Source organism: Agelaius tricolor, unplaced genomic scaffold, assembly GCF_023055355.1.
Source record: "Agelaius tricolor isolate 1412-34295 unplaced genomic scaffold, bAgeTri1.0.p SCAF_23, whole genome shotgun sequence".
Taxonomy (NCBI): domain Eukaryota; kingdom Metazoa; phylum Chordata; class Aves; order Passeriformes; family Icteridae; genus Agelaius; species Agelaius tricolor.
In genome coordinates, this window is record NW_027269283.1 from 4,831,979 (window position 1) to 4,969,185 (window position 137,207).

Here is a 137,207-nt window from a genome sequence, read left to right on the forward strand (position 1 = left end):
TCTGGCTTGATGCAGGCAGTGCTGGCCTGGAGGTCCCTGTGCAGCAGCTCCCTGCGCTCATCCTTGGTGCCATCACCCAGCAGCAAGTGATCTTCTTTCCAGGTGGTACTGAACAAACCCACTCCTGTCTCTGCATCTCTGCAAGTGGGGTGACAAATGCAAAGTGCTTTAAGGCCCTCTGTGGGAAATAACTCACTCCTGTTGCCAGACCTGAGCGTGTGAACATCATTTTATCTACAGGGAATGCAGGTCCATGCCAGGTGAACATGGGTATAGATCACATATCACTAAATGAACCACAGAGGCCAGGAGAGAAGGAAGGAGCAGTCTGAGACAGGGAGCAAAATACTAAACACACACTGAGGTGTTTGCAGGTCAGATCCACAGCACAGAAACCCTTCTCTGTGTCTCTGCAGTGGATCTGTGCCACCTCCCCACAGGCAGGGCCCCTGTGCAGGCTGTGAGACCCCACGGGGCCAGGCGCTGTCACAGCTGACACGGCAGGAGGAGGAATGGTCTGCTCCTTGTCCCTCCTGCTCTGCTCCCTGTCCCTGCTGCTGCTCTGCTCCTTGTCCCTCCTGCTCTGCCCCCTGTCCCTGCTGCTGCTCTGCTCCCTGTCCCTGCTGCTGCTCTGTTCCCTGTCCCTGCTGCTGCTCTGCTCCCTGTCCCTCCTGCTCTGCCCCCTGTCCCTCCTGCTCTGCTCCCTGTCCCTCCTGATGCTCTGCCCCCTGTCCCTGATGCTCTGCCCCCTGTCCCTCCTGCTCTGCTCCCTGTCCCTCCTGATGCTCTGCCCCCTGTCCCTGATGCTCTGCCCCCTGTCCCTCCTGCTCTGCTCCCTGTCCCTCCTGCTCTGCTCCCTGTCCCTCCTGATGCTCTGCTCCCTGTCCCTCCTGCTCTGCCCCCTGTCCCTGCTGCTCTGCTCCCTGTCCCCTCCTGCTGCTGGCTCACCCACTGCTCCATAATGGCACCCTCTTCCCAGCTCTGTTTGCTGCTTCTGCTTTGCTCTTTCCAGCCCAGCTCAGCTGCTTTATTCCTGTGGGGATTCACACGGTGTCCTAAATTGTCTGAGTCTGGGCAATTCCAGCTTGTGCCAGGTCCCAAGGACCTTTTCACCTTTGCACTTTTCATTTGGAGAGGATGAGGCAAAGTGGGGCAGCATTGTGCACCAGGGTACCTGAGGTGGGTACCAGGGAGCTGCACCTCTGAAAGCATCCTGGGTACATGGATTATTATTATTATTAAATGTTATTTGAGGAGTAGTGTGGTAACACACTGCCATGAAATTGTCCTTGTCACCATGGCTGTGTCACCTGCCATCACAGACTGATCCAGGCAAAGGCCCCTTTCTGTCCTACAGCTGTGCAAATGCTGTTTGCAATCCCTGGCCTGGAGCATCCTCCCAGGGCAGCACCATCCTCCCTGCCCATCCCTGCTTTTCTGCTGGGCAGCAGAGAGGCAAAAGGCAGGGAAATATTCACCAGGTTCAGGGCTGGCTTCATACCTGGTTCTCTCAGCAGGATGAGCATTTCTAATTTATGGTGCCAGGGGGAAGTAATTTGATGTTTTCTGCTGGCTGCACTCTTCCATCAGCCTGACCCTAACCCTGGTGGTGTGAAGCACTGGCTCTGTGGAGGCAAGTGGCAGGAAAGGAAGACAAGGGCCCTTCCTTGCAGCACCTTTGCCCAAGCAGCACCATCCCTGGTGCAGGGCTGCTGCCTCCTCCCCAAGCCACCAGCTCCTTGCCAGTGACCCTGGCTCACTCCCACTGCGGTGCTGCCGCTCTGGGTGATTAATTCACTGTGAGTAATTTTGGAGCAGATGATCTCATTCACGTGGTTCCTGCTATTTCCCTGGCAGAGTGGAGAGAAGGGGGAGAGGAGAGGAGAGGAGAGGAGAGGAGAGGAGAGGAGAGGAGAGGAGAGGAGAGGAGAGGAGAGGAGAGGAGAGGAGAGGAGAGGAGAGGAGAGAGGAGAGGAACATGATGTCCATGGGAGTTGGCCCTCTGTACATGCTCAGGAAGCTCAGCACCAGTTTGATGACCACTTAGTGGTACAGTGCTACAGGCAGAGCGGAAGAAAATTTGCTGGCAAATTGGTTTCTCTCAATAGAGAGAAATGTGATCATTTAGCATGATAGGAGCTCAGTTATGGCTTTGTAACAAGGCCAGCATTTGGGGCAGCAAGTGGCTCCTGTGGCTGAGGAGCAGCCTGGCTTGCTGGGCTCCTGGGGGGCTGGGGAGTGCCCCCAGTGTGGGATGTGGCACTGGAACTCTGGGCCCTTGGGGAGTGCCAAGTTCTGCCCCTCCAGGGGCTGGGGAAGCTTTGTGAGGAGCGGCAGGGACTCACTGCAGTCCCCAGTTACCAGTGGGAAAGCCCAGTGGATTTAGAAGCCTCCAACTGCCTGCTGAGAGAGTCAGAGATGTTAAAGAAGCCTGTGAGGCCGTGTTTGGAGAGACAGGACCTGCACTGAGGTGGCTGCTCCACACTGGCAGCATGATGGGTGAAGGGAGAGCGAGGGCAGCAGCACTGCCCTGTCCCAGGGTGCACCACGAGCAAACTGGAATGAACCCTATGAAATGGGATGAGATTAACAAAGCAGCTGAATTATTCTAAGCTAATAAAGTACCAAGTCCAGATGGCTCCCACTATGAATACTATTAAACAGAAAAACTCAGGGTAAATTAGGAGATTTGAAGCTAAGGCTTTTCTTGTACAGAAGATGCTCTGTGGGCTGGGCAGCAGTCTCCTCTCCCTGGCTACCTCCAGGGACAGAGATTTGGTGCTGTTTTTCAGCCCTGGTAAAAAAGAGCATGTGCTCCTTTTCACTCAATTTCTGCTGTCTTTCCCTTGGAAACCATGCTCATTGCCTCCTGGCAGTGCCAGGCTCGGAGCCATGGGGGCATCTTCCTGCCACAAACATGCCCCAGCTGCCTGAGATCCATGTGCAGAATTACCTCCCATCCCCAGGAGTGGTGTGAGCCCCCAGCCATTTCTGTGTTGGCCCCTCTTACTGTCTGATGGGATCCCACTCAAAGACTTTCAGCTAAGGGAGTAGAAAACGTGAATTTGGTGCCTGAAATCAGGCAACAGCAGCCCTGTGCTGTGTTTGCCATGGGAAGGGCTGGGCTGTATCCCTGCGTGGAGGGGCTCAGCAGGGGGCTGCATTTAAGGGCCAGATCCAAACCACAGCATGCCAAGGGCTGTTTGTCCATCCCTCAGCCTGGGAAGTGGGTCCAGAGGCAATGAGTGGCTGCAGGGAGTGAGGCACTGCTTACCAGGGGTCAGAGCACCTGGGACATCTGTGCCATGCAGAAGGGAGTGACAGCTTGTGACATGGGGCTGGCACCAGCCAGAGCAGCTCAGGGCAGGGCAGCAGAGCAGGCAGGACCCAGTGGGTGCTTAGAGGCACAATATTTCCTGCTCACTGTGGTGTCTGGCTGAGGATGGACATTTAAAGCACATCCTTGTTCCAAGAGGGAGAAGAAACCACGTCAGGGAGAGAAAGAGCTGGTTTTGCTCCATCCACAGTGCCTGGGGCAAGAGATGGCTGATATGTTTAGAGTCTGAATTACCCTGATGAGATGTATAAGCTTGTTATTTGTTTTAATTAATGAGAAGGAAACTGTTAGAGTGCCAGAAAGTGTGAAGAGAGGGGGAGCAGAGAGGGGAGATGGGGACATTTGGAATGGAAGGATCCTATTAATATCTCTGCTGTTGAATGAAAGGTCATTAATGATCCAAAGAAAAATGAGCGTGGAGAGAAACAAGAGAACCAAATCCCTCCCTGCCTCCCATCACCCACGTTGTTAACAGAACATCTTCCAAGCCCTGCTGCAGTCCTGCTGCCCCTTGTTCTCTGCTTTTTTTCTGCTCTCTTTAATCTGCCACCCTCCCCTTGGTGCTGGATGGGGTGGGAGGGTTTCAGGCATGATGAGAGTTGGTGCCTCACAACACTGACACAAAGCTCCTCAAAACTGCATCCTCCTGCTGAGATCCACAGCAATGTCTCCTGCTTTTGTCCCAGGACCTCACCTGGACACAGCAAGTCTTGATCTCTTCTGAAGGCATGGAAATACCAGCCTTGGAGTGATGTTTGTCAGGCAGAGGTGCTGCAGCAGGCAGAAAAAACCTTTCTTGGTTTATCTCCCTAATTTTTTCTGCTCTTTTCGAGGTTTCCATGACCAGTGTGTGTTCCCAGCCCTGTGCTGAAACTGTGCTTGCCCAGGAATTGGTTTGTCACGCCTGAGGTGGAAGCAAACACAGATTAAATTTAAGCTATTTGTTCAGTACCTCAGTTACGCAATTGGACATCACAGATTAGGGAAGGTGACCTCCTGTAGCACAGGGGGGATTTACTGAGATGTATGAGCAAATATTACACTTCCTGGGATCCAGCACAGCTCAGGATAAAGGGAAAAAAGGCACTGGCTGGCTGCCTCCCTGCACAAGCACCTGAACCCCAGTGATCTCTGTCTTCCCTCAGAGCCTCAGGCTGGAGAACCCAGGATCTCCAAAGCAGGGCCAGCCCTGGTTCCTCCTGCAAGAAAGAAAAGGAGAAAAGGAAAGAAAGATAAATGGAAAGAGAAGGGAGAAAATGAGCCTTTGTAGGGTCTCAACTACCTGCTAAACATGACCAGCCCCAGGAGATGCAGGACTTTGTTCCAGTCACCATCACCCTGAGACCTTCATGGTGTTGGTAAATCCAAGGCTGGAGGCTCTTGCTTGCTGCAGGGAGGCTCCCAGGGTCAGGGCTGGTCTGAGGGCTGTGGCAGTGGGTGGGGAGCTGGCAGAGGAGAGGACACAGCTCTAAGGACCACAGGAAAATTCATTTGCTCAAGAGGCCAGCGATGGACCAGCAATTTAAAATTTCAATCTGTGAGCTTAAAAAAAGGACAGAAAGGAAAGGAGCCAGCCAGGCTTGGTGGTTGCACTGCAAACTGTCAGTGTCTGTTTGTGAAAAGGGTTTTGACTGACAGCAAAGTTGTCAGAGGCCCCTGACGTCAGAGCTGCACAGCGAGGTGCCGAGGGAGCCGAGGGCACCATTGCCAACAGCAACAGCAGCATCAGCTGCCTCTGGGTAGCTCTGAGCCCTCCTCCTCCTCCTCCTCCTCCTCCTGGGCTGATTTTGGAGCAGACAAGCAGGCTGCCCCAGCACTGATATGTACCTGCTGCCTGAGGAGCTCCCAGGTGGAGGAGGGAAGGGGAGATGCTCCCTGGGTGCTGCACGGCCCCAGAGCCATGGATGTTTGAGAGGATGGCATCCTGGCACAGGCAGGGCAGTGCCCAGTGCCACCTCCTTGTGCCTGAGCCCTGACCTGCACGGGCTGGGACAGGCTGGGCCCAGCCTGCACCTGGGAAGGGAGAGGGAAGGGGAGCTGGGATCTCCCACAGCCCCGTGCCAGAACAGGGTCTGCCTTGCACTTCCCACAGCCCTCCCACTCTTCCAAACCTCACCCAGGCTTTTACCCAACCAAGTGCTCCACAGCCCCTTGTCTGGCTTCAGAAAATTCCTGAATATGCCAAGTGCCAGAGTGTAACACTAACCCTGGGCCTTCCCACTCTCCCCGCCTGGTTCTGTACCACCTCCCACACGACCTGGATGAAACCAGGGCTCTACCTGAACAAACCAGGCAAACCAGATGGAGACCAAGCCTGTTTCTGCATGCTTTGGCACTGAAAAAAATACAGAAGCTGTGGCCATGGCAAGAGCAGGGCAGAGCTGGGACAGAGGGGGAGGCTGGGGCGAAGGCAGCACGGATGGCTCATGTTTGCTCTCTTGATGTGAGGTCTTGCAAATGGAAATGATTCTCCAGGAGCATCTGTTCCTCAGGCAGGGGCTGTACCATTGCAGGCATCCTCCAGAGACACCCCTGGCACATTGTGCAGATAAATAAATCAATAAAAGCAGTGGCTGCAGGAAGGGATTTGGCCTTCTTGTCTTGGAAACACCTGGGTCACCCGGGATAATCACCCTGTGGCTGTGGCTGGGTGGGTTTTCAGAGCCCTGAGACACCTGCTTGCTGCTGAAGTGGTTTAGCCCATCTGTTTAATGCTGTGCTAGCTGCAAAAATGTTTCTCTGCTTCAGCTTTAAATGATGAATTGTTGCCTGAAAGATTATCCTTTGTTTATCTCTGTTCCAGTGACCCCCTTTGCTGCCTCTCCTCTCCCTCGGCCTGGGCGTTGCAGCAGCCAGGCCAGAAGGAGCAGGAGATGTGATCATTCCCAGCCCTGAGCACCAGGCTGCTGATCTTTCCTCTAAGCCATCTCCATTTCCAGACACAATTCTGCCTCTGGTCCAGTTCATGGTTTCTCCAGAACACACAGAGACTGGAAAGGAGCTCCTGAAATATGGAATAGCTGGGAGGAGAAAGGTGGGGAGGAGAAGGACCCTGTGTGGGCCCTGCCTGTGTCACTCCAGCCCCCCAAGTGCCAGCACTAAGGGCACCTCTGTGGCCCAGCTCAGAGGATTTCCTGTTTTCCCTGTGCCACAGAATGGTCTCTAGAACATGAATTTGGTTTGCATTTCAGATTAATTCCCTTAGAAAAATCCTTGGGCCATGACTGTCTCAGAAGGGCCAAATGTTTTCTCACTGGACTCTGGCACAGCCTGCTGCTCTGTCAGTGCAGGTGTGAAACTGTGGAACATCCAAAGCCAGCTGGGTCCCTGACCCTAAATTGAAGGCAGCAGCAACCCCAAGTCCCAAAACCACCTGTGAGAGCCCCCACTTCATTTGTGTGCTCCTGAGAGCTGCAGCCTGAATCCCTCCCTATTTCCTGACCAACTACTCAGGAACCAGGTTTTCATGCAAATAAATTCAGAGAGGAAACAGAGCCATTACAAGAAGGATTGAATCTCACTGAGGAAGCTTTGTGCAAGAATAAAGTGATGAAGTGACAGGATGGATTAGTCTTTAATTTGGTTAAAGCTGGGGTGGCAAATCTGCAGAAGGTCACAGTGACACTAAACAAGTGTCTTGTATTAAACCCAGCTCAAGTTTTCATGTCTTGGTAAAAGAGCTGGAGCATCTATAACTAGTAACAGGTTATTTTTGGCATCCCAACCTATTTTGTAGCTCCCAGGAGGACAAAACTGCTTCTCTTTGACTTTGCAAAGCCTGGATTTCTTTTTGTGTCGGCAGGATGCTGGGATCTGCATTTAAATTCTTCTGACACTGCCTGTCTTAACAAAAACTCACAGGTCCAGGTAATTACTGCTCTTGCTTGCTTTGCTAGTCCAGTCTAGATGAAGTCTGTGTTCAAAATAACAACACAAAAGCCACGTTGAGTGACCAGCTCTGAGGGGATTTGAAAGACATGTAGATATGATGTTGTCACAGATATATTTTATGAAAAATCCTTTTGTTAGGATCTTTTCTCCTAAGAAGCTGGGAAGCTTCAGCTTCTCCATGTTTTGCTGCTTTGGAATGTGATTTAGAGAATTGTTTACCCAGCATGTAAAATTGTTTTTATTGATGACCAATGACAGCCACCTGTGTTGAGGCTGTGAGCAGTCACAAGATTTTATTACCATTCCTTGCCTTTCCTTTGCCAGCCTTCTGATGAAATCCTTTCTTCTATTCTTTTAGTATAGTTTTAATATATCATTTTCTTTTAATATAATATATATCATAAAATAATAAATCAACCTTCTGAAACATGGAGTCAAGATTCTCATCTCTTCCCTTGTCCTGGGACCCCTGTGAACACCACCACATGTTGTGTCTTGGGACATGGATTAGTGATGGTGTGGCCAGTGCTGGGTTAAACTGGGCTCAGTGATTTTATGGGTTTCTTGCCACCTGAGTGATTCTGTGATTCAATTAAAAGATGCCCCAGCTCTAAAAAGCCTCAATCTTTAGTAGACACAGTGCTACAAGAGGTTGTTGCCTCCTCACAGGTCACAGGGCCTCAGACATTTGTTCAAGGTCCCTTGGGAATCAGCTCTGCTGCCAGAGCTGGCCCATCAGTGCTTACTGGCCCTGTAATCAGACAGTTTTCCATGGCTCTCCCTCTTCCTGTGCTGTCCCTTCCTGTGGCCCAGCTGCACCCACACCATGTTCCCACTCTTCCTGAGGCTGTTTGCCAGATGGGTGCCAGATCTCCAGCTCTGCAATGCACAGTGTGACATCTGCTCTGCCTTCCCTCCTGCTTCTCCCAAGTGGGGATAGCCAGAAAAATATCGAAGCCAGCATACACAGAGCCATCAAAATCAAAGTACTTCACAAAATTTACTGCTTTTCACTGGAATTTTGTTTTGAAACAAAACAAACAAACAAAAAATCTGGCAGAATCAAAACATCTTGTTTCAGTGTTTTCAGAAGAAAGAAAACCTTCCTGTTCTATTCTGAAAAGGCTTTTCACTGCTGAGATTGTTTCAGAAAAGAGCTAAATCAAGCAGAAAGCAAATTAAGAAATCAAAGTCTCTTGGAGATGGATCCAATTTCCAGATTTTTCCCTAACTTGCAGCCAAGAGGAGCAGTGGCCCTTGGGCATCCCAAGGTGCTGGTACAGCACTGCTCTCCTCTGCCTCCCTGGGTGTTCATGGAGGGGACAGGGAAGAGCAGGGATGTGACCTAGGGCTAAAACCTGGGAAAAACAGGCAAAATCAGGGAAACCCTACTATTGGTGAGGAGCTTCTCCTCCTCTCATCAAGGACAAACCTCCAGAATAAAGTTGTGCACTGATGAGAGACAAAGAGGACTGAAGATGTGACAAGAGCAGATGTCCTAGAGGTGTTCAGACAGCTCCTGCCTCTGCTTGAGGAGGAACTGAGTGGATTTTCCATTGCATCAATGCACAAAACACCCACAGAATACAGGTGGGGACAGGAGTGTTCCCACACTGTCTGAGTCCTGTGCCAGCAAGGTGGGGACAGCAGAGGTGGTGCTGCAGCCCCCTGCAGCCCCCCAGCAGCCAGGTGATGGGAGCAGACCCTTCAGAGCTGGGGTACAGCTCAGGGCTGCTGCTGCAAAATCCATTGTGGGGGAATTTGCATGGAATTCAGAGCTCTGGCTTAACCCTTGTTTTCAATTACCCATCTCTTCCTATGTCAGTATTTCACATTTCCTTCAAATGTTTGGATGGGTAGGCCCCTCTAACACTCACTGGCACTATGGAAAGCAGCTTTGTTAGGAAGCAGAGCCCCTGGCACAGGGAAGCTGGGCAGATGCCTGCAGAGCCATCAGCTGGAGATGGGGAAGGTGTGTCTGGGGGGAGCAGTTCCTGCTGGCTGTCCAGGGCTCCACATTGTGTGCATTTTGCCTTGAAAAACAAAAATCAGCATCTGCTCCAATAAGTGATTTGCCCAGGGCAGCAATGCATCTGCTGGAGCAGGAGCACATCTGTGCCCAAGGTGAAAGTGGAGCAGTCAGTGGAGCTGGGATGCTGCACAGGAGCAGAGCCCAGTCCCAAAGGCCCTGGGAGTCAGGACCCCATCTCCTGGGGTTACACACCCAAGCACAGCTCTGCAAGAGCTCACACATACAGGTTGAATTTGGTCCTTTGCTCAAGGAAAACAAAAGTGGATTCCAGACCCTGAACCCCACAGTGAGCTGCTACAGATGCTGAGGAGTGTGTCATCAGCCCATTAAGACCTTGGGCAGGTGCTGCTGGATAAACAAAATCCTCATCTCCTTTGGTGATGTGAATTTTAGAGAGAGAGGAGAGAAAGAAACTAGCAAGGTGTTTACAAAATTTAAAAAAAACCCAAAACAAACCAAAACTAAACCTGGACCTCCAGGGAAGGGATTGTGCTGTCCCCCCAGTCCATCAGGGATCCAGCCAGGAGCTGGAACAATCTGTGCTGATGCATTAGGAGCAGTGAATCCCCCCTGCCCATATTTCTACAACCCCCACAGTTTTACTGATATAAACCAAAAGCAATCTCAGACCTTGTAAGACAAGGTAGTTATCTCTACAGCCAGCCAGCAGCAGATTTATTGACCTCTAGGATGCATTCAAACCATATTTGCTTTCATATGACAAGTGTCCTGTTTTATTGAAGCAGCTTTTCAGCAGTCCTGAATCACTGCTGCAACTCCATTTTGTCAGAGGCAAACTGAAGATGTTTTCCACTAGATTCAAGGCAACTCAGCACAATATCTTTGTGAAATGGGGGACATCAAACCATTAATGATAAGAATTGAAGTAAAAAAAGGACAGATTTTCAGGCAATGATGATAAACACTTCAATAGCTGAATTCTAAAGTGAGGGAGTATTTTTGGCAGCAAAAGCAAAATATGGTAAACTGTTTTACAGTACTTTTACTAAGTATTTGAATGAGTAGGACTAATATTTTGAAGATTGGAAGCAATCTGAATGAACTTGAAAATTTTTCCTTGTGAAAAGTGTGAAACGCAGCCTGAATTGCATTAGGAATGCTGGCAACCATGCCCTGAAACAGACTGAAAAAAAGGGTGAATGATTTGATGAGACTGCAAATGTAAAAAAGAGTTGAAATTAAATGTGAAGAGGGGAATAAAAACAAGACGGGTGAGATAAGAAATGGAGTGATATATTCCAGTACTTGGGGTGAAATATAGTGTCTGTAAAAACATGAAAACATTATCTGGATTTTCACTGGTGCTACCAGTGTATCTTTATAGGCAGATGATAAGAAATATAATAACTCTGAGAGTACTAAAACAATCATTGTAAAAATATATTTCCAAGACATGCTTTGTAGTGAATTTCATAGTGTGCTGCTTTAATTTTAAACTTTCAGAAGATACACATTCTGCCCAGTACAGAATCCCCTACATTTCCTTCTATATTTCCTTCTATAGTTTTCTATACTTAGAGATTTAAGAGAGGAGTTACAACACTTGAAGGAGCAGTCTGTTGATGGCATATATAGATAAGGCATTTTGAAAGGTAGAGCACTTTTTTCACTTTTTTTTTTTTTTTGGGACTGTCAGAAGACAGAATGGAGTTGTGAAGCTAAATGTGAGCTTGCTGGTGATAACTACAACAGGTCATTAAGATCTCTGTTTATTTTCAAGCAGATGCAATGTTTTAGGGTATTATGATCAAACATGTGTTGTCACTTGGTTGATCAGCACTGGCCTTGCTTTCAGTTTGTAGTTCCACAGTTTGAGTCACAGCTTTGAACTATTTGTCTTGTGTAGTGTTCTATAGACAATCTGTTAGGGGCTTCTTATGTAACATTATTCCTCTCAAGTTCAAGCAAGAAATGCTGCATCGTGAAGAATGTGCATAATGTATAACAAATTTAGCCCCTCTGCTAACTGCAGACAAGTGAATCTTCCTTTCCTTTGGGGACACAGCTATCACAGCCTGGAGGAAGGAGGAGGGAAAAGGCAAGGCAAAACAAGGGAAAGGGTTAAAGCAGCTTCTGTGGTAGAGCCATAAACATGGAAACACATTTCACCAAACTGTTGTTAGCACCTGAGGTGAAGAAAAGGCATTTTGTCCCTTCTCCATTGGCTCCTAGTGCCTTGCCCAGCACTGTGGGGCACAAAAACCCTTTAGGCTGAGACCACCCCCAGCCCAGGTGCAGGCACAAGATAGAAACACATCTAAAATACCCTCAAGTGCTTGCAGGGATTTGTCCCACAAGTTCCAGTTGTGCTGCACCTGCATCACCTCATTCCATAAATCTGCCAATGTCCATCCAATCCCAGAGCAAATCCGTTTGTTGCAACATTTACAGGTACTAAAACCCATCTGTAGGAAGCCTCACAGAGGATTATTTCTGTCCTCTTCTTATTGGAGACTCAGCAGACTCGTTTAAAAGAGATATTTCACAAACTGGTTACCTCCCAGGCTGGGAGCTGTGTGCAAAGGGGCTGTAGCCCAAAAGCCACTGATTTCAGCAGCATCCATGGCCCTGGAGGGCCCCTCCTGCAGGGAAGCAGAAATGCTGGGATGAGGCAGGTGGCAGTAAGGAACATTTTGTCCACATGGTTGTATGTTCTGGCAACTGAAGGACCCAAATCCTCACATTAAAACTAAATTAAATTATCATTGGGCTGCTGAGAGGTCTCTGCTCTAAGGGACGTTTATAGCAGGGATTGCAGCAAAATCAGCACATTGGGGGCTGTTCTCTCCCTCGTCTCTGGTGACACCACTCCTGCAGGGCTGCATCCTGTAGTGTCAAGGCATCCCCAAATGGGTGATAATTAGCAGAGAGTCCATGATTCACAGAAGGCTGATCAATAATACTCTTTATTAAGAAACCCATTGTTCTTTTAAGACAGTTACCATACAGGCTGACCTAAGTGGTCCTCAAATCCAAACACCATCACCAGTGGCTAATTAAGAAACCACCCTTTGGTAAACGAATCTCAGTAACACATTCCCCATGTTCACAATACCAGGTGCAGCAAGTGAAGATAAGAATTGTTTCTCATTCTTTTCTCTGATCTTCTCCCAGCCTTCCCCAGGATGATGCCTGGGACAGTTGTGTTTCTCTCTGTGGCCAGAGAGCTGCTGCCACAGCATCCAGCTCTGGAGACCACAACATAAGGACATGGAGCTGCTGGAGTGACACCAGAGGAGGTCACAAAGATGCTCAAAGGGAGAGTTGGAGCTATTCAGCCTGGAGGAGAGAAGGCTCTGGGGAGCCCTTAAGCCCCTTCCAGTGTGTAAAGGGGATACAGAGAGCTGGAGAGGGGCTTTGGACAAGGATTTGCATGGATTGACAGGACAAGGAGAGATGGCTTCAAACAGCCAGAGGGCAGGATTAGAGTAGATATTAGGAAGAAAGTCTTACCTATGAGAGGGGTGAGGCTCTGGGACAGGTTCCCCATAGAAGCTGTGGCTGTCTCACCCCTGGAAATGTCCAAGGCCAGGTTGGATGGGGCCCTGAGCAACCTGGTCAAGTGGAAGGTGACCCTGCCCACAGCAGGGGGGATGGAACGAGGCTGCCTCCCAACTCAAAATATTCTGTAATTTCATAAAACCCAAACAAAACCAGCTCCCAGGTAGCCTGAGCCTCAGCAGCACAGAGCTCATGTGCCCTCATTTGCTGGGTTTCTCCCAAGGAGGGTCTGAGCTGGTTTAGTGCTGTCCAGGGCATGGGCAGGTCCCTGCTATGGAACCCTTCCCAGAGTGGCTGGGAGATGTTCAGCTCTGAGAGCTTCTGAATGCCAGGTGTGGTGGTAGCTCACAAATGCACTCTTAGCTAAAAAGCCAAATTCACAAACTCAGAACACCAGAAAGATGAAATGTCTGTGATGTTATGATTCTGTTTTCTGTATTCCTGCCAAGAAATGCTGTAGCTGCACAGGTAGCAGAACTTCCCAGTCTTGGCACTGAATATTGTTGCTACAACAGTATTTAAATATTTCCTCTCCTTTCCTCTGTGCCTGTGTGAGTGCACAGAGGAATCAGATAGAGACACAGCCCTTGGAGTGTCAGTGAGAGAAGCCAGCCTGAGTCTCTCTAAGCCTGGCCTGGGATGGCTGCCATTCTATTACTATGTAATTTGGCTGGGTAGTTCTGAGCCATCTTAATTCTCCAGCCATCATTACTTTGCTTGGTTATCATTCATACATTTCTATGTGCTAGTTTGCTTGGAAGGAAGAGATTGGACATTTAGAATGGATGAGTCTATATTTTTGGAATTGGAGCTAAATTACCCACCAGTTGAAGCATCATTGTGTTTTACAATAATTGCTGATTAAAATCCAAATGCACTAAATTCCACCTGTCATTCCCAGCATTGCCTCTGTTGTGACAATGCCAACACCACGAGCTGATATGAATGAAAGGACTGAAGGAAATGGTTTGTCTGCAGATTTCCATCCTTTCATTCTGCCACAATCTGCCAAACTCCTCTCCCAAACTCTTGGGAAATTTGCCACAAAATGTCTGCTCTGTCAGATGCTTCATAGAATGAAACCCCCGTGGTTCAGGTTTCCAGCAGCCTCTGTGTTTTTACAGCCACACAGGACAGGCACCCACCTTGCCTGAGCTGCACCCCTCTCTCTTGTGTGGCCAGTCAGCCAGGTGCTCTAAAACACTGATGCTCATGACTATTGATGGGGTTTCCAGATGGGCTTCTCTCTTTTTGGAGGAGCTAGATGGGCTGCTGGTGTACATGAGCTCCTGCTTAGTGTCTCTTTTTCTCTCAGCCACAGGATGTGCCCAAGTCTATTTCCTCAGATCTTTTGAACTTGCCTCTGGCTGCAAAACTTTTCTGGACTGGCTAAACTCCCCAGTCCTTTCCTTCTCCTCTTGTGCCTCCCACACTTCTGCATTTTTTGCCTCCTTCTTGCTTTTGATCTTCCATTCTCTTTTTCCAAGATCTCAAGCTTTTCCTCACTGTGCCTAGCCATTTCCCAGCCTGGAGAGCTGGGGAATAGCACAGCCCCTGGGGAGATAGTTTGTTTATTATAAATCAGGGAAGTGGATAAGCAAGTATTTGCTCTTAACACCACTTTCTACACGCAGGTGCTTCCTCTTCCCTTCCACACGTGAGTGAATATTGCAACAGACAATGTGCCTGCACATCACCACTACCCTGCACTTCATCAGTCTGGATGTGCATTTTAGTCATCAGAAGAGAATCAGCCTGATTTAACAGCCTTTTACTCATCCTGGCTGGCTGAACCAAAAAAAGCCTGACCCAAACCCCAGCACTGAGAAGGACACAGCGAAGCAGAAGATGGTCTGCTGAGTTATTATACCCCATGGGAGTGTCCAGCCCATCCAAACTCCTGCTGTCAGGGCTTGGAAGTCACTGAATGGGCTGAACCCATGCAGTTTTAGTAGATACCAACAGTAAAAACAGAGCCCAGCACGTGCTGTGCAGCCTTGAGCTCTCTTGCCTCAGGAGAACCCTGGCTAGACAAATGTGAGAAGCAGCAGGGCTAGCAAGGGACCCGAGGCTGACGGCTCAGCCTCTCATTACTCATCCTCTGGGCTCCGTCTCACCAGTCATTTAGCACCTTTGTGGGCTTGTTTTTGATAGCTAGAGAGGGCGTGAGAGAGATGTGACTAAAACAACAGGATCTGTGCTTTTAGATGGGCTGTCAGGTTGAAGTAAGTGCAGAGCATTGTGAAAGGCCCCACACAGGTAGCAGCCTGGCTGCTCTTTAGGGCATTATGTGGTTCAGCTGTGACAAACCAGAGCACTCCTGGCTTGCCTGGATCCCAGCCAACAAAGGATGTTGTAAAAACCTGTCTGGCTTATAATTTAATTTTGCTAAGGTTAGAACATTTCTTCTATTAGTGAAAAGCAGAAGGTAGTTTTGAGATTATGGCAGGAAATCTACAGTCAGTTCCTAGCTCCAACAGAGACTTTCCTTATACAGTGTTGGGCAAGCCAACCAAAACTCATATGCTTTGTACCCTGAACTTGAATTAAAAAAAATTATACTTCCTTCTGTTCTTTGTCTTGGCTTATTGGACAGTGAGCACTTGGGGAAGAGAAAGGCTTTCACTCTGTATTTATAAAGGCTTTCACTCTGTATTTATACTGTGCCTGGTTCTTTGAGCCATCAGCCTGCAGTATTCCCTCTACACACATAGCAAGAAAGAATAAATAAGTTAAAATATATATTGTTATGTAAGTGTACAACAACCAAACCCAGTGAAGCTGTGGTACTTTGGTGTGTTGGGCACCTGAGCCAGTGCCTCTGGGCATCACCCTGCACTGATGCCATGCCATGGCACCACAGATCCTTCTCTGCTGTTTAGTCCCTGGTTCTGGCTATCCATGCTCAGCACATTTCACCTCCTGCCCCCCAGCCTGCCCAGAAGAGCCAAGAGGAACTTCTAAGTGGAATCAATTACAGCCCTGAAGAGCAGGGATGGTCAAGTCTGTGTTTGTTTATGGGTGCTGGAGGACACTGTGTGCTGCCAACCATGAGCTGCCTGGCTCCAGCATCAGCTTTGCTCAGGGCAGGGAAGGGGTAGCATGAGACAGGGAGGAGCCCAACCCTCCTCACCCTTAGGAATGCTGTATTTACTCTGAGCAGATTTATGCATGTGTTTTCACTAGCAGGGCTTGTTTCTGTGCTGCATTTCAGCTCCCAGCATGTGGACTATTTTTTGAGCAAGCAGTGGGCAGAGAGAGCAGAAAGAGCAAACATACACAAAACAGAGAGTTTGGTTTTATTTCCAAACAAGCATATACAAAACCACAGGGAGTACAAGAGAGAGAGGGCAGCATATCCTCTTGCTCCAGTATAAAAATGAACTTCCTAGGCTGACCTAGACACCTAAGAATAAAGGCAAAAATATAAGCTACGTGACTAGTGGGAAGAGAAAGAGCCAGCAGGAAAAATCTATCAGAGCTTTCCATGGTTCAATCAGTCAGAGCCTGCTTCACTGGGGAAACAATCAATTAACCACTTCCACTGGGGCAGCCACAGACATGCTGCTCTGGAGGCAGTAAATCTTGGAGTTTATTTGTTCTCGCCTGCACTCTCAGCTTATTTACAACATCACGGGAATCTTCCTCCCTGTTTATCCTCACTTCTGCAAGTCCCTCCCAAGGATCTTGCTGTCCATGTCAATCAATGAAGAAGAACTCTTAGAGATTAACAATTTCCAGCTTCATTGCAAATCCCTGTTTCCCTTAAACAGGCAGCCAAAACAAACAGTTTCCTCCAGGCATCCAGAGGGCATTAGTCCTTTAACTGTCCATCCCATTTCCAGCTGTCAGTGCATTTTGGCTCACTTTAAGGCAGATGGTTTTGGTTTAGGAAGTTTTGGCCCAGCCAATAATCAAAGAGCCCTGCAGGACACATATTTGCCCTGGCCCTGAGGAGCAAAATGTAGCAGTCAAATGAGAAGCAGATGACACCAAAGCTAAGGAATGATGTTTAGAGCACTCAGCCCAAGCCACTCTGTGGCAGACAGGAGCAGGGAAGGACTCAAGCATGGCTGGTCCCACAGCTTCCAAGATGTAGTGAAACAAGCAATTTAGATGGACACAGCATAAAGCTGAGATTAAACTTCTATTCCCCATTTAAATTTTTTATTGCAGTCTTTAAATGAAAAAAAAAAAAGCCAGTTGTCAGCACTTCTAGGTAACTTCTGCGCCTGGCAACCTGCAAGCAAATTTTGATTCACAGATGCCTCTTGCTCCTCTGATCAAATGTGCTGGCAGGACCAGTAGACAGGAGCTGTCTTAACAGTTTTAATGCACCTAAATTTGTGCCTGTAGCTGCTGTTAATGCCTTGATTGGTGCTATTGAAATCTCTTCTTAAACATATGGTAATACATTCCTCACTGATTCCTTTGCCTTTCAAAACTCAGACCTGGAGATATCATTGTCTGTAATAAGTTCATTCTGTTCCTTCTGCTTTACTGCCTGCCTAGCCTAGCTTTGATGAAGTAATTCATATAACTCACCAACTCCAGAGCAAGTTTTGATTAGTTTTTGAATTAAATAACATATTTTCTTTCAGGAAGTCCTGGAAACTCATCTTGGTATCTGATATTCATATGACCTCTGCCATTCTGGATGTATCACCAGTAATGAAGAACCTGGATGTCAGGGCTGAGTGCACTAGCTGGCTGCAATTACCCCAAAAACCTTCATTTGGGACTCACATTTACCCCCTCTGTCAGGAGATCCATTTAAGCTCCAAGCCTGGGGGACTTCTAGCTCTTGCCTAGGCTGTAGATGAGACTGTCTCAGACCTGATCCTGAACTGATGTTTGGCTTTCCATGGATGACTTTGGAGCTGGTGTGTTGATAGGAGGCACTGCCATCACGTCCTGCTCTGCCTCCCATGGCAGGGGACTGTGTCTGGCCACAGGTTTGTCCCTGCCCTGTGCAGAGGCTGCTCCTGGCACCCCTTCCCTGGGAGCAGCCCTGCTCCTGCTGCTTCTGGGCACTGGCCACAAATACCATACAGCTGTGGTAGGACTTTCAGTAGACAGAAAACTTTTAATGGATTGATGTATTAACTGTTTGAGAATGGAGAATACAGGTTGTTTAGCCACACTTTTCCTAAGGGAGATATTGGACTCTTAATATGCATTTTTGGATTAGCACAAGCAGGCCTGTCATTTCAGTGGGGTGACATTTAGTTATCAGGATGGGGGGACAGACCAAGCACAAGGAACATCTTCCTTTGTTCCCTGAGGGAACAGCAACCTTTTTGTGCAGACCACGCAAAACACTCTGTCTAATAGCATCCCAGGGTTTTGTTGCACTGAATAAATAAGGCTATACAGCGTTTCCTTCCCCAAAGCAGGACTAGGAGATGCTGTGATGTCTCTGCCATAGGCAGCACCTGTGGACAGCTGGCAGTCTTGAACCACTAATTCTCCATAAAGCTTATCGGGAAAAAAAATGTGACTTGGGGAAGGATCTAAAATGTGCTCATTTCACAGAGCACAGCAGCTTCTATCCCACGGTGTGCTGCAGAATGGGCTTAATGCTGAGCCACAACAGGCACCAGCCTTTCTATTTAATGTAACACACCAAGGAAAACCTCCTGGTTTATGTGCTTTCTGCCTGGGAGCTTGTATACATCCAAATAGTGGCTTTTATATTTTGGGAAGGGTTTTTTTATGTGTCTAAAGAGAGGTACGTGAGAGAAGGCTGGGAGCCGGGCTGCTCTTCCATTCACACTGGGGTCACTTACATCCCTCTCTTTTGGAAGAAACCTTCAAGGTTCTACACCTGAAATCTTCAAGGTTGTTTTCTGCCATTGCACTCTGAGATCAAACCCAGGAACACACTCTTCCTCCTGCATCTCCTCCTCTGTCAATGTCACTTTCTCGCTGGATAAATGCGAAATAAAAAATTTTCTGTCTATTTCAGAAATAAATAAATAAATAAATATTTCAGAAATAAATAAATAAATTTCTGTCTATTTCAGAAATAAATCTATTTCTGTCAATTTCACTTTCCCAGATCAATTCACAAGCAAACCTACACCTGCATAATCCCAATGCTCGGGATGCCAAGGACCTTTCCAGCCCAGGGAAGGCGAGAACACAACCGGGGCTCCCCGGGCCGGGCTCGGGGCAGGGCGGGGCAGGCGCAGCGCGGAGCCGAGGCCGCCCGGGCCAGGGGGATCGCGGAGCCGGGGCCGCCCGGGGCTGAGGGAGCCGGGGCCGCCCGGGCGGGGGCAGGGCGGCCGCGCCGGGCCCGTCCCGCCCCCGGGCCGCGATTGGCGGCGCTGCGGCGGGGCGGGGGCGGGCGGCGCGCAGGGCCGGCCGGGCGGCAGCAGGTGGCTGCGCTCTGCTCCGCGCCGCTCCGCGCTCCCGCCTGCCTCACCTCGCCTCGCCCGCCTCGCCTCTCCTCTCCTCTCCCCGCCGCCTCAGCGCGGCCCCGCCGCCGCCAAGACGCCGCGGGCCGTGCTCCGAGTGAAGAATGGGGCGGCCAAGCTCGCCAAGCCGCCCGCGGCCGCGGGCGAGACCCCCGGCGGCGCCCCCGGAGCCGGGCTCTTCATGGAGCGGTCGCAGAGCCGCCTCAGCCTCTCCGCCTCCTTCGAGGCCCTGGCCATCTACTTCCCCTGCATGAACAGCTTCGACGAGGAGGACGCGGGTACGGGGGGCCGGGGAGCACCGGGGGGCGGTGGTTCCCGGGGCTGTGTGTCCGTCCGCCGTGGGCAGGCGAGGGTGGGTGTGATCCGTGTCAGCGCCATCCCCGACCCCGCCGGGGGTTTGGGGCCGGGGGTTCATCCGTGCGGGTGTCCGAGGGATGCTGGGCACCGCTGGATGCGTGTGCCTGTGGAGGGTGAAACTGGGAGTGTGCTCCAGCGGTGAAACACGCTCCGGCTGCCGATCGATAGGAAACACGGGTTATTTGCAAATGGAGCGGCTCACGCTCCATCCTCCTCTGTGAGAATGAAGGGCAGAGCTCAGGGAGGAGGCGTCCATCCTGCCGGGTGGTGTGGTCCGCTCTGATTTATACACCATCAACTCTCGGGCTGATTGTTCCCAGGGGTTGTTAGCGCCGTACACCGTGCTGCTTTTGGAGAGACGAATAATGGGATTCCGTTTAAATGAGGGCAGAGTAAATCCCAAAACAAAAGCCTTTCAGAATGGATGCAGTGATTTTTTTTTTTTTTTTTTTTTGCCGGCATCAGAAAGACCTTTCTGGCCTCAGACAGTTGGTGGTGGTGATAAAATGACACCAAGCTTAAAAAAGAGGGGCACTGGTAGGGAGAAGCAGGAAAGGCATTGGGTTGAAGGGGCGAGGAAGGGTGGTGGGTGCTGGGGAAGGTGCTGGGAGTAGAGGGCAGCACAGCCGCTGCGTGGGTAGGGAGAGAGGGAGGGAGGGCGTGCGCGGGAGTGGATGGAGAGCGGTCGGAGAGCCCAGAGCCCTCTGTCCATTCCCGGCGGCTCCCTGATAATTGAGGGGTGTTTTTCCCAGTGCACACTGTACCAGAGACTGAACCTGCGAGTCTTGTGAGTGGCAAATAATAAAAAGTTGGTAACTAAAGCATATTTTAACACTGACTGTCATGGTTGCATCCCTCAAAATGCCGGCATGCTCCTTTGTCTAGTGGCTCATCCCAAGATGTGCAGATGCCAGCAGGAATACATCAGTCCGCCAGCTGCTACACCTGTAACGATGTTGTTTTTAAAGGAGTTGACGTAAGAATCAATTCATCATCTGTGTGATTAACCTAGACTTGTCATCAGCATCATGCAGGGGTGGCAGGCAGAGGATTGTCTCCTCCAACAGATGTAGTTTTAAAAATTCTTATCTAAAAATTTTGCTGATGATTTATTTGCACTTCAGATTTGGCTCGGATGCCGAGGAGCATACAAGACAATAACGGGAGCTTTGGGAAGTCTCAGCGCTGTTGCTTCAGGCATGATTGATAGTGAGACATGCTCAAGTATGAGAACCCAACACAATGCCTGGACAGCATTTCATTCCCTGGTGTCCAGCCCCTCCTGTCCTGAGCAAGGTGATAGTTTAGGTGAATGCTTCCTCTTCCAGCGCTTAAAAAACCATTTTTGCGCTGAATTTTATTTATTCATGCTTAGTGAATGTTCATGATTGAATGTTAATAAGCTGCTCATAATACAACACAAGTACTTGTCTCTGAATTAAATAAATCTCCAATTAAAACCTCATTCTCCAGCAGCTTATGGGCAGATCTTGCCTGTGTGAGTTGTCTGGTTAGTGAAGCTGCTCAGGGTGGATTCAGTACGATGGGGATGTTGCAGTGTTGCTCCTGTATTTTGTGCCTGTAAGTGTGTGCTCAGACATGTATGAGCAACCAGCCAGGAGGAACGTGTGCTGCTTTTTATTTTTGGTGTTAAAACTACAAGTGTATAATTTTCTCATGCAAGTAGATTACTTGAAAGAGAAATTATAAGAGAAATGCTGAAATTGTGCCAGATAAGATTCTATATTATTCATACCCATGCATGCTTCTGAAATAGTGAGAGATTCTGATCAGTTTGGGTTGCAGCATGATTTCTGTCAAAAAAATAGATCTCGATAGCTCATTCAGGGAGATGAATACTGCACTTGGCAAAACGTTCTCTATAGGAGGAGGCAGAAAAAAAATGAAATTGATCCCAGGGGCATTGACAAAGTAAACAATCCTATTTCAAACAGACACATCATCCATTTTGTCTGAAGCTGAGAACCACATCTTTAAGAGAATAGCCGTCCTACAGAAAAAGGAGAAGAGCTGATAAATGACCAAGCTTAAGGGAAATGTGACGTTTTCCTCTGAAAGGGGAAAACAGCCTAATGATCGTTTAAATGTACAAACAAGAAAAATTCTCAAGGTGTTTCATTTAAGTTACTATGGGTGGGTAGTATCAAAGGAGTCTAAAAGGAAATTTACAGATGTGCTGAGAGCCGTGGCCGCATTTGGGCAGTGGTAACAATACCTCTGACTTCCAGTATTTCACCCTTTTAGTCTGGAAAAATGACTCTGCTTTTGAAAAATACAGAATATACTTTTACTTATACAATATTTCCTTTTCTGCCATGGCTCTTCTTTGCTGTCTACCTTGTGGACATAAGGTGAGAAGACTCTCCTCATCTTCCACAATTCCTTTGCCTGGTAGACCTGCAGTGTGTCTGGATGGGGTTCTGAGCAGTGAATCTGGGTGCAGATGATCTCTTCATGTGCAGAAGCAGGCAGCCAGTGGAGGCAGGAAAGCAACAGAGCAAGAGACAGGATCACATTTGAGTGCTTCCAGAGCATGAGGGTGCTGGAGTTTCAGGTATTTCATGTCCATATGTCTCTCCAAAGAGGTGGATGTAGACTTCAGGGTTCCAATGCCCTTTTCATTCCTCAGCTGCATCTACAAAAGAAGATGCTCTGAGCAAATGCGGAGCTTTTTTTGCCAGGAAGTTGCAGTGGGGCTTTGAAATAGCCAAAATGCACTCAGCAGATCAAGGACTCAGGGTTAATAACTCTTTTGATCTCAGCATGGTAATGTTGCTGGCCTTCCTGCTGGCTGGGTGCCACTGTCTTTGCTCCACTGAGGTCCCCAGCAATGTCAGTGAAGTTTAAGGATTTTTAAGCTGCAGTTATTATCAGAATAATTGTTGGTTTAACTTATGCAAATGTCTATCCTACATTTCAGTTATGGAGCAGTAGAGTAAGAGGAGGTAAAAGTCAGTCATGCACTCTTTGTGGGCACATTTCTAGAATGCCTGTTTCTGACACAAATCTTGTGAACACAAATCTGAGCTGTTCTGAGGATCTGCCGTACGTTTGGTCTTGGCTAGAATCAGCTGTTTGGAATGCTGATATTCCTGTGGGAACATGTCAGAAGGAACCAAACTGCTGAGGACTGAACTGCCAAGTGGCAAGTGCGTGTAGGTTAATAACAGGATTGTGGTGCACCTGGGTGCAGCTCATAATGAAAGCTGGGGGAGTGGGGTGTATGAAATCCCTCTGTGACTGATGGTGGCCTTAGCACAGCCCTCCCCAGTTCAGAATGAAGGTCATCCTTAAGGCTAATGGTGTGGAGGAGAGCCATTTTACTCCTTGTGTGGGGCATGAGGTTTGGAAATGTGGCTAAAGCAGAACGGAAAGTAAGGATTTTGTAGAGAGTACCAACAACTGACTTGGAGCTGCACATGCAGAACAAGCAAGCTTTGAGCAGGAGAGAGGAGGTGGTTTGAGTAGCTGGGACAGTTGATGTGGCAGTGCTGAACCCACTGGGACTTGGGAAGTCAGAAGCAGTGCTCAGCTCTGGAGGGGTGAGAGCTTCCAGACCAAAACCCTGTGTACTACAGAGGACAGGAGCTACACCTAAAGAGAGACAGGTAGGTAAATGCCAAGAGCACTGGAAGGGATGGGGTTCCCTTTCTTGTGCCTAAACTGCAGGACCCAGCAGCACTGTTCAGGTCTGGGTGTGTGCTCCAGCTGTGCTGTGGCCCAGGTGGGTGAGACCCTGCAGTGCACCAGCTCCTTTCATCCTACACCCTGGTTTTCTAGGGAAGGACACCTGCTTGCACTGGCAGAAGGCATCTGTAGCGTGCCCTGACAGGGATGCAGACTTGGATGTGTGGAATTGTAGCCATGGGTCACACTGCACATGCAGCTACCCTGGAATCCAGATCCAACTTGAGCATCTACACCAGGTTCCTTACACAAGTGTGAAGAGCAGGGCTGCTCTGTCAGGAAGCAAGGGAAGGTACAGAGCAGCTGTGAGGGACTGGTAAGTGTCCCCCCCCTGGTCAGGACCTCAGCACAGGGACTGTCCAGCTTGGCAGACCCCTGTCCTTGCTGCAAGACTGGAGAATCAATCGTGTCTCAGCCAGCTGGAACCAAGTGTCTGGCAGAGAGAAAATGGTTTCCAAAGTCAAAATGTCTCCTAGATACTGACAGTAAGCCTTCCTTGTGTCAGCTGCTCATTCAGAAAAGAGTTGAATTAGAGATAAAATTCAGCCCAGGCTGCTGCTTTCACACATAATAAAGTACTGGCAGAGGCACTGTGTTACGATCAATTGCTTTGAAGAGAAAGTATGTGAAATACCAATTTAATGGATTGATGAAAAACATTTAAACTATTGGGGTGTAAGAAGGGGCTGTGGATATTTAGGTTAGTTTAGGATATTCTTTTGTTTGGGTTTTATGTATTGAACTTCCTCATAATTTTAAACATTGACCTGCTCTATAATTTCAAACATTAAGCGTTACAAAGCTATTAAATAGAGAGAGCCCCTATGTGTGTTTTCATGTTGCCATGGATATATCTCAGTTGCAGCACTGTATTGGGGTACATATGGTTTAAAAGAAAATTATGATTCAAGACTTAACTAGTCCATTTTTACTTTTTTTTTTCTTTTTTTTTCTTTAAATATAGCCCAAATGTGTTAAGTCCTTTTTGTGCTTACTTTGGTTTTGCTTCATCCAGAGTTAATTTTTGGAGCTCTGGAAGCCTCTAACCAGTTTTGTTAGTTGTTTGTAATATCGGTGGCCGTGCTCATGTGGCAGACATATAGGGAACAGGGGAAATTATTCATCCATCTGGAATGTTAGCTATTTTTTTAATCAATGTTTTATAAATGAATGGATAGTTTATCCCTGCAAAGATAGCCCCTGGAGCTAGCCTGGCCATGTGTTGCCAGCTCTCTTGGTTGGTGCAGGAGGCAGTAAAATCCAGGGGTGCCAGCTCTCTTGGTTGGTGCAGGAGGCAGTAAAATCCAGGGGTGCCAGCTCTCTTGGTTGGTGCAGGAGGCAGTAAAATCCAGGGGTGCCAGCTCTCTTGGTTGGTACAGGAGGCAGTAAAATCCAGGGCCTTTCCCTCTTCTTGCACAGTAAGGAGTGTATCTTTGGCTGTAGATTATCCTAGTGATTGTAAGAAATGTCTCTCTCCCTGCTGGGCACATTCTAGCTCTAGGTAAACATGTTTGTTTCATAAATGGATTAAGTTGAAATGAAAAATGAGAACAGTTCTGGAAGAGCTGCTGTCAAATCAGTCTTCCATCAGAGGAAAGTGTATGAAAGGGAGCAGCAGCCTGGAAGATGAGGCTGTGGGTAAGACCTGCAGAGGCTGGTGATCCCAGACCCGGTTATGAGTTAATCCAGATCCTAAATACAGCGACTGATTCTGACACCTGGTCAGGCAGAGCTGAGCAATCCTTGCTGCCCCTTCCCTGCCCTGAGCACTGGAGCAGCTTTCTGCTCTCAGCCCTGCTGCTGCTGCACGTGTGATCAGGGGACCGCAGGTACAGACAACAGGTTTTGTCTTTAGTGGCCACGGGAGGCTGAGAATGAGTCAGCACGAGGAGCGAGCGATTGGAAACCTTGTCCTTGTTTGTGTTGCTCTCGGTGTCGTGGCTGCACGTGAGAGCCGTGGTCCTGGGCCAGGTTCCTGCTGTGCCTGTAGAAAGGCAAAGCAGAATGTCAGCGTCAGTCGCAGGGCGCTCGTGCTCCATGGCAGAACCCGGCAGATGGGGCCGGTGGGACAGATGGGCGAGCGCAGGGAAGGGTGACGTGGCCTCGGTCAGGGCTCAGCGTGCCAGGCTGCCTTCCTGGGCCACCAGCTGCTTCCCACTCCTGTCTCCCATGGGGCATCCTGCAGAGCCCTCCAGCACCCCCCGACCGGCAGCATCCGCCTGTGCCGTGTTGGGAATCGTTAGAAATGCTGATGTAAGGTGGAGGAAGAGCAGCAGCTGCTAGCCCAGGGAGCTCAAGCACTGTGCCACAAAGTGCTGCCTAGAAGTTTCCTTGGTGGTCAGCTGGGTGTGGGTTTATAGGGGAGAGGGATGTGGATGGGGTCATGGGCCATGATGGTGGCTCTGTGCTGTCCCCTGAGCTTTTGCAGCACATGCGTGCAGCCATGGAGAGCACAGCGTTGTGTCTCCTTCCCTCGAAGGTGGCCTGATGTACTTCCAGGTATTCAGAGGATGATGCTGAGTTCAGCTGTGTGTGCAGGAGTTGTTGAGGGTGGGTTAGATGTGACCCCGCCAGCCACAGGAAAAGGATGTCTCTTTTCTCTAATTCTGCTCTCAGCTGGTTTCCATGTAGAAGAATCTGTCCCTGGAAAGCTTTCTATCTAGGAGACACAGTTTTTTTACTGCTTCTATTTCATGTGCAGTTAATTCTAATGCAACATTTATTAATTCAAAAGCACTCTATTCTCCAGGCAAAAAAAAAAATTATCTTTGCTCTGTCAGATTCTTGCATCAGGACAAGTTGTGAAACGCTGGAACTACTTTGCTTCAACATTCCTGTTTGACAGAATGTGTGGATCTGCTTTGTGTAGGGAAGAATTAAGTTTGATTGGAGTAGTTGTCTTGAGGAATAATTTATCTGTGCAATTGTTTTCTGAAGCACTATTTGCTTATATTTGAATGCCTTCAGTTAGATTAGAAATGTGAACAATTTAATTTAGGAAATGGTCTGTAAGTCATTGATGGTTTTGGTGGGGCAGTGAGACCTGACTCACTCAAGGCTCTCAGCCCTGCCGTCTCCTCCTCTCTCCCACAGACATCTGTTGAGAAGCACCATTAGCATATTTGAATAAGGATTTCTGCTCCTCTGCGGAAGTGTTCAACACATTTTGAATATCCCATCTATCCAGATGATGTTCCCTTGGGGTTTGGTTTTATTTTCTGGGAGGTTCCTGTACTGTGTGACAACACGTGTCACGACTGGGGTTCTGCAACACAATGATCCATCAGTTGTGCCATTGCTTAAGTCATCTGCTGATGACACACAAATTAGGCACTCTCTGCTGTTTGTCAAACCATGCCTTGAAATCTGCATTTAAGTTTTATCCTTGGCTTTGCTTTTGCAAAACAGCACATTTGTAAAGGCTGAGTAGCCCTGATACAGCCTCACCACACAGGGGTACAGCAAGCTCTGTAGCCCAACCTTATAGCCAGATCCATCCACAGTTAAATCACTGACATGGATAATGTTCTGCCTTCGTGCCATCAGGGTGTTCTATCAGTTTTGTCCAAAACACAGAGCACTCATACAGCCTTGCAGAAACCAGTCTAAAATGTCTGAGTGCTCAGCAATTTGGAGAGTACACCATGTACAGAGGTAAATGACACATTTTTCTCAAAACTGTTTTATGACTAAGAGAAACTTAAGCTATTGTCTGTGTCCTTATTCTTGCAAATGTAGAGGTAGAGGGGTCACTTATATCTGTTCCCTAAGTAACTAATTTACTCCTAATCAGAAGAATGGTTTACCCTAAAATTTAGCTTAAATCTGAATAGAGATAGCAGATTGCTATTGCATTGCTCCCAGCAACATTGCAAGCAATTGATCACTGCTTTTCAAAGCAACTCTTCACATCACAAAGCTGTTCCTTCTTGTGCCAGTAATTCCAAGCCAAGTAATGGCTGTAATGACAGCCAGTGCTGCCTGGCATACCTCTCCCTCCTTTTGCTGTTTGGACTAAAGAAACCTGATGGATGGTTTTGTTTTCATCAGGTGTTTTGGTTTTTTTGGTCTTTTTTGTTGTTGTTGTTGGTTTTTTGTTTGTTTGGTTTTTTGTTTTTTTTTTTTTTTTTTCCCAAATGTCCTGTTGGCCTTCTTGCTGGATTTGGGATTGTGCAGGAGGAACAGTGTGGACAGTGCCCTTGTTGCTGTCTGGCCCCTTGCAGTGAGGAGTATCTGTTTCCCACACTTTGTATGCACTATTCCTGTAAATACACACTCTTGCTCCTGCTAACACTCAGAGTATGATCCATGCTATTTTCCAGATCATTCCCAGCATGAGTGCTGTTGGCTACTCGTTCCCTTTCTGGCATTTGTATGTTAATTTTTTCAGTGCTCTGAAATTACTGGTTTTACATGTGCCTTTAGTGATTTTCTTTGTGTTGACTTGGAGGGTTGAGCTATTTCATCCCATGGGTATTGGTCTGAATTCAATATCTGTTGTTTAGAGAGACCCGTGCTTATGGGATATTTGTGGGACTGGGAGGTGGGGTAAATGTCTGTAATAGGATGCTTTATCCCCTGGACTCCAGGAATGCAGCAATGTTTGTGGATTAATTTGGGAGCTGGAGGAGATGGTCTGTAACTGAGGTGGAGTGCAGCATCCTTGAAAACCTTTGCTTTCAGAGCAGCCTGTTTTGTCAGGCCCCTTCTCATCACTTCATTCTGTGATGCTCAGCTCAAGGGACTGCCAGGCTGTCATTCCCAGTTAGCAGCTGGAATGAGGATCACAGTGGTTCTTACTGTGCTTCACATTGGTGGCATCTGATTTGAGAGGTTACAGTCTCTCTGCCCAAGGAGCACATGGTTGTGTCCCTCTCTGGAGCTGCCCATCCTCTGAGGGGCAGCAGCTCCACTCTTGCAGAATGATCCAGCAGCAGTGTCACCAAGGGACAGGAGTGTGGGGCCAGGCTGCCCCTCGCTCCGCTCCCTGGGCAATATGGATGAGGCTGACATTTCCCAGTGGTGACAGTTTCCCAGTGGTGTGGGACTTTTGCCAGCTGCCCACCAGCAGTATGCATATTTACAGTTAGCAGGGAATGTATCCTGCCACGTGGATGGAAAACATGTTAATTGTGTTGCAGCCAAGATGTCTAAGAAGATTAAGATTTTTTTTTTCCCTGTTGTAAATCCAGCTCCTTGTTTAGCACTTATCAGCATCCTGTGAGGATTGTGTGGGTGGGTTTTTCTTTTTTTCTTTTATTTTTACTATTCACCTTTCTTTTCTTGCATTTCATGCATGTTATCACAGCTCCAGCGGAAAGTTAGGAAACCTTCACTCAAGATTGTAAGGTGGTTGCTTTGTATCCATATTTGTGTTTTAATCAGATTGTCAGAAGAAAAAAAGAGAAGGCTTTTCCTTTCTAATGCCTGTTGGATTTCCAGCTGCTGTAGTTGATTAATTCCTGAAAGTATCATGACAACTCAGACGCAGTAACTTTCCCTGTTCCTTAGGTTTAGGTTGTCCTGTTGTTCCTCTGCTGAAGCTCTGTTATCTCCTGCCCTGAGACCTCTCCAGTAGCCTGTGGGATTAGAGCAACTGCTCTGCACCTCTTCTGCAGAGCCCTTCCACCTTTGTAACAGTTTAAATTAAATTCACAATAAGGATAGACAGTGCTCCAGACAAATTTCTGAAGCTTGTCAGTATTCTGCTTTCCCCCAGATCCCTCCAAAGCAGAAGGAATTGCAGGAATTGCTGTCACAACCCACTGTTGCATTTCAATGGTGAATTTGGTATGTTTGCCAAAAACCCAGGCATTTTTGTGTGGGTTGGTCCCCACACATCTGCCTTTGTGGATCACATAGTCCACAGTACATCCCCTCCAGATACAGGATTTTTGTTGTAATGTAAGTAAAGAGGAAAGGCTTAGATCACGTTATCTAATGTACCTCGAGATAAAACCAAGCATTCTGCCGTGAGCAGTTTCTACAAGAGTCAGTGCTTGTTTTAAATATTAAATGTGCAAAGTTGGGCTTTTTCAAAAGTGCCTGTGAGTTTTGGTCTCTGGTATTTGTTGAAAGTGAATAGGATTTGGGGCTGTGTTTGCTTTTGGCAGTTCAGAAGATCATCCCACAGCTCTGCAAGTGTGGGGCTGAGGCTGCTGCCCTGGTTGTGCAAAGCCAGCTGGAGCAGAGGAGCAGATCCTCCCTGGGACCCTGCAGTTCAAGAAGTTGAACTTGGATGAGGGAGTGTGGCATTCGCATTCTCCGAAAAAATCCCTTTGCCCAGGATTTTTCTCCTGGGAAGCTGAGAAGCCTCAGAGAAAAGGAAAACAATTCTTCTCTCATTTGCTTCTCCTGTGTTGTGCTCACATGTGGAATGTGTTTGGAGATTGTTTACTCACAGGTGATTGTTTCATTGCATTCTGGTGTGAGTTGTTTTGGCTCACTGGCCAATCAGGGCCAAGCTGTGTCAAGACTCTGGAAACAGTCACAAGTTTTCATTATTAGCTTTTTAGCATTTTAGTGAGTATTCTTTCTGTATTCTTTAGTATAGTATTCTTTAATATAATATAGTATCATAAAGTAATAAATTAGCCTTCTGAGAACATGGAGTCAGATTCATCATTCCATTCTGCCTTTGTTGGGACATTCCCAGCAGATACAACAGGGGAGCACTGAGGGCGCTGGTGTGGAAAGCAGGGCAGGCAGTGCTGAAAGTGGGCGTGCAGGCCAGCGCTCAGCCTGGCAGACAGAGCCTGTTAAATCAGGGTGATTTATGGAGCAGTTGCTGTTAAAAGCTTCCTCGTGCACTTTAGGAAGCGGAGCTGCCAGATTGGTCAAACTCCAATGCCCAGACAGTTTGAATTGGCTGCCGGCTGCGGGAACAAGCGTGGCAAACTCGCACAGCCGCTTCCTCCTGCCTTTGCAGGCTGCCACATCGCTGCTGCTGCTCGCCAAACAGACAGTGTCAAAATGTTACGTGCTATGAGGACATTGCCATGGCAACCTCAGCATCCCATGACACCCCTTCTCCTGCTGTGGTGTCAGCGCAGGCTGTCATTGATGTACTTTCCTCCTCCATCTGGGGCCTTGGGAGTGCAGGATCATGTGGATTTCTTCATTTGTGGGGCTGAGGGTGGAAGAGATGCTCTCACTGGGCTTTTGGGTGTCTTAAGTAAGGCAATGATTCCCTCTTTTAGCATAGCAACACTCTCATGATCATGGTTGGGCTCAAAAGCACCTGGATTTGCTTTCTGCTGCACTGAGGAAGCAGCTTTCCCTCCATCAGATGGGCACCGCAGTAGCTGTGCCCTACCTGGCATCAGAGCACCCACACTGCTATCAGGCAGCTCTGAGATCACTCAGTTTGGACAGACACTCTGGTCTTGCTTTGGGACAGTCCTTTCAGCCCAGAAAAAGCCTGTTGCTGATGTCCATCTGCAGCCTGCTGGTCTGCTCCCTCCTCCCTTTCCTTAGCAGGAGCCATCAGCTGCCCTGAGTACAGCTGGTTTTGGACACCTGCCTCACACCTTTGGGTGGAGTTTCCTCCATGGCTACCTGGAGCTTTCATCATGTCTTGATCAATGTTTTCAATTTGCCTAAAAATATTTCAGTTTTTGTTGCTACCTCTGTGTCCCGCCAGGATTTTCAGTATTCCCCAAGGTTTATTTTCCCCTTGTCTTCCTATATTTCTGTATTTCTGCCAGGTATTCCAAAATTAGCATCATGGTTTTTTTTCCAGATATGTTTATTGGCTCTTTTCCCTTGACATAGGGAAAGCTGTTCTCAATATAAGCTAGAGCTTTGGCAAGAAATAACAAAGGTGGAGATGTTTCCTGTATGGCAGCCTGTAGACCTTCCACCAGTGCACGTTTCTGACTCCTGCTTGGTATTTTATTAGAGCAGGAGCGAGATCTGGAGTTAGTTATTGTGAATGTGAAGGTTCTGCAAATGGCAAGGACAAAGAGATGTTTAACTAAGGATTTGCCTGCCCAGTGTGTACAGGCTGTGGATGTGCAATTCAAGGAATGTGGGTACTCAACAAAGCTGTTTTTCACACAGTGGTGCTACAGCATAAAGGGATCATACGTGATAGAACCCAGCGCTTGTGATCTTCACATCTGGTCTAAAGGGTCTGAGAGGGTAAATGTGAGGTGTGAGAAAGTACCTGTTAAGGCTAGGGGAAGGAGCAGAACCTGATTTTTCAATAATTTCTGTTTGTCCAGACCCACTTCTGAACTGTTTCATAACAATAATTCTCAGCTCTCCCGTCTTGCCCAGTGCTCTGCTTTGAGTCGTGCCAGAGTCCCAAGTTAATCATTCTGTAAACTTGTTTTTCATCTGTTTCCACTGAATTCCTGGCATCTGCCTAGTAACAGGAGTAGATCTGTTCCTGTGACCTGGCTGCTCAGTCTCTGCAGAAACACTTTTACTGCTCCTGCACAGGAGACACTGCTATGTCCTAAACTCAGTTTTTCCCAAGACCCAATCCAAGCCAAGTGCCTCTAAACCTGGCATCGTATGGGCCCTATTTCAATATTTTTCTATTTCTGTCTCAGTACTGCCTGGCTTACCTACTAAAACACTCTATGAAATATTGCATGGTTGGTTGAGGCAAAATCTGGCTTGTTGCTCTAGGAATAATACCAGGCAAATTATCCACAGTCCATTTTATTTGGTGAGTTCGACTGTTTTCACAGCCTGTTCACTGCAGCTGTCTGCTGTAGAAAGGCGGCAAGCTTGTTGGACAGAGTGACTGTAAAAATCAGGAAGTCTTATTTCAGGCCATAATTTTGTTTAATTTCCTGAAATCCAGAAAGCTGTATATTTTCTAAAACATCTTTGCTCTGGAGCTCTAAGGCTGGGTTTCCAAAGATTACACATACAGGGTATGCATACCTGCATGAAAAATCTTGGTGAGAGGGTTGAGTCCTGAAGCAGGGACAACATGATGGTCTGAAAATGCTTCACTGAGCAAAATATTAATAACTTCACAGGCTTGTGCCAGTTTTGTTAAGAATGTGGTTTTATATGCAAGCTGACCAAGACAGGAGTGTTCTGTGAATGTCAGTTATGCAGATTAAAGCAGCATTTGGCATCTGATACTCAGTTAATACTCAGTTAATGGTTTGAAAACTGGATTTTGCCTGTTTTAATGCTAAACTACTATGTCAGGAAAGATTATCAGCCTGTTATTTCAGTTTACAAAGAGGGGGGAAAAAAGCTTAACATCTTGATATAAGTGCATTTTGGAGGGTTTAGACATCATAAAAGGTTTGGTGACCTGTTCTTTTAACCGCTTATAGTCTTCAATTTTGAGAGGAAATTGCAGTCAAAAGTGAACACCTTAAAACCTGCTGATCTTAGTGGTCTAAGAGTCAACCTGCTTTTTCCTCTTGACATTCCTCTGCTTAGTCCACTAAGGCTGCAGTGCAGAAAGGGGGAAAAGAGCTGTAGAACTAGGACAGACTTGGGGTATATTTAACAATGTTCTATTTCAATGTGACAACAGCTATCGAACACCTACAAGATTGCAAACTGTGATTCACTCGGAAGCTGATATAACTGATGTCACGTTATATTAATAGCTACAGAATTGTAACTGCTTTTAGCACTGAGATTCATTAACAGCCTCTACAAACACTCTTGACAATCAGTTGAAAACCTGAAAATATTAGGTGTATGTAAAAATGGATTATGCCATAAAGGAACCTCCCTATGCTGCCAAATGTGTTTACAGCAAGTTCTTGAGGGTGTTATGCATAATGATTCCTCTTCATCACTTTCAGGAGGTCTTAGTGATAGCAAAAGGTGTTTGAGGACTGATCCACACTCTAAATTAATTAGGAGCTGCTGATCTAATGGGGTTGCATGATGTGAGTGTATTTGGGGATTGTGGTGTCCATGGCATTTTTCTTGGCACGTGGGAGCTGCACAACCTTCCTGCATAGTGCTGATGATGCCTTGGAAGGTATTTGTTCCTTCACCTGTTTTAGCTGCACATTTTGGCTTCAATGGTGTGGCAAACCATGCCTGGACAGAATTCTCCAAGGGGTATCAAGTGCAGGGAGTTCTGCTCTCCTCTGAGCTGATAGCCATGTCTGAGGAGATGGAAGAGAAGGAAGTGGGTGTGGAAGAGAAGGAAATGTTCAGTTCTTTCTATCCTTGAAGATACTGAATTAGTAGCTAACAGTGGTGGCATATAATGGCCCTCTCCAGCCTTTGTTGGCTCTCCTCTGGGCTGAATGAGTTGGCTGCTCTTCCAGGCTCTTCATAAACTCATCTCTTCATTACACACATGTGGTTTTAAGCTTTGCATCCCCTGCATGACAGGTCAGGACATGGTTATAGAAGTGAAATGAAGACTGAGATGCAAGAGAGGAAGTGTTCAGGGTGACATTTGCTCTGTGTCAAGTTGTGTAGTCAAGCTTGTCACTGGGAGTGAATGTGTGGACGTGTAAAGCTGGGCTGACATTTCCAGTGCTCTGGGTGTTTCTGAGAGTTGTTCCATCGTGATTGGCCACCTACTTCCTTCAGTTCCTTCTTTCCCATATATCACAGTACATCTCTTCCTTTTGGCCGTGAATAATTCCCTTTCCTTTAAGCTTTCAGGTGATATCTGCTCTGTCTCATTCATCTGTCATCAGGTTTTGGCATCTCTCATTTGGATGTGACCTTACTTTTGGCGGCCTGTGACTCTTAGGCTGTGATGTGCTGACTTCTGGAGATGGAGTCTTCTGAGACTGGTAGGAAAGATTGGCTCAGGACACAGCAAAATTGCAAATAACAGTACTTTGAAACCAGTACTGTCTTCCAAGGAAGCAAAGCTCTGTATTTTGAGAAGATGGAAACCCTAAACCCTTCTTTTCCTTTTTCATTGTTCTTTTTTACAAGATTGGAAACCTTGGTTTTGAGTACATTGTTAAATGGTCATTTGCCATTCCTCCCTAGCGTTACAGGAAGCTGTCCAGATAATTAAGTACAGTTGATCATATTCCAGTAACACTGTTTATATTTTAAATATCTCAATAGCAAGGGATTCACTGGGCACATAAAACAGCAAGTGATCAAACCACATCTGGCTCAACATGTCTGTTGAAACAGCCTATGACAGTTAAGGAGTGTAATTAGCAAGACACATAGAATGGGATTGAAAAAAGATGTGAAAATAAGCAGAAGGATTTGAAAAGGATTAAGAATGTTAATGACAAACCAGTAGTTAAATTGTGCATGATTAATGACTGTAGAAGTAAAAGGTTGACTAAATATTGTGACTCTGTAATGGCTGCCCCAAAGTAATAGAAAAATACTCTGTTCAAAAGAATTCAGACCTGGATTTATATTGACACATATGCTGACTCTGGATTTAGACCTGCTTCTTAGACTTGGTTTAGGTGAGCATCCCCTGAGATGCCTTTCATGGTTGACTTGATGACCTGAGATTCCTCTTCCATCTTTAATATTGATGATCAGGATCAAGGTATCACCACCCCACTGAAATGCTGAATCCCCTTCTGAACTGGACAGGCAGTTTGCACCATTTCAGTAAAGCTCTTCTGAGGAACATCAGGCTCTGTCTTCAGTAGCTCCTAGCTTACAGAGTTTAGTTTTGTTTCTGAGCACTAAGTTGCTTTGATTTCAATAATTCATCTCCATCCAACTGTTTTATTGTCACTTGATTTATTAATGAGTCGGCTCGGACATTGTCCTAGTGCTTTCTCACAGCTGGGTGAAACCAAGAGTTGTGCTGAGCACAGATTGTGTGAAAAACACACCATTTCAGCTGGCCCCTGAGGGGTAGCATGGTTAGACTCATGTGCAAGAGCTGGAACTCCCAAACTATAACCTTGTTATCAGTAGCCCTTCCCAGCACTCATTCTCTCTCTCTCTTGTTGTAGAACTTCAGATCATGCTTTCTTTTTTCTAGGAGTGAATTGTGATGGTTAATTAGATAATGTTTGTAGAACAGTGTACAAAACCTGCCAAGGGTCACTGTCCTCACTGGTATTATTAGAGCTGGAGGAAAACTGCCAGAAGGTATTGATTACTTGGTAAAAATAAACCCTTCAAAATTCTTTGGGTTTTATTCATTGCTGCTTTTTATCTCGGCATCCTGCAAACATTTCAGAGGGTGGATTTGTTTGCCAGAAGACCAAAACAACATTTTGACAACTACTGGTGCCAATTTGTAGCCTCCCGTGTGGGTGGCATCAGAGGAATTTGTGCAGTGCTCTGGAAAGTCTTTCGAGGCTCTGAATCCCCTTGGATCCTGGAACTGTTGTTTGAGCAAAGCTTCCAAGTGTCCAGGTGGGATAGCACACTGAGTACCAAGCACAAGAGGATCTCTCTGGGGCTTGTGAAACTCTATTGTGTATAGAAGCTTGTATAAACTTCCTGAAGCTGACATTTTGATTTCTTTAGTGAAGTCTGTCAATTAATTGAGTAAAGCTGAGTCTTGCAAGGTACAGTGGGTGCTGTTGAGAGTGCTGTGTCTGGCTGCTGGGAAGGGCTCAGTGCCCTCTGTGTTTTCTAGTACATCTCTCAGCCATGGTTTACACTTCTCACACACCTCACTGTGGAAAACAAAATGTCACACTTTGAATTCATTAAGCAGCTGTGAGTGTTGAAAGGGAAAGCTGTTCCATATAACAGTAAAATACGGGGAAAAGTCACGTATCTGTAGCAGAAAATACATGGGAAAGACAAATATTGTGTAATGTTCAGAAGGGCTAAGTCATGCTTCATAGAGGGAAGTTTCTAAGGAGAATGGATACAACAGGAGGACAATTCAATGAGGAATATGGCTTATGTGATAGAAGGAGGATGTATAGTCATTCATGGATCCATAGGAATAGAATTCAGTAGTGACTTCAAATCAAGTGAGGCCTTGTGGTTTCTCTGATGAAAATGTGCAGTTGGAGCAGAAGCAAAATGTTACATCCTTCTCCAAAACAGGCCAAGGACAAAGCACAGACCTCCAAACATCTGCATGTGTTCTGACCTAAAAATTGCTTCAACAGGGAGACTAAACCAGGCTTTGGTGGAGACTGCAAAGTGCTTTCTGTGCATGTGTCAGACTTGCAAATGGGTTCACTTTGATTATCACGAGTCCCCTTCATGTTCATTCCAAACCATTAAGCTTCTTTGAATGAATATTTGGGTGAATGGGAAATTTTTAAGTGGACTAACTGTCATCCAGCAATCTTAAAAACTGACTTGTCATGGAGCAAAGGGCAGGACTTGCCAAAGCTGACCAGTGGTGCTTGAAGGTCCAATGCTGGCCTGGCCTGGCCTGCCAACCTGCTGGGGCTGCACTGACCAGTCATACTTTGCTAATCTTGAACAGGTACCAGCTGCTTTTCTTTTAAAACTCAGGATAATTTATGAGCAGAGGAAGGGCAAGAACCACCAGCAGATGCTGTCAGCTCACTCCCTCAGTGCTAGTTGCTCAGATTTGTTCCAGAAGTAACTGAGATGTGAGCAAGTCTTCCAGCTGCCTGCTGCATAAAAAATGAGTGAAAATGGTAAAAAAAAAAAAAAAAGGCAGATGACAGAATTAACATCTGGCTGTTTAGGTACGTGGATGGTGAAAGGGAAGAATGGTGCTAGTGCTGAGAAGTGGCAGAGAGGTTTCTGTTATTGAGATTTCTGTTATTTCAATATGTCACAACCCATCAGTAACTGAAAGATGGAGAAAGAGCCATGGGAAATGGGACAGTAAATACCTGCCAGCATAATTTTAATGCTCTTTCAGTTGAGCTGTTTAAATGTAGTTGCCTGTTTGAGGAAACCACTGAATATAGATTTTAATGCTTTTGCTGCTTGGTAGGTTCTCATGTGGGCATTGCAAAATCATCCCTGATGGTCCAGGCACAGGTGGAGTTAGACATGAGCATGGGAGAGGAGTGGCAGATACTCTACAGCTGTGCCAGGGCTTGCACAGACCATGCAGTGCACTCAGTTTGCACAAACTATAGAGGAAGAGAACCTGGAAGCAGCTTAGGAAATGGATGGGAAGCTGCTGCAGTCTGAGGACTGTGATCTCACTTCTCTGTTGTGGCAGAAGGGAAGGAGATTTCTTAGGATGCTCCTTCAGGATGCTGGCCCAATGATTCATGGCTTAGGGACTTTCTCTGCTCTTGAATTTTTTCCTCATTGATTTAATCCAATTTCTTTTTGACCCTTCATAAATGTCTATGAGCACCCCAAAATCCTGCAGTGAGGAGATACCCAGCAGTGCCACTGCCCCTGTTGCCTCATGAGGATGTCTGATAAAGTTGGCATGATGAGTTCTTGGCTGTGGGTTGCCACAGAGCTGTGGCAGGGCAGACCCTAATTATAGCACATTATGCTGGTTTAATGACAGTAATAGAAAGTCAATTTATAGGCAAGAGCAAATTGCCTTTTTATATGGGGAGGAGGATAATTCCTCCCATGTGTTGCATTATTAAATTTGTAATCTTCATTTCTAATGCTTTTCAAAAGTGAATATTAACAGAATCTAAAATGCAGCTCATAAATTTATGAGCTGCATTTTTTTCTCCAAACTCTTCAAGTTCTATAATTTATCTTAAAAGGTGAACTTCAGCAAGCTTAGGGTTTTTTTTTCCTTTCTTTGCTTAACTTAATAAATGAAAATCCCTTACTTGCTACTTACCTCTGGACAAGCTTAAAGGCTTCAAAGATGCTGCATTTTAAATAGCAGTAATGGATATCTATTTCCATTCTTGCTGAGTGGAAAGTTCTGAATTCAGGCTTATTCCCTGGTGATGAAAGACACTGGAGAGAAAAAAAAATGACACGTTTTCATATGTCATTTGCTAGCAAGGAGGCTGTTATGATGCTCTTTTTTGTTGCCAGGGAAACAGAGCCCTGAACTCCTGTCTTTGCAGGAGGAGGAGGAGGAAAGTATTATTTCACTCTTGAGCTCAATTTGTGACTTGTGATCAGAGGCTGTGAATCGGTTGGGACTGAGGGTCTCACCTTCAAGCTCATTTTCAAAATTGTGTATCCTACCTCCTTCTGTTTGTTTCCCTGTTGGAATGAGTGTGAAGGGTGGGGCCTGGTGGGGTGGGTGGCTGGCACAGGTCACTGGCACGTTTGCTGTTACAGCTGAGTGAAACAGAGTGCTGGGAGCCCAGGTGGTGATGGAAGGGGATTGTACTTCTCTGACCTTGCCAGTAACATCTTGAGAAATCCCAAGGCTTCCTTATGTCTGCCCAGAACAGAAACATGAAAGTTACCTGCAGGTATCAGAAGGGAGGAAGTGACAGTGATGCAGGTGCTTCGTAAGCACGGTGTCCTCTCCTGACCTTCTTCCATTACTGTTGAGCAGTAGTTGCCTGCACATTTTATAAAGAGATTCCCATCAAACTTTTTTTTTTTTTTGTGGTTACATTAAAACTAATTTTTCACTCACACACTGCCCTTTAATGCATATTTGATCTCACTGAACTGTCAGTGTTGCCTGCAAGGCTGATGCTGTCTGTGTCACAATTGCTTCTTCATCTGCTCTCTTTTCTGCTCTTGTAGTAGAGAGAGATTAGCAGGGCGCTCTAAAGCATTTTGTTCATCCTTGCTCCTTCTACAAAATTTGTTCAGAAATATTTGGCACAGATCATGGGATTTTGCTGAAGTTTCTGCTAGGTACATGCCATGTGGTAGCCATGCTGCAAACAGGCATTGCTTCTCAGGATGCTGTGCTGGTGTGTGGCTGTTGTTCACTGTGTGTGATTAATGCAAATTCCGTTCAATACGATATTGAAGTCTGGTGTGCCTCTTCTTCACAAGGGACTGATTCTTACTACATCTAGTTGCTGATAATTGAGAAAACGAGATTTTGGTATTGTTCCTAAAGTGTATTAATCTCCTGTATTAACTAATCTGTATTAATCTGATGATTTTTTGCTTCCATCCTCAGTAATCTACATCCAGGCATGATATTTTGGTTGGTTTCCCACATCCTGCAGTATCTTTCAGCAGAGATGAACACATCATGTTTATTTTCCAGCTCTGGCCAAAAGGCTTTTTCTCCTCTATTGAAAGCTCAATACTCTGCATAGACAAACAGTGAACTGAATTTCCCAAAGGACTTCAAATAATCTGGGATGTTTTTCTATCTGAGTGCTGCTTTTGTGCATGCAGCAAGCAGATGTAGGAGGCAGTTATGTGTCTGCCATGTTCATCTGTGGGAGAGTGTGTCACTCGGATGAGAGCTTGCATGTGTCTCTTCAGGCTTTGGGCTGTGAAAATTTTACTTGAATGTTTTTTCTTAGGTGTCTGCTAGTTAAATTCCAGCGCCTCTGTTTTTGGTATTGGATGGTGTTTTCCATGTGTAACGGCCTGACTTGTCCCCAGCTGAAGATATCTGTGATGGATGATTGGCAGGGCTGTTTGCAGTGATACAAACTCACTTTGATTTCTTAGTCACCGTGAATGACTTAGCAGCGTAAGGAACCGTGGCTCCTGTCCTGCTTCTGGGCATTGAAGCCTGACCTTCCCTTCCAGCTGTCATGAGATATCTGCAGTGAAATTACTGCAGTTGTGAAGGGCTGGGTGCTCTCCTTTCACTCCACCCAGGCAGAACCTGGCACTTGATCCAGAACCTCAATCCTGAAAGGGATCTGTGTGAAAGAAACACTATGAGTGCATTGGGTCCATTTGCAGGCTTTTGGGAGATGCAATCACTCTCTGAGCTCTCCCTTCAGCACCACAGGTGTGCTATAAACAGAGAGTTTGTACAGTTCTTGGTACCATTTGGGAAGAAAAGGGTTCCCTTTAGTGCACCTGTAGTGGGCTGTGGTACTTGCCTGGCACAACAGACACTCCATAGCCATGGACCTGTCATGGGATGTCCCCATGTGACTCAAAGCAATTGTAGAGCTAGAGGGGAAGAGCATGCTCCTCTAGCACTTGCTACAGGTATTCCATGAAAGCACCTTTGGTGAAGCCTGACACAAGCAGTTGTAACATCTGGTGAGATTGTCTGGAGTTAGGAACTCAATGCCTGAAGTTGTTTAACTTCTCTGGAAACCAGACCATCGGCTGCCCCCTCTCTGCTTCCATAGCGGATCAAATAATTGCTTCCAAATGGACACAAGTTATTAAGCAGTGTGTATAATTAAAGTTTCACTCCTTGTGAATTTGAGCATTCATTTCCTTAAGGAAAATATGATGAAGTAATTATTACCCACGCTAAACACAAATCAAATGCTGTTCTAAATGCAATTCTGCACGAGGATTCTAGTTTATGAATGACTCCAGGGTTCTGTGTGGCTTTGTGCCTGTTAAGGAAATGGGGCTGTGTTTTTAATTGTATTTATAACGAGTGAACAAAAGGTTGCATGACTCATGCATTGTGCCAAGACTGTTGCTCCTCTCTGCGCTCACACGCACGTGGTCTTGACAAAGCTGCTCGCTCCTAAAAGAGCATCAGTAGGACAGAAGAAAAGGGAAGAAATCTCATTAATAAATATGGCCTTGTCAACTGCTTCCTCTGAATTTTGTCTGTCAAAACTAAACTTTACCTGCTGTGTAGTAGCTGTGATTTTGAGGGAGGCAAGTATTTCTTCATTGCTTAAGCTGCTGTCTTGACTTTCTTCCCATCACTACTGTGTAGCAGACACTTTCTAGTTTCAGCTGAATTTGGGGGACATGTCCAAGATGTGCAGACTTTAAAAATGCTGGAAAAGATGGCTCTGGGTAGAGAGAGAGACATAAGCTAGCACCCCTGGGAGAAAAGGCCTGACACCTAATCTCAGTTTAAAATCCACTTTGTGGGTGAAAGCAGACTGCTGGAGCTGAGCATCCAGTGGGACAGAAAGGTGTGTCAGCACCTCTGGGAGGTTTTGGTGGCTTCAGGAGGCTCATGACCTGAGTCCTCTTCTGCAGCAGGAAAGCACAGATTGCAAACAGGCTGCTGAAGTTACTCTGCCCCTGAAAGTGAAGAGCTAGATGCTGAGCTCTGCCATGGGGGGCACTTGGTGAGCAGACAGGTCCAGCAGGCTCAGGAATGGCACAGCAGCCTCATGCAAAATTTCTTGGCTCACTGAAGTGTAGGCAGAGCAGCTCTTTCATCTCCTGCCATCTTTCTCTACAATAGCTCTTTCTAGTAGCTTTATTTTTGTGAATTCACCTCATTTTTGTGATCCTTTTCTAAATCAAGAGGTTTTCTGCAGCTCAGGCTCATTCATATTTCAGAACCTGGACTTAAGCAACATCCTCAGTTATTAATAGTGTGAGGTGGATAGCAGAATTAGGACATCAGGGTGCTCTTGTTCAACTCTCTTGTAATTAAGTAGAGAACCTCACCTGGCCTTCACAACTTATGTTGTGTAGCTGGAGGACTTCCAGCCACGGGGACATAAATTGGCTCAACCTCTAATTCTCCTTGTGAATTAACAAGAAGAAAGCCCTGAGATGGTGCTGGCACACTAACCAGACGCTCATCTTTCTACTTTGATGCTTTCCTGATACCCACATCTTGATAGCTGGCAAAGTTCCAAGAGTTTGGAACTGAGAACAAGGAGAGCACCGCTGGTTGATGTTTGTATGTATGACACTTTCCTCAGCTTTCTAGGGAGTAAACATTACAGTGTTGTAGTTTAAATAAATAATTTCAGTTAATTGCCTGTGCCAAATGTACGTGTTCTCTGAACCCATCAGCTAAATTTTCCTTGACCTGGTACATATTTGGGCTGCAGATCCTGTGGGGTTCCCAGATGGGCTGATGTCAGAGGGGTGTTTAACTCTTGGTGAGGCTTAAAACCCAAAATGCAAGAAGTGGAAAGATTGAATCCCCCAACTGCCATGCAGTGGGAGAGTGTTGTGTGTGTGTACCTGTGGTTTATTGGACTCTTAAGTACCATAGTAAGATTCCATTTTGAAATCATCACCCCTTGCCCAAGCAGAAAAGCAGCAGATGAAGAAGGGCCTGGGATGTGGGATGTCTGTCCCAGACAACTGGTGTAGCATCAGCAGTTCTGTGCTTTCCCTGGAGACCTGGGCTACAGACAGAGAGCAATGTTCAGGTTTCATTGCTGCAGAAATATTAGAGCAGTGAATTTTCTGGGTGGCTGTGGACGTTTCATTTAATCAGACTCTACTGCAAAGCCTGGCAGATTGGGGAAAGAGAAGGGGGCAGTGTGTTCCATTTTCTTATAAAAATAAAAATGCAAAAGCATCCATCAGATAAAGCTATTTGGATCCTGCTGCTGCAAACAAAATAGAGACATGGAATGAATTCTGAAGAGCTGGGTTTAGCTGCAAAGTGGTTCCCATGAAGTTACTCTGAAAGAACCAAACGTTTTTGTTAGTGTTATGGTACTGCAGCATTTTGTAGTGAAAAGTGAAACAATTTTTATGGCACTCAAAAACTCCATTTGAAGGTCATTGACAGTGGAACATATGTGTTTACCTTTTTGGCTGTTGGCTTTCTCTCTTTTGACAGGGAAGGAAAAAATCTCCAAAGGATTTTCCTGGCTACGTGTTTGCTGCAGAACTTTTTTCTTTAGACACTTTTAAATGAAAATTTTAATGAAAATTTTGGCCGTTAAATTTTTTATATAGATGAATTATCAAAAAGGTCACAATTAAAAATAGCATCATGGGAACTATTTGGTTTTAACCTCAAAAGGAGGAGAAAAAATATGTTTAAAATAAGAAAATGGAGCTTTTGAAGAAAGGAGGAAAAATTGCTGCTCTACCCATGCCCCAGACAAGCTACAAGAGATGATAACATCTGCTGGGGTGGAGACTTGCTTAACTACAGGCACAGTTGAATTTAAACTGAACTGCAGCTCAGACCAGCATGGAGGAAAAAATGCTGCTTTAAGTGTCTGAGGAGCTGGGGTTTGGGCTGAGTTGTGGGGGAACTAGGGAAGGCAGCCTCAGGGGCTGGACTTGAAAATAACCCTGTGGATGATTTTTGGTTGTCTTCTAATGGTAATTATGGTCTTTGATCATATTTACACTGGATGTCAGCAAAGCAATCCTTCCAGTGCTGTGTGGAACACCTTTAGGAATGATTTTTGGTCATCTTCTAATGGGGAAAGAACAGAAACCTCTGGGTTCCGGGGGAGTTGGTTTGGTATCCCCACATCTGGGTGTGGGTGGCAGCTCTGCCCATTGGTGTGGGTGAGGATGGGCCAGTCTGAGCTCCAGGATGAGAGAAAGCTTTTGTGTGCTGAAATATCCTTGTGGATCACGAGCAGTGGGATTGGCACTGTGCTGCAGTGGGAATTTGGAGGTGTCTCATTGGCATCTCCAGAGGTTTCCCATGCAGGCAGGGTGTCCTGGCCCTGCTCTGCATTCAGCTGGAGTTGGTAGCTGTAACAGCAATGCAAATAGTTGCTAATTTTACTATTTTTATGGCTCTCACAAGAGGAGTTGATTGAACTTTCCTAACCCTGTGAATGTACCTAACCTCCACAGATTAGAATTAACATGCTGATTTTTTTTTCTATCCCACAAAGATTCTGTGCTTAATTTGGAAAGAAAGGGTGTGATTTTGTTGGTGTCTGAAACTAGGACAAGGGGAACGAAGCATACAGCCTGATTAGTGCCCCTGCTTATCCCCAGCCATTTTCTGTCATTCTGGTGGATTACTCAGGCTGTGATGATAGCCTGGCATGTTCTGGAGCACAGTACAAACTGCCTCTCTTTAGGTGCTCATAATTCACACTCCATTAGGATGTTGATGTAGGGAATGCTTGGCAGGATGTCAGGGCTTGCCAGGCATGATGAGATTGAGTTCATCTCGTTAAACTGCATTCTGAAGTGACAATTCAGTATTTATATATTTTATTTTTTTCCCCCTCAGCAGAAGCAGCCCCTTAGCAGAGCATCAGGGCTTGCTCTGCACAGAGAGAGCCCTGCAGAGGGGCCTGTGCTGCCCACCCTGGCAGCCAACAGCTCAGTGTGTGCCAGGCTGTCACAGGTGTTGGGTATTCATTCTAGGCAGTGGGAAGGTTTCTCTTCTTCTCCTCTGGAGCTGAACAATGGAATTTTTATTCATCTCAGAACTGATTCATGGCACACAAGTCTTAGTACGTGTCACAGGGAGTCAGCATCTGACTAAACAGAGGAATTTTTTTTAAACGCTTCAGGAGCAACAATGCAGTGACAAAGTTTCAAGTGGAGAAGTTAATGTGCTGACTCTTTTCTCAGCATAGCTGAAAATAGGTAGGAGGTGAAATGGTCACTACTTTAGCAGTCTGATGGGGAGCTGAGCTGAGACTCCCACTGCTGCATTTTGACCACAGACATCCCAAATTGTTGGACTTGGGGACCTCCCTCACCGCAGCAGGTGATATTATCCAGATGGGTGCTTGATGTTTTCCCTTCGTTCTCAGCCCCAAACCACTTCATCTTTTCTCAGGGGCAGATCTCCATGGGGAAGAAAGCTAGAAAAAAGTCCTGGGGTCAAAACCAAAGATGAAGTTAGTGACAGCATAAAATGAAAGGGCTTGTGAGCCCGTGTTTGAGCCAAGGGTAGAGCAGGCAGATGAGCTGAAAGGAGATAGCTCCAGGCAAATCTCCTCTGCAGGCAGTCAGGTCCTGTCCTGGCTCTGCTCTACCTGATCTCCAATGTGCTCTGAAGGCTTCCTTGACTCTGCCAGATGGGTTTTTCTGTGGTCCCTTGCTGGAGCTGTCAGTTCTTTATGCTTCATAAGCTCAGGTTTGTATTTTGGAGCAAAGCAGGTGATTCATGTGCTGAGGAGCCCAGGTGTGAATCCAGGGAGCAGAGTCTGCCCAGGCTGATGCCCTGCAGCATGTTTGGATGGGAATTGTTCCATACTGCTGCACCTGGATAAGAAAAGCAGTGGGGATGCAGTCTCTTTGCTCAAGCTTGGACTGACTTTCTTGGAAAACACAAAATGTTATATTTTCCTGAGCTTTGCAATAGGAACAAATGAAAGTAAGCATCCAAGTGATTTCTCTTCCTGATTTCCCCCCTGGCTCCTCAAGCTGAAGTTTGGGAAAGGATAACAGCTACTCGCAGTGTTTTGCCAGATCCTGGGTGTCTTGGGTGGCCCATGGTGGTGCTGTGTGTCCATGTGCTTTGGGTGCCACTGTGCTCTGTGCTTGGAAGTGGTTGGGTAATTTAGGAGCCAGGCTGATTGAGTTGAAAGTCAGTCAATGCCTAATCTCAGGGCTAAATCAATACCAATTAATTCTAAAGTACAGGAGGGTCTGTAGCACATGCATCATGCTGGGTTCTTTTTGTGATGGTGGCAAGCCGCAGTGGAGGAGAAAATTGAAAACAAAGTGGAAAACAGAAAGATTGTAACAAGTACCTGGGTGGAGGAAAAGGAAGTGACAAGAGATTAGACAGTGTAGGGATAACAGTGAGAGACACTTCGTCTCTCAGAAGTGCCATCAATAAACATCTATCGTAGAGTAATTCTGTGTAGGAGTAATAATTATATAATGATGACCTTGTGATGAGTTATTGCAGGACTTGCGTAGATTTTTCAAGACTTTCTGGCCTCTGAGCATGGAGAGCCCTGTCAGCAGCAGAGAGGAAGAGCTTCAAAGAGTTGTGTGTGGGAGTGATGTAGAAGAGGACATGAGGAGTGGTTACTCTTTCCTTGGGGGAGAAAAGGGAGCAGCACCGCTCTTATTTTTCCCACCCCATAATTTCAGGCAAATCCAGTTCTTGGTGGCAGCTCTTCCACAGGAGTGGCACCATCCTTGAGAAGAGCTGCCTCTTGGTTGGCAGCTGAGAGGTTTAGTTAAGGGAGCTCTCCAGAAGGTGCTCTGCTCTGCACGGGGCACCTGCACAGTCACCTTGCTCCTCTTCATTTGGTACTGGGCTGCCTGGAAGGAGCTTCTGGTTGGCTGGTCTGACATCACTCAAAATGACAGGAAATATGATAATGAGATCTAATTAATAATGAATAAAATGATGGAATATAATTAACATCAATCAAGAAGAATGTAGGGAAAATGGGTCTTGTGAGAAATTCTTTTTTTGCCAAGTTTTAGAAGACACAGATACTGGGTAAGCATGGTAAGTATGTTAGGGCTTGGTCCTAGAACAACATGGCCCTAAAAATGTGATTGTGATAAGTGGATTAAAACCTTGTTTCATGATCAAAAAGCAATTGTCAAGGAAAAGCCTCAAAGGCAGGAGGCCTCTCTTGAAGGCCTGGTGATGCTCAGTGTTTTCATTTGATTTGGAGCAAGCATGAGTTTAAACCTCACTTAATTCACAGGCGATGTGGACATTAGAAAGAGAGTAAATAGTATTGAGTGTGGAAGAGCTCTATAAAGCTGTCTGGAGTTTTGCTTGCTTTCTCTTCAAATAAAATTTGTGTTGTTACATATTTTTTATTATAATATTCTGCAAGGTGGTGCCATCAGGACAGGCAAGGGACTGCAGAGCCTCCAGATGAGGTGTCTCCTCCAGGAGCTTACTGTGGTCTTGGGAGATGCCAGCAGAAGTACTGAGGAGGAGAGCACAAGCTGATTTTTACCTCTGTGTGTTTCTGCCCTTAAATGCAGACTTCAGTTCTGTTCTCAAAAGGGCGTTTAAAACCTGGGGAGGTTGTTAGAAAGATTCAAGGCCAGGAGAAAAAAAAATGCCAGAGCATGAGAGACATAGAGTTCTCAGTCTGTTTAACTTGTCAAAATAAGATTGAGAGATAACTCATCTGCACTGCAGAAAAGTCTGTATAGTGAGAACACAAAGCAGCTCTTGGGGTGGAGAAGGGCACTAAAAAAACCTGATGTGTGAAAGCTGAAACCAGGCAAACTTAAGCCACATCTCTAAATGTCAGGTAGTAAAATAAACTGTGCAGGCAAATGGCAGATTCTTCATCTCTTGATATTCTTCACACCCAGAGTGGATAGTGCTTTAGAAGATATTCTTTAGCCAAACATAAATTGTTTGGCTGAGCAGAGCAAAATCAAAGCACCTGTCAACACTGAGAGCTTGGCAGAGTGACTCCTGGGCCCTTCTGGTTGTTGGCGTCAGTGAGGTGCTGTGTATCTTCATCCTGCATATTTGACCAAAAAACTTCATCTCCCCAAGGTCATCCTGAACTGAAATCCTCCCTTTGTGAGGTGTTGCACTGCAGCCTTGACTGACTGCTTAACCTCTGTTGTTTGCTGCTTAATTGGAAGAGGTGCAGGGAATAAATCTGGTGACGCTGCAGAAAATGTCGATACTGCTCTTACTTGTTTCAGATACCACTGACAAATTAAGACAAATGATTTTGCCAGGCAACACCCACATAGATGCATCTCATTTACCTTCTGATTGGCAAAGGTGTCAAAGCACAAAGATTTCAGGAAGGGGAGGAGGCACAGCCCCTATGCCATGCTCCACACTGACCAGAGAAGGTTGATGCTAGGTGACTGTTGCTTCTGAAATATTTTTGGTTCACTGATGAGAAGTGCAGTGTCATCCATATTTATTTCCTTTCCAGGTGTGCTATCCCTGATCTGTCCTCCTCTCTCAGCTGATGGGGATGGATAGTTTAGGAACCTGTATCTAGTGCATATGGTGATCTCTTACCCTGTTTCAGTCATGCCTCTGGCTACTGTGGTTTGGGAGCTTGCCTTTTTGACAAAAAAATTATTCTCCATCTGTTTAAAGGAAACTTTCAACAAAAAGAGACTGTAGGGGGAGAAAAGTTGGAGAAACCTTTCTCCAGAATAATGAGAGATAATTTGTAAGATGCATGAGTTGCTCTGCATCCCTGTCTGGAAGAAGAGAGAGGAACAAAGGATTTTTGTCCTTTATTCCCATTGTCTTGTTTTACAGAGATTCTCGGTTAAACTTTTGTCATTTTTTCCTTTTTTTTTTTTTTTTTCCCAATCTGCAAAAGCAATCACGACTACTAGAAAATGACCCACCCAGCAGTGGAAAGCTGTGCATGTGGTGCTCTACAGCTGAACTTGCCCTGTGCCAGCTAAATCTCTGGTACAGTGCCCTGGTGCTCCCACAGTGCTGCCTTTCCTTGCCTTTGAGCCCTTCTGCTTCATTTCCCTGGCTTTCAATCAGGAGATAGTTGATAGAATAGAGCAAGCACCTTGTATTGCTCCAAACCCATGCTCTGTCCCAAGCCTCTCGTTTGTTTCCAGCTGTGGATGAATAGTCTTTTAATTTTGAGTGTCTCCAGGCACATCTCATTAGACTGGGGAAAGAAGAGATTTTTTTAAGCAGATGTTGCTTGGCTGGGCAATGGGGCATTTTTAATTTGTTTCCTACATTTATGTCATTTGATGCTTTGACTCTGGCTGCCAGCAGAGCTCTTGTGAGGAGTAACCTCAAAGGGCAGGAGGATGAGTGCTCTGAGTGCACATGAGGAGGAAGGATGGGCACTGGTGCATGTGGATGACTCAGAGATTGTTTGTGGAGGTGAATGCAAGACAAGTGAAATGGACCATCAAGCCTGCCCACATGGCTGTGGGATGTGCCCTCAGAGGAACCTACAAATGGCATCAGAGGCTCCAGTGAGCTGCACAAGGCTAAGGAGGGTGAATCAAAGGGAGCTGCTCTGCACTGATGGGGAGAACAAGCATGGCCATTTCACAAAGCTTCGCTTTTGTTGATGCCCATATTGATATTCTTGCCTGAAGGTTTGGGTTTTGAAAGCACATGAGAAATATGTTTTACATTTGTGTGACTTCCTGATTTATACAATGTGCTTCATGCATTGCTCTAGGCACACAAACAGTACAAACTGTAGTTAATGTTAACCCAGAATGTGGAAATTCGATCCCCTCAGCTCAGAGGGACATGTGTACACAGGCTGCACCATATGTGAGGACAGCAGCTGGTACAGAGCCCTGGGGCCAGCACATTTACCCAGTTGGAAACATCATGATAGTAGAGAAAAAGGTACTTCACAGCTGTATTGATAGGAGAATTTTTGTCTTTCCATTTCCATGTAGATATAATTGGAGAAGTGAGATAGGAAGCATTTCTGATATGTTAGGGAATTTTTTTGCCAAAGTCCCTCTTCCCACCAAGATCTAAAGAAAAGTATTTTAGGTCAAGCAGCCTGCTACAAATAACAGTGTATTTTAGGCAGGTTATTACAGATACCCTCATATTTCCAAAGTAGTTCAGAAAGTGATTCACCAGAAGTTCCACCTGAATATGAGGAAGAACTTCACTGTGTGGGTGCACTGGAAGAGGTTGCCCAGAAAGTTGTGGAGTCTCCCTCACTGGAGATATTCAAGAACTGTCTTGATGCAATCCTGTGCAGTGTGCTCTAGGATGACCCTGTTCCAGCAGGGAGGATGCATCAGATGACCCACTGTGGTCCCTTCCAACCTCACCCATCCTGTGGTTCTTTGAAAGATTTGCTTTCTTTAATATTTGGCGATCCTGAGTTCTCCAGACTCAATAGCTGGGTCATTTCTCCTCTGGAGGTGGTACTCAAAAAAGTTGGAAGGTTTCTGAGAGCACTGTGGGTCAGAGGTTTGTTGCCTGAATGCAGGGTAATGACTGAGCATCTTTAGAGGATTTAGATAATTTTGCTTTGTTCAGAAAACTTGTAGCAGATGTGTTTTAGGATGAGTGCTCTATGTGGGATGAAATCTGGAGCTTCCTAACACCAGCTACAGCAATTAATAGTAATGGTATTCATTACATATTCATTACATAACATGGTTTGTTCTGAGAAACAGACTGCTTGAGATGGAGGATGAAAATAGCAGCTGTTAATTTCAGAGGGCTGAGCCTCTGAAGACTGCACCCAGGAGGAACCAGAACCTACTTAATTCCCTCTATGCTGTGGCTGAGGGCGTCTGTCAAGGGGAATAGTCCTCTCCAGGGCTTTCCATGCTGGTGCCACCAGGGAACATTTCAGCTGTGCCCAATATTCCCCTGTGGCAGGTCTGGGAGGGCTCCTGCTTTGACAGCATCTCTGGTGCTGCCTGGCCTTTTTGTGCCCTCGATGCCCACCAGGACCTGCCACTCTTTGTGCTGTTCCACACAACCTGAGTCAGCAACGTGGGATTTGGGAGAGGCTTGGAGGCATCAGCTGTGCCCGTCCGTGGTTGCTGCTGCTGTGTTCCCTGACTGGGTAGCTCTGGGTGTAGCCAGCTGGTGTGGCTGCCTTCTCAATGGATAATTAATTGGTTCAAATGGTTGGAGCAGGTAGGGAGGGTGTGCATGCTCTGAGTATCTGCTGGGCCTGGCACGGTGGAGCAGTGAGTGTGTTCCAGAGGTGACTCGGGAGCTGATGATGAAGCAGGGCTGGGTAAGGGAAATTTCCTTTGTAATAAAGGAATTTTATGTTTTATAATGAAGGAATTTATTATAATTGATATGTTTATAATATACATATATATATTATATAATAAAGGAATAAAGAAATGTATTTCCTGTATAATAAAGGCTGGTCTTCCAAAATACCTCCTCTACTTCTCTTTGGCCCTGTGAGTGCAGAAGGCCCTGGGAATAGAGGCTGACTGCCTTTTCTCCCCTTGTGTTCCCAGATGGTGATGGCCGGAGGCTGAAGGGAGCCATCCAGAGGAGCACAGAGACCGGCCTGGCTGTGGAAATGCCCAGCAGGACCGTGCGCCAGGCCAGCCACGAGTCCATCGAGGACAGCATGAACAGCTATGGGTCAGAGGGAAAGTAAGTCACCAGAAAGGAGCTGGGTAATCACTCGTGGGATGCACTGTCCCTGAACCTGTTAATTTTCCTGCAGCATGATGGACGATGTGTTTTTCTGACTTGCCTGTGCTGCAGGTGTACTGCCCATGCAATTAGAGCAGATCTCTGTCTGCATAGCTGGCACATACTTGACTGTTTATATACTTTTTTTAGTGTCCTCATTACTCTGAGCTGAAGCAGATACCCATTACTTTTAACCACTTTGCCTTTGGATGAGTAATTCAGGGTCAATAGCAGAGGCTCATTACTGCTCGTAAATTATAAGCCAGTAGTTTCTAATGTTGCACAATAGTTTTCCATTTCCCCTGTTTCAAAATAGCCCTTTGGTTTGGGGCAGAAGGAAGTTTCAAGGTACTGAAAAGGGTGAAAGTAATAAAATACATGATAACATGGCAAAATTCTGGTATCAAAATATATATTCTAGAGCCTGTGTGTACTTTGGAAAAAAACTTAATTTTGTTTCATCTGAGTTAGTGTCCTAAGAGAATGTGTTTCAGAAAAGATTTTTGACTCCAAGAGAAGTTACAACATGCTTGCATTTAGACTTTATACCAGAGTGCAAAGCAGGGGATATTTAGGCCAGAACTTTGAGACCTGACTTGTCTCCAATTCTGGTTTTTGTATTTCCATTACTTGAAGCCATATATGGAAATTTAATTATTTTACTAAGATGACTATTCATGGGAATCTTTGCAAGCAAAAAACCCACAGTGTTTAAAGAGAAGGCAATACATACCATCTGATTTTGTGCTTTCTAGGTGTGTGGCCACAATGTTTCTATACCTAAAAGGTGTCCTGTTCAAGCCAAGGATTACACTTGGCATCACTCTGTATGCTCTCTCGAGTCCTGTGTGGTATTCCAAGTACACTGTACAGCTAAAATGCTGAGATAGTCCAAAGGCACTCTCAATTAATGTGATTCTGGTGTTAAATAAGTAACAGGCTGTAAATTAAGAGAGACTTTCTTTAGCTTTAGAAGTAGGCTAATTCTGGAAAGGCATCATAGATCTGTGCTGAAGGTTCAAAATAGTAATGAGGCACAGACTGCGATAGCAATCTTGTCACTCCAAAGCTGTGATGTACCTTATCTCTTCTGTGAGCTGCTGTCTCCAGGGAAATTTTCCTGCTACACCAGCACAGTCCTGTGGCTTGGAGTTCTGCCTCCGCTACTAGATGCAGAGGATTAGTGATTAAGTTCATTCCCTGGGCAATGAGGAGTAAGAATCTGCTTTCATGCAGGGCAAAATTCTTTCTTTTTTATATTTACATAACTTATCCTCCTGGGAAGGGGTGTAGTTCCCTGGATGGTCTGTGTCCTCTCACTGCTTCCATCAGCTGCTTTTGTGGAAGAGGAGTATTTCTGCCAACAAAATACTGCACCCCTACCAGTGCTGTCTCACCCTGAGGGCAGGTGACATGTAGCTACCAGCTGGACAGAAAAAGGAAAAGCCTGTCTTGCAATGCAATTGTCTTTATTAGAACGAGCCTAAGGTTTGGTATTCCAGCCTTGAGCCCTGCCAGATCATCCTTGCCAGCACCTCAGCCAGGGATGGGGTGGTTTCTTCCTTTCTCTGAAAAGTGTGATTAAGTTGTTCCTGGATGCTTTGTTCCTGGGTGGGATAATTAATCTCCTCTGGGAGCCCCGTGGGAATTGCAGCTATCTGTCTGAGCCACAAGTGATAAGCAAACAGGGCTGAGAGTACAAAGAGCTAAGAGGGCTCAATTCTCTTGAAACTTGGTGGGAGGGGAGTTTCTCTGCTTTCTTTTCCTGCAGCAAAGAATGGAATTGTTTGGGGAATAGCTTCGAGGAACAGAAATGTGTTCTCCTAAATCAGATTTCTCTTGACCTCTCTCATTTGCTGTAGCTGTCTTGCCAGGGAGGCAGAATGAAGATTCATATGTCTCTGTTAGCTGAGGCAAGTTGATTTTCTTTCTAATAAAAGAAAGATTCTCCCAGGTCAGAGAGTTTTCAGCAGTGACTGTCAAACCCCTGGTTTTCAGCAAGGCAATGCTGTTCTAGCTCTTTCCACCCATGCATCCCTTTGCCGTGTCCACACCTGGAAAAAGATGGATTCACAACCTCTCAACTTCCATGTGTTCTTATAATCCTTATCAATTTAAGGACTAACAGGAAAACTTCCAAAGGTGGCATGCTGAAGTGATCAAAGATTGGTGAAACTTTGCTGCAGCAGGCCTAAATACCTCAGCCATACAAACTGCTTTTTAGAAAGTGTTGCTCACTGACTGCATTTTCATGTTTGTTGCAGGGAGCTGCTCTGTGCTAGTGCAAGGTATCACGGTTTAAGAATGTTCTGAGGTGCATGGTTTTGAGCAATGCTGCTTCCATGTGAATACCAGCGTGCATAAAATCCAGATTTTTTTTTCATGGAGAGGCTTATTATGTAGGGGAATACCTCTGAGGTGTGCTTGGCTTTGTTTTGAATACTCCCTTTACCTGAAAATGAAGTATACTGGAGAGTAGCTGGGCTAAATGATGCATCTCCTGGAATTAAAGCTCATACAGCATGCCAGGAAACGCTGACATTGTGAACACACTGCTTCATTTTTGTCAGACAAGAAGTCCTCCAACCTTCTTATCCAGATTTTCTATTGCACAGTGGTTGTGCACTAGTATAGGAAATGAATATAATAAAACTCCATATGAGACTTTGTAGAAGGAGAAGTAAATACTTACCATGAACAAAACTGTTTTCAGTCATTCCCATGTCCAGGTTTCATTCCCTCATGCTCTCACCACCCCATGTGGGCACCAAGCCTGGTGAATCCAGGTGCTGGAGCCAGGCTGGGTTGTGTGCTGCAGGGAGGGCATGGGACACCATCTGTCAAGCCCTCGCTGTGTCTGCTGAGTTGTTCTTCACAGCAGACTGGCTCTTGGACTGTGTTTTTCTTACACTTTCTAGGACTTACCTGCTGTTTTAGAGTGATCTTTCACCTCAGGGTCTTGCTCTTTTTCATCTCTGTAGATCTCAAGCAGCACTGCCACCTTTTTGTTCCCTTTTTTGGGGGGATCTTTCTATGGCTACAGTCTGCCCTCAAACAGGCTATGGAAGTGATGTGCTCTCTAACCTTATTGTCTGTTCTTCCCCTTTCATTGGAGAACAGATCTGCTGCAGCCAAGTTGGTTGTGCTTTCACATACACAGATGTTCCCATTCATAATTCATCCAGAACAATCTTAGCACTGGTTACAAATCCTACAGCAGTGAATATTTTCTTCTATGTCTATTCTTAAAGCTTTGCTTGAGGAAACAGTTGCCCACTGTAGTAAGTGCCTGTGGGGTAGTCTCAGGACACCAGGATTGCTGCAAGGATACAATTCCCAATATAGGAATAACTCACAAACAGCCCTGTGAGATTCAGCAGAATCTCAGCTCCATCCTGGCTCTTGCACCATCTACATCTTGTTTTGGCTGGGTTTTGCTGCAGCTGCACGAGACCATGTACAGCATTCAAAAAGCAGTAGATTCTGGACTTGCATGTAACTTGTTCCTGCCAAACACTTTTCTTCCTGAAAATGGAGCAGAAAGATAAAAATGGACCTGGAACAAAAGCCTGCTAGCTGCCATAGTGCCTAGTGAGTGGTACTCATAGGGTTTTTGTTCTTGCTGGCTACTGCTGAGATGATTAAGTTCTGGAGAGATCAGGTGATTCTTACCTTAGAAAAGCACAGCAGGTGGTGACTAACAAAGACTTGGAGGATTGTTCTGGTATTATCTGAGATGAGTGTGCAGGTCCAGTGAGGAGGCATCTTGTTGTTTCCATCTCAGCTCTCTTCTCTTGGTGAGGGCAGTGCTGCCTGAGCCCTGCCCTGTTGTGCCCTGGGCAGGAGCAGGACACAGCCTGGCATAAGTGCCACCTGCAGGGGCATCTCGCACCTCTCGGCTTCCTTCTGTACCAGCTCTGCCCCTGGGCTGGTGTAATCCAACACTGGGACTTAGGCTGGGGAAGCTGCCTGCCCCTCTCTGCTTCACTGTGGAACAATAATTAACAGGAAGCAGGAGAAAATACTAGCCTGGGTTGTGACCACATGAAAATTCACTTCCCTTCACCAGAAATTATCCATCAACATTCAAGAATGACCAAAATACTTGATTCCTCAATGCCCCATTCAGGAGATTCACGTTGCAGCTAATTCCTGAATGTTTCTTGTTGGACTTCCAAAGCCAAGAGACTTCTAGACTCTTTTATAACAGATTATCTTCAGGCCTCTTTTTATCTGAGTCCTTTAAAAAAATGTAATGAAACATGCTAATATTAGTTCAGGCTGTAAGAAACCAGTGTCTTTTGAGATGGAAACCAGGAAAGGCATGGAGATTATTTCTGTAATATGTCAAAAAATTCCTTAGGCTGTTCAGCAACAGCACATCCTTTTGTGCAGGCAAAGCTTGACCAGCACAGCTTGGAAAGGATGTGACCTTGAGAGCTGTGGTTCCAGCAGGAAATACAGTGAATCCCACCTTCAGCAACCCCTTGGGAGCAGACAGAATTGTTCACTGAAGACAGGTAGCTATCTTTTATTCAGTGCATCTAGATGACTAGTGATTGCTAAAAATGGAGCTAGCCTGGCAAGGTGGGGAAGGGAGTGGGGGAGGTCTTTGTGCAGAATTCACTGCATAGTTTTTATAGCACTGTTTCAGTGGCAGAATTCACAGAGCAGAGCAGAAGGAGCGGGATACGCGAGCGGAGTACAATGTGTTACAGCACAGAAGACAGCACGTCACAGTGCTAAAAATGCTACAGAAACTGGAGTGGCCCAGAGAGAAACAGAGCTTGTTGAGAGGCAGAGTTGGAGATCTTGCCTGGCACAGGAGAGGTGTGCAGTTGGTGGGGTTAGGGTGGGTTTGGGTCATGGAAAACCTTCCCAGCCAAAGTGAAGGCTCCTGCAGCGTTCACATCGACTTTGGCAGGTTAAGGGGCTCTGTGCCCAGTCCCTGGATGCATATTCCTCCTGCACACCATAAATATTTGAAAGATGGGGTTATGGACATTGGCAAGTTCTGCCTTCCTCCTTAGCTGATAGATTCTGCTTGGCTCCTGCCTGGGAGATGCGATTTAAAAGACGTTAACATGCAATATGGATGAGTGTGATTGTTACACAGAACATTACTGCTCCCTGAAATTGGAGTTCTGATGGGGTTTTTTTAATGCTCAAATAAAATAACTGTCAAATATGTTATCAGTCTCAGAGGAGACTTCCCTCTCCCCATTTCTTCTGGCTGTAGGAATCTGTTGCTGTCCCTGTTTTTTAAAGATAGAGCTGGAGAATTTAGCTCCATGTTAGATGTAGATGTGTGGTGTATCTGTTAGTTCAGCTGTGCAAGTCAAACCACTGAGATGCATGGCTGTGTTTAGGCAACTTGCTTATTAAATGCAAGTTTGTGCCATGAGATGATTAAAAAAAAGAGGCTTTTTTATTTACAGGAACAGAACAATAATTTCTGAACCCTGGGCCCAGACACATCCCATGCACATAGCAGACATAGTGGAGCAGCTCTTCAAGAATGTATCACCTCTGGAGACTTGAGATGATGGCAAATAGGTGTTTGTGTGGATAGTGTAAATGAATCCATGAAAAGAACAAGACAAAATGTTATCTTCTAGAAATAGCTGTGTCTGGGTGTGCCAGGGGGTGGCTGTGTTGAAGCTGTCTGGCCTCACCACCTCGCTGAACCCGGAGCAGTGGAGCTCTGTGGGAGTCAAGGTGTGCAATGTGTGAAACAGAGAGACAGGAATGGGGATTTGGTCCAAGGTGAGGACACAAAATTCTCTTATTCTGAGAGAGCTCCTGGACAAAAGGGTGTTACACCCAGCCTGTGAAGGGAGATGAATGCCTCACTCTGTATTTCTTCTGCACAGGCACAGCAGCATGTGGCCATTACACATTAGTACAATCAAGACCAGTCTCAAAGTCTTGTAAGACTTATAAAAAGGTATAGTATCAAGAAGAAAAGAAAGGGAATATGTGGTCTGTTTTTCAAACTGATAATTCACAAAGGATGTTTAGGACTGATGTGTAAAGAGGAAAAAGCGGAAAAATATTTGGAAGGAGAAAGTAAAATAATGCACAGGAATAAACTCTCTGGGAAAGATTTAAGAACAGGTTAGAAAAGCAGCTGTCCTAGATGGTGTAAATAAGGCTGCTCTGGTCTTGGGACCTGGGTGTGACTGTCTGACCTGTGGAGATGCATTCTGACCATATTCCTCTTGTGAGTATTACAAGATTTTGACAAGCTGATTCTGCAAACGCTCTCAACAGCATAATGGGATACCTGGCATACAGAGTCCCAGGAGCAATTTAAAAATAGATTTAGAAAAGAGGTCGGACAAACTCTGCACGGACAGGAAAAGAAATTAATGATACATTTTCCCTAAAAGTGTCTGCCTCTGCACACTCTGCATGCTAATCTGTAGCCACCAGTGGGTGGGAGTGCAGAAGGGACTGAGCAGAGCCACATACGCTGTGTGAGAGGCATCAGCACAGCTGCTCTGCATTTTCTTCATAGCATTTTGCATTGGAATCAGCGTTGTCCATCTGAGCATTCAAATCCTGATCAGTTTACAAGCAAACTCTGAAAAGCTAGTTCTGCATCCAGTCATATATAAGGAGGAGCTGCTGTGCCATGAAGGGAGCGACTGCATGATTTGCCCACAGAGGGGAAGGACATGGATCTTTGCAAGGAGTAGGTCAGGAAATGCTGCTACCCTGAAAGAGCAGAGAAGCAAGCAGCTGGCAAGGAGACTTTAAGCCACTCTTAAATTACTCTACAGAGTAGAGTAATGATCTGACCTACAGCATGCAGCACAAGAACACAGTCTTCAGAGGCTGCACAGATTTCGTAAATAAACAGGATTAGGAATGTTGTGTTTAAAAGAAGAAGGTCTGGGCAGTTTCAGCCCCAGTTTGAGCACACAGCTTCTAAGATCCATGGAGTGTAGAATATGCTGAGTTGGAAGGGACCCACGAGGATCCTCAAGTCCAACTCCTGGCCCTGCACAGGAGACCCCAGGAATCCCACCCTGTGCTTGAGAGCGGTGTCCAAATGCTTCTAGAAATCAAGAGCTGTGACCAGTGCCCTGTTCCAGTGCCTGACCACCCTCTGGGTGAAAACCTTTTTCTAATATCCAGCGTAAACCTTCCCTGACACAGGTTTATACCATTTCCTCAGGACCTGTCACTGGTCATGAGAGGGAAGAGATCAATTCCTGCCCCTCTGCTTCCTCTCATGAGGATGCTCAAGACCACATTGAAGTCTCCCCTCAGTCTCCTCCAGAATGAACAAACCATGCTACCTCTGGTGTTTCCCATAAGGTTTCCCCTCCAGTCCCATCACTATCCTTGTGGCATCTCTTGAATGATGTTCTCTAATAGTTCAATGTCTTTTTTATACTGCTGTGCCAAAACTGCCCCCAGGACTTGAGGTGAGGCTGCACCAGAGCAGGGCAGAACAATCCCCTCCCTTGCTGGCCATGCTGTGTCTGATGCCTCCAGGACAGGATTGGCCCTCCCAGCTTCCAGGGAGTGTGAATATGCTGATCATATGTGAATATGCTGATCATATTCAACTTGCCATCAACCAGGACCCCCAGGTCCCTTTCCACAGTGCTTCTTGTTCCCCTGTCTGTACACACACCCAGTCTTATCCTGCATATAAACGTGTCCCACAAAGACAGAAGGGGTTTGTGGGCTCTGTTACGTGTGCCATAAAGCCGGGCTGCTGCTTGGTACCTGCTCTGCTCGGGCCCCGCAGCAGTGCGGGAGCTGTGGCGCTGCCGCGGGCTCGTGTCTCCCTCTCGCGGCTGTCCCGGCTCCCTCTGTCCCTAGCGGTGTCCCTGCTGTCCCGGCTCCCTCTGTCCCTAGCGGTGTCCCGGCTGTCCCGGCTCCGAGCCTCTGTCCCTAGCGGTGTCCCTGCTGTCCCGGCTCCCTGCTGTCGCTAGGTGTGTCCCTGCTGTCGCTAGGTGTGTCCCTGCTGTCCCCGGCTCCCTCTATCCCTAGGCGTGTCCCTGCTGTCGCTAGGCGTGTCCCTGCTGTCGCTAGGTGTGTCCCTGCTGTCCCCATGTCCATGCTGTCTCTAGGTGTGTCCCTGCTGTCCCCAGGTGTGTCCCCTCTGCCATCCCCGCTGGCTCCTGTGCCAGGCACAGTTTGGGCACAGCAATGGTTATTTGATGCTGAAGTGGTGTTTGCAGCCTGTGCTGAGCCTTGGTGGGAGCTGGTGCAGCCAGGGTTAGCCTTGATGCAGGTTTCTGCTGTGTTGGTGGGCTCAGAGATCCCAGGATCAATAGTATCCAGTTATATTATTATTATTAGTATCCAGTGTTATTTTCCACTGTCCCTGCTCTGCCTCCTTGCCTACAGCTGAAGACCATGGTCTGAGCATCCTCCAGCAAAATGTCCTTCATTTGTCCTTGACACTCTGGAGACATCGCTGACCTCCCTGTGCTCTCCCTCTGCCTTCTGGCCAACAACAGCATTGCATTCAACTTAGGACCAATTCCACAGCAAACCCATAATCTTTAATTCTGTTAAAATCATCCCCATTTGGCTGTGGCAAAGCAGAGCCCGTAAATCATGATTAGTGAAAGCAAAGGGCCAGAGAAGAGATAATTAATTTCGCTTTGCTGTTCAAAGGCTGCACTGCCCTTGCTCAGTGGAGGATTTGTGCCCTTTAGACAAAAGGCTGACAAGTGTCACCTGTTAATCTTCTCTGTGTGCAGCTCTTTGCAGCGTGAGATGGTCCTGTCACAGGGCCCTGCTGGCTCTGGCAGCTGCTATTTGCAAGTCAGCTGCAAAGCTCTCCCTCTTTATTCCTCTGGCTATTTTTAGCATTTCACTTTAGATGAATAATAATAAAATAATAAAAAAAAAAAGACATCTCATGTCGGTGATAACCAGGTTGTAGTGATTGTTCCCCTTAAGGGACAGACATGTTGGGCAATGGGAGGGGAAGGGCTTTCCAGGATTGCTCCAGTGTGTGTGAAACATCTGCTGGCTGTCACCCAGGGTGGAGACACCACTGTCACCTGCAGCAGATCCCTTCAGGAGCCTGTCTCCAGCACATCCAGTGTGTGGGGGTTCAGCTGGAGAGCTGGTTTCTGCATCAAGGGCAGGTCAGAACAGCTTGATATATGCAGAGGGCAGGCAGGAAAAGTCTGCTGAGCCTGCAGCATGTTCCAGAGTGGCAGGGAAGGGCTCTTGGGAGCATCAGGGCTGCATTTAAGGAGTTAAAAGAAATCACAGTGCTCCCTGGAGCTCTTTTCCTCCCTGCTTTAACTGCAGGAAAAACAAGTGAGGGAATGGGGAGAGCCTGTCCCCGCAATCTCACCATACACGTCCCCCTCACCTCACCACCTCAGCCTCTCTCTGAGCCTTTGACAGACAGCTCATCAAGCTGAATTTGAGCATCTGAAATTTAGCCTATTCTGCTAAATCATTCCTGCTGGTTTTAATCCACATTCATACTATATTTCTGCCATTTTATTTTCCCCTTCCCTCTCCCCTCAAGGGAGAAGCAGTAGCTTTCTTGGAGATAGCTTATGATTTTTCCAGACAGAAATTGTTTCCATTCCAGGGTTATTGGCAATACCCAAATATATGTCCAGGAATTGGTCAAAGCCAAGATTTAGAGCTGCTGCTTCTAATGTCTAATAAAGCAGGACTGCAAAAGGTCAGCCTCTGTGCAACATAGCAGCCAGTTCCACCAGCTAATGGCATAATCTATTATAGAAGTAATTCCTATGTCTTCCCTTCCCAGTCAAATATAACAACAGTGGGGAACATTAACTGTCTAATTTAATCCTGAGTTTCTTATAGTGCTAGTAAACCCATTAACTAGGGCTGTTATCCAGACTGATTGAGTCTTGACCTTGGCCTGTGTTTTTAAGTGAGCTTTGCCATTCCCTTTGGGATCAGCAGCTCCATTCAAGCAGCAGCTCCACTGCCCTCCTTGCAAGGCTCTGTGCTGGTGGCCCAGCCTGGGTGGCCCTGCAGCAGTGTCCTGCCCTCTTGCTGTAGTTTGCACTGCAGCACATTCATCATTTCAAGGTCATCCAGAGCTCTCTGACTTCTGAATTTATGGAGGGTAACAGCAGCCTTTGCTTTGCTGTAAGCACTTCCCGTTGCCATTGCTTCACCTTTACCCCAACAACTCTTGTTCTTGTGCTTTTTAACACTGTCCTTCATACTCTCCTGCTTTTTTCCTCTGTATCATCAATGCAGGCTGCAGCATCAGCTGCTCTGTTAGCAGGTGTTTTTGCTTTCTCCTGAGCTGCCCCAGCTGCTGGGCAGAGCCTTTGCTAGCAGCATTCATAGTTAGCATCACATAACAGCTTGGAAGGGACCTTAAATATCATCTGGTTCCAGCCCTGCTGCCATGGGCAGGGACACCTCCTGCTAGGCCAGAGGAGGGGTGGGTTGGTGTGAGAGCACAGATGCCTTCTCTCCACACAGGTATAGTGCAGAGGAGTGCTTGGCATCAGCCTTTGATGTGATTCTCCCTGGCAGGTAAGAGGAAATGGTTTATTGAATTGTTTTGAGTATTTAGAGGCCAGAGGGGTTTCTGTGAGTGGTCTTCTCCCACCTTTGTGTGTCCTCTGCAGTAACATGGCTGACTTTCCCCTGGAGAGGAATTGCTCTAAGACCTACTTCTGGGTGTGCTGTGAACTCTCATATCCCTCAGCTTCACTCAATCCTGGGCTTCCCCTCCTCTGTCCTGGTCCTCAGCATCTTGCTAATTAGCCCAAGCATCTGTTCTGAGCACAGCAGTGAACATTTCCCTGAACAGCTATGAGTTGTCTTGCCAGATTGTTATTTACGTGCTGCTTCAGGTCACACACTCCCCAGGGCAGGAGTGAGACCCGAGTTTGGGCCATTTGTCTTCCATGAGTTGAAGAGAATAAAGAAAACATTTACCTTCTGGCTGATGGTCCATTCATCTCCTGCTGAATCTTACGTCTTTGTCTGTCAGATCTCCCTTTTTCCTGCACTATTTTGAGTTCTCTAGGCACTAGTTTTCATCCTTTTTTGACTCTCTCTGTGCAGCCCAAAATGCCTGAGCCAGCAGGGTCACGGAGTCTCGCTGGTCCTCATGTGCACCAGGACTCACTTCTTCCCTCCTTGTATGGGCAAATCACGAGCCTGATAAAGCCTGTCTGGCTCTGGGCTCCCTCTTCCTCTGCTTCCCCCATCCCATGTCCCTGCAGATTTTCCAGCCCTGGGCCTCTCTCTCTCTCTGTGTGCAGTTTATCCTGGGGAGCCACAAATCCAGCAACTCTGCCCTGGTCCCAGGGATGGCTGCCATGGTGGGGCTGACAGATGCCAGGTGGGTGGTGGGGCAGGAATTGTGTGCCCACAGGGAGCAGAGTGTGGCCCTGGACACTGGGGATACACCTTGTGCTGCTAAGGAGTTGGTGACACAGGAAATTGAGAGAAATGCTAAGCCTTCTCTGCAACAAATGCCAAATAAACGCTGCTGTTTCTGTTGTGTCTCAGAATATCACCTGGAGTGTTGGTGCAAACAGTGGATGCAGGCTGAAAAAAACACTGAACTGAGGAAAATACACCCAAGCAGAGCCCCTCCCAAGCCTGTCACCCAGGATGCCAAGACTCCCTCTTCCCTTTGCACAAAGGTGACATTTGTAAAGAGCTCAAGGGCAGGTTTTTCCATGCTGATGGCTCAGCAGCTCTCCCTGCCCAGCAGCAATAACCAGGTTTCTCAAAGAGCCAGGTCAGTGTAGAGGGGAGGTGCAGTGTTCTGTGGAAAAGCTGGGCCATTTAATGCAGTGCCCCTGTCACAGGGAGCTAAGCCACCCCATGAACCCATGCTAGTGACATGTCCTCTTCAATCCCCATGTGTGGTGAGCTGCTGATGTGTGTGTGCTGGCATCCTCCTTCCCTGTCAGAATAAATAAATACTCCCATGGGGCTGAGAGCGGGTCTGCAAATAGCTAATGAGAGCTGAAATCCCAACCTGAAATTACCACACTGCTGGTTGAATGGGGTTGGAAAAGAATTCCTTTTCTTTTTAATGTCTTTTAAATGTAACTGGCTAGCAGGGGGGCATCACCAAGGCTTTGTGGCTGACTCAGCTGTGTGAGAGCCTGCCCACCCCGCAGGCAGGGCTCCTCTCTGCCGTCACTTGTACCCAACCTGCAGCCTCCTCACAGCGTCCTTTGTGAGAGAGGGATTGGGGGAACGGGGGCTGCATCACTCCCTGGGTAATTGCCCCCATTCAGGGATGTTTGGAGAAGTGGAGGAGGTTTGTAATTGTGCCTGGCTTTGGCACGCAGCAGGCAGAGAGCAGCGCCCGGCACGGCAGCGTGGGTATCCCGGCACAGAGCTCCTGACGTGGCTCAGCAGCTGTGTCATGGCTTGGCAGATGCCTGTGGGACAAATGTAGGTGTCAAATGCTGGCCTCAAGCCTCCTCCTTACCATTTGCAGCAAGTTCTTCTACAACCTTCAAAACAGCTGCGTAAATCAGGGTCCAACTGGGTAAATCTTCTTTTGTATCAGTGTACCACAGAGTTTGACTCTTTTGTGCTGCTACACACATGTCCCAGCGCAGTGACCAGCACCTGTAGCTTGCCACGGGCCAGCCTCAGTACCTGGTGATGAGATTTGGAGGCTCTGTCCTCCCAACAGCTTTTCTTTTGCTGTGGTGACTGTGGCAGAGGCACTGCTGGTGTTTGAGGATGTTGTCCTGTTGCCACCCATATTCAGATCCTCTTTGTGGCTACAGTCATGGAGCAGATGTGAAAACCACAGTGTGGACAGGGTGGATGCTTCTGATGTTGAGTAGGAGGAAATGGGACCCTCTAATCAAAAAGGAGATGTATTGCTCTGTGTGTGTTATAAATGGATAGGGAATTGAGTCCCAAGGGGACTGATGCTTGCCCTGCTCATCTCACTTTTAACTACTGCTCTGGATGGATTATTTCCTCTGCAGAAATGAGGATTGGGAAGGGATGGCTACCAAGAGACAATCCTATAAGCTATTCTAGCAATCTGTTACCTGAAGAGGTGACAGCCATATATGAGCCTGAGATAGCAGAAATTTTCTTTAGAGGAAATTAGTTATAGCTAAACAAATGTTGACCAGCTGGTGACTGCAGCCATTATTGGGGTTTTTTTTGGGCGAGGAGAGAGATTTTAAATGGATTCCATCTAACTAAACTGTGTAGAAACCATCGAGTTTTGCTCAAAAAAAGACTCCATAGACGTCATTCATTTCAAAGATAAATCTGGTTCTTTAGTTACTGAGTTGCTTTAAAATGCAGATTAACCACTAGCCAAAATAATTTTCTCTTGCAGCTTGAATTTCAGTGGAGTCCATCTGGCATCTGCTGGGCAGTTTAGTGACTTCCTGGGGAGCATGGGCCCTGCACAGTTTGTTGGCCGTCAGACCTTGGCCACCACCTCGATGGGTAAGGAACACAAAGGAGTTGGGTGGCTTTAACTGAGCCTTGAACAGGCAGCTCCTACAAGGCACCTAATAATGTGTCCAGCATCTGCTGATCTAACACTGTCCTGCTCCATTTCTCTGTTAAATCGAGTGAGCTTGGCTGAAAGGTTTTGCTGACTGCAGCAAATGTGGCATTAGGAGGAGAGCAGTAGCTTTATGCTTTTCTCCCTCAGCTCTGAAAGGCACAGACTGAGTAAAATGCAGCTAAAATCCTGAAAATGCATCTTGTGGGGTTTTTCTTTCTGTAAGGCCCATCAGGCTCTGTAAGAATTTTGTTATGGTCCACCATAATTGCATTTTCCAAAGCAGCTTGCAATCCTAGGTTCTTCCATTTGGAAGAGATGAGAAGCTTGCTGCCACAAAGAGTAGGAGACTGAGCCACCAAAGCCATTTTAGAGGGCTCCCAGTCAAGTTTGCTTTTGAAAATGTGGCCTGGAATCACTGTGGAGCTGCTCCAGAGTAATACAGGAGGAAATCAGGCACATACAGTTTGTTACAGTTTGTGCAGGAGCAATATGAAGATTGTTTTTTAAAAATTTTTGTAACCCAATGATGTATTATTTTGAAAGTCTTCTATGTATTTTGACATTCTGGTTTAGGGGACGTGGAAATTGGCTTGCAAGAGCGAAATGGGCAGCTTGAAGTGGATATCATTCAGGCTCGAGGACTGACACCAAAACCTGGCTCCAAAACACTGCCAGGTAGGATGCTTTGATCTCCTAAAGTACTGCCCTGAGCCTCTGCCTCCCACAATGCTTGTGAACAGGGAAAATTTGAATTTTTGCTTGGCAGGACTGAGCAGCCTGTGTGTGGTGCTGAAAACAAAGCTGCTTGGGCAAATCTTTTCCCTTCTGTAACTGCCTTCTTTAGAAACACCTGAGACATGCCACACTGTCTTTTCTAAAGTGAACATGAAGATTTTCTTCATATTTGACCATGTTCTTTGTTCCAGCTGCTTACATCAAAGCTTACCTGCTAGAGAATGGCGTGTGCATTGCGAAAAAGAAGACAAAAGTGGCTCGCAAGTCATTGGACCCTTTGTACAATCAGGTGTTGCTGTTTGCTGAGAGTCCCCAGGGCAAAGTATTACAGGTAAGATGAGCAAGTCTCAGGTCTGCCCCTCTCTCTCTTCCACCTCTCATGGAAGATACTGAGTCCTGTCGTGCTGGTTAATTAGCATAGATGAGAAAAAGCCAATGTTTGTGTCAAACCAAATGCACTCAATATGAACTTAGCAAAGGGAAAGGAATCCCTCTTTCTTCATACCCAAGCTGATGATTATTTGACACCCTGCCAGATACCATGAGTGGATTGATTTTTAATTTTTTTTTAATTCTTTTTTTCCCAACCAGTTAGGAGATGGGTGGTACCTATAGGTGCTAAAATGATCTTGCAGCATGGGTTGCCTTCTGTGCTTATACACATTCAGGGCATTCTGCTTTGCCATCACCCAATCACATATCTTACCTTTTTCTACCTGTTTTCTGTTACTGCCATGTGTTTTCTGCCATACTCATATTTTCAACTCTGTACCTATGTTTCCAGAGCAAAGAGTGATTTGCATTGTTAAATCTTATAAAAATAATTTACATCCAATAAAGCCTGGCTAAAGTTTATTTGTAATACTAATGTAATTAATCCATGAGTTTCCATTCTTTACCTCCACTGGTGTCTAAATTGCCAGCTAACCTGCTGGACCCTTTTCTTCAGTGACTTCTACCTCATTTGCCTTTATTAGAAGCATTTTCCCCTGATGCAACAAAACTGCACATTTATGACTGAAATAGAGTGGGACCTGGCTTGGTCTGCTCTTGCCTTGCATGGGGTTCCTTACCTGCTGCCTTGCTGCCAGGAAAGGCACTTATTCCAAGAATAAATTGAGGAGCTTGGCTTTTTTGCTAATGGACATGTCACCAAACTCGCTTTGTGCAGTGGCTTGCTCCATCTCCTGCTGAGATGTGAACTTTTGGTTTTTGATTGACATTCATTGTCTCTCCTACCTCATTTTACAGAAAACTGTAGTGTTGTGGCTGTTAGGAGCCTAGGGAAAGAAGCTGTCAGGATTAGCCAGAGATCACTAATTGTCATCATAACCCATCCTACTCATCCTCTCCTCTTCAGAGCACGGACTCACTCTGCAGTCAGTCGTCACCTTTGTCACGACAGGGCCACCTGGCCAGACCTCCAGCATGCCTAAGCCCATGACCCTCACTGCATTTGTTCTTCCACCCACTGGTCTCCATCGTGTCGTAAGTGTGACTCAGCTTTCCCTGCTCCTCTGCCAGCTCTTCCATTGCCCTTCCCCTGTCTGTGAGCCGTTCTGGGCCGTCTGTGCTGCTTGCCCTGCATGTCACTCACGTGTGCCCCTCGTGTCGTGTCCCTGGCTCCTGCCTTTCCTCCAGGTGAGTGGCCATGCCTCATCTCCATCTGCCACGTGTGCAGAAGTTAAAACATGCTCTTCTCCTCAAACTGTTGGCTTTTGGCCCAAGTTGTTGCCCACCTTTTTTTTTTGTTGGTTTATTTTTCCAGATCAGGAGCTCCTCCTGCCCTTCCTCCCCAGGCCACCTTTTGGTGTCCAAGGCCTGTTATATGGCAGGACCAGATTTTACCTGCAAGTGTTGGACTGCAGCCCTGAGGATACTTTGTGCAGGTGCTGCCCCTGCCCAGCAGAATGGTGTCTTGTCCACATGCACATTCACCTCTGTTTCATGGGAGAAAAAAAAAATCCAATAACATTAGGATTTGTAAACATGTGTTTAAAACAAAATAGTAACATCATCAGGCAGAACTTCACGTCGCCTGTTGGTAGAGTAAACATTTCTGGTCTTCTCAGACTGTAGCAAAGCTCCAGAAAGTTGGATGAGTCGAAGGATTGGTCAGACTTGTGCTGCCCAAGGAAGTGTGAAAGTTGGAGGATTAACTGTGCTCCCCCTTCTTGTCCCTAAGGTGATAGTCTGGGGAAACTATGGACGCATGGAGCGCAAGCACTTCATGGGAGTGGCCAGGGTTCTCCTGGAAGAACTGGATTTGTCAACTTTAGCAATCGGCTGGTACAAGCTCTTCCCAACTTCCTCGATGGTAGATCCCACCACAGGCCCGCTCCTGCGCCAGTCCTCCCAGCTTTCCCTGGAGAGCACAGTGGGACCCTGCTGTGACAGGTCTTAGTGAGTAAGGAAGGGGGAACTGCTTTTGTTTTTTAAACATGCTGTCAAGGTTTTGTTTGCTGGAACTCTGACCTCAAGCGCAATGCATGTTCAATCAGTTCTTGTGGAGCTGGAAGAGGAGGATAACCCAGTGACCTTAGACAGAAGACGAGGGGGAGGGCACTGTGCCCTCTCCGTCCGAGGAGGAGGTGCCATGGGGCATGAGTCCTAGTTGTCAAATTAGACATACACCTCTTGTTTCACTTCTCTCGCTGTCATTCTTGGACCCTTGTTTCAGATCAATATTAACCCTGGAAAGTTGCAGCATTCGAAAGAATTTGGGGGGGAGTAAGGAATTGATTTCTCTTAGCTGTGCGTGTTAGAAATTTCTAATATGAATTCTTTCACAAGAAGGTACCTGAAAAATTTAGAGGTCATCATCTGGCCTAAAAAAGAGCAGGAACGGAAAGTTTAAGAGGAAGCATTAGGTCTTTTTATAATGTCTTTCTTTCTGAGAGGAAGAAGAAGAAAAAAACCTGCAACTCTTTCTTTAGAATCAGTTCCCTGTCACTGAGTCATGTTAGCTGTAACACTGTCGTTGCTGTGTTTTCAAACTGTGCCAAATTACCAGCAAGTGTCTTTACTGCATTATGTGTCTAACACTGCTGATGAAGCATACTTGGTGGGAGAACAAGTAGCACCCACTTAGAGCAGACAGTTTAAACAGAGTTCGAGTTTAGCAGGCTAATTAACCACAATTTTGCTCAGTAAAAAACCCCAAAACGCTAGAAGTGGGAGCTGAACAACACACTTGCAGCTTGAGGTGTTTTGTATTGTCAGATAAGACATTCTGCAGTTTGCTGACTCCCTTACTTGTTGCTGTGCATCTTTCAGTCATGATGTCTTCTATCTCCTGCTTTTTTCCTTCATCTCCTTGGTACTGGTACATATCTGCTGGAGATGCTGTCCTTCCTTCCCAGACCTGAAACAGGACTGTTTGTTTTATTCTGCCATGGGAGAGGAGATGGGGGGTTCTGGGTGTGCACAAGAAAAGAATCTCAGTTTGCCATCTGAGAAGATGCCACTGGGGGTGCACAAGAAAAGAATCTCAGTTTGCCATCTGGAGAGCCCACAACCCTCCCTGTGGAGGGAGGGGAGCTTTAGGCAGTCTTGGCACTACACAGGCATTGTCAAGTGTCCTGCAAGAGGAGATGTGATCCCCAAAGTACAGAGAGGTGGTGAGTGAGGAATGTGATGACACAGTGGTCACAGCACATGTGTTCTGTTCATTAAATGAGTAAAGCACATTTGCTGAGCTGTGGCAGCTGCTGCCAGCAGAGCCATGTGCTGGAGGAAGGGCTCTGGATCCTTCAGACAATTAAATTATCCAGAATCACAGAGAATCTCCAAAGATTTTCTGTTGATAGCTCTGTTTTGGCTAGGTTTTGTATTAGTTCCTAAATGAGGATTTGATGACTGCTGTCCCAGAATAAACTTTTAGAGATGTTTTACTTTGTGGTTTAAAAGTGAAGGTCCCATGTCCCATGTAGGAATGAGCAGATTCTTGGCCTGTCATAGAGAAATACTGAGCATTTATTTCTGCATGTGGACCTCAGCTTTCTTAGAGTAAAAGCATGAGTGTTGAGTGGATGGTAAAAGCAGTTGCTTTTGGTCCTAGCTTGTCTATGGCATTTTAAATTATTTTGAGATAAATTACAGGATAGATGCAAAAATTATATAGGCCTTACAATAATCTGTAAAAAATTATATAATATAAAGAAGAGGGAAGGAGGACAAAGGACATAGAATGAGTAATTTTTTGAGTCTTCAGTGGCAAAAGCCTCAACATTTCAGATAAATCTCTTAATTTCCTTGATCAAATATGTCTCTGGCCTCTCACTAATTATTTTTTCTAATGTATTAGACAATTTCTATATATTAGCTGAAGAAAGTTTGTTGCATGCTGGTCAAACTATGTTGTGGCGCTCTCTCTTTTATTTTTATTTTTAAAAAAGAAGCACATTTACTGTAATTCAAGTCAGCATCTTTTCCTCTTGGTATGTAGTGAGTACTAGGCAATATTGTACAATATGTGTATGAACTAGACTAGATTAGGTAGATTTAGTGGTTTGTAGCACTGGATCTTTTAATAACTATGACTTTAAAAGGACTGTGGGGAGCTCCAGGCACACACCAGACCTGGCAACAGGGCTTCTGTCTTAAGTTATGCCAAAAGCTTTGTATTGGTACTTAGTTTGGACATTATCTACCAGTAAGAGCTAAGTTAATCCTGAGTTTCCTGTGCCCAGTAAGACGAATGCAGCATTTTTGCAGTTTTTAATGGGGAGTAGGAGACTATAAATGCCAAAAATATTTCCCCAGAAAACTTTGTTTAACGACTGTCTGTCGAAAAGCTCAGTTCCTGTGTGCCTGGCAGATGCAACTTGTCTCTGTTTCCTGCCCCTCTGAAAGCTCTGCAGGCTCAGTGATGATCAATTTAGTTACCACAGGACTCCTCAACACCGAGGACTAGCTTCCGTCTGGTTTTAATCATGCTGAAGGGTCACTGTCAGGGTGAAATAAAGAAGTTATGGTTCTAGTTGTGTTATTTTTGTTAACATCTCCAATCCTGTAATTTGGAGGCAGTTTCACAGTCTGCTCCATGCGATTTTCTTCTGCATTTTTTACGTGGTTGATTGTGGTCCAGTGCTTTTGTTTGACTCACTCCAAGTCCTGTTTCTCCCCAGTAAGTGAACCCTGCAATCCCTGGCTGCCAAGCACAGCACAGTCACACGGACTGGCAAGTGCTTCCTTCACAAAGCAGACTCACAGGACACAGAGTGAGGCTGGGGGAGTTGCATGGTACCCTGCAGTTCAATTCTTGCTTCACTCACACACATGATTCCTGCACTGGCCATGGTGTGTTGTAGTCAGAAAAGAACTCTGCTAGTTGCCCATCGATTTAAGACTCCCAGTGTAGCATCCAAGACAAGTCTCAGGCTTGGAATAGCCTATTTTTATAAAGCCTAACCCACTTTTCCCCAAAAAATTTGGCTGGCCAGTTTCTGTCTAAGGCGATGTGGTGTGAGAGTTGGGATTACCAGTGTGGTCGTGTATAAAGCAGCATTTTGCCATAGTGATGAGCAGCTGAAAACTGAATTTTTGTCCCCTTTGCAATTCCTGGCTGAGTCTTTTCCTGTGCCTGAGTCTTGCTGTTGGTTACAGTGAGGGAGGGAGAGAGGAAAAGCAGGAGACTTAAATAAAAGAACAAAAAGGTGTCAGAGTATTCTTGGTTGGTGAATGATTATGAGGGATGAGACTGAGGAGAGATAAATACCTGCCCAACTCAGGGGTGATTCTCTGTTCCTTGTGCATGAACTGCTGCATTTTAAAGGTAAGGGGAGCATTGCTGGCCAAAAAACCCATGGAGAGCCAATCCCTAAATGTTACCTGCATTATGGAAAACAAAGAAATGTTGGTGCTGAGAGCAGAATGGTCTCTCCCCAGTGGGAATCCCCTGCACACAGGGAGAGCAGCCTTGCATGTGGCTTTGTCCTCTTTGTGCTCGGAGCAAAAAGCAGCCGTGACCATGGTCCTGGTTTGTTCAGGAAAAAAAAATGTGATCTTTTTCCCAGTCTCCTGGTGTTTCTTTCCCTTTGCCCCAACGCAGCTGGGATGGCCAAGGTCCTCACTCTGCAATTCAATCCATGGGTCCTCATCCAGCAGCTGGAGCTGCTGGAGCATCCCTTTGCACTGCAGGCACTGTGGGCAGGGTCAGGGACAGCATTTCTTGGCCATGGATTGTTTCAAAGGACACTGCAGAATTATTTGCTTTGAGTGAAAATATATATTTATTGTTCCTAGCTGCCAGATTCTTTATCATTGTACTGTTCTAAATTTGCAGGTCTTCTGGAGTATGAATATCACAAGTTCCTGTAAAGGAGCTGTTTTTAAGATGTTGAGGCAGTTAACAGAATCTCAACCTAAGCATGTTTAGTAATGTTTAGACAGCAAGACAACTTTTTTATGAAACTCATTTTAAGTTAGTTTATTACATGCTGTTGGTAATATTTTAAAACAGGAAAAATATTTTTCTTTAAAGACAAAATGATATGTATGTTTTTTAACAGGTAACATAATTTAGTGTTTTCAAAAATGTTTGATGTTCTTGGTATGAAGTTTACTCATTCTTTTGATTTCTATGTTCCTTGTTATATTTTATCAACTTTTTTCCAAAAGAAAAGAGGCATATGTAAATAAACACCAGAAAAGAGTCCTATAAGAAATTCTGTTCAAACTGGCCATAAAATTATTAGTAAATATTTGTTATTGTTCATTAACTCTCAGCTACTTTGTTGAAAGAATAGATGTTGTATTTTCAAGATGAGAACTACTAAGCTAGTTTTGTCATAATCCTGTACTCTGTATAAAAATCTTTTTATAAACAAAGTCTAATAGGCTACCAAGCAATAATATATTCCATTAGGTGTGCACAGATTGTGACTTGCAGGCTGTAGTACATATTGTTGATACAGTTTATAATTGTCTTCAATCTGAACAACATCACTTTTGAAAAAGGTCCATATTAACTTTGATTGTAAAAAAACAAAGACTGGGCTGTTGCCTTGTGAGATATATTCATTCTATAGACTTCTCTGTGAGTGTCTGTGCCCATCAACATGAGATCTCTCTTAGGTGAAGAAAGAAACAGCTGTAGGTGACTTCATACTACAGAGGTAAAAATTAGTTTCAGTATAAACTTCATGACTGTTTCAATCTCCTGTTTTTCTTAGGCTATCTAGTATTTGTAACTTGACGAGAATGGTTCCCACTGCCATTGTAGCCCTGATAAAGCAAAAAAGCCTTTGCACTCTGGGGCCACTTGAGTTCTGCCTGACAGCTGCCTATTTTCCTCAAGATACCTGGGGCAGGCTAAAGGGAGGGGTTGTTTTCAGAGCAGCAGATTGGGCTGCTCTTCTTCAAAGGCTCTGTGGGTTATTTTGTCCATTTCATAGGTGGTATTTGTCCATTTTGTTAGAAAATTCCACCCAAGGCAGAGAGGTTGCACCTTTGCAGGGGATCACAGGGGACCAAGGTGTAAAACAGGCACAGGTTGTTCTGTGCCTTGCTTCAGAAACTTGCTAGTGCTGGGCTCTCTGATTTTTCCAAAGTGGCAGGATCAGGATACTGGATTTTAAGTCAGCTCCATCACTGATGCAGTGATAGAATAAAAGAGCTTCAAAACAGCATCCCAGTCCATTGCCTGTGGATTCCTCCCAGCATTTCCCACAGGACAAGTGTCTGTGTTGTTCTCAAGATTGCCAGGCTGCTGGCTGTGCAGGCAGCAGGTCCCAGTGGTGCTGGGAGCCCCAAGGAATGCTGGAAGAATTCCTGGTTTTTATTAAATGCTTTGAAGAGAGAGAGAGAGATGTGTGTGAATGCAAAGTGCCATCAGTAGAGGAGTCCAGGGCCTATTTGTGACCTGGAGGGAGCATCTAAAATGAAATTGCAGCTGCCAGATTTGAGCCAAGCATTTGGAAAAGAGGATGATCAGTGAAAAGAGAATGATCAGTGAAAGGCTTTTTGTGTTTACCCCAGTGCACACCAGGCAAGGTGTGTGTCAGTGAACCTGGTGATTCCACAGGGAGTTTGCAGAATGTGGCTTCAGCTCTCACTGCCAGACTCCTCTGCTTAGTGGCCACGTCCCAGTCACCAGGCAGCCTCAGATCCATCCCCAGCTGCTCACCCTGGACAGCAGCATCACACTCACCCCTGGGGAACCTCCACTCTCCCCACAGTACAGGCACCCTCTGCCCTCCCTTCCCCGTGGTAGCTGCTTTTATCCTGGTGGAGGAGAGGAACCAGGGAGAGTTTCTTTGTAGCATTTGGTTCTTTGGACTTCAGTGGCTGAAACAGAAGGACCTTGCACCAGCCCTTTCCAGAGCACCAGCAAACAGAGACAGTGACCCAAGGACTTTCCCTTTGTGACTTTGCAGTGGCTAAAATGGCAAGCAAAGCAGTCCAGCTTGGCCAGGTCCATGGACAGCCTTGGCATTCACTCTGGGCGTGTTACATGGGCTGAGCCCCCTGTGCAGGGGCAGGGAAGGGCTGTGTCTGGCAGAGAGGCCATGTGGGCACACACTGTGCCCAGGCAGCTGTGAGCTCCTCTCACTGAGCCATGGTGGGAGCAGAACCAACCAAGAGAATGACTGAGGCACACCTTGCTGAAGCCATCCCAGAAGCTTTGCAGGGGCTGGTTTTTGTGGTTGTTTGGGCACCAGATGTTAGGATATCTGCCCACAGGGACTCCAAGTCCCACTAATGCCAGCCTGGAGCTTCAAATCCTTCAGCAGTTTTTTTTCTTTGGGGCTGCTGCTTCTGACCCAGTGCTGCATGCTGGTCTCTTCTTTGGTGATTCCATCCTCTTGACCTGGAGCTGGTTTTAGCTTTGGAGCAAGGGAAAGTGAGGTTTGGAGGGTGAATCTTAAGGCATGTTCCTCTAGCCTCACCACACTGGGCTTGTCTTCCTCCTGCTCCCTGCACAGTGAAAGGGCATCCTGGGGATGCAGTGCCTCCCTGAGACCCCCTCACGCAGCACTGCCATGGCCTGCCACCCACCAGGGATGCCCATGTCCTGCCAATGTATTCAAACTGTTTCCTTTCCCACCCTTGGAAGGAGCCAGGGCTCCTCTGCAGGGCTGGGCAGCCCAGGCAGGCAGGATGTGCATCCCTGACAGCCAGGAGAAGACAGGGAGCTGCCTCTGGGCTGGGAGAAGGGCAGCTCCCAGCAAGCTTTCCTCCACCTTTCCTTTTCTTTCCCCAGCACCCTCTGCTCCCTCCATGGGTCCCCACTTCCCTCTGGACACGAGGCCTTATTCCAGCCCGAGGGGGCTGAGGCTGCCCACACATCTCTGCACTGACACATCCATCCCCCTTGGTGTGGCAGAGCTGGCCTCTGCTCAGGGATGGGTCAGCCATCCCCCAGCCCATCCCTGCTCCCACCCCACTGCCAGGGCCTGGCCACTGCAGGGAAATCTGCTTTCACAGGTTAAACCTTTTTACTTCATTAATTGCTCCACAAAACCCAGCGACTTTGCAGGCACTACAACACTCCTCTTGCTTTACCCTAGGAGTGGGGGCAGCTTAGATCTGCTCTTTTTGGCCTCTCCAAAACTTTCTGGAGGTTTTTAACATCATTTGGTGGGATGTAACCTCTGTGGAGCCAGAGGGAACACAGGCAATGGAGCTGGCAGCCTGCTTGCCCAGGTGGCTTGGAGGTGCCTGGGCTGCCTTGGGTGGAAGGTGGGACACTGGCCACTCGTCTGTAGTCAGGAGAGGATTCTGCTATACTTTTTCCTGTCTGTAGGTTTTATTCAGACAATATGTAATGAATAAGTGATTTACAATTCAGTGTTAAGCTAATGAAAATGTTGATAATGGTGATAATAAAACCTTTTTTTTTTCCTACGGTGTGTTGGAGGTTTTCTGTGGAGTGTGTCTGCTCTCTCTCTTGTCACCACCCTCATCTTCAACCTGAGATTTCAGCTGGACCCTTCCTTCTCCTTGTGCCTGTAGGGAATGAGAGCAGCTCAGCCTGGTGTGCCCAGTGCTCTGTGCAAGGGCTGTCACTCTGGCCCCATCAGTCAGCCCCAGCTTCAAACCTGCATTTCCTTGAGCCACTTCTGGATGTTATTTGGCCATGAGCATCTCCAGGCACTGAGCTAAGCTTGCTCCCATTTGTGCTCTGCTCACCACCCAGTCTAAAGCTCCTGCTGTTTTCTTTCCAAGACCCTTCATGGTCAGCCCTGGCCATTCAAGGGTGATTTTGAAACCCTGGAGGTGAAGAGTCTACTGGCAGAAAAAAGCCACCCCTGGCCCAGGCTGTTGGGAACATCCAGTGTGGGTGCAGGGGAGCCTGGAGGGCCCCAGGGAAGGAGACCCTCAGGTGTTACTGGGTGTGCAGCTGTGCCTGGATGACCTGGAGCTGTGAGCCCTTGGGTGGGAAATGTCTGGGGGATGCTGCTGGAGGGGTCTGTGGAGGAGGTGGTGGTGCTGAGAATAGGCACCATTCTCTGGGCAGCTACTGCAAGTCCTTTTCCCATGGGAATGAGGGATCACAAAGTTCACTAAGAATTTCTTAAAAGGTGTTTGTGGTGCCTCCAAATCCCTCTGCAGGTCATCAGGGTGAGACCAAGGGGCGGCTTCCCTCCTGCCCCAGCTACAGCCCCTGGGGGAGCAGTGATGGAAGGGGAGGAGGAGGAGGAGGAGGAGGAAGAGGGGGGTGTCTCTAGAGTGTCAAGGGGCAGCCCAGCATCTCCCACCCTCAGTCCACCACCAGCTTGCCAAGCAGGAGGGGGCTGAGGCTGTCACTGAGCAGCCAAGCAGTGCTGCCTGGAAGCTCAGGCCACATGGAAGCAGCAGCTACAGGCAGCTACTGTCACCACCAGCACTGCCCTCCAGGGTGTGGAGGTCACACCACCAGCCCTGCTGCCTCTGCATGGCTGCATAATGGTCTCTGGGACACAACCACGGAGCCACTGAGCGTGGGCAGTGCCCTGCTGAATCCAGAGGGAGAGGGCAAGGCTGGCTCAGCCTCTGGGTTCAGGTTTTCTCCTGCTTCAGCTCCACCAGAGGTGTTCTCACCATGCAGGTGCCTTGAGCAGGAATCAAGAACCTGCTTCTTTCCACAATTGTGGGTGAGGGTGAGGTGCAGCCCCATGTTGGCCACTGGGAGATGTCCAAGGTTCAGCGTGGAAAGAGGGAGGGATTTCCATCTGCTCAGCTCTGATGGCAAAGGGCAGCACAGCAACAGCCAAACCTTGGGCTGAAATCCATGAGGAGGGTGGGGGAGATGGGACATGGCAACAAAAGGGCTGAGCTGGTGGGATCAGTGTGAAGTGACACGCTGAGGAGCTGAGAAGCCAATGACAGCCTCGTTGTTAAGCCTGTTTTCCACACTCACACCTGCTTTGTTCCCCCCTCCTCCCCCTTTCTCTTTAACCCAAGGCTCACCCAGCTGGGGCAGGGCTGCCCCACTGCTGCACATGAGGCAGTGGTTGGACCTCCCAGCCCCTGGAATGTCACCCACCCAAAGGGCCTGGGAGCACCCAGGGGAAGGTGTCACAAACCAGCCCCTGGTGGCAGCCCAGCAGCACCTGCATCCTCCTCTCTGCCTGGGTGCCCACGGGGAGCCAGCCTTGGGGCTTGGACACTTCCCTTTGCTCATCCTTGTGACAAATAATCAACCACCACCTGATGGATTCACCTTTTATTAACCTGCCACCCAGAACAAAAGGAGGAGAGAGCAAAGCCTGCCCTGAGACCTTCACAATGCTGGCAACTTTGCATGCTTTCCCCACCAGGAAAAGGGGCTATTTCTCCACAAAAACCCCCTCAGAGGGTATTTTAAATAGAACTGAGAGTTAAAATGTCCATTATTGGAGGGAAAAAAAATCAATAGAGCTCCTACCACTGTCAGAGCCCTGCTTTCATGCAGATGAGAGAGGATGGACAAAGGCCACACTGGTCACCAGCTGGTCACCAGCTGGAAAGAGCAGCCCAGGTGTGGCTGTGCAGGTACCACAGGGGGATGAACGTGGAGATGGGACCACCCCCACCTCAGATAACCCCAGCAGCAACAAGCACAAACCCATGGGCTCACAGGGACTGGGAGGAGGTGAGGAGCCAGCACAGCTGCTGCAACACATCACCTTTCCAGCTGGAGGAAAGGTGGGGAAGGAAGGGGTGATTTTAGGTAAGAAAAAAAAAAAACCTGCTTAGGACCAAGCTGTTTGCAGGTGACTGTAGTTCAGGAGGCTCTCCCTGGGGCTGCCCTCAGTACAGGCTGGGCTCAGCACAGAGTAGAGCTGGGACTGGGCTGGACTGGGCTGGACTGGAGGAGTTCAGTTTCCCCTGGGAATGGGGCAGTGTCCCTCCAGCCATTTCAGCAAGGAGGACCTACCCATGGTGGGGAGGTGTAAGAGACAAGGTGTGCTGGTGGGCAGGTGAGTGAGTACATGGGCCTCCATCTTCTAAAAGCACTGAGCCAGCCACAAGCCTGAGCTCTCACCCAGAGGGCTGCTCACAGGAGATGAAGTTCCTCCATGAAGCTGTCCCCATGTGCTGAGCTTCAGGACTACAGCCCATTCCCTCCTGCCCACCCACCAGCTGCAAACCTGCTGTGTGGCACTGACTTACCTGCACCTGGTGCCAGGGGACAACTTGGTAGTCCCCAGCCTTGCAAGGCTTGCTCACACACACTTTGCTTTTGACACTCTCAGCAAATGCAGCCCAGCCCATGGAGCAAGAGTCATGTGCTGGCAGCAGCCACAGCCAAGGCTCAGCAGGGTGGGAGGGCAGCAATGCAGCCTTTGGGGAGCAGGGAGGTGGGAGAGCAAACCTGCAGCTCACTGGGGTGGGAGGGAGGGGCTCTTGCCAGTCCCAAATGTTTGAACCTACTTGGGAGGAAAAAGCAAAGAAAAACTAACGATGTCATTCAGTGCCTGCAAAAAAGGAATCATTATTTCCCAACAGGATTTAGAGGCTCCTGCTGGGGGGAGGGAGAGGAACTGAAGAAATGAGTAAGAAGAACCTGACATCTCTGTTCTTAATTTATCACCATAGTAAGAGTGGAGCAGTGAGTGTGGCTCGGCACACGCTCCTAGATGGATCTCCTCCGCAGCCGGGGGTGCTGCCGGCAGCGGGGGCTGCTGGAGGACAGAGTGCTCCCCGGGGAGGAGCCGGTCTGCCCCCGCGTGCTCAGGGACACCTCGTCGATTTTGTAGGAAATGGAGTTGTAGTACACGGGGTTGGTGTGGCAGCTCAGGGTCTCGGGGTGGGAGGGCGCCGGGCTGCCGCACACCTGGGGCCTGTAGCACAGGCAGGTGCAGAAGGACGGCACCTCGGCCGCAGACACGGCCGACTGGCGCCGCTGCCTCTCGGCCTCCTCCTGCACCAGAGGGATCAGGTTCATCTGGCTCGTCCTGTCCTCTGCGGGGAGAAAAATGGCGTTGCTGCTGCGGCTGTCCTCCTTGGGCTTGAGGTGGATGTTGTTGCGGGCTCTCCTCAGCGAGGCTCGCTCTTCGGCGTCGCGCCGCTCGTCCTCCGAGTTCATGGTGAGGAAGCGCAGCACCACCAGGTTGAGGAAGGCGCCGATGACGGTCAGGCCCACCAGGATGTACATGAAGCTGAAAGCCACGTACGGGGGCTTCTTCTGCAAAGCCTCGTTCTTCTGCAGAGCCACAAAGTCTCCAAAGCCAATAGTGGTCAAGGTGATGAAGCAGTAGTAGTAGGCATGGAAGAAAGTCCAGCCCTCGAAATAAGAGAAGGCTGCGGCGCCGATGCACAGGGTGCCCATGCAGGACAGAAAGCCCACCAGGACCATGTTCTCCATGGAGACGTGGGTTGTCCTCATGCCCAGACACTTCTTGATCTTTTTGAGCAGTAGCCTCACGACGGTGTTCATGCGCTCCCCCAGGCTCTGGAACATGACCAGCGTCAGGGGGATGCCCAGGATGGCGTAGAACATGCAGAAGACTTTGCCAGCATCTGTGCCTGGAGCAGCATGCCCATAACCTGTGAAGGACACAGGGAAAAGGAGAGGCGGCATCAGGACCTCACTGGGGTTTCCAGCAAGGCTGCCCTGTGACCAAGAGGAGCAGTAAAAAAACGAGGGGAAGAATGGAACTCATTAACAGATCTGTAGGCAATGCTAATGGGGCCATGGGATGCCCATCCTTTGGGATGATGGCACATTTGTGTAGGCAGAACCTCATTTGACCCCTAAAGAGAGAAGGTACCCTCCTGATAGCCCCCAGTGTCAGAGAGGCCAAGAGAAGGCCTAGAGCTGGACTGGGGTCTGCAAGCCTCCTGCAGCTCATGAGTAATTCAGAGATTGATGCTGTGCCAGTGCCAGGTGTGCAGGGTAACCTAAACCCCACAGTGATGGGGAACAGAGGCTCTGCAAAATGCTGTGACCAACAGCGCCAGATCACCCTGTGGGGAGGAACACACCCAGCCAGGACCATCCACAACTGCCCTTGCAGGGGCATTGCCACCTCCCCTGTCACCGGCTCCTCCTCCTCCCAAGCCATTCAGTGTCACATGCACATTTGAGTCTCAGCTGTAGGAGCTGTTGGACAGGAGCCAGAGTGACCCTGCAACCCTGTGCTATAGGGACAGTCCCCACAGGAGCAGCTAAGTCTGGAAGGACTTCTGCAGACCTACTCCAGATTTACTCCAGTGTCCCTAAGACTCAGACCTAAAGCACCACTGGCCTGTTGGGGAGGAGGGGCTGTGCTGGTTTAGATGCAGGGTAGGGAGCATTGATGTCACCTGTCAGCCCTGTCAGCCCTTTTCCTGAGGACAAGGAGCTCCAGGACAACAAGGTTCTCCTTGAACGCCTTCTGAGATTTAATTTCTCCACCTTGGCCCAAGTTTCAGAGCTGTGACTCAAGGACACACACAATCACACTGTGAGGCACAGTGAGGTATTCACTGCAATCTTCCGGGCTCCAGCGATTCCGTGCCCACCTCAATTACAGCAGCTTAGCAGAAATTGGTGGCCCCTGACCTCAGAGGATGAGTAACAAAATCAGAGCAAGGGAGTCGCGTGGCGTGGGGAGTAACGGCATCCAAAGGCATCCAAAGGCATCTGAGCCTTTCTTTTGAGTTGCTTCTACAAGAAACTACCAGGGCCTGAAACTTCCCTTCTGCAAGTGCCTGCAGAACAGTGCCAGCTCCTTCCTGCACTGCTGCCAGGCCTTCCACAAACAGCCATTTGTATTTTCACTTTCTGCAGGAATTTGTGTGATTTTTGCATGGGGAACATGGGGAAAAACACCCTCTTGTTATCCCACAGTCTTAAGTGGTGATTTGGCTTCGCCTTAGTCCTTGCTGCCTGTGGATTTCCAGGATACTTGGGGAAGGTGCTGCACCCAGTGATGGAAGGGCCAGAGGAGGATAACCACGTTATCCTGGGCTCCTGAGCACACCTCCTGCTCCAGGAAACTCCTGCATGGGACAGAGCTGAGGGGCTGAGGACAGCATTATCCTTCACCATGCTGTGCTCAGAGCTGGTCCAGCAGGCAGCAAGGGACCAGCTTCTAATTGCTCTCTCTGTTCACAAATTCACACAACAAAAAATGATGGATTTAATGCCTGCATGCCACATTTCATTAAATAGAGAGCAGACAGGAGACTGCAGTGGCAAAACCTCCCAGTCAGATCCAAGCTTAATAACTGAGTGCAATCACCAGGTCCCAGGCTACAAGATAATACAATGACAGCAATGAGGATGTAAAGATAATGATCCACAAGAGCAGTAAGTGGAAAAACAATTGTTATACCCTGAGAGACTGTTGAAGGAGTGTTTGACTGATGGTTTTGAAATGACAAAGGGAATTAGAAAGAGTAAACACAGCTACAACAACATTAAAACTGAGATTTGGAGCACAGCCCAATATAAAGAGATCTTACGTGTCAGTGTTTGAGAAATACGGCACCTGGGCTGAAATTATTTATCACAGGGGGTGTGTGATAAGCACAGCCATTGTTTGTCACAGCCAACAGGAAAATCATGTAAATGAAGCTATAACCTGTCAGGTGATGATGGGGATTTTTGCTGAAGCTGTTCATCTTTCCCTCCTGCTGGGGTCTGACCTGAACCATGCTCTAAGCCCACTGTGGTTTGCTGACCATGTGTGTTCCCAGATGCACAAACCCACACCACATCCCATGGGAGCACAGGGAGACCACAGGCAAGACCTGCAAGATACCTGTCCCTCTTCCACCTCTTGTCCTCTGGTAACACAGTGCAGCTGATCCCACCAACCCTTGTCCTGAGGGATGACGCTCCCAGCTACCAGAGGTATTTCAACCATCGCAAGCCCTTTGGGAAGGCTGAAGTCCTGTCCTGAAGAACAGGAGGGGGCTGCTGGCTGTGCCGGGGCTGGATTTGGCCTCAGGATTCCTGCCTCCAAAACAAATCTGCTGAAATCCCAGCACAAGCAGTGACATGAGCACTGACAGGATCCCTGTCTACCCCCATGGGATGCTAAGGGTGCATGAATTAATCAAAGTGGATTAATTAAACAATGCTCAACTCCCATGTGGCAAATCTCACCTCAATTAAGGCAACCCTCATTCAATTTAGTTTCATCCTCTTGCAAAATTGAAGTGGACAAACCAAGGCACTGGGCTCTAGTATGGATAAGTGAGTCTACGGGGGAGTTTATTGTGATTTAATCACTCCTCTCCAGGCTGACACCCCTGTCTCTGCAGGGTTCTGTGCAGGCAGAGCAGCAGGCAGTGGCTCGTGGCTCTCTTGGCTCCGTGAAGCAGATCTCACATGGCCAAATGCCCAGAGTTTTGAGCCAGCAAAGAAGCCAACAATTCTTGCCCAGCTCTTCACGCAGCTCACTGGCTACAGCCAGCACAAGGGACAGACACAACCCCTACCTCAGCCCTCCCACACCACTGCCAACTTTGGCAGCTGCCTGCTCCAAAGGTTCCCGCAGGAGCTCCCCAAGCTGCTCTGGCTGGGACAATGTCGTGTCTTGGGGCCCCGGCCAGAGCAGCACCCCCAGCACAGGGCGGCCCCAGCCTGCCCGTGGGTGACCTCACCCACCACTGGGCACTGGGGTCCCACAGGGTCAGCTCAGGGACGGCCTGAAGAGATGTCCCAGCCTTGCAAGGGTGACACCTGCCTCTGCCGTGCGGGCACCCCCCCAGCCTGCCCTGGAGCTCCCGGGGGTACAGGAGGGGTGGGGCTGGAGAAGGACGGGGCACAGGGACATGGAGGGACATGGGATGCAGGGGCGTGGGGATGGAGGGACACGGGGGGCAGCGATGGAGGGACACGGGGTGCAGGGAGGTTGGATGGAGGGACACGGCGTGCAGAGGTTCAGCGATGGAGAGATGCAGGGATGCCGGGCGCGCCGGCCGGGCTGCCCGCACTCACCGATGGTGGTGATGACCGTGATGGCGAAGTAGAAGGAGCCGGCGAACTTCCACTGGCGGCCGGCGCGGTGCGGCTCGGCCTGCAGCACCAGCCGCTCCAGCTCCCGGTAATCGTCGGCGGAGAAGCGGTACTTCCTCCGCAGCTCCCCGCGCTTCTGCTCCAGCAGCCGCTTGCGGCCGCTCTCCGCCTCCGACTCCAGCGCATCGAAGACCGCGGCGCCCACCAGCAGGTAGGAGAAGATGCAGAGGATGAGCGCGGCCGTGCGCAGGTTCTGCCGCTTCATGGCGAGGGGCGGCCGCCGCGCTCAGCCCGGGCTCCGCATGGCCCCGCCGCCGCTGCCGCCCCCCGCCCGCCCCCCGCGCACCCCCGCGACCGCGCACCGCCCGCGCACCGCCCGCGCACCTCCGCGACCGCGCACCGCCCCCCGCGCACCGAGCCCGGGCCCCGCGCACCGCCCGCGCACGGATCACCCCGCACCGCGCACCGAGCCCGGACACCCGGACACCCGAGCACCGGCTTCTGTGGGCGCTGGGCACCGGCTGCTGCTGCCCCGGGCACCGGCTCCTATGGGCTCTGGGAACCGGCTCCTGCGGGCTACGCACACCTAGGCTGGCTCTGGTGTGCCCTGAACCCTCCCAGCCTGGCAGGTGAGCCCTAGCGAGGCCACGGTTCATTCTCATGCCAGTGACAGCAGTAACATCCCTGTTCCCTGAAGCTGCCCCTGGATGCTCCCAGGCTGGAGGAGGTTCTTGTGCCTACACCGTCTTGGCTTGCCCTCCTGAAAGCAAGGGCCTTTGGGGCTGTGGCTGTCCCCAAGTACCCTGTGGTATCACCCCTGTGGTATCACCCCTGCACAGGCAGCCCTGGCTCCTGCTGCTCTGCCCAGCTCTGGGCCACTTCACACCCATGGCACTGAGGAACACTAAAGTGTTCCCTGTGTAATCCATTCGTGTTACCTGTGCAATCTATCTGTGCTATCTGTGTTATCTATCTGTGTTATCCATCTGTGCTGTGCTATCTATCTGTGTTAACTGTGTTACCTGTGCTGTATATGTTATCTGTATCTATGTTATCTGTGTTATTTATCTGTGTTACCTGCGTTATCTATCTGTGTTATCTGTGTTATTTGTCTGTGTTATCTGTCTGCTTTATCTGTGTCATCCTTTTCCCAGCTGGTTACCAGAGCAGAGTCTGGCCTGCTGTGTCCAGTGCTGTTTTAAGAGGGCAGAAAGGAAGAAAAACAGATTCAATGTTTCTGCTGCTTTCTTTGGCACATTGGTGAGAGGCTGCAGGCACAGGGAATGTGGGGCCTGTCCAGCCTGTGCTGGTGTGGGGGGCAGTGAGCTCAGCCTCTCTGCACTGATGTGCTGTGGACAGCCCAGGTCAGCCTCAAGGAGCAGGGAAGTTAGCTGTGGTAGAAGGCAGAGCCTACAAATTGAAGACCCTGTTTCTCATTCCTGGTTACCATAGCTTTTATGTAACTCCTATACTTCACTTTTAAAAATAGAAAGATACTTCTGAGTTGTGTGTTGCAGGCGATAGTATCTCTTTCAGGAAAATAAACTCTTCTTTTGGCTGGGAATAAAACACACAAGTGAAAAAAACGACAAGGCTTACATCCTTCTTCATCCATCTTGCTTCCCTCTTTGGAGAGGAGAAGATGCTTTGGGATTTAGTTGCACCAATGAAGGTTTGAAGTGGACATAAGAAAAACTTTTTAACCATGAAGACAGTGAAACACTGGAACAGACTGCTGGGGGAGATTGTGGCACTCTGTCACTTGAGGAATTTAAAAATAAGAGAAGCAGATGTCTGGGTGTCTGCTGAAAGTGCTCTGGGTGCAGTGGGTGCTCTCCTGAAGGAGGAGGTGACTCAGTGCTCTCCTAGAGCCCCGTCCATCCCTGTCCTCAGCATTCCCATGGCCAGCAAAGGGACACAGTGGCCTTTCCTACTGTAATTGTGAACTCTTTTTCACCCTGGCCACTTGCCACTTCCCTCCTCCTTGCTGAGTCTCCGTGCCAGCACCATTAGTGAAAGTTGTTATTGGAGAAAAAATAGACTCCAGCATCCATCAGGAGCAGCAAAGCTGTCGGGTGCTGCTCGACATCTCAGGGCTTGCAGCCTCCTAAATCATGGGGCAGAGCCTCTGCTGGAGGAATGTGTCTGCTTTGTGTTCTCAGCCCTGCTAACAGGGCCTGGGATGCTGTCAAACCTCCAGCCCCAGACACGTGTGGGGGCCTCCTGCTCATGAAGATGCACTTCACCTGGTGCTGGTAATTTTTTCCACTGGTCAGCAATGACTTCCCACCTTGGAGACAGGAGCCAGAGCTGCTAACTAAGCTTCTGTTGCAGAGGAAGGAGATCTTATGATGATTGCATCTCTGGGTGCCTGTCCCATATCTTTTAGGAGGGGTTCTGGGGCCTGCAGTGCCTTGCAGATCAGATTCTGGGGTCCCTGGGTGATATTTGATGCTGTAGCCTGTTATTGAAAGGCAGCTGCTCTGTGCAGATGTTGGGCCAACATGCCATTGTAGGTTACAGCCTGGAAACCTCTGGGAGATGCTCTCCACTGGGTGGGTGACAATAGGCACAAGGTGCTTGCCCAGTTTCTTTAGGAGCAGCATCAATCTCAGCTGATCATCAATTAAATCCTGCACAGTTTGTTTCCAAACCTGTGTTTGTGATGAGAGCCAGCAGGGCTTGGGCAGAGATGGTCCAGCATGGCTTTCCCAAGGTGCTGCCTACACAGAGAGGGGTCTGTGGGTGGCATTTCCCCCTCTGTGGAGCTGGGGACACTGGGGACAGGAGCAGCACCTCTGTTGCCACAGTATGAGCAGCTCTCAGTGCTCCCTTCTGCTAGCCCTGTCCTCTCTGTGGCTTGTGGTGGGCTGACCTTGGCTAGCTTCAAGGTCTTCTCCTGGCCCCAGGAGAAATCTTTACCTTGCAGTGTCTTGGGACATGGGTCTTCCCTCAGCATGGCCTTTCCCTGCTGCCCTGGGAGTTATAAACATTGGGATGCCACTGATTTCTCCTTTTGGGGCTTGCTTTGACCTCTTGCAGGTCAGAGGCTCCTGTAGAATAAATGCTGCTCAGCAGGAGAAAGGGTAGCAGGATCCATCTCCTAATGAGAACCCCCCAGTAACAAGCCAGGACTGTGCTTGGAGTGGGACTGGAGGCTTCAAAATTCAGGCTGGATTCAGCCTGCTCTGCCTCTCACTGCTCACACACTGCATTTTCCTGCCTGCAGTGATCACAGGGATGGGTGACACCAAACTGTGTCAGATGGCTGCTGAGGAGGGCCATCCTATCCTGTTCTCAGGAAACACAGGAAAGTTTCACACTTTCCTAATGGGAAACCATAAGTTCATCCTTTGTGTTTCCCAGGACTTCACTCTGCTTGAGGAAGGTCAGGCTGGAGCCGTGGGTTCAGGGCAGGCAAGATAATGTACTTTATCATTGATTTTCAGCGAGAAGTTGCATTATGAGATTAAATGTCTCATTTTTATTGCATGGGGAGGCAAAGAAAAAGCAGGAGCTCTGAAAATAAAGCCTAAGTCCAAGAGCTGTGTTTGTGTGGGGAGGTGCTTGTGACTGGGAGTGAATGTGCCTTTTTCCCAACCCTTTGGAGGTGAACTTTGAGAAGCTGCTTCCTCTGAGGCTGGTAAACAAAGTCAAACCTCATCTGTGTTTAAACCAGTGTCTAATTAATGTGTCTAATTGGCCCACATCTACTAATTCCAGGCTGGCAGGGAGTTTATTAAAAAGCTTTTCTAGTTCTAATGGATTGAAATAAGCAAAGCTGCTTAGGAGTCTCAGATGAAAAGCACTAAACAGGGACCAGTTGTGTGGGTCTGCTTGAGTCAATCCCAGATCCCACCAGGTGTCAGCCCCTTCCCTGGTTTCAGCTGCAAAGTGGTCCAGCTCTCTGAGGGCTTGGGGAGCATCTTGATGTACTCTGCTTCTTTTGGTTATTTTTAAACTCACCAAATTGATGTTTTTGTTTGCTTTAGCAAAAGCATCAGCTATTCTAGCTTTAATGCCATTAATACTTAGATTATAGATAGCCTGGCAAAGCCACAGGGTATTTCTAAAGCAATGGATTAGTTAATTTCCAGAAAGTATTAGGTATCAAGGTATGAATAACAACCAGCTGCAGCTGCCCAGGTGATGTCCTTAAGCCATAGCAGACTCCAGCCAGGCATGAGCTGGGCACAGGGAGAGATCCCTCCTCTCTGCATGCAGGGCCCTGGCAATGCCTTCCTCTGCAGACACAGCACCCTGATTGGATCCAGGCTGGATGGAGTGTTTGCTTCTGTCCCATGACTCCACAAATCATCCTGTAAAACATCCTCCTACATGCTGGAGCTGCCTTGGAGCTGTCCTTTGGCCATGCTCAGAGTTACTGCAGGCTCAGGAAGCTCACAGCTTTCCCTGGGCTCTGAGAATTCCTGCTGCCTCCTTCCTGGGCTCTTTGTAGCTTGGATGGCTGCAGGCACTTTGCTCTGCATTGTGATGTGGAAGCTCAGCAAGGGAACTAATGGAGCATTGGATATAAACTGGTTGTAAATGCAGATTGCCTCCATGTGCTCTCCCATGGATGTGACTTCCAGGTTTCCAACCCCAGAGCAGCTGGACACAGTTCCACCTGTGACTGTCTCCAACCACCTTACCCAGTACCAACCATGCTAAAGCTCATCATGCCACCTCCTAATAGCCCAGAACTCATTGGGAAGCCTTTCCCAACTACCCTTCCCACCCAAAATGGGTTCTGTGAGGGGACACACAGCCCCATCCTCCCACCCTGCTCCTCCCAGCAGCCTGATCTGCCAGTGCTTGTACACAAAGCAGACCTGGGCTGGAAATGCTGACAGTACTCTTGAGAGTTGATGGTCACAAACTCTATTTTCAGCCTAATAAGTTTTTTATATGCTTGGAAAGCTGTCAGCTGAACATCAGCCAGGCACAAAGTACCTGCCATAAAGCGCCTGGACCACAACCAAATGGGAAAGGTGCTGCTCTGCTTTAGCAAGTTCTTGATCTTGGATGCTTTAGCTGGTTCATTTATTTTGTTTGAGGATCTTGGCTTTAATTATAAAATAATAAGATAAAATCATAATGCCTCTACTTAAAAATCTGTGGAAATATTTGCTGAGAGCCTGTTAAATCAAAGCTGTTGGCCAGTCAGGATTGGGTTTTGGGGCTGGGAGGTTCTGTGGTGCTGCTGCTGGTGTCAGAGTGGATTGGTTACTGCCAGGAGACCCTGGATCCCTGGGATGAAGGAGAGAGGCTTTGGGAGTGTGTCTGGAGAAGGGTCCTGCTTCTGGGCGAGGTGAGTCTGGAACTGAGCTGCTGTGGCCCCCAGCACAGCCTCAGTGTAGGAACATGGCCCCAGGGAGAGCAGGGCAGGAGCCTGGGCATGCCTCTGCTCCCAGCAGCATCATGGTGCTATAAATGACTGCCCTGCATCACAGCCTGTGGCACTGCCAGCAAGGTCAGGGCTGGGGGGGAAAAAGGCTCTGGGAAGGAATTACAAATATGTGAGGTTCTTCTGAAGGGTTCCCCGGTGACAGCTTTGCCCCTGTCCTAGGAGGAATGGTAGCACGGCTCTGCAGGGATTGGAAAGGTCCTGGACAGCTGCAGGGATCCTGTGGGACACCCCAGGGGGAGGGATGGGTGTAGGAGCCTCAGAGGGTAGGGCAGTGGGGATGGACAGAGACAAGAGATCTCTGCAGCCAGGGCTGGAACTTGGGGTTCATTGCAAAGGGCCCTGCTGGGAGCTGCCAGCCACAGCTCAGAGCAGGCCTGAGAGAAGAGAGGGGCAGAGAGGATGAGAGGGTGAGAGAGTAAGGGAGTAAAAAGGGTAAGAGAGCGAAGTTCCCGTTACAATACAATAAATCTTCTTCTGTGTTGAATATTCTAACTCTCACTAACCAATCTAGTACAATATACAAATCCTATAGCATTTACATACAGCCTAAAAGAATCTTTACATTACCATACTGTGTTATTTTAAACCCTAAAAACTCCTCTTTGGGCCCCTTCTGCCAAGCTAGTAGGGTCTGCTCTGACCCTTGGATCTGTCTGCAAGCAGAGGCTGTTGTTTGATCAAAAGGGGATTACCTTCAGTCCAGCCACACCATTGTTTTCCAGTTGTTCAGTAACTGAGGTATCTCAAAGCTTGCTTTCATTTCAATCTCGCTTATAGTTTCTATATTCTCAAAATCTTTTGCCAGACAATCATATTGATAAGGCTTTCCTGTTTCATCTTCCCCAACAGATGGGCTCTGCCATGCTGGGTGCCCTCAGTGCAGGGGGCTCTGCCCACAAGCTGGGTGCACTCAGTGGGTCCTCCCCACCCCACGGCACTGCCCTTCCCCACCGGGGCTGGTGGGGCAGGAGGCAGCGCCTGTGCCTGCCTGGATGTGCCTCAGGCAGGGCTGGAGGTGGTGATTTGTGGAGGGAAACAAAACTTTACAACTTTTGTGAAAGTATGTTTATTACAGCACTGGACGCACGTGGGAATCGTTCCCCTAAAATAACATGGGTACCTCTGGGAACTCTAGATCCCTTTTTATCTCCCTCTCAAATACATATGTATCCAATTTCACAATAAGCTCATACATATTTATTTAACTGATTTCACGTGGCTCTTGCTTCTAATTCTTCTTTATCAGAAAGAACTCCTTGGTCAGGTTGCTCTGCTTTGTCTATCCCCCCTTAACTCTTGTCTTTTGGCTGAAGCAATCCTTCCAAGCACAGGCCCTTGGTGAGAACAGGCAGTCAGACTAAACAGCAAGCTACAGACTTAACTCAAAGATGTACATTTCACCTAAATCAAAATGGATTTCTACTCTGGAAAATTTCCACTCTGCCTCACTGGGTGGGTCAGTGGGGGAGCTGAGCCCTGCTCTGGGGCCCGGGGCCGTGCGGGGCCTTGTGGGGCCGTGAGGGGCCATGTGGGGCCATGTGGGGCCGTGAGGGGCCGTGTGGGCCATGTGGGGCCTTGTGGGGCCATGCAGGGCCATGTGGGGCCGTGTGGGGCCGTGAGGGGCCGTGTGGGGCCATGTGGGGCCGTGTGGGGCCTTGTGGGGCTGTGCGGGGCCATGTGGGGCCGTGAGGGGCCATGCGGGGCCATGTGGGGCCGTGAGGGGCCATGTGGGGCCATGCGGGGCCATGTGGGGCCGTGCGGGGCCTTGTGAGGCCGTGTGGGGCCGTGCGGGGCCTTGTGAGTCCGTGAGGGGCCGTGCGGGGCAGTGAGGGGCCATGAGGGGCCGGGGCGCTGCCGCAGTCCCGGCTTCGGCCCCCGGAGCTCCGCTTCCTGGGCAGACAGTTTACAGCAAATGGCTCCTTTCGATGCTAAAAATAACCTGCTGCCCCACGACTTCAACCGGAGAAAAGTGCATTTATTAGTAAAACTCAAGATGTCCTTTCCTGTTTTTCTCTGAAGAACCGGTGCTGAGAGGCTGATTGAGCTTCCCAGACAGGCACCAGCTTATTTCAATGCAGGGTTTGATTCCTCCCAGGTTAATTTTTCTTCCCCTGCTAGCGATGCTCCATGGCTGGTCCCACACTCCAGTGGCCAGAACAGCTCTGGGTTTGGGGCCACAAGCGATTTCCCAGCCAAGGGAGCTGTAAATGCTCTGTGAAAGTGCTCCTGCTGCCCATGCCTGACAGCACAGCAGGTTCCCAGTGGGGAATGAAAGAACAAAATGAAATATCTGTTTTCTCTTGCAGTGTAAGCATCGTTTTAGTGACTTGTTTCTTCCTCCACCTTAAAACTGCAGATTTTACTAAGTCTTGTTTATATACAAAGAGTTTCCAGCTCTTTCTCTCCAGGCTTTTCTCTGGAAGGACTAAGTGGGGAGATAAGACAGATCCTCTCTGCATTGCAAATGCAAAAACATCCCTGTGTTTGCTTGGCCCAGCGGCTTGTCCCCTGCTCCAGCCCTGGCCCTTTCTTTCCAGCCATGCTCAGGGGCTGTGTGGTGTCCCTGGGAACAGAGCAAATGGTGGCACAGGAATCACAGCTGTTCCAGGCACTGGGACACCAGATCTGCCATGAATCTGTTTGAGGGAATTAAATTAAAAATAGACTTTTTTGGAAGCAGGCAAACCACCTGAGGTAAAGGGAGAAATAAACCAGAAGCTTTTCAGTGATCTGAGACATTTAACTGACTTTTAGGTGCTTTGTGTGTCTCTTGAGGCAGGAGCTGAGGCAGTGACAGGAGGTGATGCTCTGGGTATCCCTTGGGCATCTCCACACAGGTACAGGCTCAGGGCAAGGCCTTTTGGGGGTTTCTGGCTTGAGAACCACGTGTGAAGAGCCCCCTTTATGGAGGCAAGGAGAACCTTCCCCAGGCTGGGATTGGCAGGAGTGGCTGCAAGTCCAGCACTCATCATGTGCTATGCCTTTGGGAGAGGATGTGTCCTGTGCTCCCAGCTGAGTCTGCTGCTTTGTCCATGAGCCATCCTCTGCTTCTAAATGCCCCACTGAAAAGGAAAATAAAGTTTCAGCTTGTGAAGCCCCTCTGCCTCACTGTGGCCCTTGTGCTGCTGGTGTCTGCCCTGGGGCACCCTGCCAGAGCTTTCCCCACATCCCAGCTCAGTGCAGTGGGATAGTGGCTCGAGGGATGGATCTGTTGGTTCAGCTTTGCACACAGAAAGTTTCTTTCTTCCAACAGCCCTGAGGAAGCTGCAGCATCTCATGATGGGAAGTGCAGACCTGCTGGGGTCTTGGATAGCCCCAGGCTCATGGATGAGCTGCATCCCAAAGGAGCTGCATCCCCATTTCCTCTGGGCTCTCAGCATGGCACTGTGTGGCCAGCACTACACACTTTCAAAGGGGGGTTTGTGCCTCCAAACCAAGTAACACTTTATTCAGTGAGAATTCCTGGCTCTTGGAATTCCTGGCTCAGTGAACTGCCCCTGAGCTCTCCTTTGTGCCAGCAGCTCCCCATTGCCATGGGACTGCATCTCCACTGCCTGGAGTCACAGAGGTTCTGCAGGGTGGGCTGTGCTGGGAGGAGCAGCCTGGGAGCTGTGGTGGGTGGTTCTGAACCCCACCTCTGCTGGGCACAGAGGTGCACCTCTGCACCTCCACACCTGAGCAAAGGCAGCCAGGACAGAGTTAATCTGTCTCCTGTCCTTGGATGTCCTGAGCACAGCACGGAAGCAGCCTCTCCAAGGAGGAGCTGTGGTGCCTTTGGAAAGCCTGGGAGCTCTCTGATGCTCCTTAGGGTAAACTTTTTGCCCATAAGCCCAAACAAGCAGAAGAATTTCACGCTGGCTGGGCTGTGCGTTGGCACGAAGGGCTCTTCAGGGAGCCAGATCGGATCTGAACCTCTCCTGTTCATGACAGAACGGAGGTGTTGGGCAAAATTCAAATGATAGCTTCCTCCCAGGATGCTGAGGAGGCAGCACAGGTCGTGATGCGCTGAGCATCTCCCGGGGCTTTCTCGCTGTCCCGCTCCTGCTCGGGCAGCGATCCGGGGCAAGGATCTCTTGCGGCGGGGGGGATATTTAAAGGAACGGCGTAAAAAATGCCACAACTCTTTTAAACCTGGGCTGAGTGAGTCCTCGAGGACAGATCGGTGCCCGCAGGGTGCAGCCGCAGTCGCTGTGCAGCGCACATACAAATGGGAGCGGCGCCGCGGCCGGAGCCGCCGTGCGCTCCTGCCCTCCCGCTGCCCCGGTCCGCGCAGCACGGCATCCATCACCTATTTATAACTGCAGGCACCGCAGGAGGGGCGTTGGACTGATGGCTTCAAACAGGCATGCTAAGTGTTGTTCTATTTCTGTGATTTGCTCTCTTCTGCACAAGCTGTTGGTCCCTTGGATGCCAGAGCACTCCGTGTAGTGTAGACAAAGACTCAGCTTTTTCTCTTTTATTAAAATATTCACCAACTGCACCCCAGTGGCAGGTATATTTACCATTTTTCCCAGCTCACCTGGATAATTGCATCTACTATTCCTTCCCAGTCTGATCGATACCCTTTGTAAATAAGATAACCTGTCAGGTCTGTTGTCACTGCAGCCAAAGGTACTTTAGCAATGAAATTGTTTTGCTGAAGAAATAAATGGCTCTCACAGAATCTGAGGATGCTGTGACCTTTCATCAGTGACCTGAGTGACTCATCCCTTTTTTGTGTGCACACTGCAGCCTCCCACCACGCTGCAAAAGATGCTCCACCAAAGTCCTTCTGCTGAGTGCCTGGAGCAATGGGGAGCCAAATCCTGTGGGAGCCTCCTGCTCTGGCTGCTTCTCCTCCAGCTTCACACATGCTCTGGGCCTGAGGGTTCTCATGTTATGGCCATGGCCTGTTTGTCCAACAGGGACCTGTGCATCATCCCAGTGCCACAGAAATGTCCCCAGCACCCCCAGTCCTGTGTGCAGCAGCTCCCCTCTCCCGGGCCGTGGAAGTCTCTGACACAAAGGCATGAGCCCACAGGGCAGCCAACCCACACTTGTTCAGCAGTCAGGGCTCCACTGGCCATACCAACACCCCTGAACTGAGTCAGAGCCAGATTTTAGCTAATGTGTGCAAAATGAAATAAAGAATTAATCAGAGTTGAGTTCTATGCATTTAGATGTTGCTGATAGCAATATTTTCTTCTTGTAGAGTGTTTTGCATGCCAAAAAAAAACCCCAGTTCTGCATTTTGGAGGAAAAAAGTGGCTGTACATCTGTGCATCTGTATGTATGCCTGATATTTCTGCCTGACTGGCTTCCCTGGGCTGTCAGCTCAAAAGTTCTCTGTAACATAACAAACCTTGACTGCATTTGCAACATATCCTCAACCAAGAGTGGTTTATTTAATGAAGCAAGAAATGCTGCCAAATTTCCAGGCTTGATCCTGATCCCATTAGTGTCAGGAGGAGAATTCCCACCATGTTTGATTTATTGGTTGGGTCTAATCTTGATAAAGGAGTTAAAAATCTGCTTTCAGCTTTCAGACCATTGCTCCATGCTGCTGCAGCAGAAAGGCTGTGGGAAGAGCAGAGAGTGCAGGTGGGATTCCTCTCACTTGCTTTTAGACATCTTCAGAGTCTGGCAACAGATAGCCAAGGGAGGGAAAGGGGAATGTTCAGCTGGTCATAAGGCAGGAGCCCAAAAGGGGTGATGATTCAGGAGGTAACCATGGCACAGCTTCTCCAGTGACACTGGCCCCTTCCTGCCAGCAGCAAATGCTTCTGTGTGGCCCTGCCGATGTCTGGCAGAGAGTTGGGAGAAGGGGAAGAACAATTATGATGGCTCCCTGCCTTCCCTGCCCGTTTACTCACTCCCAAAATTTCTTTCCATGCCGCATGTGGGACCTGGGACAGGCTGGGTGCTGCCCTGGTTGCTCCAGGCACAATCCCACACTCTGGTTCCAAGGATAAAGAGCCCTGGGAGGTTTTGAGGGGGGAGCTGTAGCATCTTAGACAGGATCGATGTGTGAAGATGGAAGAGCTGGACAGCTTTCAGAGGCGTGGGTGTTTTTTGAGGAAAGGAGAAGAGTTCAGAGCTCTGGAGAAGCCCAGATCTGGAGCATGTGTGCAAGGAGCAGGGACCAGGTCTGATCCTAATGTCTCAATCTTCCTCCTACACAGAGAGAAGATCTCATTGGTGAATTTATGCATTATCTTTGGTTTTCCTCTGGATGAGGTGGGAGCTAGACATTTCAGGCTCTGCTGGACCCCTGAGTGGTGCTGAGCAGATTCCTCAGTGTGTGCCTGTCACAGATCACTCCCCACTGGCTGCCTGCAGTCTCCCAGCAGTTTTCTGTCTGCAGAGCACTGGGAAGATCACCACCACTCCCTGAGCAGGCAGGCCCCTGCTCCAGCCCGCTCCAGGCCAGCTGGCTCCCAAGCTCCCATAAAGCTTTAAAAGAAGCCAAACAACTCACAAGTGAAAGCATTAGGTGTTTATTTGCACTGCAGACATATTAACTGCACTGAAAGCCAGCTGTGCTCCCTCCTCTGCCCAGCCAAGGTGCGTCTGGGTGAGGAACAGCTGACAGAGATAAATGTCAGGAAAAGAGCACAACATCCATCCCTTGGCCAGTGCTTTCCCAGAAAGGGCTGATTTTAACTCACAGTCCACTTCCTTCAGCTGCCCTCCAAAAGCTGCTGCTGCTGCAAATCACATTATTCAATTGAAGTGGTCGAGCTGGTTGTAGTGGGAAACACCGAGATCAAAACCGAAAATACTGCTTGGGAGCCTCTGTGACCTTAACAGCAGAGATCTGTCACCCCTGGTGATGATAGATATCACCATCACATCCTGCCTTCACAAGCCTTCATGCCAGTGCTGCTTCTCTTTTTATTTGCACATCTAATTTTTACAAGCCATATCTAATGTCCTCTCAAGGCTGGATGCAAGATGCAAGCACCCACCTGAAGATTTGCAAACTCTCTTGGCATTTTCCTGCTGAAAGCAGGAGTTCAGGCTACTGCAGTCATTCACCTTCCAAAATAATACCCCAACCAATAGCCTCCAAAAACTTTAAAATGCCCATTTGTTAGTTCTGCTATGTGCTCTTCCAAAAGAGAGGGAGTAATGCCAAAAATGTCTTTTTCTTCTGCAAAGGAGGTGGGCAGTAGAGGATCCCACAGATCCTGAAACATCTCAATCACCCAGGAACTGGCACAGCTTAGTAATGTACTTAAAACCTGATTTTTAAATGAATATTTCCATTTCCAAAGCTCTTCCTCCGCTGCAAAAATTTGCCATCTCCTTAGGTGAAAGAGGGAATGCTGTCTCAAACCCATGTACAGTAGAGTAGAGAGGATACAGTGGAGGGACAAGGTGTCACTCCCTGCATCCCTCAGTCACAGAGGAGCGGGAAAGCAAGGGGATGTTAACCAGCTCAGCCTGCTGCAGCAGAGGCTGAAGGGAAATACTGTGGACTGGAGCAAACGTGATCATCTCTTTCCATAGGCAAAATAGTCGGGTTGAGTAGTTTTGCTTCTGAAATCTGGTCCCAGTTTTCTCTCAGATGCTGACAGTCCTGCCTGTCCCTTGTATGCACAGAGCCCATAATGCTGCTGTCACCATCTCTGCAAAGCAGGTGTCAAGGTGGGGGCTGCCCCCAGGGAGGTGCCAAGCACAAGCTGATGTGGCAGAAGCAGGGGGGTGTCAGGACCCTCAGAGCTCATTAGAAGCCTCCCCCTTACAAAGAATGTCATTCCTCTTCTTCTCAGCTGCCTGGCCAGAGGTTTTGCTCCAGAAGGGTGGCCTCAGACACTGTCTGGCACTTTGGCTGATGCTTCTCACTCGTGACCTCCAGTCTTTGCTGGTAATCACATAGAGCAGGGGGTTGAGGGCACTGTTGAGGCTGGCCAGGCCCCGAGTCACCTGGTAGGAAACATAGATATCCTTTGAAGCCTGTGTGCAGGACCCTTGTGGCTGCCAGCGAAAAAACAAGTTGAGGTTTCTGAAGATGTGGTAGGGGAGGAAGCAGATGGAAAAGAGAACCATGACGAGAATCACCAGCCCGATGCTTCTCCTCCTGAGGCTGGCGTCCACGCTGTCGTTCCTGCAGAGCACGAACACCACGTGGCAGTAGCAGCCGATGATGATGAGGAACGGGATGACAAACCCCGTAATGGTGACAGCAAAGGTGTAGGGCAAGTAAACGTGCAGGTTCTCCTGTCCCGTCGTGTCGTGGCACTGCGTCCTGTTGCCATCTGCCTTGCTGAAGGCGAGGTCGGGAGCTATCTGTGCGATGACCCAGAGCCACACTGCCACGCTGAGCCACACGGAGGAGGTGGCACCCCGGCACCTGCCCCGCGCCTTCATCGGGTGCACGATGCCCAGGTAGCGGTGGATGCTGATGCAGCTGAGGAAGCCGATGCTGGCGTAGAGGTTGAGGTGGAAGAGGCTGCGTGTGAGGCGGCACCAGGGCTGCCCGAAGATCCACACTCTGCCTTGGCGGTAGTAGCTGACGAGGAAGGGCAGAGTGCTGACATAGAGCAGGTCGGCCAGCCCCAGGTTGCCCACCAGCAGGCTGAGGGGCTGGCGGGCACCATCGCGGGGCCCCGTGCAGAGGTGCCACAGCCCCAGCCCGTTGCCCAGCAGCCCCAGCGGGATCACGGTCAGGTACACGGCGGGCAGGAAGCGATGGGCGAAGGCGGAATCCACGGGGCAAGGAGCCCGAGTGCCATTGCCGGGCCACGTGGAGAGAGCGTCCGCGGCCATGGGGGCTGCGGCAGCCGTGCCAGGGTGGCAGAGGGTGGCAGAGCTCGGGGGCACCGGTGCCGCGGCAGCTCCGTGTCCTCCGGCACAGGCTGAGGCTCCCCTCACCTCTCCGCTCCGGCTGAGCCCAGCCTGGGGCTTCAGGGCGCCGGACTTTCCCCGGGAAACGGGGAGGGTACGCCGAGAGCAGCCTCAGCCGAGCGGTTTCCGCCACTCCCCCGGCGCCTCCCCCAGCCCGCTCCGAGCCGGGGTCACGCAGCCCCCCGGCTGGCTTGGGGTGCCTGGAGGGAGCAGGAGGCAGAGGGGTGGCAGAGGGATGCCTGAGGAGGAGAGCCAAAGCTTTCAGCCTGTTTCTGTTCTGTCCCACTCGCGGTCAGGAGAAACCTCCCAGTTTTCTACACCGGGGGATGGAAGCTTGCACCCCATGAGCCTCCCTCACTGCCATTGCTGACAGCCTTTCTCCTGGCTGCGAGGCTCAGAAATACAGGAGCAGAGGTAAGGAGGACACTGGCAGTGTTCCATGGGGCTCCTGCTGCCATGGCCGGTGCCGCGGGCAGTGCCAGCAGGCAGAGATGCACCAGGCTGCCCCCAGCACAGGCAGAGTGAGCCCTGTGCAAGAACTGCCTCCTCCCTACAGCTGCTCCTGCTGCCAACTTCCATCTCCCTCCCCAAACACAAAAACCCGTTCCCCATTCGTCCTTCGAGCCGTCCAGACCCGTGCAGGGAGGACGTGAGATAGGCTGAGCCTTTCCTTTCCTGTCACAGGAGACACGCAGATAATGCCAAACTTGGGCAAGGGCTAAAAGCAGCGACCCCAAATCAGACCCCGAGGAAGGGCAGCCTTCATCGCATTGCTGAGCAGCTGCTGCAGCATAAACGGGGCCAGAAGTCACTCGGATCTGCAGGCGCGGAAGTTAACGGGGAAGCAATCAGAGGTTTACCCTGATAAGCCATTTCGACCTTGGTGAAACGGCTTGAGGTGAAAGGCTAGGCTCTGGAAAGACCGCGTCCGCTTGCTTTCCGGGAATTGAGTACGGGCAGGGGCGGGAGGGGGCTGGTATCTCATCAGCCAGTGGGGAGGAGGAGGAGGAGGAGGAGGAGGGAGGGTGAGTCCTGCCCAGCCATCCCGACTCGCGTCCATCCCTCCTCGGGAGCGGCCGAGCATCTCCGCTGGACCACGCTCGGGTACACGGTGGGCAGGCCCAAGACGCAGATGAGGTGGGGGTTAGCTGCGTGTTGAAGGTACCAGTGTGCTTGTTGACTTCAGAAAGTGCTTGCTGGAGCAGATAAGCGATGGGAAACGTGTGTTATTTCCTGCCGGTGCAATAAAATCTCACCGTTATGGGTGTGCCGCCGAAAAGGTGAAGCGTGGAAGCTGTTTCCTTGTGGTGAAGATATGGCTTTTCTGCGGTTTGCAGAGGCTCTGGTGGGTCTGTGCCGCTGGAGTTACAGCAGTGGGGGGGGTCCATGGGGGTGCACCCCTCAGGGAAGTGACCCCGTCCTGCCCTGCTGCTGCCCCCTTCGTCTCTGTGCACTTCAGCTGCTCCTGCAGCCTGGGCTTGGGGTGGCACTTGCAGAGCAACTTTATGGAGCTGTGGAAGGGCAGCGAGAGGAGAGGAACAGTTCCCTTTGTCCCAGAGCATCAACCTTTGGGGAAACTGAGGCAGAGACAGCAGCTGGCTGGGAGGGCTTCTGTGAGCATGGGAAGGGTCATGAACTGCTCTCAGCAATGAGGGCAAAATTTTCCCTGTCCTGAGAATGAAAGCTTGGAGCTGGTGCCTCCTGCCATGGGAAGAGAGGAGCAGGGCAGGGCACGGGGAGCGCTGTCCATGAATGGCTGGAGCCCCATGCCCTCCACATCTCCTGTTCCCTGGACCCTTTGGAGGCACAAGCACAGAGATTTTCTCTTGTGCCTGCCTCCTGTGTGCTTTAGGTGTTCACTTGACCCATGGTTTCACTCACAGTAACAGGTGCTACTGCCAGCTCTGCCCAAACATCCTACATGAGGATGCTCCCCTCTGGCTGCTGGCTCTGGCAGGCAACAGCAGTGCTGATGTCAGGATGAGAACTCAGGGCCAAGACAGCTCCTGCAAACACAGAACCTGAATCATGTGTTTCCAGGAAAAATAAAAAAACCCATTTGATCTACTTGATATTTTTTTTTTTTCAGTTGAGCACTGCATTCCTGTGCTCAGTTTCTGAAAATGTTTCACTTTAACAAGGGGCTCATCCAGCCCTCTCTCACCCAACTCTATGCTTTAAAAATCATCAATCATGAGAATGGCTGGGAAAAGCAATTCTGATGCATGTTGTTTACTCATCCAGCAGGACAGTTTTCCTTCAGCTGCTGCGTGTGCTTGCACAGAAATGAGCTGTGCTCTGCTGCTCATCACCGGCTCAGGAGTGTGGTTGGCAGATCTTGGGCTGTGTGCAGATGTGCCTCGAGGACAGGAGTGAATTTTCTTTCAGTTTGGGGATTTTTATCCTTACACATCACTTGTGGATGGGGTGGAATATTCCTCTGTTGCCCCACACGAGCAGGCAAAGCCAGGACCCTGCGTCAGAGCCTCAAATAACCACGTTTCCAGGGTAGCAGGGCTTTAGAGGGAAATATTGTGAGATTAGCAATCAAACTGCAAGAGTTGATTTCCCTGTATTCATAGGGAAAAATGACTCTGATTTATTTGGAATCATTAATTCATTATTTAGATGCTTAGTGAATCAGGGAGACATTCTGCAGGGTAAAAAAAAGATAATTATAGCAGAGGTGTGTTGAGTCATTTGTTTGAGATGAGAATTGCAGGTTGCTGCCTAAAAAGTGACCTTCTGATTTTTTACCATCACCCAGAGGTGGCTAGGCAGGATCTGGGAGTGTGTGACAGCCCTGGCAGCTCACCCAGCCTTGGTGGCTGAATCCCAACACGCTTGAACAAGAACTGGCTTAAAACCAGGATTTTCAGTACCCACAATGTGTTTTATCCATGTCAGTTGAGGAATGTGGTAGTTTTGAAGTCTACATGGGCTTTGGGTCACCACTTGTTTGGCATGGCCACCAGAGAACTAAAAAACCAACCCAAACTGTTTGTTCTGCGATTTGCCGCCTGCTGGAGGTTCACCATGTGCCCCACATCAAACAGAATGAATGATTTGTATTCAGGCTGAGTACCAGATGATTGCAGTAAATAATTCTCTTTGTAGGCAGTGTTTTACTGCAAGAGCAGTGAGGTTTCTTTTTTTCTTTCTCTTTTTTTTTTTACCCCCATGAGGTGGCTGAGCCGCATCTTTGACTTTCATTTTCTTTTCAGTTCTTGCAGGGCCTGAGGGAATGAATGAGTTGCCTTGGCCCTGCTGCCATTTCTGCTGCTGCAGGGGAGGCTTTTCCTTGGGCTGGAGAGAGGAGCTCCCCCTGCCATTCAGGCTCTGGTCCCTTCAGCCCCAGACCTGCCCTGGTCAGGAGCACAGCGAGCTGCTGATGGTGGCTGCGCCATGCTGGGGAAATCCCAGCCCAGGGGAATGGAGGAAAGGTGGGCCTGGCAGCAGGAGGGATGAGCTACAGGGGAGTTTGGGCATTGATTTTTGGGAGCTGAGAAGGGGCTGTGCCTGTGGCTGCAGACACAGCAGCAGTGCCATGCCCTGCTCTGCTCTCCTGCACATCCCAACACTGGAGACCTGGGCACTGCTATGGCCAGGGCTGTGCCACCAGCAGAGCTTCTGGCTGGGTAAGAGTGAAGGATTTAACCCATAATATAATAAATTGTAAAAAATGTGTTCAATGCTTTGATTCACATTTCTTTTTCTTTTTCCTTCTCTTACTCTAAGCAGCCTGAACTGAGGTGCCTCCAAGCTGCCCCACCCTGTGCCAGGACTTTCCTGCACCCACCAAGCTGGCCCTGAGCAGCAGGGCTGGTCTCGCCCTGCACACACAAGCTCCACACCTGGATGAGCACATCTTTATTTTTAGTTCCAGAAATACCCATCTAAGAAGTCCATCTCTCACCTGGACGCATCACCCAAACCGCAGCTCCTTCCGGCTGCACGTTCTCTCTGCACATCTATGCGAGGCCGTTAGAGGGCATTTGGGTTTCACTTTCCATCACCCAGAAGCACTTTTTACTGGGACAAAGTACAGCCAGAGCAGCCGAGCAGCTCTCCTGCGCCGACTCCTGCATGGCTGGAGCAGCTCCAGCCCGTCGGGAGACGGCCCCGACTCATCTTTGCGATTTGTTCTCCCTTTTCCCTGCTTCTCCCTTGGCCCCGGCTCATGGGGAATGTGCTTGGATGGCAGGCGGTCTGTCTGCTGCTGTCTGAGCTCCTGGCTTGCCGAAGCCCTGCCAAACCACCAGAGGAGGAGGCCAGGCAGAGCGGGAAGGCTCGTGTTTATTCTGGAGGGATGAGGGGAAGGTGAGTTAGAGCTGCCATCAGGGCGACCCTGCCCATGCCCGGGAAGGCAGGGTGGGTACCATGGGCTGGCTGAGCTCCTGCATGGCTGAGCAGCTCAGCCTGGTGTGGCAGTGACTTGTGGGCTCACAGGGAGCTCGATGACCTGCTCCTTCCCTGGAGGGCCAGGACATGAGGGTTCCCTCCAGGGATTTTGGCTTCCAGGTGCTGGAGATGGTTTCTCCTGAAGTCCCTGCAAAGCAGAGCTGCATGATGTGGCAGAGAAGCAGCATCATCTCTTCAGAAGCCCCACTGGTCCAGGAAAGGACCAATTCCTGGTTTCTTGGGTGGGTTTATGTTCAGAGCAGCATTTCCCCACTTCCCATTTCATTCAGCCTAAGGAACTCGGAATGCTGCCCAGTAGCCCTGCCTGGGGCAGCGGGGTGTGCAGAGGAGACAGGTGATGGGTGACACAGGGATCTTGTTCTCTGTTTCCAGCCTCCTTTGCAGCCAAAGTCCATCATTTCTTCTCTGTTTTCCCAGTGGAAACACCCTCCATCTTCACCATAACCACAGTGTCATGGGTTTGTGCCAGACTCTTTGCCAGGATGAGGCGTTGGCTCCAGGGTGAATCCGGGGTGGGCACAGCTACAAACGACCTCCTCTTGCCCTCTGGAAAGGCAGAATGGAGATCAGTGGGGAGATGGAGAGGGCTGGTGGTGTGTCCTGTGCAGCTGGGGAGCAGGAGCATGTAGCATGGCAGTGCAGGGGGAAAGAAATGGGCAGAAAGTGCCACCTGCACACCAGAAAGGCAGATTAGCACTGTGTCCACACTGGGGTTGTGCCAGGCTAATAAAGAGGTGGCAGAAGCACCTCCCGTGTGTGCCCAGTGAGCCAGGCAGGAGCTGCAAATCCATCTCTGGCCGTAGGGGCAGGCCGAGCTCACCTGTGTGGCATCCACAGAGCTCCTGGATTCAGACATCCAGAGACCCCAACATTCTGGTGAGCACCGGCCATCGGCTGTTTCAGGAGATGGTTCGTGTGTCCTGAGACACGCTCAGCTCATGGCTGAGGAGGGCTGACGGGGGCCCACAGGTAAGAAGAGTTGCTGGCCCTTCCCTTTGCCATCAGCCGCGTTCCCCCCGGAGCAGCAGCAGCTCCCCCAGCCTCACTCACCGCCGGCAGCGCTGCGGGCAGGGCCGGGCAGGGGCCGGCCGAGCAGAGCCGCCGCTGCGTCTCCAGCCGGCACAGGCGGTTCTGGTTGGACACGCGGCTGGCAAAGCCCAGCCCGCAGGTGGCCGAGCAGGGGCTCCACTCCGTGCCCCACGGCGGGCAGGGGGACCACAGCAGAGGGGACACCGCCCCGGGGGCTGCAAGACACGACACGGGGGAAAGGGGGGTTGCAGGCAGGTGCTGTGCACGCTGGGGTGCTGCAGGCAAAGCCCTGCGTGGCAGAGAGACCTGGGAGGTGTCCCCTGCTGGCGTTTCACGGCCTGGGGTGAAGGGGCCATGCCCAGAGATTTGCGTGGGCATCCCTGTCGCAGGCATCTTTTATGAAAAATCCTTTCCTCAGGATTTTTCCTCCTGAGAAGCTGAGAGGCCTCAGGAACAAAATGTAAACAATGATTACCTGCTGCTGGGGAATGCAACAGGTGGATCTGTGATTAGTCCATGTTAGATGTTTCTAATTAATGGCCAATCACAGTCCAGCTGGCTCGGACAGAGAGTCCGAGACAGAGCCTTTGTTATCATTCCTTGCTATTTTATTCTTAGCCAGCCTTCTGATGAAATCTTTTCTTCTATTCTTTTAGTATCGTTTTAATGTAATATATATCATAAAATAATAAATCAAGCCTTCTGAAACACAGAATCAGATCCTCATCTCTTCCCTCAACCAAAAACCCTGTGAACACGGTCACACATCCCCTCCCTGGAGCTGCCCTGCATCTCACCTGCCCTGGCATCCCGGGGCTGCTCCTGGGCACCTTCGCAGACCCACTCAGGGCAGCACTTCCCTGGGATCTCCACGCGCCGGGGGAAGGGGCAGTCGGGGCTGGGCAGCCGCACATCCTCCTGGCACAGCGGGATGCAGGTGAAGCCCCCGTCCAGGCAGTGGCACTGGATTCTGCAGCTGGGCTGGAAAACTTCCCCATCTCGGTAGAGCCGCCCGTTCACCTCGCAGCCCTCCTCATCATCCTCAACTGCAAGAGACAGCCGGGGAGCCCGTGAGGGACAGAGGGACAGAGGGACAGAGGGACAGAGAGATGGGGATGGCAGGGGCAGTGCTGGGGGTATCTGGGGGGCTGGACAAAGGGATTGAGGTGGAGAACCACAGAATTGACCAAGCAATGTGCAGGACAGACGTGGGTGTGCAGCAGCATGTTCATCACTCAGTCTCCTTCCCTTCCCTGCCTTTTGTCCTCATCTCTGTTTTTTCAAAGCAACAGCTCACAAGCTGTGAGAGCCCCCCTGCCCTTTGGCTCTGACCCTGCCTTCAGGATTTCCAGGCTAGGAAAAGCTTCTCTGAGATTCCCCTGCAGGACCCCCAGGCTCCAGCCTTGGCACCCCTGGGACCCCCCTGTCCATTGTCACTGAAACCACCCTGAATTCTCAGCCAGAAAGCAGCACAAGAGCCGGCAGGAGATGGGGCACAGCCCCACGGCCAAGCTGCATGCACCATCCTCAGGAAAGCTGCTCTCCTAGCCTCACCCACTCCCCTGCTGGTGCTGCAGGGTGCCTGTAGCCATGAGAGGCCATGGCTGGAGCTGGAGCGGGGCTGTGTGCTGGGCTGGACTGTGCGGGTACCCCCGGGGAAAGGGGGCACCCCTGTGCTCACAGTTGCAGGTGCCTCCTGTCCCCGCAGGTGCTGAGCTGTAGTCACAGACGAGGCCCTGGCTCTGGTCACAGACGTGCAGGAAGTCGCAGGGCTCTCCCAGGCGTCGGGCACAGACCTTGCAGCAGCCACACCCATCCAGGACCAGGGGGGAGCCGCGGGGACAGCGGGGTGGCACCCAGGGACAGTAGCACGGCCTCCGGCACAGCTGGGCACAAACCTGTGGGGGCAAAGCTGAATCCATACAGGTGGTTTTGGGCTAGCAGCTGCTTTGTCACTGGGACAGCCAGGTAACTTTGTCACTGGGACAGCCAGGTGACTTTGTCTCAACCATGGGGGCAGATTTTTGGTGGAGGGAGGCTCCAAATCCATGGGAATATCTCAAAGCATCCTGGAAAGCTACAAACCTACTGTCCCCTTTGAAGGGCACCTATGGAAAACCAGGGAGAATCAAGGATGCTCAGAGGCTCAGCACTCTGAAAGATGGGGGCTTTAATGTGCCACTGCTCTGAACACACAGGAGGATGGAGCTACAAGGTGAACATCCCAGGCAGTGGTGGTTATTTAGTGAGGTCAGCAGCCCCAGGCAGCCCAGTGGGAGAGAGGAAGGCAGGGAGGTAAAGCAGCCCACCCCCATGCCTGCCCCCAAGGCAGCAGGCTGTGCCCAGCCCAGGAGGGGTGGCTTTGCAGGGACTGAATCCATGTGGTGAGTGCACAGCACCTCGCTCCTTACAGTTGTAAGAGCTCTCATTCATGGCAGGAAACAGGACATTGCATCAGCAGTGGGGATCTGAAGCCAGGCAGAGCTCGCTGCATTCCTCACTGGTCCAGCTGCATCCTCTGCTTGTCCCTGGCTGCAGCATCCTCACCTGGCCTGGCCCACTGGGCAAGGAGCCCAGAGACAGACACGTTTCAAGGACTGGGAGCTGTTTTCCCTCGTGCCTGAACTGAGTGATCACTTTGGCAGGGCTGTGCACTGCAGTCTTTGCCTGCTCAGCCAATTGTCTGCCAGGGAGGTGCCCACAGGAGTTCACCTGGGCAGGTGGATTTTATACCCTTGGCTCTTCCTGCTCCACAACCACCCTGGCCCCAACAGCTCTTTGAGGCAGCTCCTGAGCTCCCATCACATCCCATGTGACAGAGCTATTGCATATAGAGCCCGAAGCCATGAGAGCTGGCTCTGCAGTTTGGGAGTGAATCCTTCATCAGTGCTGGCTTGACAGTGATGAGAGCCCCCTGGCAGCCCTGCTGCTCAGCACCATGCACGTGCTGCTGGATGCAGGGCCAGAACAGCAAACCTGCAACCAAAACATTCATCCCTGCCCTGGTCCAGGTACTGGTGTGACTGCTCAGTCTGCCAGGAGAGCGATGAGCTCAGCCAGATCATGTAGGTTTTAGACACCATTTTTCTTTTTCTTTCAGTTTCTCCCAGGGGCACCAGGTCTGACATGATGAGTCAGACAGAGAGGGTGGCTCCTGTGCTCTATCTGCTCCCCATTTGCAGCAGTTCAGACGCTTTCCATGGGGCTGCAGGAGTGTCAGCGCCAATAACTGGAGTTAAAATATGGATTGGGATGGGGTAATCTGGGTCTTGTCCTAGTTTTGCCAGTGGGCAGCATTATTAGTGTGGCAGGGACTGAGGGACCAGCTGTGGTGGCCAGGTTTGGGCTGGCAGCACGATGGCCCTTGGTGATTCTCCAGGCACTCGTGAGCACCTGGGGCAGGAATCACTGCTCTGTTACAGTTTGCCAAGGGCATTTTTCATCTTCCAGGAGGTTGTTATTACAAATCAATGTTTTAGAAAGATTAGGCAAGCCATAAATCCATTTCTCCCTGCTCCTTGTTATTTACTTGTCTTTAGATGACAATGTGGCTTCTGTCAGAGATCTGAACTCTGGGAAAATTGTCAAATAGGCATGACATTGCCACAACACCCCTGCCTGGGGATTCAGGCAGCCATTAGAACTTGGAGCTGAGATGCCCCAAATTTTTCAACATTCCTGTTCTCTGCACAGGCAAATATTTTCACACAGAGTCCAAGAGAAAAAATAAAATTAATGAAACCTCTACGACAACCCAAATCCCATTGGAGGCAGTGGCTTGGCGTGAGCATTCCGAGAAGTGGGGAGAGCTGAGTAATGCCAGGGCTGGTGCTCGTGGCTTGGCCCCTGCCTCGGGAGCCTGGGCGGGGATGGAGGAGCCTGGAGGAGCCTGGAGGAGCCGCTGCCGCCCAGCTGCTGCTCGCTGCCTGGCGGGGACCGAGCGCGGAGAGCGGCAGGGGCGGCGGGCAGCGCATTGCTGGCATTGCTGTGCGCCCCGGGGATTGACAGCGAGCCTCGGCCCAGGAACGCTCGGACCCCGCTGCTTCATCCCAAACTCCGAGCACAGCTCTGCCCCCTGCATCAGCACAGCCTGGCTGCCGGGCTCAGTGGCCGTGACACCCCATCCCTCCTGCAGCCCACGCTGCCAGAGCCGGGGGCTCCTCGGCTAAAGCTGCCCCGGTGCCCCGTCTGCCTTACCTTGGAGAGAATGCAGAGCAGGGAGAGGAAGAGGAGCTGCTTCTCCAGCTGGAGGCTCATGCTGCTCTCCCTGTGCCACTGCAGCACATCACCCCCCAGGCAGTTTGGAGGCAGTGTTTGCAGGTTTTAAAGCCCAGGGTAGGTCCTGCTGGTGTTTATACTCTCCCTGCTCTGATGTCACTCACAGGCTCCAATATAAACATGAGTAGGTTTGGACAGGCCTCAAGATTTTCTTTTTTTTCCTTTCTTTTTTTTTTTTTTTCCAGCCCACATTCCAGCTGCCATTTCCACTCTTCTCAAGGTGAGAATATGCTGTCCACAGGGACAAGGAGTGAAGGGAAGGGATGCTGTGCTGTCCCTGGGGAGCAGGCTGAGGAACCAGGCTGCTGGAGTGATCCAGCTCCCTTCCCCTAGCCTGGCAGGGAAGCTTCACACCCTGTCCTACTGATCAAAGTCTGGCCAGGCAGAGCTGGCACCTTCCTCCTGGTATTTGAAGGGTTTGGGACCTGTTGCTGCTGTGGGAGCAGGCAGCAACAGGGCATCCACCCCTGTATTTAATGCTGCACCCAGTCCATGGCAGGCTGTGGAAGCAGGGTCACCCAAAGGAGCTGGAAATGGATTTGCTGTGGTGGTGCTGCCACATCACCCCCACCCTGAGAGGGACTGTGGCCACCTGGGGAGGCTGTGGGGTGGGGTGGGGTGGTTGGATGCACATCATGCTGCATTGTCTTGATGCAGAGAAGGCTGCAGTCTGACCCTGCTGATTTCAAGCCTTGTAAATGCCAATTCAGCCCCTGGAGTATTATGATCATCTTAATCAATTGTGAGAATTAGAATTCCAAGTTTGGGGATGAAAAGCAGATGTTCAACCATTGCCTCCCAATGCTTTCTCATTCTGCCCCCTGCAAGCTTTTCTCTTGTCCCCTGGACTGAAGATGTCTGTGAGGCTGGCACAAACCTTAGCACCTCAAGACCTACACTAGACAGAGCCACTTCCCCATATTCCCACTCCCCAGACCTTATCACAAGATTTGAGAGGACAGTTTGTGAGCCCAGAGCTCAAAGGATGCAGGATGTCCTGCAGCTCTCTCTGGCTCCTGCAGGATGTGTTCTGGGGCCAGGACTGCTGCTCCTGTGCTGGCCAGGGGATGATCCTGTGTGCTCAGAGTGCCTGTTTCATTCAGGCATGATGAGAACTGTGATGCTGGATATCAGGTCTGTGACAGGAGCTGCTGGCTGCTACGAGCAGAGCACCAAAACCACACAACCAAGGGTGATGCCCCATCTCTCCCTCTGGCCTTTTTCCCTCTGTTTTGCCTTTGTGAAACAGGTTCTCAGTCACCTGAGCAGCAATCCTGAGCTCAGCTCCACACTTTTCAGAGCCTGGCAGACAGGGTGGGCACAGCCCAGCAGGGAGCAGGGCAGGCTGAGCTCTCACATTACCACCCCAAATCTCTGCTGTGGCTGTGCTTCATGCAGCCAGGCTGTTAACGAGGTCATGGCAGCTTGTGGGAACACCAGGACACTTTCCAAAGGCTGCTGTCACTTATGCAAGGGTCAGAGCCCCTGCTCTGCATGTTGGAGCCCCAGCTCTGTGCATCACCCAGGCCATGCCTGGAGGTCAGGGAGCTGCTCTGGCAGCCCTGCCTGTGACAGGGGAGGCATGAGGAGGGCACATTGCTCTGAACTCCCTGGCAGGGGGTGGTTCAGGACCCACTGACAGGTGCTCACAAGCTCGAGGGTTTGATATCTGAGGCTGCAGACGCCTCTCACGTTCAACTTTCTGCCCCACAGCCGGTGCCCTCCCACTGGCTACAGCTCAGCCAAACACCCTGGGAGTGCCTTGGGAGAGCCAAAGTACTGACCCAGCCCTGCCACAATTACTTATTCCAGCCTTGTGTTTATTAGGGATTCCTGATTAATGGCCATGAGTTAATTTCCCTGGTAGAAATCAGGTGGCAGTGCTGGTAACAGAAATAAAAACCTCTCATTTCCCACAATGAGGAACCCTTGGAGCAGCTGACAGACACCTGTGTGAGGTCTCAGGGGGCAGCAGGGCACCCCTGGGGGAGGCTGAGGCTCAGGGCTGCCCAGGGGAGCCAGCTGGACATGAAACCCCTGTCACCTGATGTGTCCTGGCTACAGGGTCAGCTCCTTTCTCTATTCTTTTCTCAGCTCTGAACAAGAGGGGACCTTGCTTCCCCCCACACCTGGTGTCACTGTGATGGTTTGACACCACCAGGAAGCTGTGAGAGCTCAGGCAGTGACAGAGAGCCCGAGTCCAGCCTGAGCCAGGCCAACACCCCCAAGTCAAGCAGTCAGGTGGGGCCAAACCCAGCATCCCATGCCTGGCAAGCTGCCCACACTTCTGATGGTGTTGGCAATCCTCACTGGGACCTGGCTGGGTTTTGGAGGTGCCCAGTGGAGCTGGCTGGAGTTGTACCCACAAATTCTCCCATGATCTGCCTTTGCAGAGAGGATTCTCCATGGGTGAATTTGGCTTTGGCTTCCCTTCTCCCAGCTCTGGGTCCCACATCCCCACCCAGGTCACTGTGCTGGGGCTGCAGGCAGAGCCTGGCACAGGAATCCAGCCCCTGCAACTGTTTTGATGTCCAAAGCTGCAGCAGAACAGCACATTAGCAGTTCATTTTATAAATGCTGTTATAGCCCTTCCCCTCTGGAGCACGTAACCTGTGAGTGTTCTGTACCATACGTGTGATTTCAGAGCAAGTAATTCAGTCCATATGTCTCACTCCACAGTTGCCATGGTACTATTGTCAGGTTTTTGGGGGGTTATGATTTTTTTTCTTTTTTCTTTTTTTTGTGGTCAGTTGTGCAAGGAAATAGTTGATACAGGCATCTGAATACATCTCCTTTGAGTTAGCCACTGGCAAGCTGTGCTGTTTCTATAGAAATGAAGGAACTGCCCCAGTGAATTTACATTTTAGAGAGCTGAGTTCTTCATGTGTTTGCTCTCTGAACGTGCCATCGTGAATAACACAGAAAAGCTTCATTTGCACACCCTGCTCAGCTGAAATTGCATCCATCTGGGATGGGTATTGAGCATATTCTCCCTTCATGCCATTCCTTTGCTGGACACTCCCCTTCCTCACTCTACATCATGTGTTAAGCACCCTCCCCAGAGCTGGGGGAAGTCAGAGCAGGGTCTGGATGTCCATCTCTGGCAGGCTGTCTGTCTGTCCAGCTCTGTGAGGCTGTTCTGGGTCCTGGATGTGAAAATGTGGGTGAGCCCAGCTCCATGGCTTGGTGGGGAGAATATTCCCTTTGCTCCTGGGCACTCCTGGCCCAAATCCCCTCTGCAGAGGAGCAGGGCTGCCCATGGAGGGTGAACAGCACTGCTGGAAAGCTGGACAGACACCCAGCTTGGAAAAACCAAGAGCCCTGAGCTGAAATGGAGATGCCTCAGGTCTCCTCTGGCTGTTGGACACTTTGGGGTGGCTGCTCATGTTTTTCCTGAGACTTCTGGAAAACACCATGGCTTTGGGAAATTTTGAAATATCTCTGCTTTTTGGCAAGATGGGAGAATTGTTTCCTACCCAGAATGAATCTGGCTCCAGTTTCAAACAGCAAGAGCAGAGAGAGGTGCTGATGGCTATTTCCACCCCTGTCTGGGCATTTTTATTCCCTCTGGTTCTCACACCTGAACTGTTGAGCAGGGCCAGGCTGAGAGGACTGGCTGCCCTGAGGGACCAGGGATGGGCCAGGCACTCTTTCACCTTGAGGTCACTGCTCCCACCCCAGGCTGGGATGCAGGGACTAAAAGTATTTACCAGCTGGGGCCTGGCCAAGTGACTTGTAAGAAAAGAATTCAGGGCTGCTGTCCAGGTTCTGATGGTCAGGCAACTGCACCAGGAACCTTGGCTGCATCTGGGACCAGCTGAGCCCTCCAAGCTCCCAGCCACGGTGGCAAGGCCAGCAGGGCATGGCCCCTGCCAAAGGAGACACAGGAACCCTGCCTGGTGCTGGGAGCACTGCATCCTTCACCTCCTCCCAGAGGTTTTTAGGGAGGTTTCACTAAAAAGGAGCACTGATAAATGGGGCTTGGGGCTGGTTCTGCTCTCAGAGTCTGACATTGTCAAGAGGAAGGAGCTGAGTGGTTACATGAGGAGCAAATGGACTATCACAACCAAGAAAAACTTAGCTTAGCCAAAATTATAGTGAGAGCTCATCCTTCAGACTGAGGGGGCTTCTCATTAGCACAGCACAGCCTTGCATCAGCTGTTGTGAAGGGACAACAGAGAAAGATCAAACCCTGGGCAATACTTCTGGGAGATTTTTTTTCTTGCAGTCCAGACAAGAGCAATTCATAATTGTCCCACTAAGTTAAACATCCAGATAACTCAAAGAATAAGACTTTTGTAAAACAAAGCTTGGAAACTTAAGCCAGATGAGGTTTTCCATTGTTATCTGGAAAACAGTGTCAGAAATCATCACATATTCAATATTGTGATCCTCTGGGAGTTAATTTTTTTTTTTTATTGAGTATCAAACATAAACTTATTTTTAAAAATATCACTATAAGTTTTATCTTTCAGACAAGATATAATCCCCAGATCCTGACCTTGTGTGGTTACTGACAGACCCTTTGTATTTTCCATGGAGCTGGATGGCTTGCTCATGTTTCCTGATCAAATTGCTCATTCTTTTTTGGCTATCTCTATTTTTCTCGTGGTTTCAGGCTAAAATAGACATTGTTTTTCCTTCAGTTCTTGTCCTGCTCGAGGGTGCTGCATGTTCTCACACAGCTGCCATATCCCCTGCAGCACCAAAGAGCTGCAAATGGAGGCACCACTGGTGTACAGGCAGGGATGCTGGGAGGTGTCTCCAAACTCACCTTGTAATTGTGCCAGCCCTGCTCTAGGGGGGTTTGGGGATGGCTGTGATCCCTCCCAGCCCTGCTCTAGGGGGCTTTGGGGAGGGCTGTGTTCCTTCCCTGCTTTAGGAGGGTTTGGGGATGGCTGTGCTCCCTCCCAGTCCTGCTCTAGGGGGCTTTGGGGAGGGCTGTGTTCCTTCCCTGCTTTCTGTGCCTCTGGGAAGGCTTTAAGGATGCAAGTGCTGCACACATGAGGCAGTGGTGTTGTGCCTGAGGTGTGTGGTGCTGGAGGAGCTCTGGGTGACACAGGCTGTGTCTGTCCCCAGATGTCACAGCCCTTCACACCCCCAGGGCTGCTCTTGGCTGGCCAGCAGCAGGAGCAGCCCAGGGTGCTGGTGAATCCAGGCTGCTGGGAGGGCAGTGCTGGGGAGGGGACAGTGCCCTGGGGCAAAGACAGCTCCCTTCAGCTGGCACATCTCCAGGGGATGCTCTGAAACCCCTGGTGGTGGCTGGGACCTTCCCAAAGGCACGGAAGAGGGCATTCCTCAGTGGCCTTGATGATTGGAAGGAGCCTGGCTCCTGCAGGAGCTTTCAGCACAGGCCTTGGGCACATTGGGAAGCTGGGCTGGGGGGAATGAGGAGCTGCCAGCTCACCCCTCACACCCAGCACCTGGAAACCCCAAATGACTGTCACCAGCCAAGCCAGCTGGCAGGGGGACCTGCTCATGCCAAAGGATTTGCAGGTGAGTCCCACTTCCAAATTCCACCTTGAGGAAACAAAGCAATGGCTGGGCTTGCTCTCCATCTTCTGAGCAAGACTGGAAAAGCTGAAGCAAGTGATGCCTCCATGTGCCAAGGAATCCCAGGCCCCCAGCCCTTCCCTACACCCCTCCTGATGCCAGAGACATCTGGAGACATTTCCCAAGCATGAACTTCACCTAAACCACCTCCTCTTGTCCCCTTCCCCAGCCAAATCAACAAAGACACGACTGAAACCTTTAGGGTGTGTGTGGGATCCAGCTGAGACAAACAAACCTCTGGGTCTGAGCACGGTTATGGAAGCAGCGATGTCGCCTGGAAAGAATGTACCAGGGAGCAGGGGGGGAGCAGAGCAGCTGGGCACCAGCTCAAAGATGACTCAAAATCATGGGAAATGATTTCTGATTAATGTAATTACTTCGGCTCCAGCCCTGATCAATACGAGGAGCTAAAACGCTCATAAACCGGCCGAGAATGTGAACTATGCAGAGTGATTTGTAAAAGGTGTTTGGCTCTGGGTGCTCTCTCCCTGCCTCTTGGGCTGGGTGACCTGGTGCTGGGGGAGAGCAGTGATCTGCTGATTGTAAACTGGTGGCCCCCAAATGAGAATCCCCCCCCAAATGAGAATCCCTCCAAAGGAGCAGGGAGGGGACTGCCCCATCCAGGCCCTGAGCCCAAATAAAAGCAGCCAGCCTGCTTGGCTGGCCTTCTTCTGTGCTCTGACCACAAAGCAACAGCCCAGATTGGCCTTTCAGAGGTGCCCCCAGAGTGTGGGGAGGGTCTGGGGGCTGGCACCAGCACAGCCCAGGCAGGGGCTCATGTGGGCACAGAGGAGCACTGCAGGACCACGGGGACACTGCTGGAGAGGACAGTGTCCTCAGACCTCCTGCTGCCTGAGCTGTGCCAGGTGGAGTCAATCTGCACTGGAGAGGGGCTTCCTGCTCAGGGCTGTGCCTGAGGGAGCTGCACCACAGGAGAACATCAGGAGGAGTATTGGAGGAACCTGGGACATCCCTGGAGACCAAGGCCAGGTCAGATGGGGCTTTGAGAAACTTTGTCTGGTGGAAGATGTCCCTGGCCATGGCAGGTGATTGGGAACTGGATGGTCTTCAAGATCCCTTTCATCTCAAGCCATCCTGTGATTCAAAGATGCCCTGCAGCAGGTCTCCATCAATGATGCCAGTGGCCATATGAAGGTGGTAGGAACATCTCCCTGTGAAAGCAAGCTGAGGCTGGGGCAAAGGTGCCCTGGGGCATGGGGGTCTCCCATGAACTGGTGGTTTCTCTGACATGGGGGGAAAAGGGAAGAATGGCTGTTACAATCTCATTTTTGTCCTGCTGTTCCCCAGGAAGATGGGCTGGGCTGGACTGGGGATTGCAAGGCATTCCTCCTGTACTTTCAAATCAAGACCCTTTGGGGTGGGTTTCCACCTGCTGCAGGGTTTTGGGAAGAGAAATACAGAAAGGGAATGTTTGATTTCTATGGCTGTCTGCACCTGGCTGTCCAAGGCTGGTGGTGGCAGCCTGGCTATGGCTGGGCTTGTCTCAGGAGCTGCTCCCAGCCAGTTTGGAGCTAGCCAGAGCCCCAGAGGAGCATCTTACAAGGCAGCTCCTCTCATGAACCAAGCTCCAGGAAGGAAACTGTGGCCTGGAACTGCTGTCAGCAGGCAGCAATTGGAGTGTGGGGAGCAGTGTGTGCATGGGGCAGCCAGGCTGCTCCTCTGCCCTCCCTGCTGGCCCAGGCTGCAGAGAATGTTTTGAGGCACTGCTGTGTATGCTCTCCATGATACTTTTCCAACATTATCTGCATGTTCTTCCTGGGGCAGAGAGCTCCCTAGGCTGCATGGAGAAATGCTGGTCTGTGATTTTGCTGCAAACCACACGTAGCATTGTGGCTGGGGTTAGGAGAGCCCTTTCCCCAGCATTTGGCTGCCCTCTCTCTCCCCTGCCAGAAGCTGACCACAGTCAAACCCTGGTTTTCCTCACATTCCGTGGTCCTGCTGAGCTGTGGCCTGCCACCCTCACATCCTGCTCTGGATCATCCCTGGGAGGATCAAACAGAACCCCTTGGCAAGCTGCAGTCCTCCAGTGGGAGGCACTGTCAGAGCAAAGGAACATCCTCTGAGCTGTGCAGGACAGGCCAAGCCAGCCTGGACAAGGGCACAAGGGACAAATGCAGGGGCTCTTATTGGAAAAGAAAGGTGATCTCAAATCTGGGAGAAATTAAGCATCTGACTCCATTGATATCAGAAGGCTAATTAATTACTTTATTATACTATATTATTTTATACTATATTACACTACATCTAAACTGAAACTGCACAAGAACTCAATCAAATCTTGTGACTGTCTCCTGACCAACAGGACACAGCTTGCAGAGATTGGTCAAGAAAACAAAACAGAATCCAATTACCAATTCCCTTCAGGTAAACAATGTTCCACAATGAATTCCACTTGTGCCCAACAAGAGGAGCAGCAATTGAGATAAGAACTGTTTTTTCTTTCTCTGAGGTGCCTTGCTGCAATTCCCAGAAAACCTCCTTGGGAAGTTGTGCCTTGCTTTTCTCTGTGAAGGGAAATGTGGCCTCAGGCTCTGGCTCCAGGGGACATCAGCCACTCCCTACATGCAGCCCCAGCTCTGAGATCTCACTTTGCTGCTGCCACAGTTCACCACAGACTCGTGGTGAACCTCTCCTGCAGAGCAGTCCCTTCTCCAGCAGCTTGGTCAGGGATGCTCTGCTCAGCCCAGGGCCCCTGCAGCAAAGCAGAGTTGTGCTTCCAGCCTTGGCTGCTGCAGCCTCCCCTGTAACCCCAACCCTACAGGGCTACTGTGCCTTCCCCTGCACTACACCAAAGGTCCTACAGCCCACAGAGAGGAAGCTTGAAGGTCCTGCATTGTCACACAGCTTCTGCTTGGACCTGCACACATCCTCCATGGCCTGATTGTCCTCCTTGTTCCCATGCAGGACCACAGGCACCTGCTTTGAGCCAAATTCCATCTCCCAGGACTTGTCTGTAGGGTGAGAGCCCAGCCTTGCTGCTCCTGCCTCTGAATCCGGGTCCCTGGAAACATCTGCAAGGAAATAGCTGAAGGTATTGAAAGGGGAGGCAGGAAATGCTCTGAATATTTTTTTTCCTAAATATAATGACACTAATGTTGTTCATAGTGCTAAAAATAGAAATGAAGAGAACCTGCCTTTTTCCTGTTTGCTTTCAGCTCTCACTTTCCTGCCTGTCTCTGCACTCTGGGAATCTGCATGAAAATAAACCCAAGAAAGATCTCAGCAGTGTGCAAAGCAGAGCCAGAGGAGTTTGGCCTTGGCTCCAGCTTCCCCAGCTGGGGCCATGCTCCTCTGTGGTGCACAGGGAGCTTCAGGCTGTGCACTCCCCACCTCCAGCCCCTGGCCCTGCAGGCTCTGCCCAGCTCCAGCAGGACCAGCACTGACCCAGACCTGGCCCCTGTCACTGGGAGTGTGGCCCCTGCTGCACCTGTGTCCTGGCTCTGCTCACTCTCCTGCCTTTCCCCAGTGGATCAGTGAGCACTGCTGCCCTTTCTCCATGGCTGACAGAGATGTGCTCCTGCCCCAGGCTGGATCTGCCAGGGTGCTACCACAGAAGCCCCGGGCAAAATCTCCCTGCTCCCATCTCTTCTGCTGGAGATATTTCTCCAGATGCCTGTGGCACATCCCTCCAGCGAGTACCCATTCCCAGGTCTCCCTCCCAGCCTCCTTCCATTGGGAGGATTTTGCTGCCAATTGTAGGGGGATAGAATATAAGCAAATAAAGATAGTGTAGAAAGTAATCTTACCCCTAAGGAGTTGCAGCTGGGCCAATTATCAAAGATCAGGAACAGACCTGACTTTACCAGGCCAATGAGAAGAAGAGTGCTATAAAAGATTGGGGTGGCTGGGTGAGAAGGGAACTGGGGTTAGTTGGCTGCTTTGTGAAGAAGAAAGAGGCAGAGCTGTCCATGCAAAACACCCAGAAGGTTTGGAACTTTTGTGGTAAGGAGACAACAGCATGGAACCCCTGCAATAAGAAGACAGCAGCCAATCTCTCACCAGCTCATTACAGAGCAATGGTCATCACTGAATTCAGAGGCTGATGGATTCAAACTCAGCTTTGAGCCAGTTCAGGGTTCCCAGAACCTGCAGGATCAGGTGTGGGAGCCAAATCCCAGTCCTGAGCCCAGCAAACTGGCCACAGTTTCACAGAGTCTGAACAGCAAGGTGCCTTTAATTTGGGAGGCCATACCCCACCCCGGGTCAGCACGGCTGCCTGGTGGCTGCAGGTGTTCACATGAAAAGCTCAGCACTCATTTTTCAGCACAGCAACCCAGGGAATGCGTGTCTTGGATGGAGGCTGCTGCCTGATTTATTACAGCCTCAGCTTGAGGTGGCTCTGGAGAGTCAGGGCTGGCAGGGGATGAGAGGCAGGCGTGTGCAGGGCTGGATTGCAGCACACAGAACGCTGTGCTGAGGCTGCCTGGAATGCACCGAGCTGGAGTGGGAGGATGAATGAGTCCTCTGGCCTGGTTTGCATTCCTCTGCCATCCCCAGTTTCTTTCTTGAGCTGGTCAATGGGGAGGGTGGGCAGCCTTGGGCTTTTGGTCTGTCTTGGAAATGCATGAGGCAGCCAAGCACTGGCTCAGAGTGCTGCTGGCACTGTCCTGGCCACATGAGCACACTGACAGTGCCAGAGGACTGGCTCCACTATGTCCAGGTGCCACTCCTTGTGCAACATCCCTCCAAAGGCTGACTTTTGCAAGGAATGTTTTGTTCACAACGTGGCAGCTTACAGGGTTGACCTCAGGTTGTTCTTGGTTAGCTGGAAATCAGGTATTTAAAATGTCACTGGGCTATTGTGAGTCACTGTCTGGGCCAGTTCTCTTGTATGTCGCTGTCAAGTCTATGCTTAAACCTGGCATGATGTGATTTTAAAAACAACCAGAAGCTTCCCCATGTTTCCCTCCCCTCCACTAGCTGCTTTCCTGGCCCTGGCATATTTCTGGCCCTGGTAGTCCACACATTTTGCAGTTTTTCAGCTGCCTCTCCCCAGCCAGGCACGTCTGAAGCTTCCAGTGTCTGCTGGCAGCGAGTGTCCAGGTTTGTCAGCAGTATCCAAAGGGACCATTCATTCAGAGTGTGACAATGATGGGCTTCACTGGGGGCTCCCTCACTGCTTTTGGGGCCTGCTTGAGCACCAAAGCTGTGGCAGGACTGGGATTCTGACCCTACCTGGTGCAATCTGTCATGGTGTTAACTGGGGCTGAGCCAGAACCATTGACACAGGGTGCACAGTGGGGACTGACAGCCCACCCCATGAGCTCCTGCCCTGCTTCATGCATCTGTCTGTCAGTCCCTCTGTAATGCATAGAGGGGTGACTGCCCTGGATTTACGGATGGGATCTCTACCACAGGGATTGCCCAGGTGTTCCTCTGGCCCTGCTGCTGGCCTGCAAGATGTCCCACCCACCCCCACACCTCTGGTGTGAGCTGGGAATGACACAAAGCCTTGGCATCTGAGGAGGAGAAAACAGCCCTTGGGAAGGATTTAGCCATAACCTGTGTGCTCAGGTGCTTGGCTTCTTCACCTGGCCAGGCCGTGCAGACAAACTGAGGGCTCCTGGGGCGGAGGGCAGGGACTGAGCCTGCGGTGGGGTGGGTGGTGGTGGCCCTGCAGCCCTGGTTCCACAGCCCCAATCTGCCAGTCCTGCAGCCCCAATCCCCCAGCCCAGGTCCTGCAGCTCCAATCCCTTATCCCTGGTATCTCGGCCCCAATCCCACAGCCCCGATCCCGCAGTCCCAATCCTTTACCCCTAATCCCTTATCTCCAATCCCATACCCCTAATCCCTTAACCCCAGTCCCTTATCCCCAATCCTATACCCCTTATCCCTTATCCTCTATCTCTTATGCCCAATCCCTTAGCCCCGATCCCTTATTCCCGATATTTTGTCCCGGATCCCTTATCCTCAATCCCTTATCCCCAATCCCTTACCTCCAGCCCCTTACCCCCGATCCTTTATCCCCTATCCCTTATGCCCAATCCCTTAGCCCCGATCCCTTATTCCCGATATTTTGTCCCGGATCTCTTATCCTCAATCCCTTACCCCTAATCCCTTACCTCCAGCCCCTTACCCCCGATCCTTTATCCCCTATCCCTTATGGCCGATCCCTTCTCCCTGGTCCGCGCAGCGCACGGGCTCTGCCTCCCTCTCGTGGCCGCTGTGCTGAGCTCCCCGTGTCCCCGGTGCCCATTCCCGCCCTGCTCCGTGTCCCCGGTGCCCATTCCCGCCCTGCCCCGCGTCCCCGGTGCCCATTCCCGCCCTGCTCCGTGTCCCCCGTGTCCCCGTGTCCCCGGTGCCCATTCCCGCCCTGCCCCGTGTCCCCGGTGCCCATTCCCGCCCTGCCCCGTGTCCCCCGTGTCCCCGTGTCCCCGGTGCCCATTCCCGCCCTGCCCCGTGTGTCCCCGGTGCCCATTCCCGCCCTGCCCCGTGTGTCCCCCGTGCCCATTCCCGCCCTGCCCCGTGTGTCCCCGGTGCCCATTCCCGCCCTGCCCCGTGTGTCCCCCGTGCCCATTCCCGCCCTGCCCCGTGTGTCCCCGGTGTCCATTCCCGCCCTGCCCCGTGTGTCCCCGGTGTCCATTCCCGCCCTGCTCCGTGTGTCCCCCGTGTCCCCCGCGGCCATTCTCGCCCTGCCCCGTGTCCCCGGTGCCCATTCCCGCCCTGCCCCGTGTCCCCCGTGCCCCTGAGCTGGGCGCACACCCCGGCTCATCCCAGCCGGAGCCGGCGGTGCTGGAGGTGTGAGCGGGGCCAGAACCGCTCCTGGACATTCACCTCTTGCTTTTAAGCAAATTCTTTCTGCTGCCACTTTGGGGGAAACTCTTTCTGGGCAGTTTTGCGTCTCACCTGGTTGGAAACAAAGCCAACCTCACCAGAGTCAGCGGCCTAAAAGTTGAAGCTGTTTTATTCCAAATAATCTGATTTCAATTCTCCTGCCCTTGAAGCCAAGAACAGAACAAAACAAGAGCTCCAGGGGATCCTAGAGAATATTAATTGGGTTAGAACCCTGGATTAGATGAATTAAAACATCTCATGCTCATGAAAGTTCCAGCTCAAAACAGTGAAGACTGGATGCTCTTCAACCACTTTTTGCTGAAGCAGAGGCTGTGACCCGTTGGCCCTGGGGCTTGCAGCCACCTTTGCCATGACAGAGCTCCAGTACAGCCCAGCAGTACCAGTCCTGCCAGGAGCCAGCACTGGGCAGAAATGTGGGAACACCTGGTTATTCCCCTTGTCCCTCTGCTTCTTCTCCCCTTCACTTGCCTTTCTCTACCTGCAGTAGCTCCTGCTGTTGATGTTTCTGGTGGTGCTCAGCAAGCCCTGTCTGAGGAGTCAGCAACTCATGTGAGTGCTCAGTTAGGGATCCTCAGTCTGGGATGAGCCAGACCCTCACTGGCATTTCAGGATGAGTGATCTGGACATCCTGGGTTGGCATTTTTGAGTTGGGATCAGGGAGGACAATTTAAGTTACATTTCTGCTCTTCATATCCTAAATCTGGGCAGGAGAAGAGCTCCTGTACCAAAACCATCTACAGGCAGGGTGGAGCAGTAGCAGGGATGGACCAATGCCAGGACCAAACCCTGCTGTCTGCCAGGTTTAAGGGCTCTACAGGGTTGGGGTGATAGGAGAGTGGGGACAATCCCCCCAGCTTTGCTTTGCTTTGCAGGATGTGACCTGCAAATGTCAGAGCTCTGCAAACACTCATGGGCCTTGTAGCCCTGGCCAGCCTCACCTGCCCCATGCCCATGGGCCCAGGAGCTGTATTAAGCTCAGCTTAAAGAGAGCTTCAGACTCTTCCTGGCTGTGCTGGGGCAATGCTGGGCTCCAGTACAGCCACGGTGGTGCCTGGCCATGGGTCCTTTTGTTCCTGACTTCCACCTGTTGACTGTTTTCCTGGCCCAGTGTCATCCCTGCACCATTGCTCTGGACCTGATCCTAGCCCTGAGGGTCAGACTGACTTCTGGCTTGGCCTAGGACCTGCCCCATCACTGTGATGTTGCCTCATTATCTGTGCTCTTGGTTGGACCTGGCTGCCACCTCTGGGTCTGTGCTGCTCCCTTTTCTGGCCTGACATCTGGGTTTGGGCACAGCCACGAAGATCTGGCCTGGGCTGGGCTGGAGATGAAGCTCTGGGGCAATGATGGACCCTTTAGCCCTGGTGTGTGAGTGCTGCTGAGGAGATCAGGGCCCCCCTTCAGCTCTGGCACTGCTGTGTTGCAGCCTGAGCAGGATGGCTTGGGCAGAGCCTGTATCCATGGAATAACCCAGCATTAAATCCCTGCTGTGCTGGGGGCTTGAGTGGATGAAATGCCCTCCTTTCCCCAGCTCTGAGGGGCTCCACAGAGAGCACCTCCCCACGTGTGAGCTGTGTCTCCTGCATCCTGGCAGCAGCTGACCAGCCCTGCTCCCAGCCCTCTCCCCCTTGTCCCACCCAAAATGAGTGTGGGATGAAGGGCTGAGAGCTCAGCTAAAATCCATGAGGAAGCACAAAGCTGGTGCTGTGAATCCACAACCCAACAAACCAGGCTCCAGAAGGTGCTGTCTGGGCACCCTGTGGGGAGGTGAGAAGTGGCATTTGGTTCAGCTGGAAGCTCCCAAATTCCCCTGTGCAGGGGATGTGCTGTGCTTTTAGCTGGGGAGATTTGGGGTTTCCTGCTGTGGCAGCAGCCTGGGCTGAGGCTGTGATATTAGAAAGAGTCTGAGGGGCAATATTATGCTGATTATTTCTGCTTCCTGCTGCTCCCTCCCATCCGAACCATCTCTAAGAAGGTCAGATTTGGCAAAAGCCTTTTCCCTTTCTTTTTCTTTGTGCCATTCCAGAGAGGATGGTGCTGACCCGTGGCACCACAGCCCTGAGAAACGCTGTCCTCAGCTCCTCTCTGTCCTCCTGTGGCCAGGGTCTGGCCGTGTGCTGCTAATCTAATTACCTGCTTACCCTGAGGGCTGGGGAACAGCTCTGCCCTCCACAGTGTGACATGTGCTGCTAAACCCCGGCATCAGAGTCTCTTCTGGGGACAGAGCAGCCTGTCCTGCTGGGCACAGCTGCTGGGTGTGCAGACAGCACCCTGGCCAGGGGTTTCCTTTGGGATCCCTGTCACACTGCCCAGTGACTCTGTGACTTCTAGGCAGCACCTGGCCATGGAACGTGGTGTGACATCTGATCGAGCTCCTTTGCTGGATGTAGCTGTGAGTTGCCTGTGAGGATGGAGACCTGCTCCTCATTCAGCTCTGGATAATGGGGGGAAGAGCTCGGGGCACTGTGGGTTTGGGGCTGTGGAGCTTTGCATACGTGAAAAACTGCAAAAGCCTTGCTTCCCCTGGGCCTGTCCTGCAGAGATAAAATCAGAGGTGTCAGCCTGTGTGTGTCTTGGTCCTCATTCAAAAAGTGGACTTGAATAGAGCCATGTGTTCCCTGGCCACAGCTGGGCTTGTGCTCAGCCTGGGAGCTGCATCTGTACTGCCCTGCTCAGTGACCCTTTGCTGGAGCAGGGCATCCTGCTCCTGGTGGAATTCCCTGGAGAGAAGTGCTGCAGGAAGGGGTAGGGGGGGAATGTGTTCTGGATGGGGCCTGGAACCCTCCACCCCTCCCCAACAGGTCCCAGAGCAATAGGCTGTGCTGTGGGCTCAGGGCCAGGGCCAGGAGGGCTCTTCCAGCTCTGTGGAAGAGGGCAGGAAGGTGAGAGTGGGACACTGGGGTCATGTTCCAACCAGAGTTTGGACACAGCAGTGCTGTTCCTGTGGAGGTTTTGATCTGCAGGTGAGCTGAACCTTTTGAGATGGTGCTAAAAACCCTTAGGAGGAGCTTCTTGTGCCAGACTGGGTGAATCTGGGTGCAAACCTTGTCTCTGGTGGTGTGTGGTGTTTACAAGGAGGGCAGCAATGTCAGCAAACAGGGTGGCAGAGCTGCGTTGCTGAGTCACGGCTCTGCTACACCCAGCTGGGATCAGGATGTGTTTATTCTTTTAAGGAACACAAAAGAGGAACGTGTCCCCAGGTCCTGATTGCTGGAAATCAGACTGAGCTGCACTGAGACCTGCCCAGTGTGGTGGGGGAACCCACTGAGATATGCTGGAACATGCCTGGCTCACGTGCTGCTCTCCTCTCTGGGCTTCTCTTTGTGAAAACTGAGCTCGGCACAGGGAGGGACTGCTGTGCACCTGGGCTGGAGTCCCACGCTGTGCAGGCACCACCAGGGTCCCCTGTCCTGCATGGTGGGGTCTCTGGGCACTCAGCCAGGCAGGAGGGGGAACCATCCCACTGTAAATAAGGTGGTTCCAATGTTGCAAACAGCAGCAGGTTCAGTAATTCCCAGCAGCAAAGCTTTTCCCCAGACCCTGAGGCATCATCCATTGTGGTGAAGGTGGTGGATGCACTTGGCCAGGGAAGCCTTGTACCTACCCACCCCCTCATCTCCTTGGTCTTGGCATCAAATTATGTTGGTTTGTCCTTGGCAGAGATCACATCCTGGCGAGGTTTTTGTCTCAGCTGCAGTGGCTGGCTCAGCTTTCTCTCAGCTCCTCTTGACAGCACTGGCACAAGAGGAACGGGGCCACATCTTGCCCTAGGGTGGAGTTGGCTCCTTGTCTTTACCCACAGGGTGGAGTTGGCTCCTTGTCTTTACCCACAGGGTTGAGATTGCTCCTTGTCTTTACCCACAAGAGAAATCCAAGGGCAGCCAGAGCTCAGGAGGAGCTGAGCTATCTGGCCTGGTGAACCCTGCTTCCATTTGTGATGATAACAGCCTTATCCTTGATGTTGAGCACTGGATTTGAGCAGTGACAAAGGCTGACAGAGCAGGTAGAGCAGAGGGCAGGGTGGTGCCCCTGCTGAGGGGAGGCTGCTCTGCACTGCAGGGACTGTGTGCTCCTCTCACTGGGACCCAAACTGCTGTGTGAGAGTGGGGCTGCCTTTATCCTTAGACATCCCACAGCTTCCAGGGTGGGCCTTGGAGGCATTTCCAAAACTGAAACCTTGCCAGACTTAGAGCACTGCTCTTTCCCACAGCCCAAAGCACTGACTGTGTTTCTCTGCCTTCTCTCTGTTTTCTCACTTTCAAAGCTGTGCTGTATACCAGCCCTGGGGGGACATTCTTGTCCAGTGGGATGTGGAGAAGTCCAACTCCCCCCTAGCTCATTTCAGGTAGCCTTATTGTCCAGGAGATGCTCAGAATAGGTTGGAACACACGATGCTGGGTGCAAATTGGCCCTCTGTGTTACAGCCCTAATCTGGTTAGGGGATCAGTGCAGCAGGCTGCAGCAGCCCACGTGGCTCTGCCAGTTCCTGCATCCTGTGCCCATGCTGGGCATGTCATCAGCTGGCTGTGAATTTCTGTGCTGCTCAAAAATGCCCCAAGATGGGAAAATGCAACCTGTTTAACCCTCATCTGTTCCCTGGGGTGTGACTTGGGGGTTTCTGCTGTGGAGGTTCTTTCTGTTTCCAGGCTGGTGTTGTTTTAGGGGTGTGAGGGTTGTGGTTTTCTTGTGAGCAGTGCCAGACAGGAGCTCCCCAGAGGGGTCTGCCCAGTGGTGCCTCAGAGGAGTCATCAGCCCTCTGAGGAGCTGCTTGGTGGCCCTCTCTGTTTTCTCTGACACTCTTGGCCCCGCAGTTGCAATTCCCTTGGGAAAAGCCCAGCACCCACTCACTGCTGATGGGAGAAAATCTGCTTGAAACCAGGGGGCAGTTCAGGATCTGCTTCTGCTTTTGGAGGCCAGTGCTGTGTCTGCTTCCAGCTCCTTTGAGAGCAGAGGGGAAATGAAGTCCCTTTGGGGAGCAGGGTGGGTCCCCAGCGGGGTTTGTGCCCTTCCCATTGAGCAGAGCCCATGATCCCCAGCAGGAGCCGAATGGGACACAGCTGAGTTCCCACCAGTGACCCCAGTGATGGCTCACCCTGGGGCAGAGCTTCTCCCTGCCCTGCAAGGAAGCTGCAGAAATGAAATGGGAATTGCTGAGATAAGTTAAGGCTTTGTTTCAAAAACAAAACTTTTGCAGAAGCCATGGATGTTTGGGCTGAGAATGTCTTATCTGGCAAAGTTGACTAATACAGCATTATGTCATATTTATACATGACAGTGGCATTTACACTGATAGAATTAAAGAATCTAACCACATTTTCTTCCATTAGCCCCTTAGAATAGGCTGTAGTGAGATACTGTTATCTGGTAAAAAAAAAGAAAAAGAAAACAAAGCTAAAACAAAAAACAACCCAACAAACCAACAAAAATCCCCAAACCAAAATAGAAAAGTGCCTTTTTTAAGATCTAAGCCCAGCATAAACATACTTCTTATTATTTTTGGAAAGCTGTTTGCAGGTGTCAGCAGCCCTGACACACAGCTGGTATTAACTTCTGGGGGCAAGAGAAAGGGAACAGGTTTAAATATAGCTCCTGGGAAATAAGCATTGGAATAACTTCCAAGATCAGTTTTACCCCTACTTTGCTGCCTGGAATTTTCCCTAAAAATACAAAAGATAAACAGCTAACCTCAGGGACCAGACACATACGCAGAGGAGCAGTTGCTTTCCTCCAGGATGGCCCCAGAGCATCCTTGTGCTTGTCCAGACAAACCTTGTGCCTCTCTGGTTTTCAAAGTGGGAATTCACCCTTAAAAGACAGATTTGAGCCTTCTGGCTGCAGAGAGATGTGGTGCTCTCCTAGGGAAACACAGATTTAATGCCAACAGCCCAGCAGCTATTGCAGCCACCTGATTAAGCCAGAGGTAAAGATGGATAAAGTGGATCAGGGTCAGGTCAATTAAAATCAGCCCAAGCCGTGTTTCTAAGGCTCTGCAGCACACTTGTGTCCAATGAATGCACTGTGCTGACACTCCTGCAAAGAGCTGAGTCTGCAGCACACGTGTATTTGCTAAGCAGGAAAAAAACCCATCAAAAACCCCTTACTGCACCATTCCCAGTCCATGGGGTCAGTTCAGCTCCATTTGCCTCTTTCTGACCTTTGCTATCAACTCTCCTCGCAACAGAAAATTACCCACGGGCTATTTTTTTTTACCTTGTAATTTCCTCTAATCTCAAATAAATGCCCTAATTGACCTCTGTCCTCCCAGTGTACATGGCACACTGAACAGGGCTGTGCCCACAAAAGATCCTTGTAAAGCACTGTCTATTTCCACCATTGTTTATTTATTGTTGTCATTAAATACAATAAATTGCCATTTATTGTATTTATTTATTGTTGTAATTGCTTTGAACCAGAAGTCAGACGTCAAATATGCTGTGAGTCATTATCTAGGCAAAATAGATGTTTTTCAGGTGGCTGATAAAAAAAGCTCATGATATGCAGGTGAAATGGTCCATGTGAACCAGAGCTCCTTGCCTAGATGCAGTTTCACACCCAGTGGCTGATTTGTACCCTGCCTGGACCATTTTGTTTGTGCCCCATACATCCAGAGAGGGGAGGGGTGTGTTTTCCAAATTCAGCACTTTAAAAGCTTTGGGAACTTGAAATGATTTAAAAATATTTACTATAATATTAATAAAATATTTTAAATATTTAATATATTGTATCTATTTTATATATGTATTATATATATTGAATGTATATTATTAAATAGATTAATATTTAAAACATTTAATATATATATGCTGTTTATTCCTGCTCATTTTCCATAAGCCTGGTCAGTGCTGCTCCATCCCACAGCCTCCTGGAAGCCTGAGTGCTGCTGGCCCCACACTTGGCAGCAGCCAATGATTACTTTCCCCTGCCAGTCACTATTTTGTAAAGAATATTTTTGCCTGTTAGCTGTGACTAATGTGCTTTGTCTGTGCAGCATGGATGCAGTCAGGGCATCCCTGAAAGGTTGTATTTAATAAAAGAGAACATGGTGATGAACCTTCCACATCAGCCAAGCCCTGGGCTATTCCCACAGGCTCCACTGCGGTGCACATACTCAAATAACCTTGGGGTTTGAGCTGAAAAACCACTGTTTTCTCAATGCCTACTTGGCTTTGGGGCAGAAATTCCATCACTGCTCTCATGGCAAAGCTGGGGAGGAGTGACAAGGGAGGCTGGTGACATTTCCCTGTGGAGCAGTGAGCTTGTGGCATGTCCTGCACTCCCTGAGCAGTGCCAGCAGCAGCCTGCAGCCCCCTGTGACAGCCCAGGGCTGGAGGAGCACCCAGCCTTGCCCGTCCCCACAAGCAGAGCTCTGTGCAGCTAATCCCCTGCTGCCAGCTTCCACAAACAGTGTCCATCTGGAGGAAAAACAGCTGGGGAGGGAGATGAGGAAACTTTATTTTGCAACCATTTGTGGTAGTGTTCGCAACCACGGCCCCGAGTGCTTTCTCTGCTTACGCACCAGAGCAAATAACAATACTATTTTTCATTGATATAGTGATTTTTGTCTGCAAGGCTCCCTGCAGACCCGGCCTGTGGTCTGGGGATGGCCTCACCTGGGCAGGTGAACTCCTGTCATGAAGAACTGAACTGTGGTGCTTGTCTCTGCAGTGATTTTGGAAATACCAGCCACCTGCTCAGTGCCTTCTGGGAATCTTAGATCTCATCTCACCCAGGGCTGCACATGGGCCTCAGGGTGTTCCCCAAGGCTCAGTCTAGGGAAGGTTCCATTTGGCAAATTTGCCTTTAGCTAGATGGGATGCTAGGTCTGGAGTGACTGAAACTCTGCTCTTCCCAGAATCAGAGAATCCATGCAGAGAGGAGCCGGCAGAGCTACTCTGACAGCCTCTTTTTCTGGAGATACTCAAAAACAACCTGGACACAGCCCTGTGCAACCTACTCTAGGTGAAACTGTATTAGCAGGGGGGCTGGACTAAATGATCTCCGCAGTTCCCAACCATTCTGTGATTCTGTGGCTTTCTGCCTCACTCTCTCCAAAGATCTGGGCTGCCATGTGCATCACCCACAGGAGAGGAAAGCAGGAGGCAGAGGAGCAGCACAAAACATGGCCAGGCCACTGAAAATAAGAAATGGAAAGCCAAGTGTGAGTTTGCAGGAGCTGCAAGTAGATGTGGTGGACCAAAATAAAGTGAGTCACTAAGCAGCGGGTTTGAGAGCAGGAAAGGTTAAAACAAACATTATTGAATTGGCTTAAGACTGAAATCAAAGCTGGAGATTGCTTTCCTGTTCTTCAGGCCGAGCTATCCTTTTTTTCCAGTTCCATTTTCTGCCAGTGTTATCGTTGGAGCAGCAGGTCCACACGGGCCCTCAGCTCCTGAAGGAAACCAAAGTGGGATTGCAGGAAGGGTGGGTTTAGATTAAATGTGAGGGAGAAATTCCTCCCTGTGAGAACGGTGAGGGTGGCACAGCTTGCCCAGGGAAGCTGTGCCTGCCCCGGCAGTGTCCAAGGCCGGGCTGGACGGGACTCGGAGCAGCCTGGAATAGCGGCAGGCGTTCCTGCCAGGGCAGGGGGCAGGAGGGGGATGCACCCAGCGTGTCCCCTCAGCCCCAGCGCTCTGTCGCCGGGTGCCGGCCCCGGGCCCGGCGTGCGCGGGGCGGGCCGGGGCGGGGCGGCGGGGCTGGGCCAGCGGGGCGGGCGCGGAGCGGCGGCGGCAGAGCGGCGGCAACGGCGGCGACAGCGGCAGCGGCAGCATGGAGCGGGCACGGAGAATCTTCGGGGGACCCAAGGTGGGCTGGCGGCGCTGCCGGAGGCGCAGGGCCGGGAACGGGGCGTGCAAAACCGGCACCGAGGTGCTGCGAACGGGAGCGGCGGTGCGGAGGTGCCGTGCACGGGACTGAGGAGCCGTGCTGGGGGCTGAGGAGCCGTGCTGGGGGCTGAGGTGTTCCCAGGGGTACCGTGCCCGGGGCGGAGGTGCCGTGCCCGGTCCGGAGGTGCCGTGCCTGGGGGTGCCGTGCCCGGTTCGGAGGTGCCGTGCCCGGTTCGGAAGTTCCGTGCCCGGTCCGGAGGTGCCGTGCCCGGTGGTGCCGTGCCCGGTCCGGAGGTGCCGTGCTCGGGGCTGAAATGCTGTGTCCGGGGCTGAGGTTCCCGGTTCGGAGGTGCCGTTCCCGGTGCGGAGGTGCCGCGCTCTGGCCGTGCCCCGGAGCCGGGCGGCCGCTCCTGCTCTCCGCAGCCCGGGGCTGTCCCGGCCGGAGCTGCGGCACGGCCGAGCCCTCGCTGGGGACGTGCTCCGGGACAGCGCTCGGTGCCCCCGCTGTCACCCCGCGGTGCCAGCCCGCTGCGCTGGCCCGGCCCGGTGCTCTCCGCAGGAACGGGCACGGCCCGTCCTGGTGCTCCCCGCAGGAACGGGCACGGCCCGGCCCGGTGCTCCCCGCAGGAACGGGCACGGCCCGGCCCGGTGTCCCGCTCATCCCGCCGCCGGGGCGATGCGGGTCAGGCGCATCCCAGCGCCCGGCCGGGAACGCAGCTCCGCCGGGCTGGGGATGCACAGGTGGCCTGGCTGGGGAAGGGGAGGCTCTGAGGGGCCCTGCGTCCCAACCGCTATCGTAGTCTGCTAAAACAGATGTTTTCTCTTGTGTCTTTTGTTTTGTTGATTTGGGTGCACTTTTTTTTTTTTTTTTTTTTTTTGCGGTTTCGTTGTTTGGTTTTCTGTTTTTTTTTTTCTTACACGTTTAGTTCAGTTGTTCCTCAGATACCCATGACACCACTTTGGAGCACTCTCTGACAGCAGGCACCAGTCTTTCACTGTCTCCATGCCCTGTATACTACATCTCTAGTAGGATCATATGGTAATGTTTTTATTATCCAGACTGTAACGTAGAGGACTAGAGGAGGAAGAAGATGAAACAGCTGTGGTTAGCAATAGTCCTGTATCTGATGGAAGAACACTGCCTGTGCTGCAGAATGGCTCAGCTATCATGCTGTGGTCTGGGTAAGATGCTGTACAGGATGTGCCAGGTTGGGCTCTTGTGGGAAAGTAGGAGTCAAGGCAGAGGAGACCAAGGAAAGTGATGTGGGAGTTGTGGTGCTGCTCTGGGAGAATGTGAGTGGTGGCAACTGCTTGTGGCTTTTCCAGAGAAGAAGACTGTATCCAAAACCACAAAGGGATTGGGGGGCTTTGCTGCTGTTTGCATCCTCTCCCACTCACTCTCAGCTGAGTTTGCACCAGGAAAGTCTCACATACTTGGAAAGAGCAGTGTGCACAGGTCTGATTCATGTTTCATTCCATCACTATGGTTCCCTTTCTAGGAAGCTGATCCATGCAATAGCAGGCAAACCTTGATACCAAAATCCAGGGAGCATTGGCAGCTGCTAATGGTTAAAGCCTTTTTAAGTGCACTTCAGTTTTGGGAGATGGTGGTGCTTCATCAGCTCCACTAAGAAAAAAGGCTGTTGATTCACCCTGGTGATTTTAAACTTTTGGTCGAGAGAAGCAACTTAAGTTCTTCTTTCATTTGTGCTTCCACTTTCCCAGTGAATGGGAGACTGGGATACCAAAGAGAAAGACCTAGGGAAAACTGCAGGGTTTGACTGCTAAGATCAGGCTTCTGTTGTCTGGCTATTGGGGATTGGTTAATTGGGTAATTATGGGATTGGTTTTCCTGACTCAGGCAGTCCCTTTCAGTCCTGTGAACCTGCTAAGTCAGGCTTGGGGGGAAAAAATGGGCCTGAAGTCAGTTATTGAGCCCTATTCATTCCTCTGGATCCTCTGCCATTGGGAATGATCAGTTTTGTGTTTTAGAGATGTTTCTGGCAACTGGAGCAGCTTCTGCCCCAGCTGAATGTGGGGCTGGGGCTGCCTCTGTTTTTCAGAAACTCGCTGACTCCCAGTGACTGCAGTGATGAACAGGGAGCTGTGGCAGGACAACTTTGAACCCTGCTTATCTCAGGCCATAAAAGAACAGAGAAGTTTGATGTTCCTTTGATGTCAACCATCACCCTTTCTGTCCCACAGCCAGAGCAGAGACCGTGTCCTTGCTCGCTGCCCTCTTCCTGTAGGCCAGCCCCCGCTTGAGGGCTTCAGGACATGTGGCTGTCTTCTCCTGCAGGATGGGAACAGGGGTTTCTGGGGTCAAGCCCACTCTCTTCAGGGACTGGTGTAGCTCATTTATAAAATAATCATCAGGTGACATGGGGGAGCTCTTCTGTGAGGCACATGGTGTGTGTCAGAGAAGAGTGGCTGCTGGCCCAGCCTGGGTGGTACCAAAGAGCCTGTGCTGGCTGTACCCAGGGGGTTTGAGTGGATGTCCTGCCCTGTAGCCCTGCAGACTCCCCCTGCCCATCAGGGGACTGCAGGAGCACGATGGTGTGTGGAGGATGATGTTGGATTTGGCTTGTCCACCTCTAGTGCCCATCCTGGCCCCCGACTTGGCATGGTCAGAGCCTGGTGCTGCTGAGACTGCCCTGAGCTCTGCCCTGAGCCATGCCTTACACAGTGCTACCTTGTGTGCTCAATTCTTTTACAGTGTGGTACAGGGATGCTCTCAGATAACCTTCCCAGATCCAGGTGGCATTTGGAGTTTGTCTTGGTGCCACACAAAGTGCCAGGACTCTGTTCACTGCTCTGAAGGGGTGCTGTGCTCCAGCCAGGGGTGGGTGTGAGCTCTGTGGTGGGTTGGTGGGCACCTGTGATGACACACAACCACCATCACCTATTAATGTCACCAGCAGTCTCACACTGAGGTCAGTGATGTAGTTGGTGCCAGGCTGCTCAGCACAGAAGCATCCTCCTCTTCCTCAGCCACCAAACCCATGAATCATTGTCCAGATGCATAGAAAACACAGATATTTCCTGCAGTGGAGCTCTGTGGGGCTTGTAGTCTCCCATGTTCCTCTTTTAAAGGCTCACCCCTTGCAGCAGGTGACAGGTGCATTTGTGGTGTCCTCAGGTTTGAGGATAATGCTGTGCTACTTCCACTTCACAACTCTCTTGAGCCACTCTCACCTCTTGCTTCTAAATGAGAGTTTGAGATGAACTTAGGATGAGGAACTCTTTTTTCCTAACAGCACATTTCCTTAAAACCAGACTTAGGGGAACATAGTTAATTGTTTTTTTTTCCCAGTGATTTGCCATGCTTATCAAACAATTGACAAATTACAGCTGTAATTAGCCTGGTTTTCAGCCATTGAGGTTAATAGAATGAGACTAAGTCATCATCTTTCAAGAGGCTGATAAATAATCCTGGGCAAAGTCACTGTTAAGGGTTTTAAAATGATGCAACTTTATCAGCTGCCTGATTATCTGTTAACGTCTGCTGGAAACCTCACAATAAAAGGAGAGGACTGACTTTGGTCATTGTATATATTTTTAAAAAGACCCTAACAACCCCCTAATACAGAAAATCCTTCAAGTGCCTTAGCTTGAATGGCTTTTTTATGCCATATAATGGGCAAGCTGAGCAGGTAACTGCTCTGCCATGGTCCACTGATCAAACCATAATAGAGAAATTGTGTTGGGTCGGCTGTGGATGAAAATTCTTTGAATGTTTGGTTAACTTTTCCCCCTTAATTTCACTAAAATGAAAATAATCAGACTTGATCTTGGAATGGAACATACTTGTTTGAGTACCTTCATTTTGTGTTTGAATTTATTTTTGAAGCTTATTTCATCTCAAAGAAAACATTACAATATTTTCAGAGAAGTCAAGCCAGAGCCCTTAAAACTTCTCCTTTTTGAAAATCCAAACCAACTTGCTGATATCTGCACTAATGAGTCATGTGCCATGGTTGAGCTAAAACTTTTTTTTGCATAGAAGTGGAAATGGCTGGGTTTGCTCTGATGGCCTTGCTGGGGACTGTCTGTGCTGAGGAACACACAATTTACAGCCTTTTGAACGTTCTTTGAACCCATCCCTCTGGCTTCCAACAAGTCCAAACTTAAAGCTTTATTGCATTACACTCTGGGTTTTTGATGTGCTGCTGGGAGGTCAGGGGAGGTGCAGGAGGGACTGAAGGGTTCCTGCACAGAGCTGGTCCTGAGGCTCCCCCCTGTACCTGGGAGAAGAACAGAGCTCCTTCCTCGGGAAAGCACTGGAGAGTTCTGCTGCTCTCTTGTTCTCCATCAGAGCAGGTGCTCCCACATCCAGCTGGGCTGTCAGAAGGAAGTGATCAGTCTGGTCTGGTGGGTGGCATCCCTGCCCACGGTAAGGGGGGGCTGGGGCTCAATGACCTTTAAGTTCCATTCCAACCCAAACCTTTCTGTGATTCTATGATCAGTGGTCCTGGGACTGATCCTGTCCAGTGCTGGTGCAGCCTGTGGTGCTGTTCAGATCCTTCACCAGGTGTTGAGATCCCAATATCACGTGTGTGCTCGTGCTTTCTCTACAAATAAATCAGAAGGTTTGGGGTGAGAGAGCACATGCCCATGGAGCTGTGTTCTGAGGAGCAGAGAGCTCTGGAAGGAGCACTGGGCTCCTGCATTCACCTAATTTCTGCCGTCTCCTGGAGTCACAGTTCAAAGAAAACTCTTTCATCCTTATCTGGGTACTTTCCTTGGCTTAAGGCAAGGTCATGTCACCCATTTGTATGTGGAAAAGACTTGTGCTTTGTTTACCCGAAACAAACACGGCAGGAAGAGAGCTGAAATGTAATCTGCAGTGAGCAGCCTCCCACGGACCTGGAAAGCCTCAGGGTTTGTGAGCAAGGTGCCCAGGGCAGATGAGCTGCTGGGCTGTGCCTCTGCTGATTGCATCCTTATCTGGAGGCCTGTAGGCACACTTCCATCTTGTCTTGGATGTCCTTTGGCCATCTAAACAGCATAGAATAGTTCAAACTCTGCTCTCAAGCACTGGTCTGGAGGAAAGCCAAAACTTTTTGGGTTAAACAGCATTGAACAAGGGTTTCTTAGGACACAGACCCAAAAAAAAGGCTGGCAGGGGACAAAGAGCCTGTTGCTGGTATTGGAGAGGCACTTGCTGCTTTACAAGCATCTTGCCTGCAGAAGAGGCAGGAGGAGGTGACTTAGATGAAGGTGAAGGATGCCGTGGAATCTGCTTTCTCACTGATGGAAATGTCATGTTGGGATGTTCTTGCAGGAAACACTTGAAAAGTGTTTGAGGGAGAAGACCTCAACAGGTTCAGGTTGCTTTGTTTTTAAACCCAATGTGAGCAAATTTCAAGCCTGTAACTCCATCAGAAAGACATGAGGTCTGTTGAATATCTCAAGGAGTGGATCTTGCATGGTTTTGAAATAAGAACTGGAGCTCAAGAGTGGAAAACATGCCAGGCATCTACATCTGGCAATGCAGACCATGTTTGTATCCTGTTATTTTATTTGCTGCTTTGCAGGACATTTAGTCCTCATAAGCAGGATTGCATAACTCAAGGAGAGGGGAAAGATCAGTTTTTGCCCTTCATAAATCTTCCTCTCGGTAGATTGAGATGGTATCTTAAGGGTAGGAGCAGTGGCAGGCATGTGTTTTTACAATCTGCTGTCAGCGTGGCTGTGGGTGTATCCATGACCAGCTGATTGCCACCAGCAGCTTGATCCATCCTCAGCCTGCCCCACCTGCATTTTGCATCCCACCAGTGTTTCAGAGGCAGCTTGGTGGCCATCATGGGAGATGGCCTGAGCCCCAGCACTGTCCCTGCCCTGCCTTTTGCAGCAGGAGTGGCTGGTGAGGCAGGTGCTCTCCCTGGCAGTGAGGCAGGTGCTCTGCCTGCAGGGCAGGTGTGCAGGGTGTGTGTGGGCATGGAGCGAGCTCCTGGGCATCAGCTCCTGGGCACTGCCAGCCCTGGGCCACGAGCTCACCTCGCCTGCTCTTGGGCACTTGCAGGCACTGCTTACTCAGTTTTCTCCCAGCTCCTGGTAGTTATTGTTTGATGCATACCCTGATGCCAGAGAGGTTGTTTTAATTAGTAACCCTGGCTAGTTTAGTTATCCATGCAAATATCCAGTCCTCTTCTGAATCCTACTCCTTTCTTACCCTTGGCACCCTGCAGCTGTCATCTATGCAGGAAAATGCATAGATGTTATAACTAAATGTCCATGATGTTATAACTTAAAAGAACCTTGTGTATTAAGTTTCTAATCTAAAGTTTCATTTAAAAATACAGTACAATCTAATGTGTATTTTGTAGGCTATTCTGTTACCTAAAAGAAAACAGTTCTGGAAAGATGGATATCTAGCTGAGACATTTTACAGCTAATATTTTCCTTCCCAGTTCGACTTCCAAATCACATTTGTCATGTTCCTCCGAAAGCCCCAGCTGGCTAATGGAAAAAGCTTGCTTTTGCTTTTCTGGCTCTCTTTCTCCAAAATTCAATGTTTCAGCAATAATGGGGAAATAGGGCTTCAGAGTGAAAAGACTTGAGTTACTGTCCTATTTTTAATGGGTAAAAATTTAAGTGTTTTATTTTGAAACCTTGTTAGCTCTATGGGGCAACTTCTTCTTCTTGTTATTATTATTATTATTGTTATTGTTGTTATTATTATTATTTTACAGCACCTTTGTGCCATGGGACTGACCCCTTGTGTAGGATTAGAGAGCCTGTAAGCCCTGATAATACCATGTAACTAACAACCCAGCAGGAGCTGATTCTTGGAAGTGAAGTCAAAGTTTTCATGTAATGAATGACTCTTAGCAAATTAATTAGGGTTTGGCTTCCTGTGATTTCAAGGAGGAAGCGAGATGGAAAGTCAAGGTGTCTGGAGTTTGCTTTTTTCACTCCTCCTGAACTCTAAATAAGGATAGGGCAGTACCTCAAAATTACTGGAAACAGGATAAATTTCTAAAGTTTCATTAAATGTGTGAGCTGCAGCAAAATACTTAGACTATACATAGATACTGAAAAATAAACTTCATAATGATTATATTTAAAAAACGTTTATGTGTCATGACTTTGTCCCTGTATTGGCTACATTTATACCCATGTCAGCACCAGTTACTTCTCTCTGAATTATTGTTGCAGCTCAAGAGTGCCTGACCCATTTCTCTCATTGCAGGTAGAGCTTCACGTCCACCTGGATGGAGCCATCAGACCAGAGACCATCTTGTACTTTGGCAAGTGAGTTGTGGGGGGAAGTAAGCTCAGGGAGCTGCAGTGCAAAGGCATCTTCCCTTCTGCTTCTCCAGATCTGTGACACAGGAGCTCCTGCAGGCAGCAAACCTGGCTGGTGCTGGTTCTGTCTCTGCTCAGACCTGGCTGCACAGTGTGAGGACACTGAGCACACTCCAAAAGACAGGGGTAGCAGGAATGTGACTGAGGTGGGTTTGGGAGCTGGGCAAGCTCAGAGGAGCCACCATGAGAAAAGTCCAGAAGATGTCTCCTAAAGAGCTGCCTACCTTTGAAGTGTATCCAGGACACAGCTGTATTCTCATTTCTTTTTCCACATTCCTCATCACAAAACCAAGTGGAATGGCAGCAGGCTGGGAGTCTTGTCTTGGTGGTGGTGCTGCTGCTACATGGTTTGGGAGGACAAGCCAGCTTGGGTGCCTTGCCTGTCCTGCTGCCATGTGCATTTGAATCCCAGGCTGTCTGCCTGGTGTCAGCAGGCAAGGAGCCTCCCTGGTGTGGGGCTGGCCCAGGGAAGCACCTGGCAGTGGCTCAGAGAGAGGCTGTGACAGAGCCCACGTGCATCTTCCTTCAGTGGGGATTGTGTGGGAAGCACGGGGTGAATGATTAACCTGTGCCAGGGCCTGGCTCCGCATTTGTAAGCAAAACAAACAAGATTTCTTCCAGCTGTCACTGATACCCTCAGACCAAGAAGGTGGCAAGGGTAAGGATTTCAGTAAATGGCTCTTAGGCACAGCTCTGGTATTTTGGGGAGGCAGTCAGTTCTGGTATTTTGGGGAGGAGGATGGGGAGGGGTTCTAGCATCCTGTGAGCCCAGCAGATTCCAAGGCAGTGCAGTCCTGGGGAGAAATATTCTTTCTGGAGTAGCTTTTTCTGCAGGGCCTGGCCATACTTTTTGCTGTGTAGTCAGAGAAAGGAGGGTGGGTCAGGGCTGTCCTTCCCATTTTCCTGCTGGATGCTGGCATGGTGAACTCAGGGTTCCTGCTGGTGGGCTGCAGGGCTGGAATACAGCTCCAAGTGAACAGAAGAGCTGGTGCTGACTCCCTGGGGCTCTGCTGGGTCCCTCTGCCTGCAAACAGAAAATGCCAGTGTAGTCCCCTAGGAGAGTTGTAGGAGCCCTGAAACCCAGGAGGCACTGGCTGTCTGGGGATCCTGTGCCAGGATCCTTTCTTAGGGCAGAAACCTTCATTGCCTGAGCATCTGCTGAGTTCCCTCTTATTTTTAAACAGCCCTGGCACCCCCCTGAGCTGCCAGCCCTTGAGTGGAGCAAGGCTGTGCTATTCATGGGCTCTAAAACCTGCACTCACACACAAACCACTGGGACAGTGCAGAGGGCTGTAGGGGACTGACTGCCTTAATAACTTCACCCTGGGCACAGAATGCTGCTTGTGGCCTATTTTTAAAAGTAAAGAGCTGGAAATAATTTTGCTAGGTGGTGTTTGACCATGTAGACAGAACCCCAAGCTGCTGGGATGCACAGGCCCCCGTGGGCAGTGCACTGCTGAACTCAGCTGTTTTTAGAAACCTTGTCTCCAATTCTGTCAGCTCTGGGTCAGTCTTTGCATCATTCCTGCTCAGCCAAAGGGCTCAGAGGTGTGGCAGACCCCTCGTGGGGACTGGGTGTCCCCAGGAGAGGTGCCCTTTCTGTGATGGGATGGTGTGCATGGTGCTGCCCGTGGCTGGAGGGAGCTCTGGGCAGGACACCGAGGTGGCAGTGAGGACAAACATGTTCCCCTCTGGCCACTTTGCTGCGAGAAGAATCCCACCTGCAAGGAGGGTTGGATGGGGCAGCAGCAGCCCCAAAAGCCACACTGGCATGATGCACCAGATCTTGGCATCCAGAGGCATGGTTCCAGTGTGGGTCATCCCAAAGCACTGCCACTGATGCCTGCAGGAAGGCACTGCCTCAGCAAGCACATGGAGCAGGTCAGGGACGTGGCTTTGCTTTAGGAAACTTTGCTGTGGCAGGTGGAGGAAGGTGCAGGTCAGTTCCTGGAGCAGAGACTGAGGTGTCAGTGCCATGGAAAGGGCAAGGCAGGGGGGAAAACCGATGCCTTGGCAGCAGTGAGTGTTCCTTGCTGAGTGCCAGCAACTTAATCTGTGCAGATTGCATGTGAGGGCTGAGCATGGGGCTGCTCTCCTTGCTGGCTGAGTGGGGAAGGAGCAATGTTTACCAAGGCCAGGAGCAGGGTCCTTTGGACTGTGTCCCTGCATGGCTCATTGGGATGGCTGCTGGCAGGGCAGCACTACAGCTGGCTCTGGTGTTTTGTCTCTATTAGCAGAG

The 137,207-nt window shown here is 49.6% G+C and overlaps 5 protein-coding genes across 7 annotated transcripts in view; 2 read left to right on the forward strand and 3 right to left on the reverse strand.

The window, feature by feature from the left end:
• The first annotated feature begins 19,116 nt into the window (after window positions 1–19,116).
• On the forward strand, window positions 19,117–74,988 carry RIMS4 (regulating synaptic membrane exocytosis 4). Of its 2 annotated transcripts, XR_011682281.1 has the most exons (7): window positions 19,117–19,479; window positions 50,723–50,864; window positions 64,228–64,340; window positions 64,978–65,079; window positions 65,331–65,470; window positions 67,325–68,611; window positions 68,648–74,988. XR_011682281.1 is itself a non-coding variant. In XM_071447042.1 (6 exons), exons 1-6 carry the CDS (start codon window positions 19,383–19,385, stop codon window positions 67,541–67,543), a joined length of 813 nt encoding a protein of 270 aa, XP_071303143.1. In that variant the 5' UTR covers window positions 19,117–19,382; the 3' UTR covers window positions 67,544–74,988. The 2 variants fall into 2 exon arrangements, 1 of the variants encoding a protein (XP_071303143.1); XM_071447042.1 differs by having other exon boundaries at window positions 67,325–74,988.
• Window positions 74,989–76,774: 1,786 nt separating this feature from the next.
• On the reverse strand, window positions 76,775–82,848 carry KCNK15 (potassium two pore domain channel subfamily K member 15). The gene is made up of 2 exons (XM_071447040.1): window positions 82,481–82,848; window positions 76,775–79,095 (listed from the first exon to the last, which is right to left on the reverse strand). Exons 1-2 carry the CDS (start codon window positions 82,761–82,763, stop codon window positions 78,182–78,184), a joined length of 1,197 nt encoding a protein of 398 aa, XP_071303141.1. The 5' UTR covers window positions 82,764–82,848; the 3' UTR covers window positions 76,775–78,181.
• An 11,520-nt stretch (window positions 82,849–94,368) lies between these two features.
• LOC139599506 (P2Y purinoceptor 1-like) lies at window positions 94,369–97,213 on the reverse strand. The gene has a single exon (XM_071446812.1). The coding sequence runs from the start codon at window positions 96,657–96,659 to the stop codon at window positions 95,607–95,609; it is 1,053 nt and encodes a 350-aa protein (XP_071302913.1). The 5' UTR covers window positions 96,660–97,213; the 3' UTR covers window positions 94,369–95,606.
• Window positions 97,214–100,469: 3,256 nt separating this feature from the next.
• On the reverse strand, window positions 100,470–106,650 carry CCN5 (cellular communication network factor 5). 2 transcript variants are annotated; one of them, XM_071446800.1, is made up of 5 exons: window positions 106,386–106,650; window positions 103,870–104,086; window positions 102,986–103,234; window positions 102,210–102,403; window positions 100,470–101,705 (listed from the first exon to the last, which is right to left on the reverse strand). In XM_071446800.1, the coding sequence occupies exons 1-5, from the start codon at window positions 106,443–106,445 to the stop codon at window positions 101,682–101,684; spliced, it is 744 nt and encodes a 247-aa protein (XP_071302901.1). In that variant the 5' UTR covers window positions 106,446–106,650; the 3' UTR covers window positions 100,470–101,681. The 2 variants fall into 2 exon arrangements, with proteins under 2 accessions (XP_071302901.1, XP_071302903.1); XM_071446802.1 differs by lacking the exon at window positions 102,210–102,403 and having other exon boundaries at window positions 106,386–106,649.
• Window positions 106,651–127,537: 20,887 nt separating this feature from the next.
• Window positions 127,538–137,207, forward strand: part of ADA (adenosine deaminase) — a 19,659-nt gene continuing 9,989 nt past the window's right edge. Inside the window, exons 1-2 of the mRNA XM_071446820.1 lie at window positions 127,538–127,637; window positions 134,853–134,914. Of these exons, the coding sequence (XP_071302921.1) occupies window positions 127,602–127,637; window positions 134,853–134,914 (98 nt within the window). The 5' untranslated portion in view covers window positions 127,538–127,601. The remainder of the gene's footprint in view (window positions 127,638–134,852; window positions 134,915–137,207) is intronic.

Bases quoted from the DNA above. Each gene is read 5' to 3' on its own strand.
- RIMS4 (XM_071447042.1), top strand. From the start codon at position 19,383: ATGGAGCGGTCGCAGAGCCGCCTCAGCCTCTCCGCCTCCTTCGAGGCC. The intron at 19,480-50,722 runs GTACGGGGGGCC...TTGTGTTCCCAG, and splicing joins CTTCGACGAGGAGGACGCGG to ATGGTGATGGCCGGAGGCTG. The intron at 65,471-67,324 runs GTAAGATGAGCA...CTTGTCCCTAAG, and splicing joins CCCAGGGCAAAGTATTACAG to GTGATAGTCTGGGGAAACTA.
- KCNK15 (XM_071447040.1), bottom strand. From the start codon at position 82,763: ATGAAGCGGCAGAACCTGCGCACGGCCGCGCTCATCCTCTGCATCTTC. The intron at 79,096-82,480 runs GTGAGTGCGGGC...TGTCCTTCACAG, and splicing joins CACGGTCATCACCACCATCG to GTTATGGGCATGCTGCTCCA.
- LOC139599506 (XM_071446812.1), bottom strand. From the start codon at position 96,659: ATGGCCGCGGACGCTCTCTCCACGTGGCCCGGCAATGGCACTCGGGCT.
- CCN5 (XM_071446800.1), bottom strand. From the start codon at position 106,445: ATGAGCCTCCAGCTGGAGAAGCAGCTCCTCTTCCTCTCCCTGCTCTGC. The intron at 103,235-103,869 runs GTGAGCACAGGG...TGTCTCTTGCAG, and splicing joins GACAGGAGGCACCTGCAACT to TTGAGGATGATGAGGAGGGC. The intron at 102,404-102,985 runs GTGAGATGCAGG...CGTGTCTTGCAG, and splicing joins GCCCCGGGATGCCAGGGCAG to CCCCCGGGGCGGTGTCCCCT.